General features: G+C 35.1%; 1 protein-coding gene across 1 annotated transcript; it reads left to right on the top strand.

Moving 5' to 3' along the window:
- Positions 1-61487: 61487 nt before the first annotated feature.
- On the top strand, positions 61488-137600 carry SESN3 (sestrin 3). The gene is made up of 10 exons (XM_074216492.1): positions 61488-61596; positions 101233-101298; positions 114482-114679; positions 116396-116578; positions 122576-122809; positions 123553-123700; positions 131946-132064; positions 132910-133100; positions 134373-134517; positions 137099-137600. The coding sequence occupies exons 1-10, from the start codon at positions 61513-61515 to the stop codon at positions 137183-137185; spliced, it is 1455 nt and encodes a 484-aa protein (XP_074072593.1). The 5' UTR covers positions 61488-61512; the 3' UTR covers positions 137186-137600.
- Positions 137601-144179: the final 6579 nt, after the last annotated feature.

The following is a 144179-nucleotide window of genomic DNA, read 5'->3' as shown; positions in this document are numbered from 1 at the left end:
ATAATTGTCGTGAAGATTAAATGAGATAATATTTGTACTTGTCACATTCCTTACTCCCTCCTCCTTTTGCATTTATAATTATTATGACACTGACAATTATCTAAAGAAGTTTTAAAACTAAGTGACCTCTAAAAATTCTTCCTGATATAAATTTTTTTTTAATTCTATGTTGCCTTCAGTTTGAACATAGCAGGAAAACATAATCAATCTAAAAGAAAGTTTAGAAAAGACAAGATGAAAGTTTCTGAGTGAAGGAGGGGAACTATTCATTAGCCAAGACAAAACTTCAAGTTTGTATCCCTAATACCAGTGTGCTCATAGAATATTAGAACTTTAAGTTTCCTCATAGTTAAATTCAGAAAAAAAAAGTAGGAAGGAAACATGATACAGAGTACAAATATCTCAAGAAGTTAACTTAAAGGGCAGGAAGTTTTGTGAGAATGCACTTTCCCAAATTAAAATATTGCTCCAACTGCATCTCATCCATCATGTAATAAATGCATCATGTAATTGTATCCTCAAAAGCTATCATGTTTGTTGGCACAAGCAATCTTTTTCAGATCTGGGTAACATGGGGTTCCCAGATGTCCATGGATACAGATTTTCTTCTCTACATATCACTGACTTCCCAAGGAGGACAGGAGAATGACTGAAGAAAATGAATACTTTTGCTAATTCCCAGGAAGCACTTCCAGATAGCAAATTGCATGAGACTGTCAAATAGCCTTCTAAAGGAAATGGTACAAGCCATTTACAGTCCCACTGGCCAAAGGCCTGGAAAACAAATCTCAAGGAAATAAAGCAAGCCAACTTTTAATTGAGGGTATTTACTAAATATATCTGAAATCTTCAATTTCTGTACTTTTGCAAGAAATACTAGGCTAAAAGTTTTATGCTTCAGAGATATATCCTTGACCTCTACCTCTCTCTCTGGGATGTTTCCTCCCCATTACCTTCTTGTAACATGCATCTAGACTCCTTCTTCTCTGCCATGTTCTTATCTGTAGTTTACATCTGTTGGACTTCTCTTCCAGGAGTATCTGCCAGCTGTTGAGAAAGCTATTTATAGCTCTTGGGGGAGCTCAGAGTTCTGACAGAGGGGAACTCTATCCAGCAACTTCTAACTCTGCCTTTTAGCAATCTTTTTTTCAATGCTTTCCTAAAAATCTTTCCAGTCTTCTTCAGCCCTGAGATAAAAATATGACAGCTATTGTCTCATTAGTCTGAGGTAGGTCAACCCATAATGAACAGAGTATGTTACTTTGCGTCAGGTGACCTTGAATAAGTCACTGAATCTCCCTGTGCCTCAGTTTCATCAACTGTAAAAGGCAGATATAGGGTTGTTGTGAGGATAAAACAAGATATTTCTAAAGTACTTTATAAACTTTAAAACAACATATAAATACTAGTTATTTATTGTTATTATTATGTCATTTTTTAAAGCGATGAATGAATTTGACAAAGGAGACAAACTAATTTTTTTAATGGGATTTCACTAGGTTTTTGTCCTAATATAAGGGCATGTCACTACTGATACAGTAGAAGAATATACCAAGAAATATGATGAAGAGCATCAATTGAAGTCATTGATAACTATTTTAGATTATTCTAGATTATTATATTATGTGTAAAACAAAATGCTAGAGATAGAGAGGTGATAATGGGATATATAAGACCTGTCTCTACCCTCCAGGAGCTTACAATTTAGAAGGGAAAAAAAAAACACAAGTGTATGTATAGATAGCTAATAATAGAATTCAGTAAATTATTTTTTCAATGGAATGAGCATTATAGACAATAGATGACTATAGGAGTTAAGAACTCCATTTATAAAATGAAGAGTTCAGCTAAATGTCCTCTAGAGAACCTTCCAATTCTAAATCTAGGGTTCTAGTTAATTGATCAGGACATGCTTTATTGAAGTAGTGAGACTGGAACAGAGACTTGGAAATGCTGGCAGAGGCTTTCATAAATGGGAGAAATACCTTAAGCAAAGATGTGGCTGTATAAGTGAATGAATAAGCAAGCATTTATTTTGCACTTACTATGAGCAAATCAATGTGTTAAGCTGGAAATTACACTACTGGAATAAAAAGTAAAACATTCCTTGCTTTGAAGGATCTCATATTCTAATGATAAAGACAACACATATGGCAGGTTTTAGCTGCAATTCATATGGGAAAGCCCCATCCATGGTCTTTACAATGCAATGGCAAAACAGATGTTAAAACCTTTTCTTTGCTTTCATTTCCCCTGATAAAGTCCTATCAGTTTCTGATGTTGAACCATTTGAAAGTGCCAAGGACTTTGGTGGAAGACCTTTCTGTTTTGGTCTTCAGTAGCTATGTCTGTAGCACCTGCAGGAACAGTAGTCAAGTTATAGCTTCATGGGGATATTCTTTGGGATGATGGATGAGGTCCTTGGCTGGAAGCACTGATGTTTCCAAGGCTCCTGAGTTCAGGGTTCTAGGCTCTAAGGTCTGAGAGGAACTGGTGGGCAAGAAGGTAGTGGTAGTTTGACTTGTCTAGCACATGCTGATTCTTAGGGTACATTTCTGGCTCAGCAAGGCTGGTTTGCTTGGTCTGTTGGTAGTAGCTGGTTGGCAGTTGGTGGGGATTTTTGGCCCCCTCTCTACAGAAGTTGTTTTCTCAAATAATGTCTGTGGATGTTGGGTTAGAAGCATCTCCCAGCAGTCTGTAAAATGCTATCACTCACAGGACTCTTGTTCCTATATAACAGTGGTAGCAGTTGATTAACAGATTTGACTAGACTGGAAGCAGTTCTAGAGACCTTCAGGGCATTGCTATCCCATAGTTCTTAAGTTCAGGATCTGAGGGGAGCTAGGGATCCAAGTAGTGGTGGTATACTATGTATTCTGCAATTCAATCCAGAGAAAATAAGTGCATTTGGGGTGGGGACTGGGAGAGAAAGGGAAGGAGCCCACTAATGGCTAGAGTAACTACAGTGGAAGGTGCAAGTATAGTGTAGTCGTTCCTCTGGGCATGTCCAGAGCTGAGTTAGGCTTATGTGTGAAGCTTTCACAATCATTCCAGCCTTGACTATTACAACATAATGGTTTCTACTCTGAGATACAATTTCACTTTGTTGCCAAAGATGAGGCAATTGATAAAGAGAAGACCTGTGTATTAAAGTGATTGAAAAGGCTACTTAGCCTCTGCAGTTTAATTTAATTTAATTTAAACTGAGCCATCCCATCTTAGGTTATTGCATACAAGGGGAAATTGCTGAAATTTCAAAGACATTTAGTTCTAGCACTTTTTAGGGACAGAAGGAGGGATTAAATATACTGTATTTCCTGCCTACTACATGGATAGTGTAACAAATATGGAATTAAGTACAATTTAGTTCTCTGAGAACTTGGATGATGGAAGATTGATTTATATTAGAATCATGAAATCTTAAGGATTGGAAGTGCCTTTAGAGGTCAGTTAATCCAACTACCTATCCCCTGAATGAATCCCTCCATGACAGTAACAACTATTATTACCAACAGCACCACCACTAACACTGCCATCTCTACCACTACTTCTACCACTACTACTACTACACAATTACCACTACCACTACTACTACCACCACTACCACGCCACCACATTACTACTACCACCACTATCACTACCATTATCATTACCACTACCACTACTAACATTTCCACCACCACTACCACTATCACTACCACCACCATCTTCTACTACTACTACTGCTACTACTACTACTAATATCACCACTACAACCATCACCACTACTAATACTACCATCACTACCATCACTCCTACCACTACTACTACAATCACTACCACCACTACCATTACTACCACTTCCACTACCACCACTACCACACTACCACAACTATCACTGCTACTACTACTGCTGCTGCTGCTGCTGCTACTACTACTATTACTGCTACTACTACTGCTATACTTCTACTATTATTACTATTACTACTGCTTCTACTGCTACTACTAGTACTATTACTGCTATTACTACTAGTAGTACTATTACTATTACTACTATTACCACTACTGCTGTTGCTTCTACTTCTGCTTCTACTACTATATCTTGGGCACTTTACTGAGAGTTTGGGCTACAAACACATTAAAAAAAAACTTCTGTCCTCAAGGAATTCATAGTTGCATGTCATGGTGGAGGAAGTGGGGAGAGACATGTCAACAACTATGGTCCAAAGAAAAATATATAGGAAAAATTGAAGATAATATGAGAAAGAAGGCTCTTATAAGCTACTATTATTCAGTTATGTCCAACTCTTCATGGCTCCATTTGGCAGATATACTGTAGTGGTTTGCAATCTCCTTCTTCAGCTTATTTTACAGTTAAGGAACCTGAGGCAAACAGGGTGAAGTGACTTGCCCAAGGTCACACAATTGGTAAGTGTCTGAAGTCAGATTTTTCCTAATTCAAAGCTCGGTGCTCTATCCTCTGCATCATCCAGCTGCCCCCCAAAGTAGGACTTTAACTGTGACTTGAAGAAAGTTAGCAAAGTCCTGAACGGTAAGAAAGTAAGGAAGAAGGAAGGTTTGGGAGAAAAGATAGTGAGTCTAGCTTTAGACAAGTTGAGTTTTTCTATGTCAAGTAAGATAATGATTTTAAAGTGCTTAGCACAGTACCTGGCCCATAATAAGTGCTTAATAAAAGCTTATTCCCTTCTCTCCCACTCTATATTATAGCAAATCCATTTTGTTTAGTTGGAGTTATAACACTGCAGTTCAGGAAAGAGGTAGGGCTTGATAAATAGATCTGAGAATTATCTGTTTAAAGATGATAATTAAATTCTTGAGAGTTGATGAGATCACAAGTGAAAGTATAGAGGGAGAAGAGAATTGTGTAGAGTGGAACCCTTTGGAATTCCTAAAATTAGAGGTTGTGTCCTGGAAGTAGATCCAGAAAAAAAAAAAACTAAGAAAGTTCAGTCAGGGGCCACTAAGTGGCGCAGTGGATAGAGCACCAGCCCTGGAGTCCCTGAGTTCAAATATGACCTCAGACACTTAATAATTACCTAGCTGTGTGGACTTGGACAAGTCACTTAACCCCATTTGCCTTGCAAAAAACCTAAAAAAAAAAGTTCAGTCAGATAAGTAGGAGGAGACCTAGAAGGGAGCATGTGTCTTAAAAATCTAGAGAAATAAGAGTATCAAGATAAAGAGGGTGATTATTAATGTCAAAGGGTGCAGAAAGGTTAAGAATAAGGAGGATTGAGGAAAGTACTTTAACTTTGTCACTTAAGAGATCAGTGATGACTTTGTAGAGAGAAGTGTGAGTTGAATGATGAGATTTGAAACCAGATTGCTTGATTATCCTTTGTTTTTAAAACAGAACCAATGACATCACTGGTGATGTCTTGATTCATATGTGAATGGAATTTAAGTGAGTAAGAGTTGCACAAAGTCATCTGTCTCATTCTCTTTTTTTGCAAAGTCAACAAAGTCCAGTGACTGGAAATGACCTGGGATGCTGTATATGACCTTGGTATCTCTATTGTCTGACCAAGTTCTAAGCACTCCAAGGTGCCTTCTCCAGCCACATTCATGACCATTGGAACAAATTGTTCCATTTTCCCATTCTACTAGGGAAAGTCTTCATATACTTCAAATATATCTCCCTAATACAATAGTGGGTTTGAGACCTATTGGTTACCCTAAACCTAGTTTAACCCATCTGCCAAGATGGTTTTTACTGGAGTATGTCTGCTGGACATGTTACAGTTCCTTGGAGTCACCCATGGATGAAAGTTTGATAGACACACAAAGGTGAAAGAGCAGCCCTGAAATGGCTAGACTGTAGAGAATTAAGAAAAGAATAAGAAGAAAGAAAATAGAAACATTGATTCTAGGTAGCCTCTAAGGGTCCCAATAAGTGGTTACATACAACCTGTATCAGCGTAAATGATTCCTTATAGAATATAATTGCATCCCCTCACCATTCTAGTCACAATCCTTTGGATGGGTTTTGATTTGTTATTGCCTCAAATAAAATGGAATGCTTAAAACTCAATACAGATAAAATCTGACAAGGGCAGAAGACTATGGGTTTATCTTCTCCCTCATTATAGATACCCTTTTTATTGACACAAAAAAAGATTCCATAAGAGTTTTTTGGACTACCAAATCACATGGTTAATACATATTATCCTTGGAATTCACTAAAACACCTAGGTCATTTTCACCTGGACTATTTGTTGTCTAATCACATCCTCCCCCTATGATGTATCTATGAATTATATTATAATGATGAAAGTTAAAGAATATGGGTCTATCACAAGCTCAATAATGTCCAAGATCAGGCCTAGGAATCACTACCTTTAAAACATACTTTAAAAAATTTAAAATGGTATTCAGTTCTATGTAGTTTGCTAAACCAATAGAACCATATACAGGGAGAAGAGAATTGTGTTGCCAACAGCAGGCAGCACTGAAGATAAAGCCAACATGAACTTTGAAATTGAAGATGCAATCTAAAGTTAATTAAATGTTATATTAAATACAGAAGCAACCTTTCTCAATAATTTGGCTTGGTATGGGGGTGGGAACCTTTTATTTTCTACCAAGGACCATTTGGATATTTATAACATCATTCATTGACTATATTTGATCAAACATTTAATTAATTCATCTCTAAAAAACTACTAGATTTATCGAATTTTGAGTCCCCTCCCCCACCCTGCAGTTGCCTTGGCAGCACCAGACCAATATAGCCCTATGGCTTGAGGTTCCTCACCCTGGTATGGGGGAAAAATGACTAGTAAAGTAACCTGGATTCTAATTCCATCTCTTTCACTAATATATTTTTATCTTAGGCAATTCATTTCATCTCTAGGTTTCAGTTATTAGTTTACAAAATGAAGATGCTAGACAAATCTATCTCTAATCTCTCTTATAATTCAAAGTTCTTCAACTGTTAGATTTAGCATAACCAAAAAAATCCCATTGCATGTTTTTAGGAGGATAATATGTGAAAATGTTGTAAGCCTAGTTTATCTTGATTTTATCAGGGCATATGACAAAGCTTTGGACTTTGTAAGAAGTCAATCTGCTCTAAGTTCAAAACAATAATAGGAAAACATGCAGCAAAAAAACAAAAGTCAGGTTTTTATTGAGTTTGGTGACCTTAGTTTCCTGGGTGAGCTCTGGCTAAGACAAGTCTAATGGTTCAGGTTTGGGATTAGAATGAAATGAAACCATGAATGGGTTATCTAATTTCTAAAAAAGATAACAATAGCATGGAAAATAGACACATGGTCAAAGAAATGAACAAATACTTCTCTAAGGAAGCATATCAAGTTGTTAACAACCATGTGAAAGAATTCTCCAAATCACTAGAAATATGAAAAAATGCAAATCAAAACAATTCAGGAAGTTTCTATTGAAACTTCCTGAGTTGTTCTCAAGCTAGGTCAACTATTGAAGCCTTAGTCCCCTGGAGCAGTTAAATCTTGAGGGTAATTTAATTACCTTTTTTTTTAGGTTTTTACAGGGCAAATGGGGTTAAGTGGCTTGCCCAAGGCCACACAGCTAGGTAATTATTAAGTGTCTGAGACCAGATTTTTACCCGTGTACTCCTGACTCCAGGCTGGGTGCTTATCCACTGAACCACCTAGCTGCCCCCATTTAATTACCTTTTAGGAAAAATTAGCCTCATCTTCATGGATAGATTTTATTCCTTTAGGTCCTCTGCTTTACTTTTCTCATGGCTCCTTTTTTGCTGCCATGCTGTCCTGTATACCCTTTTGGCTCAGCTACCAACCCAAAGTATTTCCTTAGGTCCTGGGATATGAACTTGATAGTACAGAGTGAAGGATTCCTCTATGGTGTGACTGTGATTAATAGGCTGGTCTTTCTGTCTGGTCTACAACCCTTCCACTCAGTCAAGTATTGGAAAGTTTAGGAAGTCAAAAGAAAGTATGAATTTAGAGCGAATAGGTTCAATGAATCCATTATAATGGACATACACCAGTGAAGTCACTGGCTCTGTCCAGGCCACAGTGGATTTATCTGAATGGCAAGTCATAGTATTAACCCACAATTGATAAGGAATTGATTCATAATTGATTTCATCTGTGAGAAGACAGCAGTAATCTTAGGGACAGGGTAAGTGACACCAGTGATCCAGTGTTTTATTGTCTTGTTCACTGTGGTTGGTCATATTCCTAGGAAAATGAAGATTGAAAAGGAGATTTCTACCTGTAGTACATTGAATGATACTGAACAAAAATGGGAAAGAAACCAAGGATTCTGGTCAAATGTAGATGTAATCTGAGTTGAGAGACTATACGACCATTCTCTGACAACTAGTCAGATACTTTGGTGTTACAAGTGATCCATTGCAGGGGAAGAGGTTGATCATGTTGGATAGATAGTATATCCATACCTACCAGGATGTTCTGTGTTCCTAAGATGGTAGTAGAAAAAGTCTATCTCACAAATGTCTAGAAAACATCTCTAGTTTGCAAATCTCTCTTGTGATTGGCCATCTTTACTTTCAACACAGGGCATATCTCTTTCTCTTTATTCTAAAAACTTCCATGATCCACATTTTCTTATTTAATTTCCAGCCAATTCCTAACAATTCCCTACCTTTGGTATTAGAATATAAAACCAATCAGACATACTCAGAATTATATCTTGACAAGTGGTATGCTGTTGACATGACCAGATCTTGTCCAACTGGACATATCTTGAAGTAATCATTGTGATCAGACTATCATGACATGGTCACATTAGTATACAGATGGTCTTAGGAATGCATTAAGTAGTGAATAGAGCACACTATTGAATAGAGCACTGGCTTTGGAGTCAGGAGGACCTAAATTCAAATGTGGCCTCAGACACTTAATGACTACCTAACGATGTGGCCTTGGGCAAGCCACTTAACCACACTGCCTTGCAACCCCCCCCCCTCAAAAAAAAAACAAGGAATACATTCAGATTTGACCAAGGACAGTGACTCCATTAGCTATCAAGATCTTTCATGTATCAAGTCCTCATCCACTTGAAATGTGCTAAACTAGGTTGAGCCTACATGTATCAAAACTGGTGTCAGAGGAGTAGTTCTAGTATATTTAGTGAGACCTAGATATTTAAAGCAACTATCACAATACATGTAAAAGTGGTTTTTCAAATCTTATAGAGGTATATAAAGGTGAAAAGTGAGCTGCGATGTCATTCAATTCTTAGTCCAATAGCACCTGCTAAAGTAGTGATACTGTGGCATGTCCATCTTTCTGCTTTGGTGACAATTAATCTGCTCTCTGATTGCAGCTGCCTTGTAATATGCAATATGGAAAAGTTGAACTGACTAAGGAAGCATGACTTGGTCTAGACCAGTTGCCCAGAATTCCTGCAAGAATGCTTCAGATTGACTAGTTTGAACTAGTTGCACATTAAGGCTTCCAATGAAGTCAAAAGTGATACAATGACTTGAATCAGTCCTGTCATTCTTAGATATCACAAAAGTCAACTTGGGGGGGCAGCTAGGTGGTGAAGTGGATAAAACATTGGCCCTGGAGTCAGGAGTACCTGGGTTCAAATCCAGTCTCAGACACTTAATAATTACCTAGCTGTGTGGCCTTGGGCAAGCCACTTAACCCCATTTGCCTTGCAAAACCCCCCAAAAAAAAGTCAACTTGGCCAAGTCAGATTGGAATAGGAGCTATTGAAGGTAGGCCTCCAAAAACAGTCATCTGGGTCAACTGGAAAGGTCTACTCTCCATCTCCACCACCACCTCATGAAGTTCTCTACTGCTGTGGCCATTAGGAGTGAAAATGCACTATCAGTATTAGTGAAACAAAGGCATTAATGCAAAGGCATAGGTCAGAAGTACCAGAGATGAATGTGGTTCAATGCTCAAAGTAATGTTGTCAGTTCATCCAAAGAGAGCCCAGTCATGAGATAGGTGATAAGTACATCAGTGAAGGCTAAAGTTAAGCCTGAAGCCAGTTGCAAAAATCTCATATCAATGACAAGATCAGTGGGATAGATTCAAATTTAATGAATTTGATAGTCTAGGACTGTGTAGAGCACCATCTGACATTTATCTTCAGGCTACTGGAAGACTTCTGAGCAACAGCACTGGGAGCTAACCAAGTCACATCCTAAAACTTGATGAACTATAGTTACTATTGCAGACAGGGGCAGATCTCTAGATCCAGAGCAAGGCAACAGGACCAAAAGATAAAATATATAGGAAAACTGAACAAAATAAATTAAGAAATTTTTCTTATTATAAGTAAAAAGTTGTTTCTCTGCAATTTGGTCAGAGTTGGAAGGTGTCTCACCGTCAATCTAATCCATCCCCTACCTGAAAGAAATACATATTCTACAACATCACAGAGAGCAAGTCAACCAAACTTTGGAAATCCCCAGTGAAAGGAAATCCACTGCTTCCTAAATTTGCCAGTTCTACTTGTATTCACTGCTAAATATTAAGTAGTATTTCCTTACATCAAGCCTAAATTTGCTTATTTTTAACTTTCTGTTCATTTTTCAAGAGTTCTGCCCTGGGTCTAATCTGCCCTAATCTATGGAATAGACACTAGAAAACAGTTTATACTAGTTCCTGAGAGCAGTTTGTTAAATGTTCAATGTGAATATTTATACCGGAGAAGTTGGAAAGCCTTCAAACTGAGTGTTTGATTCATTGTTTTGTTGATGGTACTTAAGAAAATGATGAAGAAAAAAAGTAGTTTAGAAAAATTAATCAACAGATAACATCATCTGACAATATATGCAATGCTCCACACCCATAACCCTCAATCTTTGCAAAGAAGAGGGGGGCGGGGAAGGTATTTACCCCTCTCTTCTTTGGGCTGAAATTGGTCATTATATTTACACTGTGTTTGGCTTCATTGTTATTGTTCATTGTATTGTATTATATTGTTTATGAGTTAATATGATTAATTCACTATATATTATTTTCCTGGTTCTTACATTATTTCATATCAAGTCACATGTTTCTCTATATTCCTAATATTCCTAATGGCATAGTAATATTACATTATATTCTTGTACCATGTTTTGTTTAAATTATTTGCATCCACAATTTTGTACATCTATTTTGTCTCTATTTTATATACCTATTTTTCTACTATGAAAAGTAGTGCTATAAAAATTTTGTGGTAAATGGGATATTTCTATCTGCCATCTTAAAATCTAGCAGTGAGATGTTCAGATCATTTTATTCATTTAGGATAATTCCAATTTGCTTTCCAAAACAGTTGAACCAATTCACATCTAGTACTGACAGTGTATCATTGTACATATTTTTTTAACCTTTCAAATATTGACTATTCCCATATTTAGTCATTTATGCTAGTTGGGTATAATATAGAACCTCAAAGTTCTTTTTACTTGCATATGTTTTAGAATCAGTGATTTGGAGCAATCTTTTGTAGGGTTTTAAAATTTCACAATTCTCTTAAGAACTATTTGTTCGTATCTATTAAACATTTGCCTGTGCATTACAGAATAGCTCACTGGAGAATAGTTCCCTATAAATCTTGAATATCAGAAACTTTTCAAAGATATTTGACACAAAGATTATTTTTCTCTGGCTGATATTTTCCCTTCCTATCCTAGCTGAACTAATTGCATTTATGTAAAGGTCTTGTAGATTCCTCTCAAAAATATCTACTTTATTTTTTGTTCGCTTCTATCCATTGCTTAGTTAAAAGTTGAGTAACATTTAATAATGAAATCACGCATCCATTTTGAGTTTATTAGGTTATATGACATAAGATGATGATTAAAACTATTTCCTTCAAACGTTCCAATTTTCAAAATGATTCTTGTCAACTAGGGAATTCTTTCCCATATAATTTGTGATCCCAAATTTATCAAATATTCCTCATATATTTTTCAAAATAATATCTGTGAAGTTGAGATTTTTGAACCAAAATATGAGCCTTTACCTTTAGCCCCATTAAATTTCATTTTAGACTTATTCTAGGTGTTTTTAGTCTTTTTTTTTTACCTTGAATCTGTCATCCAGTTTTCATCCAATAAGTTAGTTGACCATCCCAATTCTTATCATCTATGAATTCAAAAAGCATAGCATCTGGGACTTTATCCAACTCATTGACAGAATAGCTTCAAGATCAAGCACATATATCCCTGGGGAACTCTACTAGAGACATCTTCCCAACTAAACATCAAAGCCTACTACTCCTTTAAATTTGTTAGAAATAATCAAATAGGATTATAATTTAGCTCACACTTCTTCAAATCTAAAAGGATTTCATCGAAGACTTTGTCAATGTCTTTCTAAAATCCAGATGTTATATCAACTGTATTCCTCAAATTTGCCTCTGAAGTCCTTTTCAAAATATCCTTGGAGCTTCTCTAGGGTGTTAGAGACCTTTGTGATTCTGTGAATTTGAAGAATCTCTTCAAGAACTATTTCATTGGACTTTCCTTAAAGATTAGCTGTTAAGCAAACAACAAATCGATCAGGATAGAAAGCATGTATTGAGGAACTCCCTCTACATGCATGTTGGCATGTTCTATGTCACATATAGTTAAAGAGCTGCTTAGAGCTTTGAAAATTAAATGTCTCACCCAGTACTTGAACCCAGGTCTTCTTGTCTGTGAGACCAGCTCTCTGAGAGAAGTGATCATGTTTCTATTATATTAGTAACCCAGTTATTAAATTCAGATTAAGATTTTTCCTTTCTATTTTCTCATTCAGGGAAACAGTCTTTGTAGGTCATTCAGTCAGTCTCTAAAGGACTAGACTGAGAGATAAGATTGTCCTAATTCATGAGGTACATGCTCCATGATCTTGGTTGGATTCCACCCAATTAGGGAACCTCACTTTTGTTTATACTGTAAACAGAATCTAATCTAAATGCTATCCAGTCCTAAAGCCTTGAGACTATACCCTTGTACCCCCCCCCCCCCCCCCCCCCCCCCCCCCCCCCGCTTTATTTGAGTCTAGGGGAACTCAGCTCATGAAAGAGAGAGAATCAACTAGAATGATCTGGGTAGAGAGGGATTACTTTATGCAGATTGCTGAAGGTAGCTAAGTCTACTGATTTAAGTCATATTTTCAGCAGGAGGAGCTGAAGCTTTGAGGCCACCTCTACATTAAAATGTCCATCTCCTCATTAATTGTTCAACAATTTGTGTTGATTTCTACCTTGTCAAAGGCATTCCCTTTTCCTAAAGATATGTAAGATTCAGTGATCTCTGAATCTGTAAGATTCAGTGGATCTTTGGTTGCCAAGACAGATCAATGTTTATCAATTTGTTGATTATTAGCTAGCCTAATTTATAAATTGGTTATCAATTATCCAGAAACTGTTTCTCAGAATTTTCACATCTCCATTCACAGTTGCCTCTCTTACAATTATTTTCTGCTATAAAAATTTCCCTGAGTTAATATCTAAGAATGTCATAGTCCCATTTCCTCTAATTAATTGTTGTCCTTCAAATTTAATTGTTGTCGGGACAGCTAGGTGGTGCAGTGGATAAAGCACCGGCCCTGGAGTCAGGAGTACCTGGGTTCAAATCCAGTCTCAGACACTTAATAATTACCTAGCTGTGTGGCCTTGGGCAAGCCACTTAACCCCATTTGCCTTGCAAAAAAAAAAACCAAACAAACAACCTAAAAAAACAAAAAAAAAACAAATTTAATTGTTGTCCTTCAAATTTGAAGAAGAATTCTTTGTATCCCAAAGAAATTTGTAAAAAAAGGAACAGACCTATATGTACAAAGATACTTACAGCAGCTCTTTTATGGTGGCAAAAAAATTGGAAATTGAAGCAATGTCCATCAATTGGGAAATGACTGAACAAGTTGAGGTAAATGATTGTAATGGAAAACTATTATGTGATAAATGATGAGCAGGATAGTTTCAGAAAAACCTGGAAAGACTTAAATGAACTGATGCAAAGTGAAATGAGCAGAACTAGGAGAACATTATACACAGTAAAGGCAAACTGTATGAATATAAACTATGAATGACTTAGGAATATAATGATCCAAAAAAATTCTGGAAGACTCAAGATGAAAAATGCTATCTGCCTCCAGAGAAAGAACTGATGAAGACTGAATGCAGATCAAAGCACAATTTAAAATTTTTTCTTTATTTTTCTTGAATTTTTTTGGGGGGGTCTCTGGTTTTTTTTTTAACAACATGGCTAATATAGAATTATGTTTTGCATGACTGTACATGTTTATAACCTGTATCAAAGCTCTTTCCTTCTCAATGAAGGGGAAAGGTGGGAGAGAATTGGAACTCAAAATTTTAAAAACTGTTAAAAATTGTTTTTGCATGTAGATAAAGGAAATAAAAATCACAAATAATTTAATTTTAATAATTAAATGATTTAAATAAATAAAACAATTTAGATTAAAAGCAAGATGTAGCACCCTTATTTCTTATACACAGTAAACTCTTAATAAATACATTTCCATATATTGATTGATTAATCAATTTCCTTCAGTGATCAAATAAAAGTCACTTTCTGATAGGTCTTCCTTTACTTAATCCCTCCCAAGTTTTAGTGTTTTCCTTCCCACATATACACGAAATTAATTTGTACTTAGTTTTTGCATTTTTATATTGATTCATGAATTTCTCCCCCCTCCAATAAAACATAAACTCCTTGGGTTCTGTTTCATTTTACTATAAGTATCCCTAGCACTTAGTAGCATACAATAATAATAATAAATGCTGGATGAGTTGAAATGATCAGTTCTGATTGTGAGGAAATTCTTCCTTTTACTCAGTTAAACTCTGCCACCCTGCAACTCTTACCCACTGCTTCTCAGTTTTCTTGAGAGATAAAATTAATTCTTCCACATGATTTCACTTCATATATTTTTAGATGAAGATCTAAAAAGGTAAACATTGTAATGATCTCCTTGGATGCCAAACCAGTCAGTTCTGTTTGTGGTCTTGCCTTGCTGCATCTCTGAGTTATGATATAAATTGGGTAGGAAGTGTAATTTCTGTTGGAAGCATCCCAAATATGCCTTGGCTCACTTGGGCCAGCCAAAGAAAAGGCACCTTTCTGCTCTGAGTGGTCAGATACCAGAATCTGTCCCTACTGATCCCTCTTCATTTGGCAATGGAGAATTGCATTGATTACTCTAAGACAAATGATAAGGCTTTTCATTACACCAGTGGCTGGTTGGGTCTGTGATTAATTAAATTAATTAAAAGTGAAAAGAGAGTAAAATGCTAGTGGCTCCATTCCAGTGTCATTCAATCTCTGATGTTACCTATAGTCTTGATTTTGTCCCTGAGTATTTTCTATTTTTCTCAGGTTCATGTTTTCAGGTAATATTTAACTTCATATATCTTTCCTTCTCTCTACTATTGCTTTGGATTCAGTGATTCTTCATCTTTCTAAAGTATAGGTAGAGGTAGGAAAAGAGCAATGCTTGTTCTCTGTAATCTTGAGTTAAATGAGATCCCTTGGTTATATTCCATCTTTGTTACATTGCTTCTCCATGACTGGGGAATAATGTTGCGTTTCTTTCTCTTACCAGGTCAACCTCAATCAAGTATTTCAGGTATAATAGGCTGGTGATGGGTAGCAATGATAGCTAATTAAAGAGAGTTCACCAGGCCTGCCAATAATGTCTTTAAACCAGAGTTTTCACTTTTACTGCTTCTTATTCATTAAAATCTAAAATGCTCTTGTTAACTATCTTATTCCATTTTCATAGAGGCAGGTGACCCCAGAGTATGGGCTACTTTGATTCCCTTTGAACAGGAGGCACAGATGTGCTCAAGTTAGATGATCCAATCACCCACAGGTTCTATTGTAATTTTTGGCCAACACTTTTGGGCCCAGCTGGACTGACATTTTAATTTCTGCCTCTTTTGTGACTTCCATTATCCTGGGGGCCAAGGTAGAAACGTGTCTGGAATCACAATTTCTGGAATTTTAGTAGAAGGCTGGTACTGGGCCAGAACCATTCAGTGTTTGGGATGGATTGCCTGGAATTTCTCCAAATGTATGGCTTGTCCATTTCTACTTAGTGGCCAGACTTGAGCCTAGAAGAGACTGTTCAAGATAAAACTGTCTGCTTATTGTAATTCAGCTGGCCAAGGGGGAGTATTGAGGCCAGCAAATTACAGAACCATTGAAATTAAGAACTGAAAGGAAACTAAAGGACCCTTCTCCCACCCCCACCTCCAAGCTCATGTTTCCCAGCATGAATTAGAAAATAGAGCTCAAGGTATTATGAAGGTTAATAAAGATTTAGGAGACAGAGACACACTATATAAATACAAAGTCTGATTATAATGAAAAATCATGGCTGGGTAAAATAGAGCTTTGGCCTTTTACAAAGACTTAAAAAAAACACATCTTAAATATTCAAGTTCCATTTCAAGAGAGGAAAGTTCCATTCTGGGTTTTGTTTTGTTTTGTCATTCTTTATCAGAACCACTTGTTGCTTTAGGGAAATATGGGACCCTTTTGGAAGTGTATGTTTCATTCTGTTTAAAATGCTTGGTGGAGGGAAAAGAGAAATAAATGCTAATTAATTAAAAAGAGAAAAAGAAAATATTTAGGCACTTAAAAAAAGAGGTTTGAATGCTGAAGTGAAGGTCACTGGAGGTCTTCAGGCAGAGGATGGGAGATCAACTTATCCCAGGTGTGTGTGGCAGAAGTCACTCCTGCTGGAGTAACTTGAACCAGATCACCTCTAAAGGCCATACCAACCCTGAGATTCTTTTTTTTGTGAGTGATTTCTCCCTCTTCTGATATTTTCTAAGAGTTATCAATTGTATCAGTCATTTTATCACTTACATATGAAAATATCCAACTCTAGCTCTTGAAGCAACCACATAGAAGCCTATATTACTGATTCATTATTGTTGACTAAAACCTCTAGACTTTAGCCTCCTTGAGAGTCTGGACTATATCTCTCTATTGTTAAGGCCCAGCTCAGTAACCTGTACATAAGAGACTCTCAATAAATGTTTGTTAATGATTATTAAAGAAAGGTGAGACAGCACTTTGCTTTACCTTGTCTGGTTTCTCATATTTAAAATGCTTGTCCCTATTTTCCCTTGGTACATTGTTTAATATCTATTGAGCTTCCCACAGGCTTTTTAGTGCTGTTCTATAAGATGCATTAAACTGCCCTCTGGAAGTTCATATTAATATAAAGTAATATGAAGAAATAAAAGGATCATTAAAAAACTTTTTAAAATGTTTACTTAGAAATTTATCATCATTTTTAACACATACTATGCCACTGTCTATAGTTTAAAATCCGGGAACATTACTCTTTTTAAATTATTGAAATTGTAGATGATACTAAGGGCAATGGAAAGATATGCAGTGGGCAAAAGTAGGCTAGGCTGTATTACTTGAATGAAAGAAGTCACATACAAACAAATTTTTTATAAAAGTGTTTCTGGTTCCTAGGACAAGCACAGCACAAGAAACCTAGGTCAAACAGTTGATGGGTGGATATAGAGGAACCTCATTTGGGACACCAAAGCCCATGAGATGTGTGCCCCATGGGTGGGACAATGAAGTCCTACTGGAAAGAATGCTACTGCTGCTACTTCCGAGAGGGAGGGAGGAGGCTGGGGAAGGCTGATGTCAAAACTTGAAGGTTTCTAGGGAATGAGAGGAGGAATACCATCTAGCAGCCTTTTATACCTCATTCTTATTAGCTAGACAGTAAGGCCAGTCATTTCTACCTGCTGAAGTAACATAAATGTTGTCAGATCCTTATAAAATTTAAATTTTGGTGTCCTGAAAAGAAACTCTATCACTTGGCTTCAGCAAGAGTTCTGCATAAAAAGCCATCATTAAGGGAGTCTGATTAGGGAAGGTGCATAGACCTAGGTATATTGTAGGTGTTTAATATGGGCTTCTAGATTGATTAATTAATTATTCCAAAGGAACAAGGAATAACAAAGTGCTACCTGGGCCAAAAGACCTAGAAGGCTTCCCATATAATCTCTAAATTCACTAGTGAGGGTTTTTGGAAAAATGCAGACAAGAATCATTTAGGATGAGAATGTTTGGATAGATTTCACTGAGGCCATACCTATATCAATGAGATCATGGATTCATCATAGTATCTTTTGCCTTCTCTCCATTAACACAATTATCACCTCTTGCCCAGACTATTACTATTTATCCATTCTGTCACTATCAGGGGACTACTGGATCTCTTTGACTCTTAGTGATCTTTCTCTTTTAGGACATCCTCCACATAATTATCAAAGTGTACTAAAGCATAGGTCTGACCATGTCACTTCCCAGCTTCATAAATTTCAATGAGTCTCCTTATCTAGGCTCAATTATGAATTCCTCTGTCCTTCATAAATCAATTCTAATCTATCTTCCAATTTTATTATACACCCTTCCCATTGGCTCACTGTGATTTAGTCAAACCACTTCCAAATACAATGACCAATCTCCTTTTTTTATATATATCTTTAAAATCTATAGTTCCCAGTGCCTAGAATATAATTTCTTTGCACTTCTGATTCTTAGAATCCTGTTTCCTTCATGACTGCATCCCCTATTGTTTTTTTTTTTGGATTTCACCTGATGCATAATCAGTTTTGTTCTAGCATCTCATATTTATTCTGTGTATGTCATTGCTTTTTATGTTTCTTGTATACCACAGTTTGCAAGACTTTGTTTTCTCATCCAATCTATCACTCTTTAAGCTTTGTTGAATTCTTTGATTAATTCATATTTAAAGTTATTAAAATTAAGTTTATATTTTTCTTCATTTCTGTCTAGTAATTTTTTTTCTGGATTAGAAAATATTTTGTTCCCATTCCTCTTTTAGAATAAATCTTTGTCCTTGTGATTAATTTTCTACAATGAACTTTAAGGTTACAACACTACTCTCCAAGCCTATTTTTTTAGGTTTTTTTTGTAAGGCAAAAAAAGTATCAGATACTACACAAAAGTCCAGTCCTCTATCTTGTTGGTTACATGTCCCATGTTTTTCTGGAATGGCAGTGGTGATGGGGAGCACTGTGAAACTGGAGTAGGTTTTGCAATCAAAACTAATCTATGGGCAGCTAAGTGGTGCAGGGGATAGAGCACTGGCCCTGGAGTCAGGAGTACCTAAGTTCAAATCAGACACTTAATAATTACCTAGCTGTGTGGCCTTGGGCAAGCCATTTAACCCCATTTGCTCTGCAAAAATCTAAAAACAAAACTAATCTAGTCAGTATTCTTAAATGCCTACCAAAAGGAGTAAATGACAGGCTCATGACAATGAGATTTCCACTTCCAGGAAAATGCTATGCCACCATCATTAGTGGCTATTCTCCCACTGTGACAAACATTAATGAAGTTAAAGAAAAATTTTATGAAGACCTGGAGATCCTTATCATCAATGTACTGAAAGAAGATAAGCTCATAATGGGTGACTTTAATGAGTCCCTGGGAGGAATGGAGTTGGAAACAGCCACAGCAGTGGTCAATTACTACTGAAGACTTTTGCATCTCTTGACCTTCTCAGCACAAACACTGTCTTCCATTTACCTAAATATAATAAAACCTTGTAGCAAACATTGGCATCTAGTATACTATGTGATTGTAAGGAGAAAAGACAGACAGGTTGTGAGATTGATAAAAGCAATGTATAGTGCAGGTGCTGAAATGATCACAGACTCATCTTCTCTAAGATGATTATTCACATTCAACCAAAGCGATGACTCCAAGGCAAAATGACTACCAGAAGAATTAATGTCAACAGATTTGAATGTCTCTCTAAGTAGGAACAATTAGTTGCTAACTTTGAGAGAAAACTGAGCCAACACATTTTCTTATCTTTGCCTGAACACTCACAAACATCAATACTGGTTTGATGAAAATGATGGGGAAATACAGAAGCTGCTAAATGAAAAATGAGAACTCCACAGTGTTTACCAACAGGATAGTTCATCCATTTCTAAGAAGGCAGCTTGTAATTTAATCAAAAGTAAAGTACAAGTGAAGTTTAGAGAAATGCAGGACTCCTGACTCAGGAAGAAGGCAGATGAAATTCAATTTTACTCAGACAGTAACAAACCAAAAGGCTTTTATGATGCCCTGAAGGCTATTTATGGACCAAAGAACTATGATGAATCTCAATGCTGATGGATCCACATTGATTAATGATAGGGACATACATAATCCTAGAGAGATGGGCTGAACACTCGCATGGTGTTCTTAACAAACCATCATCAATCAATGCAGAAGCCATTGACCAATTACCTCAAGTCAAAGTCAATCAGTCCCTAACTGAAGTTCCAATTGAAGAAGAGGTTTTGAATGCCATTAGGCTCCTTTCAAGTGACAAAGTATCTTGTGCTGATTCTATTCCAGCTGAGATCTACAAGGTGGTGGTGGGGGGTTCCATTGCTCATCTAAAAGCTAACTGAAATTTTCCAGGTTATATGGTGGCATGGAGAGGTTATCCCCAAGAATTCAAGGATGCCTCCATTGTCCATCTCTATCAAGGTAAAGGGAATAGATTGTTCTGTGGCAATGACAGGGGTGTTTAGTCATTGCTGATAAGATTTTTGCTGGAGTCCTCAGTAGACTGATCCTTTACCTGGAAGTCAATATAGCTTTCAGAAAGGGTCAAGGAACAGTCGATATGGTGTTTGCTGCCTGACAACTCCAGGAAAAATGTCAGGAACAGAATAGAGATCTGTATACAGTGTTTGTAGATCTGACCAATGTCTTTGATACTGTCAGTCATGAAGGTTTATAGAAAATTGTGTCAAAATTTCCCAGAAGTTCATCAGTATTGTATGTCAGTTCCATGACATTATCCTTGCCTAGGTTCTGGATAGTTGATGATGCTCTTGAGATCTCCTTGGTCACCATATCCTTGCTCTCAGGCTTTTTAGCATGATGTTGTCAGTCATGTTATCAAATGCCTCCACTGAGAATCAACATGGCCTCAAGGTCAGCAAGTGCACTGATTGGCAAATTCTTCAACTTGAAATGGCTGAAAGTCAAGATCAAAGTGGAAGGAGTATTGGTGCATGATCTTCTGGCTGCAGTTGATTGTGCATTCAATGCAGCCTCTGAAGCTGAGATGCAATAAAGTATAGATAGATTCTCTGCTGTTTGTGCTAATTTTGGTCTAACAATGAACACCAAGAAAACACAGGTCCTCCAACAGCCAGCACCATACCAACCATATGTGGAACCATCAATCATTGCAAATGGAGAAGTTTTGAGTATCATGGACATGTTCACTTATCTTGGCAGTGTTCTTTCCAGGGAAGTACACATTGACAATAAGATTGACACATGTATTGCTAGAGCTAGATCAGTATTTGGGAGGCTCCCAAAGAAAGTGTGGAAGACTAACTACCAAATTGAAGGTTTACAGAGTCTTGTGCTGACCTCATTGTTACATGCCTATGAAACCTGGACATGTCAGGAAACTGAATCACTTCCATTTAAATTGTCTTAGGAAGGTTCTGAAGATCACCTGACAGGAGAAGATGCCAGACACTGAGGTCCTTTCTCAAGCTAAACTGCCTAGCATTCCAATATTACTACAGAGAGTGCAACAATGGACTGATCATATTGTTAAAATGCCAGAAGTACACTTGCCAAAAAGACTATTCTATAGAGAACTCACACAAGGCAAGCATTCACAAGGGGGTCAGAAGAAGTGATACTAGGACACTCTGAAGGTGTCTCTTAAGAACTTTGGAATTGATTGTGCAGTATAGGAGACACTGGCACAGGGCCATCCAGCATGGCATGCCCTCATCAGTGAGGGTGCTATACTCTATGAGAAGGGCAGAATTAAAGCAAACAAATGAAATATGACATATGTGAGTTTGGCATGCCTACCTGGTGTTCACATAGACTATTTGTGCCAGACCTATGGTAGAGCATTCCAAACTTGTATTGGGCTCATCAGTCACAGTCAGACACATTGTAATTTGTCTCAAACATAGAGATGTCATTTTGGTCTTTGATAATGAAGGACAAGAACCAACCAACTAAATGTTCCAATGGTCCCCTAGTTTCTTTCAAAGACTAATTTAAGTACATCTTCAACTGGAAGTTTCCTACAAGCTGCCAGCACTTCAAGTCATTACCTTGTATTTATTTTGTTTTGATTTAGCTTTATAGAAGATAGAGATCCAGTTTCAGAGTCAGTAAGACTTGAGTTCAAGACCTGTTACAGACATTTAGTGGCTCTTAATGTCCCCAGACAATTCTCTAAGTTACAGAGCAAGTATTAATAAGCATTGATAGAGGGAGTTTTCTCATTGGGATTTTCCCTGTATCAATGAAATCAAAGATCTTGTATGTATGCATTTATATATGTATGCATGTGCACATGAAGGTATATGAATGTACACATGCACACATATATGTATATTGTGACTAGATATACATGAATATACATATATTTGTATGTTTATTTGTATTTCTTTATATGTGTTCTATTGCATATGCATGTTCTTATTAGAGGACTAATTTAGCACAATTTGGAAAAGTATGTCACAAGAAAGTTGGCAACTGGGTTGCTGAATTCTTCAAACTTCAGCAGCCCTTAAGAGTGTCTGCAGGAGGGGCAGCTAGGTGGCATAGTGGATAAAGCACCAGCCTTGGAGTTAGGAGTACCTGGATTCAAATCTGGTCTCAGACACTTAATAATTACCTAGCTGTGCGGCCTTGGGCAAGCCACTTAACCCCGTTTGCCTTGCAAAAAACTAAAAAAAAAAAAAAAAAAAAAAAAAAGAGTGTCTGCAGGAGCTGCAATATATACCTGTAGATGGAATGACCACATGAATGAAATCACCAATCCCTTAAACAATGAAGTACTTAAAATATTTGATATAATGTGATATTTAATGGGTGAAGGAAACTTTTTGAATACCAGTGTTAAGAGAGCTCTGGAGAATAGTTATTACATTTTCAGTGTGAGCATTTATACTTCAAAAATATGCAAAGGTTATAAATTAGACATTGATTCAATGCTTTGTTCATTGACTAGACTTCAGAAAGGGATGAAGAAAATGCTAATGATACCAATTATACTTTATGGTGTGTCCTGTGTTTTAGAGAGCTGGTTATCAAACATTCCCTGGAATAACCTTGGATGAAATAATTGTTTCCTGTCTGATTACTCTATTAGGCAAAAAGAAAAAAATTAGGGTTATAGTTAGCCTTTGGAATATAAGACTGAATAGAGAGAATGACCATAAAATAAGGTCTCTCCCTTATATTTCTCTCCAAGTGTTTTTTGTGATCTAATCATTTTCCAATTGTGTTTGACTTTTCATGATCCCATTTGGGGTTTTCTTGGCAAAACTCCTACAGCGATTTGCCATTTCCTTCTTCAGCTTATTTTACAGAAGAGAAACTAAAGCAAATAAGGTGCCCAAGCTCACATAGCTAGTAAGTGTCTGAGACCAGATTTGAACTCAGGAAGATGAGTCTTCTTGATTCCAGACCCCGCACTCTGTCCACTGATGATAGCAGTTTCAGTGATGGCTAGGTATGAGGAATAGGGATTTTGGTCATTTTTCTGACCCCAGAAATTTCTAGATGCAGTTCTATTCACTAAGCCCCATTCCTGCATGAGGGAGATCATGTGAACTACTGATGGATAAAAAAGAAGACTGCTTAGATATTACTGAGCTTCAAGCATAAGTGAATTGTTCAGTTTGTTGTTCCCTGCAGGACAGGAGAATTTTATTGTTTTTGGAGTCTAGTAGCTTACTTTTCAAGTAGAAAACATCATGGAAATAGGGATATCAACATGTACACTGATAGCAACAATGTAAATAAAAATAACAAAAAATGAATCTGAATTATGTCCCTGAAGAAGGCATAAGAGAATGTACCTTCCTTCCTTGTTTCCTTGGAAAGGGTTATAAATTTAGGATACTGAATATACTTTATTGATATATTGATTAGTTTTGCTAAACTGCTTTTCTTCCCTTTTTTAATTTGTAGGGATAGTTCTCTATAAGGATTGGAGAGGGATAAATAGCATATGAAACTGATGGAAAGAGACAGAAGTGAGGGATCCTCAATAGTAGAAGCCAGGTAACATAAATGATTGAAGATACTGCTTACTCAATCAGAGACAATTTTGGGATATCTGTGATGGAGAATACCATCTGTATCCAGAGAAAGAATTGGGCAGTTTGAACAAAGACCAAAGACTATTACCTTTAATTAAAAAAAATCCATGATCTTATTATGTAATTTTGCTATCTCTTATATTTTATTTTTTTCCTTAAGGATATAATTTCTCTCTCAACACATTCAATTTAGATAAATGGATAGCATGGAAACAATGTAAAGTCTGATGGTCTTTAGACTGCCTTCTGTGGGGGGTGGGGTGGGGGAAGGGAAACAAGATTAGGAGAAAAATTGTAAAATTCAAAAATAAATAAATAAATAAAAGATATTGGTTACTGTGGTGTTGCCTAAAGGACAGTTTCACTTTGGTGTCCCAAAAGGACTTCAAACTCAAAAGTCCTGTCTTCTTCAAGAAATCTTTCCTAATCTTCTTCAATGTTAGAGTCTGTCCTCTGAAATGATCTCAAATGTACCCAACTTTTATCTTTTTACTGAATTATTTGCATGTTGTTCTTCTCTTCTCTCATTAGAACATGAGAAGCATTGCTAAGCTCATAGCAGAGACAATAAATGACTCTTGTTTTGACTTGAAAAGAAATGAAGAGATAATATAAACAGATAGGTGCTCTCAATGAGTTCAAGTCACGGCAGCAATGACATCCCAGGTTACCAAAGAAAGTAATAGATATGCCCTTAGAAAGACTGATTGCTACAGGCCATGAGAAAGGCAACATATACCCAAAAGGAAGAAAGAATGGCATCTCCAAAGTATGGAGCAATGAGTTTACAAAAGTTCCTGGCAAAATTCAGATTGTAATGATTTATGAGTATTAAAAAAGTAAAGCAGTGATCCCTCAGAGACAGCATGGCTTCATCAAGGACAGTTGATGCCAAACAAACCAATATTTTCTTTTTTGGATAAGATTACTAGATCAGGAGAATATTGTAGCAATGCATAGGAGACTTCAGCAAAACATCTGAAGAATTTCCTTGTTCTATTTTTGTGGATATGATGAAGAGATATGAAATAAGTCCTACTAGGCATATATATATATATATATATATATATATATATATATATATATATATATAGAGAGAGAGAGAGAGAGAGAGAGAGAGAGAGAGTTATTTGAATGAATAAATACAAAGAACATTCATTAATAGGTACAAGTCAAATTGGAGGTTGGTTTTCTTTCAGAGTGCTTCAGGATTCTGTCCTTGGTTGTTCTGATCTGCTCTATTTTTTTTTTAAAGCAGTGGTTTAGATGAAGGCATAGCTGGGTTATTGTCAAATTTAGCATTATAGAAGCAAATATTTACAGTTGGAAGTGACCTTAGAGGTCATCATCCAACTCCCTAATTTTTACAAATGAGGAAATGGAGACCCACAGATTTGCCCAAGGTCACACAGAGGCTAAAATGAGATTCAAACCTAGATTTCCTGATTCTAGATCCAGTGCTAACTGAAACACTGGATGTTGAAATAAGAATCTACTAAAATTTTGACAGGCTAGAAAAACTGAGCTAAATGTTACATTATCCTCTGTACTCCTCCTGCACATCTGACTCTCATCCCAGTCTATAAAGCCTCACGAATCTCTCAGCCCTGAAAGTAGACTTCACTCATTGGAAATGTCCACTGCTCCCCTATGGCCCCCACCTCCCTCTAATTAGCTACTTCCTCCTAGAATCTCTATTTTTAAGGAAGATGCCCCAGTTCAGTCCTCACCAGGTTGCAATTCCTAACTCTCCTCCTAGACTTTCTTTACAGTGCCCCAGTAGCTGGTGCTTTTTTTTTCACCACTAGCCCCATTTCAAGTTTTTGGGTATTTTTAAATGTTATTATCTCTCATAAAATATAATCTGCATGAGGGCAAGTATTTTCTTTTTGCTTACATATTTATAAGCACATTGCTTATAAGACACAGTACCTGGAAACAAAGTTAGGAACTAATACATACCTATTGACCTGACTTTAAGAAATAAACTGAATAGAGATAAATCACATGATCTTCAGTTTAGAGTTAAAATAAAATCCTAGAGATTATTTAGGACAACTTTCTCATTTTATAGACTCAGTAACTGAGACTACAAAAGTTATAAGGCAAAATGTCAAATATACACTTGGATTAAAAAAAAATCAATTCCAACTTGTATAAACTAATGTAGACTGAAAAAAAATCAGAAGGGAGAGAACAATATACACAATGGTTACAAAAACATAAGCAAAGACAATGCAAAAAAAATAACAACTCTGATCAGTTTGGGTCTGGAATAACCAGTGAAGGAATACATTTCCCTCCTCTCAGTAGAAAGGTGGGGAAATGTGGGTTGCAGAATGATATGCATGCTGTCAGACATAGTTGTTTTGTTGTAAGTTTTGTCCAATTGATTTTCTTTGTTACAGGGGAAGATGTTACAAGTTATATGGTCTCTTCACTACCTCTTCATCCTTATCCCCAAAATATAAACCCCTATTTGACTTTTAAAGATCTTCACAATCTGTCTCCAACCCACCTTTCAGGTTTATTAAACATTACTCACCTTGATAGACTCTAAGTCTATATTCAAGTAAAGGCAACAAATCAAGCATCTATATAGTACAGAAGATAGAGCACTGAACTTGAACTTCATGAGGTTCTAATTATGTGACCCTGGACAAGTCACTTAATTCTGTTTGCCTCAGATCCTCATGTATCACTGTTTGCCTTAGATCCTCATTCCTGTAATGAACTGAAGGAGGTGACAACTTCACTTTAGTATCTTTGCCAAGAAAACCCTAAATGGGGTCATGAAGGTCAGGCATGACTTGAAATGAGCCCACAATAGCAATACTAGGAACATAAATGGAAACATAAAGAAAAGTAAAAACAGTCCCAGTTCTCAAGGATTTCATAGTCTAATAAATTTATAAGATTTATAAGATCCTGTTCATTCTACATATGAAATCACAGCTGGCAAACCACATAAAACTCACACACTATATATATATAATACACACACACACACACACACACACACACACATATATATACATATATATATAAGTGTGTGTATGTGTATGTATGTGTGTGCATGCATATTTGTGTATATATATATATATATATATATATATATATTATAGAAAGAGAAGTTATCTCATATGAAAGGGACTAGCATTAAGGGGCCCTAGCAAAGGCTTCTTGCAAAAAAGTCAAATTAACTTGCTTGCTATTTCTCATACATGTTATTTCATCTCTTATTTCTGTGCCTTTTCATAGTGTTCATCAGGACAATTTCTCAACTGTCAATGACCAGCCTCTGGAAATTACTTTGCATATATTTCATATTTAATTTTCTATAAACATATCTTCTGCCTTCTCCCCCCAAAAGAATGTGTTTTTTTGAGAGCAGGCACAGTTTCCCATCTTTGTATTACCCAGTACCTAATGAAAAGTTGTGAACTGATAGAACTCTTCTGGGGAGTAATTTGGAACTATGCTCAAAAGGCTATAAAACTGTGCATTCCCTTTGATACAGCAATACCACTACTAGGTCATTATCCCAAAGAGATCTTAAAAAGAAGAAGAAAGGGTCTGTTTGTACAAAAATATTTATAGCAGTTCTTTTTGTGGTGGCTAAGAATTGGAAGTGGAGGTGAGCCTATCAATTGAGAAATGATTGAAGAAGTTGTGTTATGTGATTGTTATAGAAAATTATTGTGCAATAAGAAATGATGAGCAAGATGGTTTCAAAAAAACTTGGATAGATTTATATGAACTGATGCAAAGTGAAGTAAGTAGAATCAGGAGAACATTATACATAGTAATAGCAATATTGTACAAAGATAAACTGTGAATGACTTAACTATTCTTAGCAATACAATGATCTAACAAAATTCCGAAGGACTCATGATGAAAAATGTTATCTAACTCTAAAGAAAGAACTGATGTCATATGAATGGCAACTACAGCATATTATTTTTTGCTTGCTTCCTTGCTTCCTTCCTCCCTCTCTCCCTTCCTTCCTTCCTTCCTTCCTTCCTTCCTTCCTGTCTCTTTCTGTTTTCTTGCACAAAATGACTGATGTGAAATTGTTTTACCTTTTTACACATGCATAACCTATACCAGATTACTTACCATCTTGGGGTGAGGTCATTGCAACCCTTCACTGAAGCAATAATAGTCTTACTGCACTATCCCCTGATTGTTCCACTTCTGAAGTATTATGTTAAATTGTGGATCTCAGATTTTTAGGGAAAATTTGTAACAAGATGGAATGTTACCAGATACAAAGAAAATCTTGATTGCACTGAAGATCATGCATAGGATAATGGTCAGTAGCAAGAACAGGGCATGTTTTGCCTGGAGAAGTGAAGACTTAGCAAGGGGAAAGCTAGCAGTCTTGTGAAAGAGGAATTATACCTGTTCTGCTTGACTCCAGAGGTCAGTTCATTCCATGGATGGGAATTACAGAGAGACCAATTTAGGCTCAGTGTGTGTGTGTGTGGGGGGGGGGGGGGTTGGAACTTCCTAACCAGTAGAACATCCCATCATGAAATATACTGCTTTGAGAGGTAGCAAGCTCTCACTCAACAGAGGTCTTCAAGCAAAGGAGGAATGACTTCTTATTGGAATGTTAGAGAAGGGATTTTTTTTTCAGGTATGGGCTGGATAAGAGAACCTCTGAGGGTACTTCAAATATAATATTCTGAGGTTCTACTTCAGCTCCTCCTTTCCCAACTTCTCTCTTTCTACCTGTGATTCTTCTGATTTACAACTAAGGGATTATCTTTGAACTTTCCTTCTCTTTCATGTTCAATCATTTATAAGATCCTGTTCATTATACATATGAAATCACTTTCACCATTATTTTCTGTCTTTCCCTGCTGCAACTATTCTAGAACAGACCTTCAACAATATCTGCTTAAATTGTCAATAATGCCTCTTTCAGGTTATTTTTCACTTTGATTCTCTTTCCTCTATAACCATTTCTAATTCTGCTATCAAAATATCCTGGTCATATGAATTCTATGATCAGAAATCCTTGATGCTTCCATATTACCTCCTGAACCAAATTCAGATGTCTTTATCTTGCACTGAAGACCTTCCACTAACTGGCATCATTCTACTTTTCTAGCCTTATTTTCTAACATTCTCTTCCATGCATTCAGGGCTCCAGTCAAGCCTGACAACTCTCTAACCTTTGAATTCACTATGTGCTTGAAAATCCCTATACCTCAATGGTGCCTGGAAAGCCCTCTCTCTTCAAATTCAAATTCTGAAATTCCACCTATCCTTTAAAAGTTAACACAAATATTACTTTATCCAAGAAGTTTTCTTTGCTCCTCCTGTTTTATAACAACCTTTCTACTTAGACTTTATTGAATACTTTTTCTCTGATACATTTTTTATGTGATCTTGTGCATGGCTCTCTAGAGGCAAGTGAGTTGCACAGTGGGTCAAGTTAGGAAGACATGTTCAAATATGACTTCAGATACTAGCTGTATGACTTGACTCTGGGCAAGTCATTTTATATCTTTTTGACTCAGTTTCCCCAACCATAAAATAGGGATGTTCCCTATTTTTAATATAATCCCAAAGATTCTGTAAGGATCAAAAGAGATAATATTTTTAAAGTGTTTAATCTAGCACATAGTAAGTCCTTAATAATTGCTTGTTTCTTTCCTCCCTTCTATTTTGAATTTTATTTCTCTACTAGACTTTTTGAGTCTAATAAATGACTATTCCTTAAAGGTAAGATACTGTGTCTTACTTAAATTTTAAATTTTATCCATGACCTAATATAGGACTTCACCCTAATATAGAACAGTAGACCCTTAATAAAGGGTTGTTGTTGAACCTGATGGAAGAGGGGCATAGATTGTCATGGCTGTGGGCAGCAGAAGTTGTTTTCACAGTGAATACGGAAGGAAAACTAGTCCTAAATGAGGTGACTTATCAGCTCAAAACAACAATATTTTCCAGTCCTCGAAATGGTCTTTTTTTTTTTGCATGTGCTGACGATACTCAATATTTTTGGCAGATGAATTGCTTGTCTCATCTCTCAGGGAGGGCTTCGCCTGTAGAAAATATAAATATCCTGCAGTAGGGCAACCTGGTTTTCATAAACCCACTGGGAAATAAACATGCAGTTTTAGTTGATGACCAACATGGACACAAATAAGCTTCTATAAACAGAAAAAGGAGGAAGGAAGGCACCAGACTAAAAAGTTCACTTTAGACTTTCTCCTCCTGGAATTTGGAATTTGTGTACACAAAAAGCATTAATCAATTATAGCCAAGATTAGTCTTAACAGGGGAAGAAAAGGGCAAGTGCTTTCTTCTTTCTGCTCCAACAAAATTTGAGAAGCATTTTTTAAATGTCTATGTAAATGTTTCTAACCAGATATGGTACCCTAGGCATGGAGGACTCATTATAAAAAAATAAAACCAATGCATCCCTTTAAGGATCTTACATGCTTCTAGAAAAATATGACAAAATATTTAAGTACAGTCATGGTTGTAGGAGGAGGTAGAGAGCATTAATAATGTGGGGAACAGGAGGAATATCAGGCTAGGCTTCCTGACACTTGAAGGAAACAGGGGATTTCAGAAGGTAGAGGTGAGGAGGTTGTACATTCCAAAGAACTTTCCCAAAGTCATGCAAATGGGAGATAGAATGTACAATTCAGGGGTATGCCAGTAATCAGAACTTGTAAAATTTGGTAACGTGAAATAAGTTTGAATATGACTAGAGTAAATTTTCAAGGTCTTTTCTGTCTAACAAGGAGTTTCTATATTATCTTGGAGGCAATAGGAAGCCACTGAAAAGCTTTGGTGTGGGTGGGGAGGGGTGCGTGTAGGGAATTTTTTTTTTTTGGTTTCTGTGTAAAGGTTGTATTAAAGAACAGAGACTGGAAGCTTAGAATCCTTTGCCATAGTCTAGGTCAAAAATGGTAAGTACTGAACAAGTTGGTGACCATAAGAATGCAAAGAAAGGGAATGGATTTAAAATATCTTGTAGAGATAGACTAGGAAGTTGAGGTTATATGGAGGATGAGAGAGAGAAGAAATTGATTATTCTGAAATTTCCAACCTGTGTAACTGAAAGGATGATGTTTTGCTCAACAGAGATAATGAATTTCATGTTGAAAATATTGAGTTTCAATGCCTATGAGATATATTCAATTGGAGCTATCTAATAGGCAGGCAATGACATAGAATTCAGACAAAGACTGCTACTGGATATATAGATTTGGGGATCATTTGTATAGAAGTAATCATTGAACCCAGGATCATCAATGAGTTTCAATATTTATTTATTCATTCAATAATTATTAAGCACATATTACATGCAATGAACTAAATGTAGAGAGAGGATATTAGGAGAAGAGAGAGAAGGAATAAGAGGAAAGAACAGAACATTAGGTAGTACTCATCTTTAGTGGTTAGGATGTGGATGATGATTACATAAAGGAAGATGAGAAGTGGTTCCTACAGCAATAAGGAGTAATAAGACTCACTGAGTAGCTCTTTATAAATCCATATTTATTTCCTTTTCATAACTGAATAATCCCACTATGAGGGGAGAAACAGAAACCATGAGTATTCCCTAACTACATATCCATGTTCAAAAGAGCTGTGCCAAGGTTATGGTCACACTGGGCACAGTCATCAGAGACTGAATAAAAGAGAGACTTTTGGGAAGAAAGGAAATTTATTATTCCTAACCTAAAGAGATTTTTAATGTCTCTTGTTCCTCATCTAGGAATCCAGAGAATTACACCTGCTTCCTGAAGAAGCAAGATCCATTAAAGGCCCTTTTTCCTTACATGGAAAGATGTTCAACAAACTGTACCTTTGCCCAACCTTTATTCTCAGGCTACCTAGGAGTTTCACTGTCTCTCTACCTCTAGCTGTATATATTCTAAAAGAATAACAATTTTCCATTAAACACTCTTCCTCCCTACCCTTTATTCTGGGACTGACCTACCAGGAAATTGGAGTTTCCCTCCCTTCCTTTTCCTAAGGCAGAGGATCATTGCAGAAAGGAAGTCCAATCACAACCCCATCATCTGCCTCCTCCCCTACCCATCCCCCCCCCAACCACCATCACTATGTGGCCATCCTGGGGCAAACCCCTTGCTCTTAAAAAAATCATGTTCTTCCAATACTTTACAAAATAAATGTGAAAATAATGCATACTAAGAAAGCATGCTAATAGACTTAGGGATCCTTTTAAAACCAAAGAATAACAGTTCTGTAAATGATTCCGGGGAGACAAATAGCATTAAAAAGCAGGTGAATCTTTAACTTCAGTTAAAGAAAAGTTATCATTTTTAGTGATTTATGCATACCTTATCTAAATGAGAACCACGTGTCAAGAGTTATTCACCTCTAGCCAGAATGGAACTATCAAATTATGCCTCACCATGGTAGAAAATAAATAGCAAAATTCTTCAGATGTGAGTTGACTCTTGGAATACCAGGATATTATATAATACATTTCAGGTCACAGATATCATTGTATCAGAATGATGTAAGAGCATTTCCATTCACTTTTCTCCCCATATATTCTGTATCCCAAATTCCCATGCATCTTCATACTTTCAAACCTTAACTGAATGATAAGAAATGCAAAATGACAGCCAAGTCATGTATGGGTAGAAATAGCAGAAACTTCACATCATCTAGAACTAGTTTGGAATAGTCACAACCTATATGGTATCTCTGTACAGGGAGAAGCATTAAAGTCAAGGCAGAATTTCTCTCCTTTTCCAACAAATAAGATTTCTAAAGGTGAACTGAGTCAAACCTGACAGCCTCATTTTGATAAAGTCACTTTGTTCTCCAAGGGGTTGGATAATCCTTAAGGAAACTCCCCAAGGAGCAAAGTCATGGGGGAACTGACAGTAGCCCTACTAGAGGGTCTTAGGATTAAAAATTTAATTGTCTAATCATATGTTTAAGTGAACATACATCCACATATGGAGGGAAAGGTAGTTGTTGTGAGTCCCTGGAAGGAAGAGAAAGAAGCTTTTGTGGCAACAGTTTTTTCTTCTAATAAAGTACCAGATCCTCCATCCTCTTTTCTTTATTTTGTATGCTAAGGTATGCAGTACCTAATTCCACAAAAGAGGTACATGGAGGGATGGAAATGTGAGTATAATGCAAGCTCTGGGGAAGATAGAGCAATTGTTTACGTACTGTCCATTTCTGGGAAGATCAGTCAATTTAAAATATATATAAACACATATACACAGGAGAAAGTGAGGAAATAGTGAATGGAGAGCTGATCTTGGAACCAAGATCTGATTTTGAGACTCTGAAACAAACTGACTGTGTGATCAGAGGCAAGTCAGAACCTTAGGAGTAACTCACTAAAACTCCAAATGATACATGAGTTACTATTGATCTGCAATAATGGAAGGAATTTTCTCAAAAAGAATTTTCTCTACACTGATCAAGTCATAGGTCCATATATATATATATATGTATACATACAAACATCTGAATGCATAATCTGAATACATGCAAATATATACACACTTGTTTGTGTACATTGTATATCTGTATATACATATATTTATAATAATAATAAATATTTACATACAAACAAAAACATATGGAATATTTAGAATTTTTAAACATTCTTACTAAGAGTCTTAATGGCCTCAATATAAACACAATAAAGATAGCTAAAATTGATTTTTAACCTGTATACTGACAGGATGGTACCCTTAAATTATCTGCTAGCTATCTCAGTTCTTAAGACTTTGGGGGAAATTGAACCCTAGTCTTTGGCCAGTTTTTATTTTTATTCTGCTGTCTATAAACTTTGGAAAATCATTAAGCTGTTCCAATAATTATTAGGTATAAATGGAAGCCATAAGGGATAGTGGAAACAAACATTTCTATTTTGGAGTTGTCACCCTGCAAAGATTAAGAATCAGTGCATGCTATAGTAATTTTGTAATTCAATCTGATGGTGGAATTTTTGAGGGAAAATTTCAATGAAGTTTGATCCTATGAAGGACTCACAGGAAAGAAATTTAACAAAGGAGGACCCTTCCTTTCTGAAATAGCCTGGTGTTGGTTCCAAATCAGAAATTCTAGTTGCAACTCTCCCACTTTCTAAGTATATCTTTTCATCTCCCTGGGCCTCAGTTTCTTCATTCATAAAATGAATGTGTTAGATGCTTTTTCTGATTTCAGTTCCAAATGCATGACTCCATACATAAAAACAAGCAAATGGGACTTTCTGTTTCAGTTATGGTAGGGAACATCAACTACTCTATATAGGAAAGACTTGCTTTTTCCTAAAATAGGTATTTCCTCCCTATCCTTGAAATTTAATTGGTTCAGGAGACTAAAGTCCTAAATACTGATGCATTTTCTGGTTCCCTCAGGATAAAAGTCCCTCAGGTCAGGGGTTCCTCAAATCCCACTAATTGGGTGCAAACCACTGTGGTAAATATGGAGGTAGAAGTACCACATCCCAAATAATCAGTGCTGTTGCATGTCTAATACCCTTTCCATGCTTTGCTTAAGTAATGCTTCTTTTGTTAAATGTTAGGAAGTTGACCAGTATCTCATTTCATTGCGATCCTAAATCCAAACACTACACTAGTCTAAGTGAAGCTTGATCTATTACATCTAAAATTTGGAAGGGGTCTTGGAGATGATCTTTTTCAGTCAACTCTGATATTTTAGGTGAAGAAACTGAGGCATCGAGATTCTTTTCAAACATATTCACTAATCAGTAACCAAGAATCTTGCTTCCCGATTCTAACTTAGACTTTAAGGAGGTGCCTTATTCTCCAAAGATGAAGAAAGTTCTTATAGAGTTTAGTTTACAGGTTATGTGGAAATCCTGCTATTCCCTTTCTTCTCAGCAGCTGCATTTAGTCACAGCAAGGACTTCCCTTTGTGGTGCATCCTTGGGGAATATTTTTTTTTAGGTTTTTGCAAGGCAAATGGGGTTAAGTGGCTTGCCCAAGGCCACACAGCTAGGTAATTATTAAGTGTCTGAGACCGGATTTGAACCCAGGTACTCCTGACTCCAAGGCTGGTGCTTTATCCACTGCACCACCTAGCTGCCCCTATCCTTGGGGAATATTAAAAGCATTCTCTCTTACATGCAGTCTTTAGACTTATACTGCAAATTTTTTTGAAATTTAACTTATCCAAAAAAAGTCTGCCTAGATGAATCCTGATTAGTTAACATTCTGATGGAAAATAATTTGAAAGATTTTTTTATTCTCCCAAAACAGCCAGTTGTGTTCTTCCAATATTTTTTCCAGAATGCCATGATTACTAGTGCTATTTTATTAGATAATAAAACACTGCAGCTTCTAGTTAGGATATAATGATTATTGTAGTTAGAGGACCAGGTGGCATAGTGGAATGGACCTAGAACAGAAGTCCGAAGACCTGAATCAAAGTCCTACCTAGGCCACATACCAGCCCTGTGACCTTAGATAAGTCACTTTGCCCTTTATTACCTTAGTTTCCTTCTTAGCTTACCTCCCATAGATTTGACAAAAAGATGAAATTTTAAAAAAGGTGGAATATTTGTCACTGAAAAGTGTTAAATAATAATAATATTAATAATAAGATGATGATGATGATGGAGACTGGAACTGTGATTTCATCAATACATAGAACTCCCAGGTAAGACAAACCTACCTAAGTCGGTTTTCACCTTCTTTGTAGTTTTTAGCATTAAAGGATTAACTAAGTTCTCAAAGTGCACTCTGTTGATTCCTGAAAGTCCCCAAGACCCTTTTAGGAGGTCCTTGAGAGAAAAACTGTTTTCATAATAAAACTTATGTGTTATTTTCCTATTAAAATACCCTCCTATTCCCCACTACTTAATTGTATAGATTTCTTATATACTTCAACCAAAACATCTTGTTGCAATAGATTGAATGTAGAAGCAGATAGAAGAATCCAACTTCTATTAAACTAGACATTAAAGAGATTTGGAGAAAATATGTAAAGCCAAATCACTCTTTTCAATAAATGTTTTTGTTTGGGAAAATATAATTATTTTTCATAAAATATATTATTTTCATTTAATAGCTTTTAAATTTCTATTTAAAAATGACAATAAATATTTTAAAATTTTATCAATTTTAATTTCTAAGATGTTAGATTTCTAATATTGATAGCTATTACCCAGATAAACAAAAATTCGGAGTGTAAAGGGGTAAAATTTGAGAACCCCTGGACTAGAGCATTTAGATGTTAATTTCTTGCTTAGATTTATACAGCCAATATATTTCAGAATAAGGATTTGAACTTAGGTCTTCCTGGCTTCTAGACCAGTTTTCTAATCACACATTATCCAACACTGCTTCTGTATCAATACCATCATAAGCTTATATCTACATAAAAATTTGGAGATTAATGTGTATTATTTTATTTGGTTCTCACAATAAACCTGTAAAATTGATAGGCTATTTATTACTATTCCCATTTACGGAGGAAGAAGCTAAGTCTCAGAAAGGTTAAGTAGTTTGGTTAAGATTATGTGAAAAAATGACTGAGCAGAGACAAGAACCAAAATCTTGTGATTCCCAGTTCTAGATTCTATACACTATCTCACGGATATCTAACACATAATTTTTTTAAAAATTCTCTATAGCACCCCATTTGGTTTAGTGTATTATCAATAAATGCTTGTTGAATTAATTTACTAAATAAGTCAAATAGTGGTACTCTGCAATGAATCTCAATGAATCACACAAAAAGTTAATTGTATGGCTATTAGCATAGTTGACACTTATAGAGAATGTTGAGTATAGGTATAGGCACTTGCCCTACAGAATCATATAGTCAATCAGAAAAGATATATAGAGCAGTTAAAAGAAATTATGTACATTAAACAGCACATGATGTCTGCCCCTTTAAAAGCTCAAGTAGTTATTAAAAGCTGGTATGTGAGCACTTAGAAAAGAAACCTGTGACCACTAGAAAGTGGTTTGAGTTCACTAAGGATAAAGTATCTGACTAGTTATCCCTTCCGCATGGGGGTGGGGGTGGGAGTGGTGTCAGGGGTGTGGGACTTCTATGGTCTAGAAAATCCACATAAAATATTTTGGCCCTCCAATTCTCAGATGAAGAAATCAAAGCTGGCAATTGTTCTAAACCATTACTGATTAGAGAAATTCAAATTAAAGCAGCTCTGAGGTACTATCTCACACCACTCAGATTGGCCAATATGATCAGAAAGGACAATGATCAATGTTGGAAGGGATGTGAGAAATCTGTGACACTAATACATTGCTGGTGGATCTGTGAACTCATGCAACCTTTCTGGAGAGTAATTTGGGATTATGCCCAAAAGGCAACAGAAATGTGCATACCCTTTGATCAGTAATACCTCTATTGGGTCCATATCCTGAAGAGATCATGAAAAAGGATAAAAATCTCACATGTACAAATTCATATTCATAGCAGCTCTTTTTGAAGTGGCAAAGAATTGGAAATTGAGGAGAGATACATCACTTGGGGAATGATGGAATAAATTGTGGTATATGGATGTAATGGAAACTATTATTCTTTAAAAATTCATGAGGAATTAGATTTCAGAAAAACCTGGCTTGCATGTATTGATTTGGAGTGAAATGAGCAGAACCAGAAGAACATTAAACACACTAACAACAACATGGGTTCATGATCAACCATGATGGACTTTTTCATTTCAACAAAATAATAATCAAAGAAAATTTTAAAAGATTTGTGATGGAAAATATTATCCATAATCAGAGAAGGAACTGTGAAGTTTAAATGAAGACCAAAGTTTATTATTTTCAATTTTGAAAATTTGTCATATATTATGTCATTTTTTCTCTCTCTCTAATATTTTCTTTCTTCCATTTGGATCTGATTCTTCTCTCACACATGATCAATATGGATCTATGTTTAACATGGTTATAAATGTAGAGTCTATATCAGATTGCTTCCTTTCAGAGGAAGGGGGAAAAGAAGGGAGGGAGGGAGAAAAATGTAAAACTCAAAACCTTGCCAAAAAAAATTGGTAAAAATTACCATTGCATGTAGAGATTATGAAAAAGGATAAAAACATCACCTGTACAAAAATGTTCATAGCATCTCTGTTTGTGATGGCAAAGAAAGGGAAACTGAGGGAATGTACATCAACTGGGGAATAGCTTAACAAACTGTGGTATATGTATGTGATGGAACACTATTGTTCTATTAGAAACCAGGAGGGATGGGGAATTTAGAGAAGCCTGCAGATGAGCAGAACCAGAAGAACATTGTACACTCTAACAGCAACATGGAGTGATGATCAAACTTAATGGACTTACTCATACCAACAGGGCAACAATAAGGCACAATTTTGGTATATCTGCGATGGAGAACACCATCTGTATCCAGAGAAAGAATTGTGGAGTTTGAATAAAGACCAAAGACTTTCTATGTAACTTTAATTTTAAAAAAAAAGTCTTATCATGTAATTCTTCTATATCTAACACTATATGTTTCTTCCATAAGGATAGGATTTCTCTCTAATCACATTCAACTTAGATCAGTGCATACTATGGGAATGATATAAAGACTAACAAATTGCCTTCTTGGGGGGGGGGGGAGGGAAGCAAGATTGGGGGAAAAATTGTAAAACTCAAAATAAATAAAACCTTTCTAAAATAAAAAAAAACAAATAATTTTTTTTAAAAAGAAAATATTTTGACCCTCCCTTTATACCAGGAAAGAAGTCTGAATTATTATGGTATTTAAAGATAAATATGTTATATTATAAAATCATAAAATTATATTTTTATGCATTTTTGGGTTTCTAAATATTTTTTGTGCCATCTGCTGATTTTTGCATGTCATCTGAGGCTTTTACAAAACTCCCCCCCCCCAAAAAAAGTTCCATTTCGTTTCCTATGCTGATCTGTGATATATAAAAAAACCTGAGGGAAATTCATGGTGTAGAAGGAATAACTCTAGTCTCATGTGTTTTATCCTCAGGTCTACTGGAGGTATACTATATGTCTCTTTCAGCATATTTTTCATTCTTTTATGCTATCCCCTGGACAAGATGGAGAAATGTATATTAGTACAGTTCAAAAATTTCTAATTTATTAACAACTTTACCAAAGGATATTGATTAATGAATCAGTGACAACTTGAAGAGAGGCCTCTAGTGGTATGTCAAGGCCTGAACAAGGTTCAGGTGACTCCTAGATCATTTGGCCACTGAAATACTCGACCTTGTCCTGTTAACATTTTTATCAACAAGATAAATGAGTATAGGGAAAGTACACCTATCAGATCTGAGGATAACACAGAGTTGTGACAGATGGCTAACTAATGCAAAAGAGCACAAGTATCCCAAATGATGAGCCAAATAAAAGAAGATAAAATTTAATGGAATAAATCCTGCACCTATTTTTTAAAAATCTAATACATGCTTGCATGCTTATTTTTACATTTTGTTGTAAAGTTTATTAAACCTCATTAAAAAAAATCAACAGCACAAGTATAGAATTGTAGAAATGTAGCTAGACAGCAATTCACAGTGAAAAAGCCATAGGGGTTTTTAATTGTCTACAAACTTAAAATGAGTCAGCATTGTATGATGCAGCTGCCACAGAAGCTTATTTGGAGCTTAGAGTGTGTTAAAGAGAGTGTGGTGATCAAAAAAAGGAAGGGTTCCCCTATACTTACTATGGTTCAGACGAGATGTGAGCTTTGTGTTCATTTCTAGGTGACATTTTTTTTCTTTTTTCATTCTGTCTTTTGTTTTTAGATCACACTCATTTCTGAATATACCCCCATTCTCCTCTCACTGAGGCTTCTTTTGAGATTAAGACAAAAAGTTAGCAAAACCAATCAACACATAAATCATGTTTAAACATCTATTTTCCCCTCACACTGCTCTCTAGCACTGAACAATTAAAGAAAAATAAACTAAAATAAAAAAAGTAAAATTCTCAAAACAGATATATAGAGTAAAACAACAAATGTCCAAATTGACTTTGGACATTGGACAAATTGACATTGGAAATGGACAAATTGACTTCAACCAAAAAATGAATGTCTCATTTTACATTTTAAGTGTATTTCATCTTTGGTCCTTTGTTTGTCCCTGCATTGAAATCTAATGTCTTTCCAAAGTTAATAATATTTTGATTAAATAAATTGTTCTCTTCCTTCTCACTTTACTCTGCTTCTCAGAGGGCTTCCCAGTTTCCTCTGAAATGGTACATTTCATTGTTTCATATGAAACAGTGATACTCTATTACATTGATATATTCTTCCCTAACAGATAGGTATTCCCTTAGTTTCTAGGGTTTGGTTTGGTTTTTGTTATTACAAAAATATTTTTAACACGTGACTTCTTTTCTCTTTCTCTCTTTAGAGTATATCCTTAGGAATGGAATCAATGGATCAAAGTATATACACTGTTTAGTGAGATATGGGCTATAACTCGAAGTGACTTTGTAGAATGGCTATATTAATTCACAGCTTCATCAGCAGGGCACTAGTTGTGTCTATTTTCTCTAAAACCCTCCAACATTTATTATTTTTCTTCTCTTTGCCAATTCAAAGGGTGTGAGGTGGAAATTTAGAATTGTTTTGAATAACTCTATCAGTTGTTTGAAGCATTTTTCATATGATTGTTGACAACTTGTATTTATTTCTTTATAACTGCCTCTTAATAACCTTTGACTTATTGATCTATTGGGGATTCTTATATTCTTGGATATGAGACTGATCAAAGAAGTGTGTGGCAAAGATTTTCTCTGATTCCTTAATTTTAATGGTATTCAGTTTGTGTTTAAAAAATTTCAAAATTTTATATAATCAAAATTTTTGCTTGATTTTTAACAATAATGTATTTTCTAATTACATATAAAGATAATCTTCAGTATTCATTTTTATAAAATTTTGAATACCAAAATATTCTCCCTTTCTTCTCCAAGTCAGAAAGCAATCTAAGATAAATTGTACATGCCCAATCATATTAAATGCATTTTCATATTATTCAAATTATGAAAGAAGAACCAGGACAAAAGGACAAAACTATGAGAAACAAAAATCAAATTTTAAAAAGTGAAAATATTATGTTTCTTTCTGCATTCAGACTCCATAGTTCTTCCTCTAGGTGTGGGTGACATTTTACATCACAAGTATTTTGGAATTGTCTTGTATTGCAGTATTGTTGAGAAGAACTGATTTATCATAGTTGGTTATCACATAATGTTGCTGTTATTGTGTACTATGTTCTCCTGGTTATGCGCACTTCAATCAGCATCAGTTCATGTAAGCCTTTTCTGGTTTTTTCCAAAAAGCAGCTTTCTCAGCATATTTTATAGCACAATAGTATTCCAATACATTCATATACCACAACCCCAATTGATGGGCAGTCTCTCAATTTCCAATTCTTTCTCACCAAAAAAGAACTGATGTAAATATTTTTGTTCATGTGGGTCCTTTTCCCTTTTATATGATGATATTTTGGGGATTCAAATCTTGTAGTGCCATTGCTAGATCAAAAGGTATGCACAATTTGATCACCCCTTGGTATTACTCTCAAAAATGGTTGGATTAGTTCACAACTCCAACAACAGAGAATTGGTGTACCTGTTTTCCTATATTCCTCCCAACGGTTATTATTTTCCTTTTCTGACATATTAGCCAATATGACAGGTATGAAATGATACCTCAGAGTTATTTTAATTTTAATTTCTCTAATCAGTAATGATTTTTAGAGTTATAATTTCTTCATCTGAAAATTGCCTCTTTATATCCTTTGACCATTTGTCAGTTGGGAAATGACTTGCATTCTTATAAATTTAACTCAACTCTCTATATTTCATATATATATATATATATATATATATATATATATAAACCTATAGAAATCATATCCTTTATCATATGATATCCTTTATCAGAGACATTAGTCAAAAAACACTTTATCAGAAATACTTGTTGAAAAAATTGTTTCCCAGTTTTCTGTTTTCTTCTCATCTTTGTATTGGTTGTGTGGTGCAAACCCTTTTTAGTTTAATTTAATTGAAATTATTAATTTTGCATTTCATAATATTCTCTATCTCTTCTTTGGTCATAAATTCTTCCCCTCTCCATAAATCTGACAGGCAAACTATTCCTTGCTTTCTTAATTGACTTATGGTATCATCCTTTATGTCTAAATTATATTTGTACAGAATGTCAGAAGTTTGTCTAGGCCTGGTTTGTTCCATACTATTTTTCCAGTTTTCCTAGCAATTTTGGTCAAATAGAGAATTCTTATCCCAGAAGCTGGAGTCTTTGGGTTCAAATGGTAGGTTACTACAACCATTTACTATTGCATCTTGTGTACCTAATCTATTCTGATTCAGCACTCTGTTTCTTAGCCTGTACAAGTGGTTTTGATGATTGCCATTTTATAATATAGTTTACATTTGATTTTCTATGATCTTCTTTATTCCTTGTTTGAACATGAACTCTTTCTCTATCCATAGATCAGAATGGTAGTTCCTTTTCTTCTAATTTGCTTATGCACATCTATTACTTTTGATGGTACATGTAATTAATATTCCACATCTATAGTGCTCTACCTTTATAGTGGAGAGTGGAAGTTACATTTTCTCAGTTTTTTTTTAGAATAGTGTTCAGTTTAGTTCTATTATTCTTTCAATTTATATCATTCTAGCCATTATTATGTGTGTTTGCATGTATATTTCCTTTCATTAATTACTTCATTTTGCATCATAAAATGAAACCTTAACTTATCGCATATCACTTATTGCAGTTATCACATCTTCCCGTTTCTTCATATTCTTCATATTTGTCATTTCTTACATCCCAGTAATATTTCTTTATATTTGTATACCACAATTTGTTCATCTACTCCCCTACTTGAGCAACTTAGATACCAAATTTTAAGAGAGAGGTAGACAAAGTATTGTGCCTCTAGGCTGAGGAAAGACCTGGAGACAAGGGGAGATGATTTAGGCCAGAGGTAATAGTTGTCTTTAAATATGTGAAATCCTATCTATTCTTTGTGGTTCTGAAAAGCAGAACTACAGAAAGTACCTTCTAATATTTACTGGGGAAAGATTGAATTCCATCAGACTTATATAACTCAGAAATTTTATAGTTCAGTTAGTCATACCCATTCATTTTGCATGTGGGGAAACTGAGACCCAGAAAGGTTAGATAATTTAAAATTGCATAGGTAGTTACTGACAGAGCATGAACTAAAATCCAGACTCTTCTGTTTTTACAAGGTTTCATCCTGCCACCCAAAGGTTATCTCTGATGCTCTCTGTCATTAAAGTAGCCAAGCAGAGGCTGGATGACAATATAAGGGTTACCATAAAAGGGATTTCAGCATCTTGAAGGGACTTGGGGTAAATGAATTCTATTGTTCCTTCCAAAGCTAAGAGTGGTGATTCTATACAACCTGAATGTAATAACCTTTGAAGTGAAAGACTGATATGGGTTTAAATCCAGGGTTTGTCATTAACTCTCTGTGGGACCATGAGCAAGCCACCTCTCTATAATTCATTTTCCTAATCCATGACATGATCTCTTGATCTTTTTTTTCCACTTTGAGAAATTAGGGTCGTAGAGTGAAAAGGATAGTTTTGGTTCAGAGGACCTGTACTCAAGACCCAGTTCTTCTCTTACTCCATGTGTGACCTTTGGCAAATCATTTAACTACTTTGGGTTTAAGTCTCCTATCTGTAAAAAGAAAGGATTAGATTAGATGGTCTCTCAGGTTCCTTCCAGCTTTGCACCTAGGGTCCTAGATGCTTTGATTCTAAGATTTCATACTTAGGGCACTTGTCATTTTAAGTACAGTATTATTAGTCAAGTGGAAGAGAATGATACTAGGGGATTTTTGTTATACAATGGAAATAACATTTTGATACAGTAGATTGAATTGGGGGAAAAAAATCTGTACCAGGCACTTATCTGACTCCACTTACAGAGTTCACCATGTGACTGGAATAGAACAACCAAATAGGAACAACTGGGGAATTAAAGCAATTAGATGAATTCTCATAATTGAAAATGCCAAAGAATTGAAATCATAGAAATTGCCAGAAGCCAATGTCAGTCTATAGCTTTCATGTTGTACCAGACTTCCTTCAGAGGGAATGCTTATGTTGCTGAGGATTAGAGAACAATATACCAACTCTTCCTTTTGATGGGAAGACAAATTCTCAAAGGGCAGATACAATTTCTCCCATCTGTGTACTGGGAGTCCCTGAGGAACTGGAAACATGGTGATTTTTTTTGATACTATAAAGCATAGCCCATGCCAATATGTTTCCTCACCATTGATATCAATTTGTCAGACTTGACAATCTTTTAGAAAAGGATATTCACTAAGGTGATATAATAAGAATGATTGGTTAAAAAAATCCTCCCTACCTGTGACATGATCTCCAGTTAGTAACATATAGAGTCTGAGGAAAGTGGATTCAAGCTGAGAGAGCATTTGATGCAAAGGGAAATCTTTAGCTCCTTGATGCTATTAAGTATCCTTCTTGTGGGTACTCATAGAATTCCCCAAAATATATAGAATAATTTTATGGCAAGATACTTGTAGAGTCCTGAACCTGTCTTTCCTCATTGTGTCTAGCTTGTCCTTGGTTCCTACTGTGGCCTCTTATACCACTCACTGTTATCCTTAGGAAACTGCTAAGATGAAGCTAAATCCTCTTGTCCCTTCAATATTCACAAGCTTTAGAAAGACCTCCATTTCCGGTGGTTACTTCTCAGGGATGAGTTGGAACTATTAACCTGCTATCCTGACTCATCACTGGATAACAATTTTGGGTTCCAAATCAGCTTGATATTCAACAGAAATGCCACAGGACATGACAAGAGTGCATTGGTTTACTGTCTTCAAATGACTGATAGAAGGATTAAAAAATTGAGGTCTTTTTTACATTTTATTCATACCTCTAATTAACCATCACAAATTCTGGGTGATTGCAAATCCATTCACTTAGATCTCTTATAGTAGATTTCAACAGCTTAACTTTTAATTATAGATTATTTTCTAATTTTTTTAAGTTCAAGTTTGTCTTCCCATTGTAAACCTCATAAGTGGGTAAATCATCACCGTTTACTGTTATTCTTTGAAAAGATGAAATCACAAAGCAAAATTGGACATGTGGTAGGAATTCCCCCCAGTTTTGAATTTTGACTTATTATTTATTTTTCTTTTTGTTTGATTCTTTTCTTTAGGAAGATGAATACTAGATTCATCTGGTTAGGTAAAAATATGTTTTAACCAAAACCTACACAAATGAAGGAATGAGTTAGAAAGAATATGCATTTCTTAACTTGCCAGCATCCATCATCTCACAGGTTGACATAGTAGTTCCACCTTTCAGTCACAGAATGCATTTCAAAATTCAACATTTAGAAAAAACCATTTCTGAAATTGTTGTCACATTTAAGTTTCTACTTGCTTACTCATTTGAACTCTCTGTAAAACCAATTTTATTTTTACCATTTTTTTTTTTACCATTTTTACCATGAGAGGTTGGGAGTTGGGGGGAAAGGATTTTCTTGATATTCTTCCCATTTTGACAGTCAACTAGTATAAGTATACCTTGACATCTTTTCTCAGGGTTCTCTAAGATCCTTTTCCAAGATCCTTCCAAGGTCCCTACAAATAATTCTGCTTCTAATTCTTCTTCTTTTTTGATAAGGTTCTCAAGGGGAATATTGAGACATAGTTTTTCCTAGATTTTAGAAAAGTTCTTAAGCTATCTCAAGGGCAGCTAGGTGGTGAAGTGGATAGAGCACCGGCCCTGGAGTCAGGAGCACCTGAGTTCAAATCTGGCCTCAGACACTTAACAATTACCTAGCTGTGTGGCCTTGGGCAAGCCACTTAAACCCATTGCTTTGCAAAGACCTAAAAAATAAATAAGCTATCTCATGATATTCTTATGGAAAAGATGAAACAACCTGATCAGATGATAATATAATTTGATGAAGGAATAATTGATATGGTTCACTGAGAAGTTGGAAAGGAGTTTCTACTGGAGTGCCTCAGAAATTCTGTTTGGTTTAGTGCTCTTTAATATTTTAAACATTGATTTGATTAAAAACATAGAGATTGTCCTTATCCTATTTTCAGATGACACAAAGGTAATATTGATAGGGAACATACTGAATGACAGTTCAGGATCTATAAACAAGATTTCAATACACTAGAATAAAATTTTATGCTTTTTAAAAAAGCATTTTTACAAATAAATGATAGAGGAGATATGGATAGACAGCAATTTGTCTGAAAAAGATCAAAGGTTTCAGAGGACCGTAAACTCAAAGAGTCACATATTATATGGCAGACAAAAACATTAAGGCCGACTTAGACTACATTAGGAAGTGTATCTTCCAGGACCAGGTTGGTGATAGTCCTGTTGTACTCAGCCCTGGTGCCCAGAATACCTGTATTCTGTCAGTTCTGGGTGCCAGATTTAAGAAAGACAATGATAAAATAGCAAATCTAGAAGAGAGCACTTAGATTGGTGAAGGTTCTACAGTTCATTCCATATAAGGAACAGTGGGAGAAAGTGGAGATGTTTAGTCAGAGGAAGAGAATACTTAGGGCAATAAGACATTTGAAGAACTATCAAATGGAAGAAGGTTTAGACTTCTCTTTGGTCTCAGAGAGCAGAACTAGGAACAATTAGGAGAAGTTTCAATTTCCTAGTATTTAAAATCTTTGTTAACATAATGAGGTTCCTTCAGAAATGGGAGTTCCCTCTCATTGAATATCTTCCAGAAATAATGTAGTAAAGATTTTTTAGTTTAGTCATGGTATTGAATAAGGTGAGAACTGAATTCTAAAGTATAATGATTTCACATTAATGTCTTATCATAGAATAAAATAATACCCAATAGTTTGAAAATTTGGACAGGTTCTATCAAGCTAGAAATCTTTCACTTGATAAATTCACCTAGATAAATTCTGAGGGTTATTCACTAAGCAAGTTGCAATTGGAAGCGTTAGGTTGAAATCCTTTCTTTGTCACTTATTAATGGTGGGAAAGTCATTCAAAAGTCTTAGATCCTCAGTTTCTTTATCTATAAACAACAATAACAAAGAAACAAAGAAATGCCTCCACCTAACTGATGAAATGGAATTTTCTAAAATGTGTGAGAAAGAGAGAGGTTTGTCCTATCCCCCAAGGGGCAGTTTGGAATATTGGGTAGAAGTTTCAAAGAATCAGATTTAAGATTGATGTTAGGAAGAACTGCCTGATAATAAGAACTACTTAAAAGTAGAATGAGTTTCTTAAAAGGTGGTATGTATACCACTTAAAAGGTTAAAGTATGTTATAGTGAAGATTTTGGGGGGGGGATTTTGGTTGGATGAGATGGTTTCTGAGGTCTTCTTTAACTCTGAAGTTCTATGATTCTAAGACATAATTATTAGGCAGATAGTGGTTATGATTATATTTTCTGGGGGGTGGGAGTCATCCAACTATAATATTGCTCTCACATCTAGCTCCTATTCCCTTAGACAGTAAGGACTCCTAACTGTGAAAAGGAAAAAATTGCTTTCATAATTAGATGCTATTTTGGTTATAATTTCCTTGGATTGATTTTCTTTTTAAATTCATGGGTCTGTCAGTGTCTCATTTGGTTGATATTTAAATTCAAATCAAAGTCCAAAACAAGTCATAGGATATCAAACTAAACTAAAGAAGAAAACAGAATAAAAATCTCCACAATCAATGTAGTTGAACAATTCCATTTTAAACCAACTCAGAATGGCAGCTTTATTTCTGAATACTTTTCCCCCTTCCATGCCATTAGAATAAAATCCCACCCCTCTCCCCCCCAAAAAAGGCAGTGAAAAAATATTGAGAAAATATCATATTCCATAGATTCATTTTTCCCTATAAGTTTAAACCTGTCCCAAAATTGTACTGGAAGAATTCCTCAACATATTTGAGTCCTGTCAGTGACAGTTTATCATATATCACTTTTCATTCTAAAATAGCTACCTGAAGATTCCATAACCTTCAGAACAATAGTCCTAGAAAACAGACACATTCACTGGCCTTGGCAAATCCAAATTTGGGTCTCTCTCCCTGGGATTGAACTCAAATTTTTCTGACTCCCAGATAGAAGTCCTTCCTGAAGCATAAACTGGCTGTCATTTAACCTGGTCAAGTTATTTAATCTCTGAGTGTCCTAGGCAATTCTCTAAAACTATCTAGTGCAGAAAAGCTGCAGATATGTATTGGGATGAATGAATGAATGAGGATTTATCCATCTATTACTATGTTCAAAGCATTCTGTTGAGATTAAGAGATGGAAGAAGAAACATAGGTCATTCAGACTCTGTTTTCAAGTTCACCTATGGTAGGAAACACATATAGGTTTCAACTGCATGTCAGAAGCATGTGGCAGTACAATGAATGGTAATGCCTCTTCCTTCATATTGTTTCCTCTAACAAAATCATATCCATTACTGCTGTTGAACTAATTGATAGTGTCAAGGACTTTGGTAGTGAGAACTTTTTCTCTCTGTCTTCCATAGCTGTGGCTATACCACTAGCTTTCTCCAGAGATTGCTTCTCCAGATGATGCCTGGAGTTAAAGTTGGGTAAGGAAGGGCTGGCTGGGCAGGAAGCCAATACTGCTATTCTTTTTTTTTTTTTAAGATTTTTCAAGGCAATGGGGTTAAGTGGCTTGCCCAAGGCCATACAGCTAGGTAATTATTAAGTGTCTGAAATCGGATTTGAACCCAGGTACTCCTGACTCCAAGGCTGGTGCTCTATCCACTGCGCCACATAGCCACCCCCAACACTGCTATTCCTAATGCTCTTGGTTTTAGAATCTTGGACTCTCTTTCCTCACTTATAGCAATGATATCACAGGTCTGAACAGAAAAGCAAAACAAAACCAGGACTGTTATACATAATTATAAGTTTGGAAAAAATACCTACTCAACTATATGCCCCTCTCCTTAAATATGATTGCATATAATTTGGGGAAATGGACCTTAGAAGAAAGTAAATTTAATCCCAAAGGAGACAAGATGTGAAAATCATCACCTTTCAAATGTTCAAGATTCCTCAGAAATCTCAAAATAAAAGTACCACTGACTTTGATGGAATCAGAACATTAAGATCCAAAGGTGTGGGAAGATAAGTAGCCCAGTAGATGAAGTCACAAACCCTGGAGTTAGGAGGACCTGAGTTCAAATCTGCCTTCAGACACTAGTTGTGTGACCTGGACGAGTCACTTAATCTTGATTGCCTCATAAAATAAAAAAAAAAAAGATCCAAAGATGCCTCCTTTCTATGTATCCAGAATATTAACGTCAGAGGGAAAGGGAGAATGTAATCTAATATTTACCTCTGAAAAATTGGAAGAAAATTCAGGGAAAACATTATTATAATATATACTTTTTAGAAATGGAATTTAGGGAGCATAAAGGCTTTCCTATTCTGTAATAGTCCAATGAATGTGGGAAATCATCCATTATTTTAAAGAAATCAAATTTATTTTTTTGAACAAATGACATCTTTCAGGGACTAATAGTCTTATCTACAGACATTTATGAAAATTTCCACTAGGGGAGTTTTAGCTTGAATGTGTTTTTTGTGGGGTCTGTAGCAGAAAAAGTGGGTAACATTTTTAAAATAGATATTTCCTTTAAGTCAGAAAAATAAACAAACTACCCTGAGAATAAAAAAAATATTGCAATAAAACAAATTAAAACTCAACATGAACATTTTAAGCTAGTCATCCTAAATAGGGTCATGAGATTTAAAAAGCAAGTTTCCAGAGAGGATTTCTGCTATTTAAAAGGGCTAGAAAATTTCATATATTGTATCAAGAAAGTATGTTGCACATTGGATAAATTATTTTATTATCATACACAACCAATGCTTAAAGAATTGGGGTAGATGGAAGATTTGAGATTTGTTGAGTAGGATAAAAAACAACAACAAACAAACTCAACCTAAAGTCCTCATTATATCCATTCCTCTTTCTTTCTATCCCACAATGTCTCCTTTGTCCTGTCACTTCTAGGTTTTTGGGGTTTTTTTTATTTGTTTGGCTGGTTGGGATTTTTTTTTACCCCTATCTTTAGGACTCTTCTCTACTTCTCCCCCAACCAAAAGTACAGGTGGTCTGGGAACCAGAAGGAAAAAAAAAGGCATTCCTAAATTCATAGAAATTTGGAGTTACAGGTAGAGACATCTCATTTCTCTTATTTCTATACCTCAGGTTTATTGACAGGGATACTCCCCCCATGCTATACGGAGTATTTGTATTTGTCCTACCTTTAAAAACAAGTCTACCTGGTAGTGGATTCTTGCTTTTGGGCACCCTTCCCTAGCTTCTAAACTACATTGCCATGCCCAAATTGAGTTCAATGTCAGCCAATGAATGAAACAGGGGCTCCAATATTCACAAAGACACTGGAATGGAAAAGGCATTGCAGATGTCTGCAGCTCTAAATAAGTATTTTACTCCTGGAAGAATTCATTAACCCTAAGGGGTTACCATACCACCCTTTTTGTATTGACCAATATGAATTTATTTCTTCTGTGGAGAAGGAAATACGTTTTTCTATACCTGGAAGGGAGAAAAAAGATATCTCTGGCATTGTAGATAGACCTTAGAAGCCTGCAGAGGAACTAGAGATGTGTAGTTGATGAGAAAGGTTTCAAAGTGAACAACATTTAGTGGTTTAAATTTCTATAACCTTATTTATTAACTTTGTATTTATTTATTTATTTATATTTATAGGAATTTGTTACCTCCACATTAAAATATAATTTCCCTGTGGGTAGGAATTGTTTCATTCTTTCTATTTGTATCCTGACACATACTAAGAATTTAATAAATACTTGTTTTTATAGATAAAGAAATTAGAACTCTTTAGAAGTTAAGTGCGTTATCCACACTTACAAGAATCTTGGTGATGAGCCTGGAACCTGGGGTCTCTCTCCCTTGAATTCCAATGCTTTTAGATCCTAATATTATGCTGCCTCCTTAGTGAATTCACTTTCCTTCAACCCTCAGTCAGCAACAAACAGATCATGAGGATATACTCCTCATGGGGCTCTTCAGAACTTCACAACTCATTCTCTCTGTGACTGTCACCTATATTGAAGGCTTTCTTCTCGATCAGAGGTTCTTAACTTTTGGTGTGTGCAATGGACCCATTTGGCAGTCTGGTAAAGCCTATAGACTCTTCAGAATAACATTTTTAAATGCATAAAATAAAACACATAGAATTATAAAAGAAACTAATTATACTAAAATGAATATATAATTTGTTTTTCTCTTTCAAGGTCACAGATTTCCTGATTTCTATCCAACTGTAATCCCTCACTTTCACTTTCAACTGCCATGAATTTATCTTATTTTTAAAAAATGAGATCTGGAATATTGGGGGGGAGATTCAACCAATAACAATGATTAGAATTTATAATCTATTGGTAGCATTTAAAAAAATACAACTTAGAGCATTGGTCCTTTCCTGATTTTATATTCTCTCTCTCCCAGTGAGATGTGTATAAGAAAGAAGAAAGCAGTGGTTAGGGGAAAAAATACCAAGAACCCAATTAGCAGCTCAAAGGGAGTAATCAATTTGCAACTGTGTGAAGTGGAGATTCCTTTGTGTAAGAGACAAATTACCACATTTGCAAACTGGTAAATAATACAGTTTCTTTAGGATCCAAGGTGGGGTTGGGGAGAGCTGGGAGAGGTGAAGCACAATTGAAATAAGAGATCGAAAAATTATGTATTCTCCTGGAAAAAAAGGGACATTTAAAAAAAAAAGTCTTAATATTATTTACCAGAGTGCACATCTAGAAACGCACAAGAGGAATTAGGTTCTTGGGAAAATATCCAGAGCATTAAACATGAGACCTTTCAGAAAGTAGGTAGATCCTGAATAACTATTTGAACTTTTGACAAGAATAAGGGTGTTCTAGTTAAACTGACTCATCAATCTCAAAGTTAAAACTTGCCTTATTTACTTAGTTCTATCTTTCAAAAGTGCTAGTGTAACTATATCACTATTCTCTCCCACATCCTTGTTTTGTGGCAAGTATGAACAAAAGCAATAAATAACTACCAGAGAAGCAAAGTATTTTGCTGAAGAAGAGGAGGGAGGAAAGAGAGACAAAGAAGAGGAGAGATACAAACAGAAAACAGAGGCAGATTTAGAGACAGATGGAGGTACAACCACACACACACACACACACACACACACACACACACACACACACACACACACACACACGAAGAAAGAGGAAAAAAGGAGAAAGAGGAAAGAGACAGACAGACAGAGATGTTTTAGTGGTAGACAAGTATGAAGCCTGTCTTCTGACTCCCAGCTAATTGTTTAATAAATCAATTTTCCATCAATAGGCAAAGAGCTTTTCTAGAGTCTTATTCATGGGATTACAAGGACATATCATACAGGATATATAGAACTAGAGAACTTTAAGATAAGTAATTTATATCTCTATGTCTGTGCATCTGTTGTGTCTCTGCCACCATGGAACTACTATATTTCCTATAGTGTTGAATATGCTTTCCCTCTTGTCCTCAAAGGGGCGTCAGAAAACTTCTTGCATTCTACTGTCACTTATAGACTTTCCCTTTCTCAAGTCACTCAGGAAACTTTCTTTTTACTCAATCAAAAAGCAAAAACCTCCTCAATCCAACTTTGTTATCCAATCCAAATTAGGGTTTACTATATGATACTGACCTTCTCAAGTCATTGTCTCTTCTTAAGAAAATCGTTCATCATTTTTCTCTCCTCCCTAACTTTTCTCTTCCCAGCTCCTCACCAATGTCCACCTAGATTCTTCCGGGAACTCCTTAACCTTCTAATTCCTCGGCCTCCTCAGATAAATGATTTTCATTCCTTCACTCCTCTTCAAGGAAATTAAGGATAAGGTCTCACTCCAAGTCTCCCAATTATTCACAAATATTCAACTTTCTCAATAAAAATACTCTGACATTATATCCAGTCTTACTATAACTTTTTCCTTTTGCCTCACCTTTCCTAAACCTATCCTTCTCTCATTTTGAGAACTCCATTCCTTTTATCCCAGTCTTTTCCCTTTTATTCCCTTTCTTTTTTTGTGTGTGAGGCAATGAGGTTAAATGACTTGCCCAGGGTCACCCAACTAGTATATGTCAAGTGCCTGAGACCAGACTGAATTAGGTCCTCCTGACTCTGTCCACTGCATCACCTAGTTGCCCTTACCCTTGATATTTTCTTAATACCAATCCTGACTGACTTCATTTTACTCTCCAATCCCAAACAAGTGGGTAGCCATTTCAATGCTGCACTGTCCTTTGCTTGCTCCTGAAACCCTTGCCCCTTTGTCCCATGCTTCCCTTTTTCTTGCTAAACCTTACCCCTAGATTACTTCTACTAGCTGCCAACCCTGCTCCTACTCCTTTACTGTTAAACAAAACTGGAAGAAGCCTCACAACTATGTTGACTGGATACATTACACATTAGTGTTATCCAGTTTGAACTGGGTTCATAGCAATAAGGCAGTACTTTCATGCCTCACTAAATAATTCCTTACCTCCCTTCATACAGAAGTTATTCTAAACCTCAAGTTTCACTCACACTTCTCCCCTCTCTAAGTAGTTTCTTACTTTATCAAGAAAACTGAGAGCATTTGATGAGAATTATCTCTTCTCCCATCTGTTGACCCTTTTCTCTACAGTTGTACTTTTTCCTATCCTTTCTTTTCTTCTGCAAGAAAAATTTCATGCAAACCCCTCCCTCTCAAATCTTCAGTTTCTCCCTATCTACTGGTCTCTTCCTATTAACTTCAAACATGCACAAGTGTCCCATAGCTTAAAAAAAAAACCAAAACCTTCACTAGAACCTACCAATCCCTTAAATCATCATCCTATATCTCTCCTTGATAAAGCTCCCTTTCCTCTTCTCTCACTCATTTCTCAACTCTTTTATAATTTGGCTTTCATTTACTTTGAATTGAAGCCTCTTTCTCCAAAATTACCAATCATCTCTTAATTACCAAATCTGATATTTTCTTCTCAGTTCTAATCTTTCTTGATTTATCTTCTTTATTTGACATTACTGAGCACTCTTTCATTCTGGATACACTCACTCCTCTGAGTGAGGGCCACTACACTCTCCTGGTTTTCCTCCAACCTATCTGACCGGCACTTCTCTGTCTCTTTTGCAGGTCCAACATCCATATTATGCCCCAAATGTGAATGTTCTACAAGGTTCTAATCTAGGTCCTTCATTCTTTGCATTTTAATCTCTAATACCTAGTACAGTGTCACAAACATCACAGGTACTTAATAAACACCTGATGATTAATCCACTTTCCATTTACAGGCCTACTGACATTGCAGACCCTCATCAACATCTGTCTAGAATATTACAATAGTCTCAAAATTGTTCTTTCTCCCTTGTCTCTCACCTCTCTTTTTTTTATGCCATATGTGAATGCCAAAGTAATTTTACTTATGCTCAGGTGTAATTATGTGTCTCTCCACTCTATCATATCCAGTTATTTTCTATTGCCTATAGAATAAACTATGAACTCTTTCCTTTAGCTTTTAAAGTTATACAAAACCTTACCCTAACCTATCTTTTCAGCCTCTTAGATATAATTTTCCTTCCAGAAATTTGAGATCCTACTAAATTGGCCTTTTTTTCTCATATAACATTCTCTCATCTTTGTGCCAATATTTAATTGTAGATATTTAATTAAATGAACTTTGATTGTCTTTGTGCTTTCATTCCTTAACAGGTAGTGTTGCAATCACTGTCAAGATTTCAATCAACAACTTCTTTATTACTATATTATTATTATTATTATTATTATTAACTTCTTAGTGTATTAGTCAGAAGATAAAGATCCATAAAGAAGCTTATATTCTATCAGTGAGACAATATATCCAGATAGAAATAATTATTAAATAGATAAAGGGGAGAAGACACCAACAGTTGAGAGAAGGATGAGGAAAAGCCTCAAGTAGAAGGTGGTAGCTGAGTTATCTTAAAGGAAACAAGATTTTTGGTGTTTTAAGATGTTTATTAAAATGAAATGCTAAATCTTAGGGATCATTTAATACAATCTCCCTAGGTAACAGATGAGAAAACTGAGGCCAGAGAGAGAGATCAAATAAGGCCTGAGATCACACAAATAGTAGGTCAAAGTTGGGACTAGGCCATCAGTATGTTGTTCTTGCCACTACACCCAGTATCCTTGCCTTCAAAGAGCTTATAATCGAGCTGAGGGGAAAAAACAAATTATATGAAAAGTTAAAAAACAGAATAAAAGTTTACCATGATATAAAAATTGTCTTAACTATTGTTAGGACCCATATGACTCATTCAAGTTTGGAGGAAGAGGGGTTCATTAAAGTTGTGTGTTGTCTGGGAAGTCTTTGGAGGAGGTTGGGTGAATAAGGATGAAGCATGGGAAAGGTTTTGATAGGCAAAGATGAGAAAGTGAGACATTCCCAGCTGGGGGAAATGCATGGTTTTGCTTTTAAATGGCCTATTCTCTTCAATAATATTTCTAAGATAGAACTATATTCTCCTTCAGCTGACTCCTATTTTTTAAAACTGACCTGCAGTCTATGTTAGTAAAGGTAAAAAACCGAGTACATTTTCTGTGTGGGATTAATTTCAAGCACTATGTACTTTTTGCTTTGCACTTGTCAAGATAAGTAAACATAATTTCAGAAGTTTGTCTTACAGTTACTATGAAAGACTGACATATATTTAGACTTAATTCAACTCTCCAAGCATTTATTAAATGTTAACTATATGTCAGGCCCTATGCTGAGACCAGAAAAACAAAAATGAAACCAGAACATCCCACAAAGAGCCTAGATTCTACTGTACAAATCCATGAGCTCATAACCACACTGAATGCAACCTTTCTAATTATTTGCCCTGGTTGGTCATGCCTTTCTATAATTCCCACAAGGAAAATCTACTTACGTACCTGAGGAACTCTCTCCTTTTAATATTTTTTTTTGGATATAACAATACAGTCAAATCAATTGATTATTCTTGGCTCCAATATACAATCTATCCCTTTCTCTATTATACACAGGGTCTTGGCTGGAAGTCAGCTCCAAGTCTTTTAGATTCAAACCGATTTTTCTTACCATTTGTTGTGTCTCATATTCTTTTTCTTTTCCTTTCAGTTTTTGCAAGGCAATGGGTTTAAATGACTTGCCCAAGGACATAGAGCTAGGTAATTATTAAGTGTCTGAGGCCAGATTTGAACTTAAGTCTTCCTGACTCCAGGGCCAGCGCTCTATTCACTGAGACATCTAGCTGCCTCATGTCTCATATTCTTAATACTATTTTTGAAACCATTTCTCCAATGCAAGCCATTCTTTGGTGCATGCTTGCAACCTTCTATGCATATTCCATTGACCTTTGGCTTTCATTTATTTACGATTTTGATGTCTTAATGTTCCACAATGTTTAGTCAAGTAGCATTGGCAGACAGAATATCAGACTTAAAGTGATAGGCTTTTGCAACAGCAATCAGTTTAGGTTCATAGGTTCATTAAAAGCATTATGTGATTTCCTCCAATGCATTCAACCAAGATCTCCCTGCTCAATTCTGAGCCCATGTCAAAATAATTATCATGTGCACATACATAGATTTAAATATAGTTATAGGAGTGCTAACTCAATGTGCTGTTCATGCATTTTCATGCTATAATCTGCATGTACTTTGGTTTTCCAGCATGACTGACTAGATATTTCTTGGATTTAACTAAGGAGGTTTCCCTAAGATGCAACAAATTTAGTAGAATGTTAACTATGAGTAGGAACAGAGAATTTTTGCTTTATATGTCCTGGGTATTTGAAATTCACAAATAATATCTAAGAAACTTTTATCCAAGAAATTCAATTTTATTCTTCCATCAAAGCCTTTTATCAGATTGGCTACAGAAATCTGAGAACATTGTTACAATTCTAGATCTGGAATTTACTACTTTCATTATCTTGAGCAAGTCACATAACTGTATAGTTTCCTGCTCTACAAAAGAAAAAGGTTGGATGAGGTAACTTTTAAGGTTCCATCTACCTCTAAAACCCTTCTTCTCCCTTCTAAACCTGTGATCCTAAATATTAAAATTGAGTGTTTAGTGTTCCAATGCTTTTAATTTTCTTAGGAAGTTATAATAAAGATCTTGAATTCATTCATTCATCAATTCATTCAAGAGACACTTATGCAGTGCCTTCTGTAAATACAGCTTTCAAATTTTGCTTTATAACTGGAATAAAAGTACATAGGGAGTTTTCTATATTTCACCCTTTCTGAGGTCTTAAAAGCAGGTGTGATGGAAAGGTGACCCCAGGAACAAAAGGGAAAGAATAACATTTGGAATGATTTCTACAGCAAATACTAGCTAAAACCTTGAATTAAAGTCACACACCAGGAGACTACAGATGAAGTAGAGTTTGGCTACTCCTTGAAAATAGACACTTTTGTTCATCAGCAGCATGATGAGGAATTGTTGGGAATTGCCAATCTTTTAAACTAACATATTTAAAAAATACAGATACCTTTATACATTTCAAACATTATTATTATTGATAATCATTGTTATTAATGAAGAATCTTATCTGTTTTTACCACTCTCACTAGGTGTCCAAGCATATGTCTCCTCTGGACACCGAAGACCTCATATATATTCTCTCATGAACATTCACATTGCCTTGAAAGGAAGAAATGTGGTATGATGCTTAAGAACATTGGCCTAGGAAGTCAGAAGACCTGAGCTTCAGTACTCTGCCACTAACCAAATATAAAATCTTGAACAAATCATTTTTATTCTTCTGGTTTCTTTTTCATTTGTAAAATGTTACCAATAGACAAGGACCAGCTTATTACCAAAGACCTCTAAACTAAAAAATTCCATGATTTTAAATATGGACACTTTGTTGTGCTTCAATGATACCAGGGCCCTAGCAGAAAAAGACACACTGATTCCTGGGGTGGGAACTTTTTTTTTTAAAGCATATGCTAGCTTGCCAGACATGGAACATGGCTTAGTCTAAGTAAGTCATGGGTATGGTGACCATATGTCCCAGAGTTGGAGATGGGGGTGGGAAGGACAGTTCCAATTTCAAGAAAATAAAGTTTACTTTTAACTAAGCTCTGCAAAAGAAATATTCTTTGCCAGATCAAGGAGCCTCATTTAGAGTCTGGAAAAAGTGGGCATATAAACTCTCAGTGAACTATGTGATACAGTTAACGTGATGTAGTGGAAAGAACATTAGCTTGGGAATCAGGAGACCTGGGTTTTAGTCCGTTTTGTGTCACTAGTTGTATAACTTTGTCTGAGTCATGTAATTCTTCTGAACCTTCATCTATTAAAAGAGGAGATTAGACTATGGTCACAGAGTTAGAAAGAGAAAGAACCTTAGAAGTCATACATCCAACCAGATAAGTCCTAGAGAGGGCATATGTTTTGACTAAGGTCACACACCAAATTAGTAAGTAGTAGAATAGAGATTAAAATCCATTTTCTCTTTCCACAAAATCACACTGATGGTCTCTAAGATTGTTTCCAGCTCCACCATTCCCTAATTCTAAATTAAAGGATAAACCTCTACTCTACATCGTTTCCCCTCCTCCAAACAGAAGTTATGGACTTTGGGGCAATCTGAGTTTGTCCTGGGTTTATACAAGAATGATTCCATGGGCTCTTGCAATATCTATTTTTTAGATGGGGAATAGAACTTCAGAATCTCAGGCCTATGTTTAGGGCATGGGAGAAGATTAGGGGAAGACTGGATTTCTCATTAGTGTCCTATACACAGCTACAGAGAAATTCAGTGTAAGGCTAGATAATCTTGGACTCAGTCCAAGGGGATTTAGTTACTGAACTACCTAAAGGACCTCATTAAGAAAATGGTTTCATCTATAAAGCCAAAACATGGACACAAGGAGGCTGCAGTGTAATAGTAAACACAATTGAAAAGTTAAAAGATCATTTGAGGATGTTCAATCCTATGCACCAAATTTATTTAATCTTCAGAGCTTCTCTCCTCTAAAACACTAATTCACACAAAAACTGAATCAGAAGAATTAGAAGAAGGTTCGGAGCTTCTCTCCTCTAAAACACTAATTCACACAAAAACTTAGAAGAATTAGAAGGATCCAGCCAGGATACAGCCTAAGAAATTTAGAACTAAAGGAGGAAACATGTACTCCAGTTCCTAGGAAAACTATTTTGCTGACTTTCTCACTGTGTCCCTTGTTTCTCTGTACTGAAGGACATATGTTATATTTCTTCCTTTATGGAATTTCCGTGCTTTTACACTTTGATCTACTTGAGTGTATTTTTCTATTTTCCAAATCCCATTGCAGGTAATGTCTACACAGGATCAAGTGAGTTGGTATTTAGTAATTATTTAATCTCCTTAAGCCAGTGAAAATAAACTTTTGTTTTTGCCTTATTCATTTGATTAATTTTTTTTAAAAAAAAAATTGCCAGGTTTCCACGCTCTTTGTCCAGTGTGTAGAGATGCCTATGTATGTAGAGCTTTCACAAAGGGACATAGTGGAAGCAGCTGCTAGGAAAAAAGAGAAAGAGACGGTGATACCCTCAAATTTTCGCATAACAGCTCTGATATGCAAACTTGCTAGCTCCTCCAAGTGTACCTTTCTGATTTTGCATCATAACAAAACACCACGCAGGGAAGACCGACCCGTGTGGCTCAATTAAAAACGCAGGCGAGCTGAAATCAGCCCTGCGGATCCTGCCAACCGCAGCATGTCACCCGTTCTGGGTAGGCTAGAGACCTTGCAAGCGGAAGAAGCCGAGAACGCTGTTCCTGTCCTAGAGGCAGAAAACAGGTGATGTCATTGCCGAGGTGCCGCCGTGTGCTGGCAGCCCAGGAGGGGAGGCAGCTAGGATTCAGATACAGGCAGCCCCTCTCCAGAGGGCTCGCAGGCATCCTCTCCACACCTCCGTATAGGAATTCATTGGCGTCGCTTCCTACCCACAGTCTTTGTTCTCCCTGGATTTCAGATTTCTCAGGTCACGGGCCGTAGGAGTATTCCCTCCCTCTCTCCCTCTCTCTCTGTCTCTGTCTCTGTCTCTCTCTCTCTCTCTCTCTCCACCCAGTCGCTCCCGCCGGGCTCCTGGTCCTGCTTCTACGGCGTCTCTTCTTGGCCCTGCCTCACCATGTGTCCAGAGCCCCGGGGGGGGAGGCTCCGACCGCCCCACCACTACCCGCTGCCCCGCTACGGACGATGGGTTCTGGTCTCTGCCAGCTTGCCGTCCGCTCCTCTCCAAGAAGAGTTCCCAAGGCCGCGCGTGGGTGCCTTGGGACCCTTTGCGGCCCCCCCTAAATGCCCTCTCCTCTTCTTTCTGCTGGGTGAGAAGGGAAGTCTAAGGATGGGGAGGGAGCCGCGAAACTAAGCGCCGCTTTTGGAGGGGTCACCCTCGGTCCGGCGAAAAACAAGGTTAGTGATAAATGATGCACAACTTCCCTGGGATCCTCAGATGCAGGTGAGATGGGGCTCGGCTACGATCAACCCTAAGCCCTGAACCGTGGGCAGCCCAGTCCGGACCCGTCGCCCCCCAGCCCCCAGGGCCTAGGCTCCACCTCAGCCCGCCCTCTGGCCTCCAGCTATTTATCTCACTCCTCTCCTTGTCTGCAGGGAAAAGGGGGCGGCGCCGGCCTCGGAGAAGGGGGCAGGGCTACCTGGAAGCCAATTTGCATAGGGCCACCCTCCCTCTCCGATTGGCCGAGAAGCGCACGCTGCGCTCCTTCCCTTCCTCTAACCCGCCATCTCCCGACCGCTCGGGCCTCAGAGATAAACTCAACTTGCCCGGAGATTCGAGGCGAATTGGGCCCCGGCGATTGGCCCGTGCCTTCCCCGGCCACGGGCGGCGCTCATTGGTTGAGGGCGACGGCCGAGGGGGCGTGGCCGATCCCTGGGATTGGCCGGAGGGGGCGGTTCCGGGAGAGAGTGGAGGTGGCGAAGGTGGTGAGGGGCAGGGGGCGGGGCCGCTCGAGTTGCTGCTGCGGCGGCGGCGGCGGCGGCGGCAGCGGTGGCGGCGGCGGCGGCGGCGGCGGCGGTTCGTCTTTAGCCTGGTAGGGGGGAGGGGGCGGGGGCCTGAGGAGGATGGGCTCGGGCCGGTGAGGAGCAGCAGCCGCCGCCGCCGCGGTCGTCCGTCCCCGCTGCCGCTGCCGCTGCCGCTGCCGGCTCGGGCGCAGCTTCAGCCGCCGCTTCCTGCCCCCGCGCCCGGCTCCCGGGGCTCCCGAGCCCGTCCCGCCCGGGGTGCTGAGAGTCGGAGGCGGCGCTGACGGAGCGCTCGGCGGGGCGCTGCCCCTCGCACCCCCGGCCCCCGTCCTCTCCCTCCCGGCGCCCCTCGGCCAGGATGAACCGGAGCGGCGGCAGCGCCCCCGCCCCCGCCGCCGCCGACTACCTGCTCTGCACCAACTGCCGGAAAGTGCTGCGGAAGGTACGGGACCCCCGGCCCCCCAGCAGCGCCCCCGGCCCCGGGGAAAGGCCGCCTTGCCACAGGCTTGCGGGCCCGAGCTTCTAGAGTGCCCAGGCTGCCCCCGGGACTCGTTAGGGGGCTTTTGTATCCGCTTGCATGTAGAGATGTGTGTCTGTGTATGCATGCATGTATGTATGTATGCATGCATTATGTGTGTATGTGGTTGATTTTTTCTTTCTTTCCTACTGTCCTCCTTCACATTCTTTTTGTGTGTGGTTGTGGGAGAATGAAGAGGGAAACCTGTTTCTGTTGCCCATTGCAACTTAATCCACCTCCCTCTGCAGTTTTTTTCCTTTATCTCTCTATATTGGTCTGCACATAATCCGAAAAAGCCTATCCGTTCTTCCTAAAGAGCCCGGTGAGCTTCTCTGTGTGGGTTGATTCCATCTTTTGCACACTGCCACCATCCATCCCCCCCAACCCTCTTTTCCAGTCCTGTCGTGTGCATCTATGCCTACCTCTGACAGAAATAACTGAAAAAAGCAACTTGAACTTTATACCTATGGGGAAAAATACTAACATTATGGTGCTTTAGTCTCCCTTGGGAGGCTGAGGTAGGGATGCTTACTCCCCCCCCCCACCACCATACTTCTATCAAAAGTATTTTCCTGATCTACCTGGCTTTTTCACCTTGTACCTTCTTTGCATGATTGATAGGAAGTTTACTCAAGAATTGTTTTGTATATCTAGCTTAATCAATTCTCTACTTGAAAGAAGGAAAGGGGAAAAAAAAAACCCTTGGTGGGGAGGGGGAAGTGCTCCTTTGGAATGAAAGGGCTTTTAATCAGACTTCAGCTTTAAAAAACCCCACTGGGTAATATTATAATCAGTTTATACTTCTTCCTCCCAACCAATTTCTACATTTGATTAAGTAGAAACATTAGTTGAGCTGCCTCTGTTTGTCCAGTGAAAATGAATTAAAATTGCTGAGCTGGGCAAATGCATCAGGACAGAAAACCCAAGTAGGAGGAATGCGGGACCGTTTTTAGTCAATTTCTCTAAATGCATTTTGCGCTGGGATTGTTCTTGTAAATATTAAAAAACCATGTAAGTAAGCAAGCTCAAATATTTGCGCTCTTTGTCCAAAAACTGTTTTTCTTCCTCTGTGGGTCAGGCCAAGTGCCAATCAAAGTTGTTTTTCAAGCCTCTTTTCCCTGCAGTAGGGCTGCTGGCTTTTTTTTTTCGGTCTTGTTTTATTTGAAGGGGTGAGGGAAGCAAAGGAATTATAGATTTAAAGTTAAACCAAAAGTGAAATATGCCTTAAATTGTGTTTATCGGCTATGTTTCTATTAAAAAAAGATTTTTATTAAATGTGCATGCTTGGTATGTGCAGTTATTTTTTCCATAAACTCTAGGATCATATTACAGTTGATACTTGCTCAGCTCATTGTAGCGCAGCTTGTGAGAAATGTAATGGATCAGAAGTGCAGATCAGCGCAGTTGAATGTTAACTGTTTCACTGCAGGGCCAGATGGCATCCCACTGTTAGCTTTAGCGTATTTTTATTTTATTTCCTATCAAAGTAAGTTGGGTTATTAAAACAAAAGTTTACTTGAGATGATTGCTTAAACTCAAGATGTGCTTTATAGAAGTATCCATAAGTGCTCTTGCTTTAAGGAAAGAAAATTTGTCTTAATGACTTTTTTATAAATTATGTCATCTTATTGATTTTTTTTTGAAGCAACCATGTTTGGGAATTATCTAACATTATTGATTTTTAACTTAATCTTTCTTAATTGTTGATTAAATAAGAAATTTTAAAAGCAAAAGTGAATGTTCTGCATTTTCTTGTAATTACATTACCTCCTTGCAGATAGATGCCATTGCTGCTATTTTTAGTAACTTCTGGTATATAATGTCCATATATTCAGTAGCTTAAACTACCTTTAGCTGGAAATGGAATTTTTTGAGCCAGTTGTGGCATGACATTGCAGCATCTGTAGCTTTGGGGGGAGTTGCCATTCTTGATTGCTCTGAAAGTAAGATTGCCAGCTTTGTCTAAATATTGACTTTTGCAGATTGATGTTTTCTAACAGTTAAGATTATTTTTGCTAGTGAGAATAAACTTAAGTAAAATTCAGTTTCCTTGAAAATGCTTTTTCCCTATTTTGAAATTTGTGATGTTGTTTTTCCTCCTTTTATTCAGTGATATTCAAGTGGCTTCCTAAATATTTTTAATTTAATGTGGTCAGTTATGGACTGGGGAAAAATATCAACCATATATTCTGAATTTTTTTTTTCAAAATATCACTGCAGGTGGAAGAATAGATTGACCTTTCACTCTGGATGTTGCCCTTGTGGGTGTGGTAGTTGTATAGTGTATATATTTTGTAACTTCAAAGAATTCAGAATAGTAATCATTGGCTTTTGCCCCAGGGACATTGTGGATAAAGCCAGAATTTTGTGCTTAATATGAATTTGTTTCTCAGAAGTACAGAATAAATTTAGATTGTTTCTGTTTTTTAAATATGAACAATTCTTTAGTCAGTAAGTCAACAAAAATAGACATGAGTAAAAAAGAAACAACAGCAACAAGGATAATAAAATCTACCACCAAACCAAAATAACTATAAAGTTGTAATTCTATCTCTTGTTCTTCATATAAAATCGCATTGGTTCTAAACATTGTTGTGGTAAAGGTGGGGGATCTGATAAAAGTTCTTTGAAGTTTGCAATTCTCTTTTGAAGTGGAATCTAACCTCCCCAAAGTCAGCTCAATTTGACCCTTCTGTTTGATTCCAAAGTGGTGGGCTTAACAATTAAAAAGGAATAACTAAAGATCAGTCCATACAGCATTCAACCCTACCAATAAGGAGTATTAGTCAGGTGGTGCAGAGGATACAGGGGCCTGGAGTCAGGAAGTCCTGAGTTCAAATCCAGCCTCAGATACTTACTGTGTGACCCTGAGCAAGTCACTTATTCCTGTTTGTCTTACTTTCCTCATGCGTAAAAATGAGCTGGAAAATGAAGTGGCAAATCTTAACAGTATTTTTTTAAACCAAAAATAACCCTAAGTGGAGTTATAAAGAGTCAGACCTACTGAATAACAACAACACCAACTACTACTACTACTAATAATAATAATGATAATGATAGTAGCTGTGCAATCACCTATAGGGATTCTGTAGTCTGTGCTCCTGATGAAATTCTTTTATACTTTTAATAGTACTCAGAGCTTTGAAGTGACTACTGCATTTTGCCACAAAAAATCATGTTTTTACAACTTAATTGTTATAATAGATGATTTAAAATGTGATGACTACCTTAAATCTCCAAATAGATTTATTGTGGATTATACCCTCATTTGAGAGTATTAGATTAATAAGTATAGCTTGCTTTGTTTGGTCAAACTTCTTGTTAACTTATTTAATTTTGCCAAAGCAATTTTTTAATGCTTGGTGTACTTTTCCTTTGGAGAAATGTTCAAAATTGGTAAAAATACAGGATTTTCTCTTAATGATGGTAGAGGCAAAAGTAACACCTTTTTCTGGCTAAAAAATTCTTCATAGGCTTTTCAGACTAGGATCATTTGGTAATTGTAGTTTTTCTGATGCGTGTGTAATTATGCTGTTCAATAGAGACAAAGTCATTATGTTCTCAACTAGAACTATTTATACATTGATTTTGAATTTTTCATTTCTCTATTGGTATTCTATTTTTTTCAAAAACAACTTTTTTGTTAGATACTTTAATTATTTCAACTTTAAATTGATCAAAACAAAATTAAAAGTTTAACAAAGGGCGTAAAATCTTCAAGCTAGAAATATAGAATGAATTCAAGGGTTGATGAGAGATTATTTAATTTCTGAGGTAGTATTGAAACAGATAAGTCAGAGGACAGGAGATTATTCACAAGAATTTCATTAATCCTTTTTTTTCTAAAAACAATCAGTCAAACATTTAAAAGGACTTAGGTGTCAGATTTAAGAGAAAAATCACAAACATTATTCTAATGTTCACTGGGACACTAAAGCCACCTGTGACTTTTTAAGTCTTAAGGTCTTGTTAAGTTAGTTGATTGAAACAGGGTTGGCCAGACTTTAGACTTTCTGATATTTTATTCAGTTAGTATTTACAAATGTATAGATAGAAACATTGTGGTCTAGTGGATAGCATGCTGAACTTGGGCTGATGAAGACTTTGAGCCACAGGCAGGTAAGTCACTTAGCTTCTTTTTTACCCTAGGTAGCTCTTATAAGTGGGTTGCCCCTGCTACACTTAGGAAATATTGCATATGCATAGATCTCTGGTTCTTGAATAAGTACTCTAGGACTATGTAACAAAAGGGATTATGTAATTTAAAAGACATAGTCAAAGACTGACCTCTGACACTTAACTATTGTTCCAACTTTAACTGGTCTCTTCTGTATACCAAGCATCTGCCCTCTGTGGTCTCACCCAATGGTGTCAAATCCAAACAGAAACTGATCCCTGTGGCCTTCCTGTGGACTTAGAAAACCACATTATTTTTGTATTTTATCTTATTTTGTTAAACATTTGGAAACTGCAAGCTCAAGACCTCTGGTCTAACCCAGCCCTGTGTAGCCTCTGAGCTACCCACTGAGGGTATTCACAGAATCCATAATTTACCAGTCTTTCATGTCACTGAAATTTACCTATCCTATATCACAGAATCACTGGAGTGGAAAAGGACCCCAGAGGTCAGCTAGAAATTCCCTTTCTGTGCCACTCTAATGGTGGCATCCACCTCTGTTTAAAGATTTCCATTGATATCAAAGATCCCTTGCTTTGCTTACAATACATGCTTCATCTATCACATGACTTCTGCCTCAAACCAGGCTTTCTGCACATTCCAAAGTGATAATGAACTATCTGATAATCTAATCTGATGAAGTAATCATAAACTGATAAATGGGGAAGACCCTGGTCTTGAGTCATTGATTTTCATCCCAGATAGATGAGAAGTCAGTACCAGAATATCTGACTTTAAATGACTGTCTCTAGTCCTTGCTAAGTCATGTTCTAGGTAAATACTGGAAATAAACAGATATAATCTCAGTTTTCTAAAATCAGAAAAAGGGAATTCTGGAAGGTATAATTTTTGAGCCTGATGTTAATCCCAGCAAATTTCCAGAAAGGATTATTAGATGAATATACCTTGGAAAAGGAAGATCATAGATTATACTTGGAAAGGAACCTTAGATTACAGCCTCCTTATTTTACAGATGAGAAAAGTGAGGCCCAGAGAGTTTAAGTGACTTGCCCAAGGTCACACTTGGAATAAGTGGCAAATCCAGAAATCAAACCTGAATTCTCTAAATGCAGGGCTCTTTCCATCGTATCAAATCTAATTTCCTAAACCATGTCAAATCATACTAATTTTATTTTATATAGGGGATGATTAGGCATGGGACAGGGAGGAGCTTTACTTGCATGGTAGATCAAGGGAATGCTGTAGACAGTTTATATTTTCAATAAGGTACAGACCCTTTTACACTGAGTATAACAATTAGAGATTGAATAGTTTGACAAATCCTTAGCTTATTGAACAAAGTGTTGATTTTTAGCCTAAAGGGAGCTATTTAGCCAAGGACCATAGGCCCTAGACCTCAACAATGTCCTTTTTGATATTTTTTTAGTCATCCATTTCTAGATATATTCTAGAGTGTATTAATATTTTTGATAACATTGAAAGATTCGAGTGATAATTAATTTGTTGGGTAACAATAGTATTAGGATTTAGATAATATCTGGATAGGTGGAATGTTGACAAAATGAAATTCAATAATGATAAATGTAAAATCCTTGTACTTTTCAAGAAACAGTTTCATCAGTTATAGCAGGGAAGTAACCTAATGTAATAGGAGTTTATGTGGAAAAGACTTATGGATTTTAATTGTAAGATGAATATGAATTTCAGTTATGTTGACTGCTCAAGAAGCTCCTATAATCATAAACCGTTTTAATATAAATATATTATCCAGAAAAAAAGTTATGGTCTTATTGTATGCTCTGCTAATCAACAGTTTGTGTTAAACTCTAGGCACCCCATTATTAAGAGGGAAATTGATTATGACAACTAACATTTATAAAATGGGTTTAAATTTTGCAGAGTTTGTGTGTACCTTATTTCATTTGAAACTTTTCAGTAGGTATCATTCACATCAAGTCCAGCATCAGAAGTTAGTTTTCATAGACTTTGTGATTTGTACCAGAAAAGGGTACTCAAAAGGAGATTACAAAAGTGAAGATTTTACTTTGTTTCCCCATGTTTAGTATAAAGTTCTAATTTAATCTCTAGTTTTATGAACCAATGACAATGCTTTAAGTTATTGTTTCAGGGTAGAAATAGAGATTTTTAATTTATGGATGGGCATATTTTTATGTTTCTTGTACTGTAGTTATATTGAATAGTTAGAAGGCATGGAGTCTTTGTTAGAAATCATGAGATCAAAAAAAAAGGAAAGAAATCATGAGATCAATTATAGAATTATAACTTCTTAGTCATGATTTTAACAGGTCATCCAGATGTCTTCCAGGGCGGTAGAGACTTCATTAGACTTAGAATTGGGAGAGATCCGGGCATAAAAGACACTAAGTGATAGAAAAGCCATTTAGTCTTCCTGAACCTCACTTTTCCTTAAGTGAAAAATGGATTAACAATCCATACAGAATTAGTTTAGTTTTCTTTTCATTTGATAGCCCTTCAGTTAACTAAAGATAGCTCTTTTGGGTCAAACCTTCTCTTTCCTTGGCCAAGCCCTTAATTCTGCAACCCTTCCTTGAACAACATGATTTTGAATCCTGATGCCATTCAGGGTGGCCTGCCCTGAATACATTCCATTTTGGAGAAGCAGCATAATAAAATGTAGTATTAGGTTCAAGTAATAATATGTGAATTCCCCTTATCATTTCGCGTTGTCATTTTTATTAACTTTTTAGCTCCTCTAGTTCAGGAGTGTCCAACCTGCTCCCTGCCTCTCCCTTACCCACCCCCCTCCCTACCCCAGTGGCCCTCTGAGCCCATTCAAGCAGGCCCACATCTCTGTTGTTTTGATAGTAGAGTTGGAATTGTATTAATGACTGGTTATTAAATTCTGATTGCCGTCTTTGATGTGTTTTTGTTGGGTGACAGTAGTCCAGAAGAGCTAAAAGGTTGTACAGCCCTACTCTAATCAATCTTTAGCTTAAGGACAGTTGGAGAGAACTCCCTTCTTTGGTGCAGATTTCAAAGCTTCACTTTCTCTTCCTATATAATGCTTCTCAATGTCCCTTTATGAATCCTCTACAGTGCTTCACATAGAAGGTTGGCAGTTAGAACTTTGACATTACAGAGGTATTACTGGAAGACACAAGTTTTTTTGTTGCTGGATATGCTTCAGCTTTTCATTTACATTTAAATTCATTTGATAGTGTTTAATAAATCCACAAAAGAAATGGTATTGAGGTTTTTAGCAAACACGATGGGGTTATCACATTATATGATGTTTTCAAAACTTTTCTGAAGTTCAATTCAACTTTTATTTTAACTCAGAGGAGCACTGGCTGTTCAGATACCAATCTTGTGGAACAACTCTGAATTTTAGAAATAACTGGAGGAAGAAAACTTCTTGGGACAAGAAAGAAGTAATTCCCGAGTACCTAGCAACAAATGGACATAATCAGAAAGAGTTGAATAGAAGACTAGAAGATTATACTTTTAGTATTCTAGTTGAATAATAGTATAGAATTGAGATTGGTGGACTAAAAACAAGCTAGCTTTTTCACTGGAGAACAAAAAGAAACACAAGAGACAAAGAAAGTGGCAAGATGAAGAGAGCAGTGTTAGTAATTAAAGTTGTAATAGGGGCAGCAAATCCTAGGGTACTCTAGCTGTGAAAAGAGTTATCAACAAAGTGATAGATTATTAGCCATTATTTGTTCTGTTGGATAATTATGTGGTCTGGAAGTGCAAACATCACCAATACTGCTATATATAAAACTTGGAGTCCATTAACTTGTTTTTAAAAAAATATTTGGATATCTGTTTCAATATAATTGGTTTCCTTTGTAATCTTGTGCATTTTGTCATTGAAAAACATTCCAAGGAAACTCCATGGTTTTACTAGGCTGCCAAAGGACTTAATAACACACAAAAATCTTTGTTATAACTTTTAAAGAGATAAAATGGATATTCTCTAGAATATGGGAATAGTTTCATACATAGTATTTGCATCTCAGCCCTTTTGACTATAAGAGAAGATTGAATAGTCAGTAGACTTCAGTTGTATGAGAATATTGTTTGTTTGTTTTTAGGTTTTTGCAAGGCAATGCAGTTAAGTGGCTTGCCCAAGGCCACACAGCTAGGTAATTATTAAGTGTCTGATTTGAACTCAGGTACTCCTGACTCCAGGGTTGGTGATCTATCCACTGTGCGACCTAGCCACCCCGGGAATATTGTTTGAAAAAGAGAAAAAGGACATTTGTCATAGGTAGTATTAGAAAAACAAGCTAAGACTGTCTTTAGCACCTATGTGCATTTACCACTATAGTACTATAGTATAGTAAATAATGATGACCTATGTTAGTAAGCAAAATTTAAATTATGTTTAGTATATTCTGTCTAAAAAAGGTAGAGAATTCCTTAGACTTTACTAAACTTTCCATAAAGGAACTAAAAATACTAGAATTAAAGGAGTTAATGTTCAACTATCTAGAAAACTGCTTTTGATGTTGATTATAGCTAAGCCATTACTTAAGCATTCTGAATTATCTGGGAGTTTACTATATGTGATTTCTTTTTAAAATCAAGTAAAAGTGATGTTTAAGAGGCAGAGAAAATATATTTTGGCTATCTGAAGATTAAGTAGATATCTCTTGTTGCAATCCTTAACGATTTTACTTTTTTTTTTTTTTTTTAGGTTTTTGCAAGGTAAATGGGGTTAAGTGGCTTGCCCAAGGCCACACTGCTAGGTAATTATTAAGTGTCTGAGAAGGGGTTTGAACCCAGGTACTCCTGACTCCAGGGCCGGTGCTTCCTTAACGATTTTAAAAAAAAATTGGTCTTTCCATCAAATTATAGAATTTGAGCTAGAAGGGGTCTTAGAAATCATACAGTCCTTTCTTTTATTTTACAGATGAGGAAACAGTTCCAACAGAAGTTCATTGATTTGGCACACATGGTACTAAGTGGCATAACTGGAATTTGAACTCAGGCCATCTGATTCCAAATGTTCTAGTCTTTCTATTTCACCTTATTGTATAAATATGCAATATTCTGTTGCTCTTCAGTTGTGTCAGACTCTTTTTCATCCTGTGTAGTATGTTATCCATGGGATTTTCTTGGCAAAGATACTCCTTCTCCAGGGTGTTTAGGCAATTAGAGTTTAAGTGACTTTCCCAGGGTCACACATTTAGTAAGTATCTGAGTATGGATTTGAACTCAGTGCTTCTTGACTCTTAAGTAGTGGTTATAATTTAATAGGATGGAGGAGTTAGTTTGGGATCTTCTTTATAGAAAGTATACTGAGTTAGATTGAATGCTAATTGACTCCGATACATACTTTCCAAAATTTTATTTTAAAATTTATAGTTTGAGATGAGCTTTAAAACAATTTTTTCCCTCATTAAACTAGAATTAGGTGCTGTTAATTAAAGATTTCTGTATTCCTATTACTTGGGTTCTAGTTAACAGAAGTTTTACTGTAGAAAATAATTGTTTCACTTCAGATTTGAATTTTTTAAAGGATTACTTGAGTCAGAGTTCTATATTTTGTTAGTGGTGATACTCCCTTGACAATAGATATAAATACCACAGAATACATGCCCAATAAAGTTACATTGTCTAGTCATTTCAACTGTGTTTGACTCTTTGTGACTCTACCTTAGGATTTTCTTGGCAAAAAATATTTAAGTGTTATACCATTTTCTTCTCCAGTTTTTATTACAGATGAAGAAACTGAAACAAACAGGCTTAAGTGACTTGCCCAGGGTCACACAGGTGGCTGAGGCCATATTTGAACTCAGAAAAATGTCTTCCTGATTCCAGGCCCAGAACTTGCCACCTAGCAGCCCCTGCAAGCTAAAAGAATAGTTTGTTTTGAAGGTATATTTTAAATCACCAAACAAAAGCCTAGGAAAATTGGTGTTATAAAGGTGAGAGAACTGTTAGTTTTCTATTTTTCTTGTGTTCCTACTTATTCTTATCTGATGAAAGTTAGAAGCAAATCAGTTGTATGGTAAGGTTTCAATTTAGAGATATGTAGAGATAATGATTATAAAAGAAAGGACTTCAATGGATTCCCTTTGTAACCCATTTTATGTGTGGTCATCAGAGTATTTTAGATGAATTCTCCTATCTTCTCATTTAGAATCCCCTCAAAATTAGGTTGTAACAGGAAGTTTTTTCCTCTTGGGATTCCCAGATGGTCTGGGTTGGCAGTTGCATTGACTGCTCCATCAACATTTCTATTTGCAGTTTGGGCCACTGAATTCCAGCCTGACTACGATTGTCTGCCCTTCCAAAATGGGAATCTGGTTCAGGTTATGGTAGTTAAGAACATAACTAAACTAATCTAATTAACTTTTATTAAGCAACCTCAATGTGGTTGTGTATAAATGTTGGATAAACAAAGACAAAACATAAGTTCTGGTCTTTGGAGCTTACATTCTGTTGGAGATACAACAGAAAACGTGTGTGGAAGATTTACATATGTTGTCTTCCCTCCTTGAGGGCAGTGATTGTTTTTGTCTCTGTTATTCTTACATTTAAAACACTGTGAGTGCTTCCACTGACTGACTAACCACAGATACTTTAAATACAAAGAACCTTTTTAATTTTTAAAATTTTGTTACTTTTTTATTCTGTGTCTAACAAACATCAAATAGAATGCATCTTCATATACAGTATAAAATGGGAGTTGTACACAAAATTGTAAATTTCTATTATACAGAACTTGTGTTTTTATTCATCATATAACTTTCAAAACTATCCTGCTTATTTCTGATTCCTTCTGTTCCACAAAATAATCTCAACTTCTAGCATACAGCAAATATTATGACTGTGTGTTAGGAGCTGAGGTGCTACCCGGAGAAAATATTTAACATATTATATATCCCATTTGTTACTTAGTCTTGGGTTCTAACTTCTTATATTTTATTGCTCTTAGTTTTCTGGTACAGTGTGATGGACATTTCAATTTATGTGTGGCCTTAAAAGTTTTGTTATAGAATTATAGTAAGCAATTGTGATTAAGTACAAAGATTCTTACCTAGTCATGTTACATTACTCTAGAGTTTCCTTAAGTTACTGAGGTTAAGAAAGAGATGTTTTTGAGACTTTTTTGACCACAAACAGTTCATTGGATGATGAGTTATTCTTTACAAGTTTAGGATTTATTTCTCTCTCCATATGGTTAAAAAAAAGATTCTGAGGAATGTAAAATTATGATTGCATGTTATTAAAAATACAATTAACAAAAATTAAATCATATTTACTACACATAAATATAGTTTCATTTATTTGTTGAAAATTTCTGTGCTGTATCAATTATACATGTATATTGCCACCTTCAGCTTCATAGTAGATATTTCTGTATTCAGAAGTCTTATAAAATGTTGGGTTGAAAAAAAGTAGATATGCTCAAGAATTTAATAATTATCTAAGTGTCCATGTTCATATGTTTTCCATTGTTGCTTTTCTTTGCATTTCATTCAGTGCCTAGTAATTATGCTGGATATATGGGCAAATAGTCAACTATTTTTTAAAAATTTTGACTTTGAAAAATTCCCAGTAAGTGATTAAAAAATACAAAGGAGCCATTGCATAAAAGTTGTCCTGTTCAGATTGAAGTAAATCTGATTTCCCAGTTTTTCAAGTTTATTTTCCATTTTTCAGTTTCTCCCTATAGTAAATATTTATGAGATGCAATCTAAAATTTTATTGAGTACTTTTATTATATAGTCACTTGTCTATGAATTATCTGTTTGTAGATTCTGTGGCCAGTTTTTTAAAAATTTTATTTATGTAAGGCAATGGAGTTAAGAGATTTGCCCAGGGTCACACAGCTAGAAAATTAATAAGTGTCTGAGGCTGGATATGGACTCAGATCCTTCTGACTCCAGGGCTGAGCTCTATCCACTTAGTCACTTAGTTGGCCTCTTGTGGCCAATTTCTAATACTATGTTGTATCTTTCCAATGGCATAGGATGTCTTCTCCAGCTTTCTGGTCAGCTTGTTTTTGCGAAATAAAAGATAATTTTACTCATAGCTGAATCAAAATATTAATACACAAATAAATGTCAGGAAATCATTTACTATATTCCACAGCAAAATACAATTTATTTTTTATAATTTTGTTTTAAATAATCTACATTGAACAGTGCTATTTACTCAATTATAAACCACATGAAGTTCTGGGAAACACTTTATGTATATTTACATTTGACTGTCAACCCTCTGAGATAGGTGATACAAGTATTTTTATTCCCATTTTCTTAATTTAGATGAAGAAAGTAAGGTAATGTGACTTGTGTAAGACCACAGAGGTAATACAGATCAGAGCTTGGATTCAGACTCTGGATTTCTCCTGACTCCCAAGTCCAGAGCTCTTTCCAGTATATCATTGGGCTAAACAAAGACTTAATTGTTCTAATTTTTGTTTATGTAGCAAATTTTCTTTTGTCTAAACTTTTGCTTCTTTCTCTTTGTAATGAGATCCAGTCTTCCTATTGTTTGAAGCCCCCATAAAGCTATTTATTTTTATTTATTCTAAATAAACCTGAGAGGAAATAAGATTTTCCTTGTACATTTCTGACTTCTAAAACAATGATAATAAAGAGAACCTTAAAAAATGTTATCACTGGAAAGATTCCTTATACCAAGTGGCTTCTTTATTTAATGAAAGGCTTGAACTTACAAAATATCTTTATTGCTTGAATTCCCAAGATAAAGGGTTAAGTGTTGAAATTTGAACCATAGAATTGTGTTCCAGTGTCACTTGATTGAATCTCTTGACAAAAGCAATAAAGTGATTCTTTTCAAGAAGTAGGGGGATTTGAGATGGTTAGGTACCTGAAGAGACAACTTGCTTTTTTTTTTGGAATGAAAATAAAATTATAGATGAAAATTAAGAAAAAATCACAAATATTCTATTTTAATGTTTAATGCATAAAATGCTAAATCTTAAATTGTATTTTAAGAGTTAAGAAGTTAACTAAGATTTGCTTGGGATTCTTTCTTTCCTTATTATTGCCACCTTGTCCCAGGTATCTGACTTTTACCTTGAGGTAGGTAAAAGCTGTTTCTTTTCCTTCCCACTCTTGCTTTTTAACTTTGAAGTTCTCTTGAAGCCCCTTCTTGCTTCTTATCTCATCTATTTATTTTCAACCAGATGCCCAGGTTAGGCTGTCTGAAGAGAAAAAAAAATGAATAAGGAGGGCTTATAGGGGAGAAACTTTGTACCTCGTTGCTATTTCCTTATTAGTTTTAGCAGTAAAATACAGAAGGGATTTTAATTCCTTTTTCTTTATACCTATTTGAATATTCTGTCTATGGTGGCAGGAGAAAGGAACCCCAGTGAAAATTGATAGGTGGTAATGGGCCAATTTAAGGAGAAATCTAAGAAAAAAGGAAAGGAAAATCTTGGAAAGGTAGAAAAGAAAACTCACATTTCAATCTATACCTCTAACACTTTTGTCTCCTTTATTATCCTTGTTCTAATAGACCCTTTTTACCTTTAGCTCTGGGCTTAATGGAAACCACATATTCTATAGAGTTGAATGGGGTGAAGTAGAAAGTATGAGGAGGAAGTAATGATCCCAAATCCCATGCCAAACTTTTGCAGGAGGAGAAATCTTCCTGGTGTACTAAATGGGATATCTTAATGCATTTTCCATTGAAACATTGTTATGTAATGGTCATGATATACATTGATTATGTTACATGTGAAATAGACTTTGTGGTCTGAACTGAAAAACTATGTATAACATTATTTCTGTGCAAAATAAGAATTGAGTTCCAAACTGATCTTTTTTGCGAATTGATCATTGTGTATAATAAAAACCTAAAGACTAGTTTTCTTATTTAGCACTAAAATTTCTTCTGATTCTACCTTTCTACCTCTTTTGCATGTGTTTACTCTGAATATATGTTTGCCTTTTTCTATTAGTTGTTTAATTTTCTTTGTATATTGGAAGAATTACTAGATTAGGGTTAGGGAACTGAGTTTAACTCCTGATGCTCAATTCTTTAAGTAATATGACTTATGGTTAGTCATTTAACCTCTCTCAAACTCAGGAGTTTCCTATTCTGTTACACAGGGATACTATTTGCATTACTCTAGAATCTCAAGAGTTATGAAGAAAATGCTTTATAAACAAACCACTACAAAAAGTATGTGATTGCTATTGGAAAATGCTCTAATGTGATTCTTTCCTATTTTTAGATAGGAATTGAGATCAAAATTGAGAAGTTATTAGGGGAGAGAGGAGATGTTAGGTGCCAAGCTAGCCTGGTTTATCTAGTGTTATCCATATAACAAGAGGTTTATATTAGTTCATGTTGTAAACAGAGGCCTTTCCTTTCTAGTATTCTGTGATCTTAACCCTTAAATTAGAAATAATTGAATAAACTTTATTTCTTTTGGCTTCTGTTTGGGTAAAAATAGTAGAATTTTTTAAAATGGAAGGCTGTTAAAGATAATTTGGTGCAACAGCTTTACTTTTATAGTTAAAGAAAATAAGGCCAAGAAATATTATAATGAATCAAGGAAGTAGCTGATGTGTGACTAGAACCTAGCTATCTGGACTTTCACTTCACCATTCTTTTTAATTCACTGGATGATATTGTGTCAGTAAAATCTATTTTAGTTATATACTGAAAATTTTCACTTCATATTTCATTTTGAATTATATATATATATATATATATATATATATATATATATAGGCAATGTTATTTTAGTTTAATTTGCTTGAAAATGGTTCATTTTAGGTAGCTTTGCTAGTTAGAATTAAATGGGGATTGAAGGTGGACGCTGAAGACAGAAAGTGGAAATTTAGTAACAACAAACCAGCTAACTCTGTTTTAATGAAGTAGTGAGTGCCAAATTCTTCTTATTCATACTAATAATGAACTAAATGGATTGTCAGCTGGGAATTGAGAATCTTTTGTGAAATGCTGAAATTTGCAGTTATATTTATAGTATATATAGTATGGCCATCAAACCATAGATTTTTTAGAAAAATATTAAATTTCTTTGATAGAGGGAAACTTGCCATTAGCTAGCAAAATAATGACCATTTTGTGATCTATTAAAAACTAGTTAGCCATCCCTGAAAGCAGTCCAAGGAAGGAGATGCGAGTGCAACACTGGCAGCAGAGAAAAGAACCATCTATGGAGGAAAAATTGATCTCCTAAGAGAGAATTTCTCTTTATACCTTGGGAAAAGAAGGAGTTTCTCTTCCCCTCTCAGCCATAAAGCATTTCCTAGAACCACTTGCCTAGAGAGTAACACCAAACCCACTCAGAAGTCAAAGAGATGAACTCCGAGGAGATGACTAAAAATTGTGATTCTTGGTAGCAAAGAAGAGCACCAACTATGAATTCAAGATTGAAAGTTATTCGCACAGTGGATAGAGCACCCGCCTTGGAGTCTTACCTGTAAGATGATATCACAACTCACGAGTACCTGAGTTCAAGTGTGACCTCAGACACTTAATAATTAACTAGCTGTGTGGCCTTGGGCAAGCCACTTAACCTCATTTGCCTTGCAAAAACCTAAAAAGAAAAAAGAAAAAAAAGTTATTCTTGGAAATTGTAAGTCAAATTGAAGTGAGGAATAGTACTAGGCAAGCCAGATGACCTGTCCCTATACATTATACCCAAAAGGAGCAACTTGAAGATACTGTAAAAACAGATAGAACAATGAGATCCTGAATATCTGGAGGTGTGAATTACCTTGACCATAACTGCCTGAGTACCATCTATGTGTGTGCCTTTATATTTGTGGGAGAGAGAGCCACATATTTCATAGAAGAGATATTTTGTGTGCTATCTTAGTAGATAGCCACAACAAAAACAAAATATACAAAAATATTATGTACAGGACAAATAGGAAATAATTAATGGAGGGAAGGCGCTAGGAGCAAGAGAAGTTGGGAAAGTTTTATATTAGAGGTTGTAAATGGGAATTAAAGGAAGACAGAAAATGGTAGGCAGAGGGGAGGACAGAGAGCATTTCGAGCATGGAGGACTCCCAGAGAAAATGCCCAGAGCCAAGAGATGGAGAGTCTTGTTTGTGCAATAGCCAGAAGACCAGTATCACTAAATCAAAGAGTAAATGGGTGGGGGGAGGCAATAAGATATGTTAGAATGGTAGGAGTGGGCTAGGTAATGAAGGGATTTGAATGCCAAAATATAGTTTTTGAATTTGATCCTGGAGGTGACAGATAGCTACTAGAGTTTTGGGGGAAATGAGGGAGAGGTGACATGATTGGACCTGTATTTTAGGAAAATCACATTAGTGGCTGAATGGAGGATGGATTGGATTAGGGAGACATTCCAAAGGCAGGTAGATTCACCATCAAACAATTTCAATATTGCTAACTTAGTAGGGTAGAAAAGATATATACAGCCACAAGGCAGGGCAGTTAAGCATGAAACAGTTTAGCAAAACCATGCTGAAAGAGGTGGATTTTGTTATGAAAGAAGCTCTATATATTCTGGGCAATAAACTTATGGAATTTGATCATTTCCATCTGTATAACCTCCTAAGGGAACAAGTTCAAGAAGAGTTTAGATAAATTACTAAGGGAAACTAATGAAGTTTATCTTGAAACCATTGGAGTTGGGGATGTAGAGAACGCCATCCTTATAGCAGGGTTCTTAATCTGTGTTACATGGCCCCCCCAAGGACTTGGTTTTGTGGATAGATTTCAGGAGAGCTATGAACTTGTACTGGGGGAAAAATTACATCTTTATTTTCACTGACCTCAAACTGAAATTTAGCATTTTCTCCATTTCTAAATGTAGATATGAACTATAAGAATATTAGACTTCACCAGAATGACAGGATTCTGTGACACACACACAAAAGCTTAGAAACCCTGCTTTAGACTAATTTTCCATTAGTTATGAGAGCAAACAATTGGATCCAAAAATCTGACCCTATAATAAAAATGCTGTTCTTTTGTTCTTTGGGGGGGGGGGTGGAGGACTGTAAATCTAGAACAATAGCTCTCCCTTTATAATTCCTTTTTATTTTGCAATTAATGAAGGGTAAAGAGACTGTTTCTGAAATTTTGGCTTGGGTGTCATAATAGAAATTTAGATCACTGTTTGGAAATATAGACTTAATATAATGTTGTCCTGTGGAGTGGTTTTTTTTTTTGTGATATCATCTTATAGGTAAGACTGCCTTTTGAATAACAAATCATTCTTAGAGGCAGTCTTAACTGTTCATTTTTCAGAGCTTCTTGAATTCATTATCAAGCTAAAATGGATAAAGAACTATTATTTTTGGAGAGAGTATATGCTTTATAGTTTAATCTAGGAAAAACCATAATCACTTTATTCAAAGCTTACAGAATGCTTTATACCCTAATTAATTAGTTAATTTCTCTCTAATTATACTTTTCCACTATTTACAAATGCTTTGTTCTCAGAAAAAGTATTTAAAAAGTGGGGTTTTGTCATGATTTCAACTAAATGATTAAGGTGAAGAGGATTCCTTAAAGACAATCTAACTCCTTAAAGACAATCTAAAAAAAGTGATTATAAATTCTTTGGGACATAGCACTTAATTTTTTTCAGCTATTCTTTAAGTCAAGAAAGCAAAAAACCCTGTAAGATGTTGTGCTAAAATTTAAATTTGTGGTGAGTGGAGAAGGAAGTTCATCTGGAAATAGTTTATATAAGCCTGGTTACCAGTGTTTTGGCTGCCATGATGAAGGCTATCTTTGAAGTGAGAAAGACTTGGGTCTACAAAAGACAGAAAATTCCTAAAACCACAACCACCACAACTTTCTCGAATCCATAATGTTCCATTGCTTCAGCACGTAATGTGCACAATAACCTTCCTAAGCTACTTTTGATAGCAATTGTTTTTATATGAATTTATAGCTATATATTCTTGTAATTGTATTAAATAGTGCTTAAAACTTGTTGGGAATGTTGGCAGATGCTGAGAAAGGTACCAGAAAACAAATCTTATATATTGGTCTTGGAAATTTGATAGCCCAAAGTATAATTATTGCAGGCAGCTTTTTATCTAAGGAATGGATTATCTATTTTGTACTCTTCAGTGACACTTAGAACTAAGAATCCCTGAGTTAGAAGGGATCTCAGGAGCCTTCTACCCCAATTCCTTCATGAACAGTAATCTCATGTCCACCATAACTGAAAAAATATCTTTAAGATATATTATTTTTAAGACTTCAAGTAAGAAGGAAGCCCCAACTTTCTTGAGGCAGTTGATTTAACTATTGGATAGTTCTCTAATTTTCTGAATTTCTAAACTAGTTATTTTTTTCTCATTTGCATTGATATATTTATATATCACACCATTGTCTTCTTTGAGAATGAAGGACAGACATCATGATGTTTGTCCTTCATTCTCAAAGAAGACAATGACATCAAGGAGGTGATGCTCTGACAAGCAAGTTGAGTGAGGTGCTGCTGTGCTAAGTCCCCAGTCTCACTTTCTCCTTCAGCATCTGGATCCAGTGGCCAGATATCGATCAGGATGACTGGAGGTGACCTGTGATGGGAGACATTCAGGGTCACAAAATAATGTCAAGTGTTTGAGGGCAAATTTGAACTCAGGTCCTCCTGTCTTTATCCTCTGTACCATCTAGCAGCAAGGAAACACACTAGATAGAGCCCTGGCCCTGGAGTCGGGAGGATCTGAGTTCAGATCTGCTCTCAGACTTGACCCCAACTGCCTCAAAAAAAAAATTAAGACTGCCAGTAAAAGCATTATTCTAAACCCATAATCCTCCATATCTGCAAAGAAGGAGGTGTGATACATTTTCTCAGCTCTTTTCTGAGGCCAAATTGCTCATTATAGTTTTGTGATATTTAGTTTCTCCTGTATTTGTTTTTCTTCCATTTATAATGGTATGAAAATTGTTTTCCTCATTGTGTTTAAGTATCTTGGTAAAAGTCTTCCCATGCTCTGAATTCTTTATACATGTTTCTTATGGCAAAATAATATTCCATTGAATTCATGTGCCACAGTTTATTTATTTCCATGTTAATGGCCATCTACTTTATTTCTAGTTGTTTGGGACCTAAGTATAGCTCTAAATATCTTGGTATTATTGACTTTGACCTCCTTGGATTGACTGACAGTGATCTCTTGAGTCAAAGAGAATGGCATAATTCCAAATTGCTTTCCCAAAATGTTGGATTAATTCATAACTCTAGCAACATTGTATTAATGGCCCTTTGTATTAATACATTAATTGTATTAATGGCTTCACTTTTAACTATTCTCATCTTTTGTCATCTTTAGTTTACTGAATATGAGATAAAATCTAAGAGCAGTTTTGATTTTAGTTCTCTTATTATTAGTAATTTGGAGTAATTCTTCACATGGTTACTAATAATTTGCAGTTCTATTGAGAGGTATTTATTCATATCCTTTAAGAACTTGTCCATTGCAGAATGGTTCTCAGTTTTATATATTTGTGCTCATTATTTATGTATCTTGGATATCAAACTCTTATCCGATATATAATACTGATTTCCCCCCATTGATTTCTCTTTTAATCCCAGTTGCCAGTTGCATTATTTTGTTACTGCAAAAGTTTTTCAATTTTCTATAAGCAATATTGTCTTTTCTATCATGATAATTCTCTCACTTGTATAAGAATTCTTTTCCTTTAACTGTGAACATAAATTTTGTTGTCTTTTGCTTTTTTTAAGTTATAAGACCTTTTATATTTAGGTCATATGTATATTTTTAGTATGAGTAATATTATATGATATTAGTCCAAACCTAATTCCTGCTAAACTGCTTTCCAGTTTCCCTAAATAATTTTTGTCAGCTAATGAGCTCTTTCTAAAATAATTTATGTCGGGGTTAGCATAACTTGGGTCCTTGAATTGAATTGTATCTTATTTTTTACTTATCTAGTCTTCTCTAGTGATACAATTTTCCTATTTTTAAACAAGTTTCAAATGCTTTAATTATTGCTCCTAATCTATAATTTAATTACTGCTTTATAAGCTCTGGAAGCTAGATTGCTGTAATTTTTAGGAAATTTCTTCTTATACCAAGTCTAAATTTGTCTCTTCATAATTTTCATGGATTAGGTTAAGAACTTTCACATAGGAGGAACTAGAGTGGAGTAAGTTGGAAAAAAACCTATGTAGAAATTGGGATTTTAGCTGAGTTGTGGTCAGAAAAGCTAAGAAGCAGTGCTGAAGAGGAAGAGCATTTCTAGACATAGGCAAAGGTACAGAGTGGGGGAAATAGAATATCTTGTGTGGAACAATAAGTAGGCCAGTGTCTTTTGATTGTGGATAGAGGAAAGTAAAGTATAAGATGGGGTCATGTTGGGAAGGGAGATGGTAGAAGGCAGATAGGAAGGCAGGCAGGCAGGCAAGCAGATAAATTGACAGACAGACAGTCAGGCAAGCAGGTACATGGAGAGACAGGCAGGCAGAAAGGAAAGAAGAAAGAAAGAAAAGAAGTTTGTTAAGCACTTCCAAAATGTCAGGTGTGCTAAGTTCTGAGAATACAGTGCCTCTTGTTTGTGTGAGGAGCAAGATAGTCTGTACAGAGAAAAGATTCTAGATTTAGGGCTTGGAGGAACTTCTCAGTTGTGCCCAAGGCACATAGATTCAAATATCCAACAAAGGAAAATGAGGAGTAGATGAACAAGAGGAAAACAAATAGAAGATAGTCATGATGACCCAAAATAGAGATTGTTTATTGACAGTCTAAGTCAGCAGAAAAGGCAAAAGGATGAATACTGGAGAAGATGCCATTCACTAGATCTGACAATTAAGAAGTGCTGATGAGTTTGGAGAGGAAAGTTTGGGTATAATGAGGAAATCCAAAGTCAGATTGCAGCATGAGAAGAGAGGAAGTAAAGATCACCCAAATTGACTGAGGATGCCAGATAACTAGTGGGAGAGATTGAAGAATATATGAACTCTTCAGGGTAGATGGGGAGTTGCCCAGACACACACAGGAAGCATCAGTAGCAGGACTTGAACCCCCAGATCTGCCTTATGCTAATGTTATCCTTCCTCTATACCCTCATCTATACTGTCTTTCTTTATTCCCACATTGTCCTGTTTTATCTTGGGAGATAAATCACGCGTGGGATATCTAGTTTTTTGTGAAACTAATCCATATAGTGTATTGGCAACCATGGAAAGATAATGCACTTTTAACCACCAGTAAACTTTTAAAATGTTAGGTATATAATACCTTTGTTTTGTAATCTTATTCTTGTTCTGGTGACCTTCATATGAGCTATCATGGTGAATTTGTGATAAAGAATTTATCTGCTATAAATCAACTCATTGTGAATTAGTCCAAGAAACTGAACATGTCACTCCACTATGCAGACTCCAAAAAATTTTTAAAAATCATTTTTCTTTCCAAAGAATCTAACTTGTCTATAATTTAACTAACAAGCATGACTTTTTGAGGTGATTACTGTCATTATGTAAAAGACATTTCCCCTATTCTTTTAAAGTTGAGATGGATGTGCCTTTTGTATCATAGCTTTTTAGAATAATGTTTTTAAATGCACAAAATAAGAGACTTAAGATTACAAAGGAAACTCATTATAGTAATAGTTATTGAATTTAAAACAAAAAAACAAGTTTACAGTCCCCAGGATAAGAATCAAACTTTTGAAGTTAAAGTCCTTAAAGATTGCTTTCCTGCAAGACAAGCACATTCTGTTTTCTTTTGGTTTGATCTAGAACATTGATTGTCCTTAAACTTATTCTCATTATACAATTGGAAGGTGATATGAGTTTGGCCGTTATTGTCTTCTAACTAGATATTCTACTTTTATTGATCTACTTTAAATACAGTTAGGGGAAGTCCATCTTTAATCTTTTTCCTTCACTGTCTTGAGTGTGTTAGCTTAAACCAAAACACTCATGATTATTTAATACAAAGAAATGGAGATTAAAAGCTTAAGTATGCAGATCAAAAACTTCTTTTGACTGCTTTCTTTCAAGGCAGTTAGTTAGTTAGTTACCTTGCTCAGTGGATAGTACTTGGGACTTGAAGTCAGGAAGATCAGATTCAAATCCTGCCTTAGACATTAATTACATAACCCTGAACAAGTCACCGTTTGTTTCACTTGCTCAGCTGTAAAATGAGAATGGTTATAATATTAACTACTTCATGGGATTGTTATAAAGAGCAAATGAATTTATATAAAATAAAGTACTTTGAAACTCAAAGTGCTATGTAAGTGCTAATTATTATCTTTATCAGGGCAGCCAGGTGGTACAGTGGTTAGAGTGCTGGGCATGCAGTCAAGAAAGACATGAATTTGCAACTGGTCCAGACACTTGATGATGATTGTTGGTGTTTGTCCTTCTTTTAAAGAAGACCATGACAACAGAGGTGAGGCCCTGGATTTGAGTGAGAGGAGTGCTAAATCACCAGTCTCACGATTTCTTCCAGAGCCATCTAGATCCATTGGCCAGATATGAATCAGCATGACTGGATGTGAGGCAATCAGGGTTAAGTGACTTGCCCAAGGTCACACAGTGTCTGAAGCTGGTCAGGTCTTCCTGACTCCAGGGCAGATATTCTAACCACTCTATTCCTAACTGTCCTCAGACACTTAATAGCTAGGAAAGTCACTTCACCCTGTTTACCCCAGTTTCCTCATCTGTAAAATGAGCTGAAAAAGGAAATGACACTCTAGTATCTTTGTCAAAAAATCCCAAATGGGGTCACGAAGAGTCAGATGTAACTGATAAATGACTGAACAACAAAATGTCTTTATCATTGTTATTTACCCTTTGCTGTGAGAAGACTATAACTTCAAGTGGTTTTCTCCATGACAATGGGCAATTCAGCTATTGACTGAGATATATAAAGAAAATCTTTTTTTTAAATGTATTTTGATTCTTTAAAATATCAACTTCAAATTTAGAGTATATTTCTGGCACTTGTTACCTAACTGATTCAATTAATGAACCTTTTAAATATAAAATGCTTCTTCTAAGACTTTCAAATTGCTTAGTCACAATAGTCTTTTCCTTTTATAAATTTGATGCAAATGTTGTCCACTATGTTAGGAAAAAAACTGAGAAACATGATTGTGAAGCCTAAGAATGAAGTCTGGGGTAGAGAGAAAGAGGAAATACACCTTTAGAGACATAATTACTGGGCTAATGTTGCATTCCTTTCCTTTGAAGTAAAAGTAAGGCAAAACTGAATGCTATGCTTTTGAGGATATTTATGATAGACCATAGAAATTCATGCTACAAAATTATAATTCCTATGATCCTACATTTCTTTTCTTTGATGCTTCAATTATAGTGATTCTCAGACTTTTTCCTTGTAAAATACTTTTGTTGAAGAAAAAAAGATAATGTGTACTAGTAATTTTACCTTATTTCTGTTGCCACTACTACCATCATCTCCCTACCAAAAGGAGGGAGTAAAAAAAAACCATGAATAGTTCTTTACCAAACATTTCTCTGGATATTTTCTCTTGATATGAGATATTCATTAGATAACAAAGAGGATGGAGACCAAAATGTGAGACTAATTCTTGTTAGCACTTCTTCCCTTCTTTAATTCCTTTCTCTGTGCCTGTAGGTGGTCTTCACATCAGTGATTGGAGGATGAATCTAGCCCTGTCATCTCTTAAATTAAGATTGCCTCAGCAACTCAGCTTAATACTTTCAAGCTGTATGTAGTTGGTGAACTTCCCACAGTAAAGTCACTTAGAGTAAACATCCCTTTCATTCTCTGTAAGTTAGCTAGGAACCTTGCACTTCCTGCCCTTTGAGGCCAACTCTTGTGATATTTGATTGTATACTCTGAGAACACTGCTAGACACAGGGCCAAATAAAAAATGTTTTTGAAGATATGGTAATTCCTGTCCAAGAGGTATTTACATTAACAAGTCTCTACGAAAAGAGAGAGTGTTTTCTGGATTTTGAAGCATAAATTTAGAGTTGGAAAGGAACTTGGAAGCCACTTATCCAGCCCCTTTAAAAGATATGGAAACTGAGACCTAGGAGAAAAGGAAACATGGGGAAGGGAATAAGCATTTATGAAGCCCCTACTATGTTTTAGACACTGTGTGAACTATTTTTTTTTATTAACCTGGGGAGATTTAACGACTTTCAAAGTTACAGAGGTGGGTAAGCATCAAAGGCAGAATTTGCACCCAGGTCTACTGACTGCAGAGCCAGGACTACTTCTATTATGACATCTTGCTACCTCATCATCTTCTCTTTTATTATATGTCTTCTCAGTGACATCCTTTTTCCTGGGCTTCAGAATCTTGTTTCATATATGTGTGTGGATATTAAGTATATAGGTGAATCAGCATTGGCTCAGGAATCAGAGGATCTAGGCAGGTCCCAGCTTTGAGCAAATCACTTAGTTTTCCTGGGCTTTAGTTTACTTTTCTTTCAAAAGAAGGGGTTTAGGGGTTTAGACAAGATGACCTTTGATGTCATTTTTAGCCCTGGATGTGAGAATCTTTCAATAGTTTTGGCTATATTTAATTCCCTAAACCCAAGCTGTCCAACCTTACTTTTAAAAGTTTTTATTGGAAAAAAATAGACTACATATTTTGATTTGCCATTTTGGAGAGAGTTCTGGTAGCTCTGCTTCATTTACTAAAGCATTTAGTAAACCCACAGGTAGCACAAATAGTACAATTTGGACAGCCCTGCCCTAAACCAACCATTTTGTTCTTCCATTATATTTTTGATACATAGTGGTTTACCTCATTAGTAAAATCATTTTAACTCATTATATGACAGAAGTCATGTAAACTTAAGAGTTACCCAGAAATGCCTTCCTTCCTTGAGTATTGATATGGTATCTTGTTCCATATCTATGTTGACAGCATAGAAGACTGATTTTTAAAAATTTGAGTCTAAACTATTGTTATTTTCCTTTTTTTATTCCTCAAGTCCTAGTACAATCCCTCTCAACTAGCATCCTATAAAACAGGAAAAAAAATCCAGAACTTTTTGCTCATTGTAAAATAACATTCTTCAGGTATTATTTTGATATTTCACACTATTTTGCTTCATAGAGACCTACTGTGACTCTTTATATTGCTTTGTATATCAAATTAAAATTGCTAAGCAGTGAATTTAAGGAGCTACCACAGTAGGCACACCATTAACTAAAAATTTTTATCTTCAGTTTAACCATTATTGATTTCCATTCCAAAATGTTTCCTACCTGTTCTATAACTTGCCTATTTTGCTTCCAAACCATTTTAAAGGTCATTCTCAAGAGAATTCCCCACTGAATTGCCCTTTCCTTCCTTTCAATCAAACAAGGTCCATACTAAAAAATTCTATATAAAATGTACCTTTACACTGAGACCTTTTCAGACTAACTGTTCTAGCTCCCATAATACTTGGAAGTAGATTCATTAACAACTGCATTATTTTTAGCGGATGTCTTATTTGCAGATGAGCAGATTCCTAAATGATGATCAGATAACACTTGTCAAAATTCAGGGGAAAGTTTGACTACTGTCTTAAGAAGTATTAATAAACACATATTGAGTTCAGAGGTTTGATGTTTGAGAAGTTTTCAACTTTTTTTCTTTTCTGTACAGAATGAATAATATTGGGACAGCTAGGTGGCACAGAAGATAGAGTACTGACTGGCTTAGGAGTCAGGAGGACCTGAGTTCAAACCCATCCTTAGACACTTAATAATGCTTTAGCTGTGTGACCTTGGGCAAGTCACTTAACTCCATTGTCTTGCAAAAAAAAAAAAGCAAAATGAGTAATATTCAGCCTTGAAATCTTCCCTCCTCATTATCTCATTTTGCTTCTTTATCTGCTAGTGAGGATCTATCATTTCAAAGCAACCTTTTATACCAGGTCTTCTCCCTCATGCAAAAGACACAATCTTTATTCTCCATGTGTTGGGAGTTGTGCGTGTTTGTGTGTGTGTGTGTGTGTGTGTGTGTGTGTGTGTGTGTGTGAGAGAGAGAGAGAGAGAGAGAGAGAGAGAGAGAGAGAGAGAGAATTATTTATTTCAGTAGATAAAATTGGATTTTTGGTTTCTCTGTGGCTTGAAGTTAAGCTCTCTATTCCTGCTGAGATGAAGCTCTGCTATAGACACACTGGCTCTGTAGCAAACCTTTTATCTTTTAGAACTCTACAACATTTCAAGACTATAACTTGCCAAAAAGTTGCTAATATACATTGCATAGGAATTTTCTCAATGAGAATTCCTGACAGCAATGAAGTCACCAGTGTGTTAAAAATAAAATTCCTGTCTTTAGTTCCTCTGGATAATTCCATTTTGGCTACATTCTGATGAATGTATAGTTACAACTAAAACTCAAAAGAAGTATTGCCTTTCTCTTAGAGGTGTGATTGAAGAGTCTAACCTATTATATTTCTTGAAGGAGGAACTTAGTCGTTTAAAATGTTTATAGCTTTTAGTATACTTGAGATTTTAAAGTGCTCAATGACTATACTAGACCAATGAAGCAGGATGGATTTTTTTTAACATAGGCAAAGGTGTTTTTTTTCTAAGCAAAAAATAAAATTTTACTTGTACCTTTTGTTTTTATAGAACTTATTTACCATTATAACTTTACTTTCTTCCTATGTCAGTGAGCTATTTATTATTATAAGAATAAAAATGGGAGGAAAGTTCAGCAAAACTACCTAGTATTGATAATGGCTGACATTATATTCTGTTTCATTCCTGTAATACCTATCTTTTGCAAAGAGAAGGTGTAGGGAAAGTCTTTTTCCCATATTCCATTATTGAGGTCAAGCAACATAATTTGCAGTGTTCTGTTTGATTACTTAGTTCTTGTTCTTTCCATTTATATTGTGATCATTGTGAATATTATTTTTATTGTTCTACTTTGCTTCAAATAAAATTTCCTAAGTTTTTCTCATTCATTATTTCTCACAACACACTAAAATTACATTCATTCACCACAATTTATGTGGGTATTTCCTAGTTGATGATCATCTAATTTATTTCCAGTTCTTTGGTATGACTAAAATATACTACTATAATTAGTTTGCTATATATTACACCTTTATTTTTTCATTGACTTCCTTGGCAAAATGGGTTTAAGTTACCTTTTTTTTTAAATCATAGTAACAAATAGCTTTCCAGAAGCATTGGACCCTCTTAAGTATAGATATCCCCTGTTCTGGAACCCTCTTCTTTTCTCTCTTTATACTACTTTACTTGGTGATTTCAATTCTCATGAATTGTTGATGATTTTCAAATCTACTGTATTTCCCCATGTATAAGATACATTCTTTTCCCCAAAAGTTTGGGGTCTAAAAAACTGGGAGTGTCTTATACAGTGGTTGTAGATTTTTTTTACTTGCATTTCCCACTTTTTATGCTTGTTGTCTTTGCTCTCACTGTTTCGAATTTGTTACTGGAATCGTAGGTGACATTTTGCCATGTCATGCCCAGAAATGACTCAGAAAAGATTTTCATACAGTGCTGAATTCAAGTTCAAATTGATCCAGTTTGCAAAAGTGAATGGAAATCATGTTGCTGAACATCAGTTTGGTCCTCCTCCAACTGAGAAAAAAACAATCTGGAGACTGACTACGGGAAGAAGAAACCCTACTGAAAACCTCAGGGCAGAAGAAGGACATGAGAGAGGCAAGTCAGCCAAATGGTCTGAGTTAGAGAGGGAATTGAAGAGATGGATTGAAGAGCAAAGGGTGATTCCTGTCTGCAAAGATGATTCAGCAGCAGGCCGGAATTGCTGATGAAAAAAAAAGGGACTGATTTCCAAGGAGGGCACAATTGATGGTTCAGGTTCATGAAATGGAAAGAACTAAGCATGTGTCCATGCACCAGACTTGCCCAGGGAGTGCTTGTGATCAACCACAGACCAGAGCACAGGCAGGAGAGCAGCCAGAGCCTCTTCTAAGACAGTGATTCATCATCAAACACAGATGAGGACGAGCTCATGAATGGGAGTTTTGACAGTGGTGAGGAGTTGTATGAATTTTATGATGAATAAAACTTGATTCAATAACTTTATGCAATACCTTATTTTTCAAATTTTGGTCCCCCAAATTAAGGTGCATCTTATCCATGGGGAAATACAGTACTTATCCTGTCTCAAACTCCCAGTTTGACTGACTCCAGTCTTTCCTGCCTTTCAGATGTCTCAAACTCAGTATGCCCCAAATAGAGCTCATTATAAATCCTCTCCCTTTCTAACTTTCTGTTAATGGAAAGGGCAATACTTTGAAATCTCCCAATTTAACAATCTAGTATTCCTTAGTCTCACCTTCCATATCCAATCTGTTGAAAAGATGTGTTGATTTCTCCTTTGCAACATTTCTCTCATATGCCTTCTCTCCTCTGACACTGTTGATATTCTGATGCAGGACCTCATCACCTCAAACCTGGATTATTTCTGTAGTCTGCCTCAGGTCATTACTCACTCCAATCCATCTTCCATTCAGCTGCTAAAGTGCTTTTCCAAAAATTCAGGTTCAATCACATCATCCCATTACTCAGTCAACTTCAGTGTTTCCCTATTACATACAGGAACAATGTATTCAAAGCCCTTTATAACCTAGCCTCTTCCTATCTTCCACTCTTCTTATACTTATACTGTCTGATTCAGTGATATGATCTCCTGACAATTCTATGAACAAAACACTCTCTCTCTGTCAACTCTGGGTTCTTTCTCTGCCTGTCTCTCATGCCTGGAATGCTCTTCTTCCTTCACTCCAGTTACTGATCTCTTTGACTTCTTTAAGTTCAGCTAAAATTCTACCTTCTACAGGAAACCATTCCCCCCAACTCCTCTTAATTCTAGTGCCTTCTCTCTGTTTATAATTTCTATTTATCATATATATATATATGTATATATATATATATATATATATATAAAATATGTTTGCATGTTGTCCCCCTATTAGACTGTAAGCTTCTTGAGGGCAGGGATTGTCTTGTGCTTCTTTTTCTATCCCCAGTACTTAGCATAGTTTCTGTTGCTTAATAAATATTTCTTGATTTATTCTTCAGAGGTAGTCATGTTCTGCATCTCATTGTTATATAATGAAATGTTAATTTTGAAAAGATAGACCTTTGCTTTCATGGAAAACTTGAGCCTCTGTCTCAGTTAACTTATCTGTACAATGGGGAATCACACTTGGTTCAATCTAGTTGTTTTTCTCATCTTTTTAAGGACTAAGTGCTTTAAAATGTTCTATATTTCCTTGATGGAGAAAACACATTAGTATAATGGTTTTGCATATCTTTTTTTGTTGTTGTTTTGATTTTTGTTTTTGCAAGGCAGGGGAGTTAAGGGATTTGCCCAGGGTCACACACCTAGGTAATTATTAAGTGTCTGAGGCTGAATTTGAACTCTGGGGCCAGGACATTATCCATGGTTTTTGTTTATCATTTAAAAATTTTCCTTTTGTTTATATTCCTCCTTTTGTTTTCAAACTTGAATGTCTTTGGGATGACTTTGAATAAAACTTGGCAAGATATTCAATTAAGAAAACTGATTTGAAAAAAAGGAAAACTGATTTGATCTTCTACTTCTCTCTGCTTTATGGGACAAAAATACTTGTAATTGTTTATTCTCTTTTTTTGTAAGTTTTTTTTTTTGTTGCTTAATGGTTCATCAGTTGTTTCCTATTCATTGTAACCCTATTTGGAGTTCTTGGGTAGTTGATTCTTGCTTATAATCCAAGCTCTTTTGCCATCCAGAATATCATGCTTCAAGCCCTGTGATCTCTTAATGTAGAGACTGCTAAATCTTGTGTTATCCTGACTGTGACTCCATGATACTTGAATTCTTTCTTTCTTGTTGCTTGCAACATTTTTCCTTGATCTGAATTTGGCTATAATTTTCCTGGAAGTTTTCATTTTGGGAACTTTTTCAAGAGGTGAATTGGTAGATTCTTTCAACTTCTATTTTACCCTCTGCTATCTGGAATATCTGCTTCTAGAATATCCTTGATAATTTCTTTTAAAATGATGTTTGGTTTTTTTGACCCTTTTTTTGGGTCAGAGCTTTCAAAAAGTTGAATAATTTTTTAAATTAGCTCTCTTGGCTCTACTTTCTGGGTCACTTGTTTTTTCCACTGAGATAGTTAATATTTTCTTCTAGTTTCTCATTCTTTTGGTTTTATTGTATTGTTTCTTGATTTCTCATAAAGTCATCAGCTTCCCTTTGTTCAATTCTATATTTTAAGGAATTATTTTCTTCAGTGAGATTTTTTAAATCTCCTTTTCCATTTGGTCAATTCTGGTTTTTAAAGTTCTCTTCTCCTCGTTGGCTTTTTGAACCTCTTTTTCCATTTGACCCAGTCTGGTTTTTGAATGTTATTTTCTTCAGTATTTTTTTGTGTCTTCTTTACTAAGCTGCTGACTTGGTTTTCGTGATTTTTCTTTATCACTCTCATTTCTCTTCCCAATTTTTCCTCTCCCTCCCTTACTTGATTTTTAAAATCCTTTTTGAGCTCTTCTGTGCTCTGAGACCAATTCATATTTTTCTTGGAGGCTTTGGATTAGAAACTTTGACTTTGTTTTCTTCTTCTGAGTGTGTATTTTTGATCTTCCTGATGACCATAGTAAATGTCTATAGTCAGTTTTTTTCTCTCTATTGTTTGCTTTTCCCCCCAGCCTTTAACTTGATTTTTAATGCTTTCTTAAGGGTTCTGCTTCCAGGATGGAGGGTACACTATCCTAAGCTTTTAAGATTTTTTGTAGCTGTTTCAGAGATACTTCTAGGGATCTTCAAGTTTTCTATTCTTCCAAGGTCTTATGACCTAAGAAGTTTGTACCACTCTCCTGACCTGTACTATGGTCAGTTACTACAAGCATTCCTTCCTCCTTGGAATTGTGAGAAGGCTTCCTGCTCTGCTGGGGCAGTAAGCTCTGTTGGGCTTCTGCTCCTCTTCCCTGGGACTGGGACTGGGACTGGGACTGGGACTGGGACTGGGACTGGGACCCCAGACTGAGTATGGGCAAAGCAACAGAGTCCTGCCTCAGTGATAGCAAGGTGCCTCTTTACCATCTGTGCACTGAGAGCTTTGGAGCAGCTGCCTCTGTGGGTTCAATGGTTTCTGAGGCCTGCTCCAGGGTCACTGGGCTGGGTCTGCACTGCTGAGGCCTGTGCTGCCGTGCTTCTATCTCATCGTAATTCAGCAGAGTCTCAAGGCTGAGAGGTCTGGAAATTGCCACTGACCCAATGGCCCTGCTGTCTCTTCCTGAATTTTTGGCTCCATTCAACCCACAGTCTGTGCTCCTTTCAACCCACACTCTGTGCTCCTCTCTCACCCCAGGGCAGTAGATCCTTCCTGCTGCTCTTCCAAATTTTCTTAGACTAGAAAATGTTTCACTCAGTCTTTTTTTGGGTTGTGCCACTCTAGAATTTGTTAGTCATTATTTAAAGATATTTGGAGTGGTCTGAGAGAGAACTCAGTTGAGTCCCTGAGTTGAGTCCCTGCCTTCACTCTTCCATCTTGGTTTTGCCTCCCTCATCCATTCTTTCTAATCAAATTTTGTTGAGCTGTTTCATCGGATTGTACATCCACAAAAATAACCATGATATCAATAGAAAATAGTTTCTTTTCTGTATCATCTTTTGTTAAGATTGAGATAAAATAATGTTTCAGTCTTTAAAATTGTGTTAAAGTATGGGAAATTTTCAGATTTAATTTATATTTAATTTTGTCCTTCACATGTCAATGGTTTTATGCCTTCAACTATAAGAGTACTGTATCATCAGTGCACATAACAGTCTTTATAAATTCTGTGATCCTATGTAATTCTTGATTATGTTTTTGTATATCCTCCTTAGGAGAACCATCCAATGTATTTAAAGTCTTTGTGATTCTTATGTAATGATTTATCCTTTTTTTCCCCACCATCACTTAACTTCCTCTCTGTTCATGTTCAGTATTTTATATCTCTGAAATATTTCTTCTTATTCAATCTGGTCCTAAGTCTCTTTGTTGCAGATCATTGAATTCATGTTTAATGCTTCATGCCATTATTTAACTTATATTATGCAATATCATTGAACTTTTTCATACCTAGCTCTTTTGAGTTATCCGTGATTCTTTAAAAACCACAATTCTGTGATTTATAGCACCATAGCATATCCAGAAGAATTTTGGTATCAAAAAATGGACTTCGTATGTATAAAAATATATATAGTTGAATTCTTATGTGCTTAGATTGATTTTTAATGGACTTTTAAAAACATATCTGGGTTTCCTATATATTTTATTCTTCATAAAGTTCTCAAGGACACTTTTTTACTCATTGCTAGAAGATCCCTAATTGTATTTCCTGTTTAAATCATTTATACAAGATGCTATAGGTTCTTGGAGTGCCATTCACTCACTTTTCCAAAGACTTTTTGTTGGTTTTTGTCAGTTTTAAAATATTAACCTTTAAAATTCTTGTGGTTCCAGCTTTATCTAAGATATTATCTACAATTTTTCTGAAGTGTGATTGATGTGATTGATAAGTAAATCTTTGCTTGTTCATATTCATTTTAAAACACTTTTTCAGCTTATCTTTTATTTGTTGTTCCCTTTGCACACTTTAGTTTTTTAATTTTTAACTTTTTTAAATTTTGAGTTCCAGATTCTTTGCCTTCTTCCTTTCCTTTCTACCCCCCCCCCCACTGAAAAGGTAAACATGATACCATTTATACAGGTGAATTACAAACTATTTCCATATTAGTCATATTGACAAAAAAAAGCAAGTAATCTTGCTTCAGTTTGTACTTAGAGTTTATCAGTTCTCATCATGTTTTCATCAGTTTCATCATGAGTCCTTTGGAATTGTCTTGTATCACTCACTATATATTGATCAGAGTAGCCAAGACTTTCATAATTGATCATCATTACAACATTGTTGTTACTGTGCACAATGATCTCCCGGTTCTTTTCACATCATTGTGCATCAGTTTCTATAGTTTTGCCTTGTTTTTTTCTAAAACCACCCCTCTTTCATTTAGTACTGCATTATAGTTGTATACCCCAATTTCAGCCATTCCCAATTGATGAGTATTCCTTCAACTTCCAATTCTTTGCCACCACAAAAAAGAGATGCTGTAAATATTTTTGTACAAATACCTCCTTCTTTTCTTTTTTCTTTCATGTCTTTGGGATATAGATCTAGTAGTAGTATTGCTGGGTATGCAAGGGAGGGTATTGACTGTTTTATATTCCTCTGGGCAGCGTTCCAGATTGTTCTTCAGAATGGTTGCACTGATTCATTACTCTACCAATAGTTCTTCTTCTTCTTCTTTTTTTTTTTTTTTGCAAAACATCACATTTCCTGCTCTTTTCTTGAAGCTTTTGGTTCCTTCCAAGAAGAATGACCATCACCAGGAAGATGTTGATGAACACCAGGGATAGGCTCATTCACAGCAAAGATTTCAACATCATGATCCAGGAGGATTCTTCCCAAAGGAGGGGCTCCGAGATGTTGGGTTACAAGACAATAGAGCCTTCCTCTGAGTCAGGGATCGACTTTTCCTCATCTCATTTAGTATTTCTCTTTTGTGATAGTGGTAAGGTAGTACCTCAGGGTTCTTTTAATTTTCCTTTCTCTGTTCAGTAGTGATTTAGAGATTTTTTCATGACAATAACTAGTTTTTATTTCTTCTGGAAAGTTACTATCCTTTTAAGATATTAAGGTACACTTATTTGTTCTTTCCCATAGGCATATTATTATAACATCATCATACGGCTCCTTTTAAATTTCTTTAATACATATACCTTTCTTGGTTTCTCTGGACTTTTGTGTTTGTATTTCAAAGTTTCTATTGATCTGTGGACTTTACATCAGAAAGTCCTATATTTCATTAAAGATCCATTTTTCTCCCTGTGGCATTGTACCTAACTGTTGCTCCTGGTTGTTAGATTACACTATAACAATGCATCCCTGCCAGTCAGTACCAGAGAGTTGCCAGAGGAACAAAGAAGTTAGCCAGTATATCTTGTCACTGAGTATCAAATACCTTTTATTGCTTAGGATATTCTAATCCAAGATCTTCTCTCATTTATGGGAAAAGCTGCCAGGTCATGTGTCTTGACTGTAGTTCCTTGACTGTAGATGAACTGCTTTTTTTATGGGTGCTAACAGATTTTTTTCCCTTTCTTAGAAGGAAGCATTTTGGTTGACAATCTTTAGATTTTCCTCTTGAGGTTTCTTTCAGGAAGTGATCAGTAGATTCCAGGATTTTGTTTTTTTAATTATGATTTTTTAGAGAACTTAATTTAAGATTCTTAAATTAGCACACCTTGATTTTTTCAAATTTATTTAGGTTTAGATATCTTATATTTTCTATCTATTGTCTTTTGATTTCATTCTAATTTTTTTTGCTCTCTCATTGACTAATATTTGATAGTTTTCAAGGAATTTATTTTTCTTGCAGAAGGAATTCCACTCTCTCTTCTAAGCTTATTCTCTTTCCAATTATTTCCTCAAGAGATTTAATTTCATTTGCTCTTTCTTACTTAATTTCATGTAGGAATTCATGTGGTTCTTGTGGGAAAGGCATTTTTTTCTTATGATCTCTGCTTACAGTTGTCATGAAGTTTAGATTTGTAATAACTTTTGGTACTAAATGGTTTTCTTTGACTAACTTAGTACTGTTCTCTTTTGTTCCAGGGAGAGGTTTCTCTTCCTGTTAGAACTTTTGTGTGTACCTCTGCTTCCTAGAGTTAAGTACTCTTGGGTCTTTGAGGTTCAGGATAATGGACATCCCCCTCAGGACCCTTTCTGGTTTCCCAGGACAGAGTGATAGGAACCTACAAACCCTTGAATCTGAGCTATTATGTTACTAGCAGTGCTCCAGTGTTGTTCTGACCAGTATCAAATTAATCCTTTTTCCTACCATTCTCTAGAGTTTCTAAGATCCCATCCTAAAGCATTCTGATTTCCTGTTCTTACTGATTCTAGATTCAAAGATAGAACTTGGTAAACAATTGAATAAAAGAGATGAAATAAGAGGGGAGATGATGTCCACGGTCACAAATATAGTTGGAAAGATTATGACACTTTCCATAGAAATAAGAAAATTTCCATGAAGGGTGGATTTGGGAGAAAGATGATAAATTCCATCTTGGATATGTTGTCTTTGAGAAGTCACAGCATCCAGATAGATGTGACCAGTAGGGAGATGGCAATGGAGGGTTCAAAACCCAGCTGTACCACTTAATCTCTCTTTTCTTTTAAATGAGGGTACTAGAATAGATGATTTCTAAAGTCAACTGCAAATCTAAATCTATGATCCTATGAAGTTTAGGGTATTAGGAAATCATACAGAAATTTGAATGTTATCTCTGAAGAAGTGACTAAATTTATGAGGGCTATGATATTATCTCATGAACATATTGAGAGAAGAGAACCCAATCAGAGTGTTATAATGGTTCCTACAAAATATTAAAAGAATCCGAGTAAAGAGTCACATGTGTTAGGGCAAGTTCTTCTTCTTGGGAAGATTTATGAAGACACAGATAAGAGTCTCATAGAAGGCACAGGGATGCATGAGCTTATACAGAGGAAGTACCAACACCAATGAAATCAACAAGTTCATTATCTCAGGAAGTCAGTGAAATGGATAATCCAAAATAATTTTTTTAATCTTATATATTGTCTTGGTTATAAAGTATATATTCTAAGCCCTCTGTTTCTTTAATGTGAAAAAGTCTTGTGTGATCCTCACTATGACTCTTTTACCTTTGTATTGTTTCTTTTTGGCTGCTTAAAGTATTTTATTCTCTTCAGTCTGTTAGATCTGGAATTTGGTTATAATTTTCCTAAGAATTTCCAATTGGTATCGCTTTTGAGAGATAATCAGTAGGGCAGCTAGGTGGCACAGTGGATAGAGCACCGGCCCTGGAGTCAGGACCAGAGTTCAAATCCAGTCTCAGACACTTAATAATTACCTAGCTGTGTGGCCTTGGGCAAGTCACTTAATCCCATTGCCTAGCAAAAAAAAAACAACCCCCCCCAAAAAAAAACAACCAAGAGATGATCAGTAGATTCTCATTTCTATTTTACCATCAAGATTTAAGATATTGGGTCTGTTTTCCTTGATAATTTCTTGACCTGTGATGTCTGAGTTCTTCTGATTGTGGTTTTTAGGTAGTTCAGTAATTCTTAAATTCTGTCTCCTTGTTCACTTTTTCCAGATCAATTATTTTCTGATAAGATTTCACATTTTTTAAAATTTTTCTTTGTTTTGATTCAACCCTGGGTGAATGCCTCTGGGCTGAAAGCTCCTGAAGCTGTTGCAACAACAGCTACTGTTTCTACCTCCATGTGCACTCAGGTATCAAAGTCCTAAGTTTTCTTATGCTGGAAAAAAGGTTCCTAACCTTTTGTTGGCTCTGCCGCTCCAAAATTTTAAATTGAAGTGTTTTTTTAAAGTTATTTGGAGGAAAATGTTGAGAGTTCAGCTGAACTCCCTGTTGCCTCTAATCTGCCATCTTCAGCTCTAATAATATATCAAGAGCCATTCCAATAATTCATTGTAGTAAGAAGAAATGCAAGTTATTAGCCAAGTGAAATCAATTCTTAAATCACCTATAACAAAGGAAATACATTAAAACAAAATTGAGTGAGTTATTTTTTTATACTGTGTGTCTTTTATTAACCAATCAAAAAGCATTTCTTAAACAATTGTAATATACCAGGTATTTTGGGAATAGATACAAAAAAAATTTTTTTTAAATAAAGGAGGCTTTATTTTCCAGCTCACATTCTAGTCAAACAGTTAATGTAAATGTGGGCAAATCACTAGCAGCTTGGGGGGTCAGGAAGATCTGCTGCCTAAAGTGAGATCTAAGCTGAGTTTTCAAGGGAACCTGGGAATTCAGAGGCAGAGGTGAGGGTGGAGAATGCTCCAGATAGGACAGCTAGTGCAAAGGAACAGGGGTGTCTGAGACAGAGAAAGGAGGTCCATGTGTAGAAGAGAGTAAAATGTAAGAAGATTGAAAAGGTAGGAAAGGGACCAGGTTATGAAGAGTGGGAATGCTAAATATTTTTAGCCAGTTTTAAGAAAATAGAAAATACAGTGTTGCTTTACTTACTGTTCCTATTGTTTAAGAAGTCAAACTATTAGCTGAAAGTTCTTTTTGACAGTCTGTATTTTCTGTTTGGCCCAATTTATAAGCTTGCAGTTCAAAGAATGTTGATATCTTGGAGACTGTAAGCAAATCTTCCTAATGGAGGAATTAATTCTGAATTGTGTGATAAAATGTGCTGTAAAATATTTCTATTTTGGCAGAACATATTGAACAGATTGTTTTTTTAAAAAAACTCTTTAAAAGTATCATACCCTTCTATTATAATAATAAATGTGAAATTCCATTTTTATATTTTCATTTGCTAATTTGAGAACTATATATAAAGAAATAGTTACCATGTAGAGAATAGCATTTTGCATATTTTTGATTTTTCTTTATAGTTGAAAATAAGCCAAAGTTGAAATGAGTAAAAATTGAATTTAAGAACTTAATCAAATACAAAATAGCAGGACATTTTCATTGGCAGTACTTTTTGAGAAAATAATGACTTTATTCTCATTTTTTTTGAAGTTTATAATTTGACTAATTGCCAGCCTTAAAACTCTGATGGAACTGACTAGGTAAATTGATTAACCTTAACAATTTTCCAAATGTAATTCATTTTGATATTTTTTACAGTTTGATTTCTGTTCAATTTAACATTTCTAAGCTTTTACTTTATGTTCTGTAATAGATGCTTTTGATAAGTCAAAAAATAAAACCTAAACATTTTTTTCACTCTTAGATTATATTCTATTGGAGGAAATAATATATGCAAAGTAAAAGGTATTAAAGGGAGGTCACAGATGTAATGCAAATGGTAGTTTTAACCAATAGAATGGAAAATGCAAGTTATGGTAAAATGGAATGAGGACAGAATAGGAAAAGATTTACCATTAATCTGTATGAGGACTGTAGGGAGTGATGTCCAGGAAAAGGATCTCTGATTTGAGCAGTCTTAATATTCAGAATCACAGGGATTCCTGGGTCAACATGCATTTATTAATTGAGGATACAAAGAAAGGTGAAAATATTGTTCCTGCCCTCAAGGATCTTACATTTATTGAAGGAACACAAGATGTTCAGATGGGCATATACAATATATATTCAGAGTCATTAGCAGTTGTGGGGGCTCAAAAAAGTCCACAGTAGATGTGATCTGAGCTGAGTCTTGAAAGAAGTCAGGGAAGTTCAAGTAGAGGTGAAAGAATTGAATATTGAATTGAGTATTCCTGTCCTAGGGTACAGCCAGAAAAAATGCCAGAATCTGTAAATTCTGTGCATGGAATATGGACGGTAGAGTGTGTAGGAGGGAGTAAAAAATGCAAGAAGACTAGAGAGAGGGAGGATTTGACCAGGTTGTAAAGGACTTTATATTGTCAAACCGAAGATTTCATATTTGAACCTGGAGATAATGGGGAGTCAGTCAAGTGTATTGCGTAGGAGAATGGGAGAAAAGAAGTGTTGTAACACTTAAGGAAAATCACCTTAACAGCTGAAGGAAGGATGATTTGGAAATGAATGAATGGATGAATTTTAAGAAATGTGTAGAGACTATACTAGGTCATGTGAGTAGAGAGGAGATATGGGAGATGTGAAGATTAAAAAGACAATAATGAGATCTAGAGAAATAGAGGATGTCATTAAGAGTTCAAGAGATACAAATTGAAGCATGTGATAGTCTGTATCTTTTCCATTGTTCTCTTTGTAACTTGGAATTTAGCTTTTCTGCATTTGTGATGGTTGTTAATTTGTAGTAGTATAGCATCAATGGGAGGATATTTATGATAATAAGATAGACCTTTGTGAAAGGAAACAATTTCAGATCATCCAGAAGTACAGCATAGTTTCCCATAAATGACATGGCTTACTCTTGTCCTATTTGTGAACTTCACTCACCAGCTATCTGAAGTACTTGTAGGAATATATGCTTCTAGACTTGACCATCTCACTGCATGTGACTACATGGATAATATGTATTCCTCATTCAATATGGTTTTTTCTATAAGACTCTATCTCTTTGACGAGATTCAGTAGGTTTGAAGACTGGATAAAATCAATATATGATCATCAATAAACAGTAACATCTATAGACCATTCAGTAGAGAAAATCTTTCTATTTGAATTTTTTGCCAGGATATCCTCTGGCACACTGGCAAATACCTTTGACAAACACTATGTGCCATTGGTAGTCAAGAGGATGAATGTCTAAACTTAACTCTTTAGTTTCATCTGACAATGAATTTGTATTTTCTTAGGATATACATAAGAAATGTTATTGTATTGCTGCCTGCACTTGTCTAAATGCACATGTCAAAATTTTCTGCAATAACTATATAAGATAAAAATTTTTCTAGGAAGTCATCAGTAACGGTATGTAACTTTTTTTTAACAGGAAAAAAGAATCAGAGTATCTCAGCCTTCGACAAGAGGACCAAGTGCCTTTATACCAGAGAAGGAAGTAAGTTAAACTATCGTGAGAAATAATGAGAAATCAAGAATATCATTATTGCCAGAGACCAAAACCCAAATTCTCTTTCTGAAATGTTGAAATACAAGTGTTTTACTGTTTGAGATACTTCTGTAGGTAGGAAACGTGATTAAAAGTGCATAATCCTAAATAGTCTGACTCTTGGGACTGTAAAATTTCTGTAATGTGAATAACCTCAGATATTTATGCTATAGTTGGGTCTGAAAGTATGAAAATATACTATCTCACTTGAAGCCCCCAGAGGAGCAGTGAATAGAGCATGTGAAGAAAGATCTGAGTTCAAATGCAGCCTCAGACACTTCCTAGCTGTGTGGCCCTGGGTAAGTTATTTCTCTTAAAAAGCAGACTTAGAATGTCTGCCTTTATTTTCTCATCTGTAAAATGAGGATAATAACAGCACCTACTTCCTCAGGTTGTTGTGAGGATTAAAAAAATAACATTTGTAAGACATTCTTCATCCCTTTATGCACTTTAAAATTGCTATTATTGTGATTATTGTTGTGTTAGCAATTTAAATTTTTTTTCTTTAATTTATTTACACATTACTGAAATATTTTTGTTTAAGAGTAAACATAATACCCTCTCTCCCACAAAAATATAAAACTTCATGAGAAATAAAGTAAAAGAAAGCAAAAAATGTGTTTCAGTCTGTTTTCAGATACCATCAGCTCTGTCTCAGGTGGATCACATTCTTTATCCTAAGTTCATCATAGAAGTTACTTCCATATTTTTCCACAGTGTTGTTGCTGATTGTAATTCCCTCCATCCATTCCTCCCCACTACTATCTATTATATTCTCTCTCTCCTTTGTCTCTGTCCCTCTTCAAAAATGTGCTGTGGGGCAGCAGAGATGCACAAAAAGACAGAGCACCAGCCCTGGGGCCAAGAGGCCCCAAGCCCACATCCTGTCCCAGAGACCCAGCAACCATCCAGTCCCATGGTCCCAGACAGGTCACCCAATCCCATAACCTTGAAAAAATGCGAAAAAAGGAAATGTGTTATATCTTCTATGATCTATCCTCTCCTTTTTCTTCTAGATGTCTATATACTATTGAGTGTGTATGCTGTTTCCTCTTTGAGCCATTTCCAATGAGAATGAAGGCTCCTTCATTCCCTCTTGCCTTCCCCTCTTCCATACCATTGCAAAAGCTACATGAAATATCTTTCATATGAGATAATCTTAGCCTATTCTACCTCTCCTTTCTCTTACTGGCAGTACATTGACTTCATTTTTACACTATATATTTACCTTCAAATTCAGCTCTCTCCTGTGACTCATCTATAAAAGCTTCTTCTACCCACTCTATTAAATGAGGTTTATCTAAATATTATCAGTATCATCTTCCCATGCAGGAATACATGCAGTTTATCATCATTAAATCCCTCATAATTCATCCCCTTCTCATCCTCCCTCTCTATGCTTCACCTGAGTTCTGTACTTGAAAATCAAACTTTCTGTTCAGCTCTGGTCATTGCAACAGGAACATTTGAAATTCCTCTGTTTCATTGAAAGTCTATCTTTTCCCCTGGAAGATGATGTCGATTCTTGGTTGCATTCAAACTATTTTGCCTTCCAGAATATTATATTCTAAGCCCTTTGAACCTTTAATGTAGATGCTGCTACATCCTTGGTAATCCTGACTGCAGCATCATGATATTTGAATTATGCCTTTCTGGCTGTTTGTAATATTTTCTCTTTGACTTGGGAGTTTTGGAACTTGGCTATTATATTCCTGGGGATTGTTGAGTTTGTTGTTTTTTTTTTTTATTTCTTTCAGTAGGAGATTGGTGGATTCTCTCAATTTCTATTTTACCATCTGCTTCTAGGATATCAGAGCAATTTTCCTGTAGAAATTCTTTAAAAATGAGGTCAAGGGGGATGGCTAGGTGGTGCAGTGGATAGAGCACCGACCCTGGAGTCAGGAGTACCTGAGTTCAAATCTGGGCTCAGACACTTAATAATTACCTAGATGTGTGGACAAGCCACTTAACCCCATTGCCTTGCAAAAAAAAACCCCTAAAAACATGAGGTCAAGGCTCTTTTCCTGATCATGACTTTCAGGTAACCCAATAATTTTTAATTTATGTTTCCTAGATCTGTTTTCCAGATCAGTTGTTTTTTTCAGTGAGATATTTCACATTTTCTTCTAGTTTTTCATTCTCTTGGTGTTGAATTTATTGTGTCTTGATTTCTTGCAAAGTCATCAGCTTCCTTAGCTCCATTCTACATCTGAAGGATTTGTTTTCCCCAGACACCTTTCTTCTCTCCTTTTCTATCTGGCCAGTTCTGCTTTTTAGAGCAGTCTTCTCTTAAGTACCTTTTTGAACTGTGTTATCCATTTGACTTAGGCTGGTTTTTAACATGTTATTTTCTTCAGCATTTTTTTTTTGGATGTTGACTAAGCTGCTGACTTTGTTTTCATGTTTTTCCTGCATCTCTGTCATTTCTTTTTCCAAGTTTTCTTCTATCTCCCTTACTTGATTTTCAAAATCTTTTTTGAGTTCTATCATAGCCTGAGTCCAACTTCTATATTTCTTGGAGTCTTTAGATGCAGAAACTTGGACATTCTTATCTTCAGATTGTGTATTTTGGTTCTCCATGGGACCAAAGTAATTGTCTATGATCAGGTTCCTTTTTTTCTGTTTACTCATTTCCCCAGCCTATGCCTGGTTTTGCGGTGCTTCCTGAACTTTTGATTATCATTGGGACACCCTCACAAGGACCTCAGTATGTGAGGCTCCGACTGCTCTCTTTGTCTGTGAATGACCACAAGCACACTCCTCTGCCCTGGGGTGGTTCCCTGCTCTATGGGGGGGGGGGGGGCAGAATTCAACTAGGCTCTGAATATGGCTAAATCTCCAGAGTCCCAAGGACAGAGGACAAACCTCAGCAGTCTCCCTCCACTCCCTTACCTTCCACGGGCTGAACACTAAGGGCGCAGCTGTTGGGAGCCTCCCACTGGGTGGCTCCATAGACCTGCTTGCATTTCCTGGGATCAGGCCTGGGCTGAGTGCCGTGGCCATGCAAGGAGGGGCAGGCTGACCTGGGCTTTGCACTTGCTCAGGCAGAGGTCTCCCTGCTGATCTTCCAAGTTGTGCTTGGTTCTCCCTGGGGTGCAGGTCAGGAAACTGTTTCTGGTGCCTAGAGCCCTGGCTCCCAGGTGCCCTGGGGCTGTTTCCAGGAGGCTGAAGTTCCTTCACTCTGGTGTGCTGTTGCCCCTCCCATGCCATGGAACAGAGCTTTCCCACTATTTTCCAGGTTACCTTGGGCTGGAGAATTGCCTTACTGTATCTTTCTGTGGGTTCTGTCTCTTGAAAATTTAGTTAAGAGTCATAATTTTAAGATTTTTGATATAATTTGGAGAGAGCTCCTGCCACCATCTTGGCTCCACCCCCATCAGCAATTTAATAAGTTTTTTTCTGAAAAGGAAAACTATAGAATATTAAAATGCACTGATAATTTGATAGCTTTGCTTTCTTTTTAAATAGCCAGTTTCCTAATATTTTTAACATCATCTGAATTTGAAGAAGAGATATTTTTGAAATGGGATCATCAGTTATTCACTTCCTTATCAAGGTTTTTAAAGAACCTGAAATAATGGATTATTACCTCACTAATTGTCATGTCTCATTATCTGATTGATTCTTAGCCTTCACCTGGATGACAAATCACAGAATTTTTTATTTGCTATCTTTCTGATCTAGGAAAAGTGAACTGAGTAATGATATGAAATGTTTACTCTTTGAAATTACCTTTTCTTTTTAAAATCTATTTAATTCCTTATCACTAAAATTAATATATCACATTCTTTCATCTGAGAATGTAGATAATAATAATAATATCTGTAATATCTACCTCACTGATTATTGCTATTCAATTAAGATAATATATGTAAAGTACTTTGTAGTCTTTTTTTTATTATTCTTTTGTAAGGTAATAGGGTTAAGTGGCTTGCCCAAGCCCATACAGCTATGTAATTATTAAGTGTCTGAGGCTGGATTTGAACTCAGGTACTCCTGACTGCAGTGTTGGTGATCTATCCACTGTGCCACCTAGCCACCCCCTTAGTATTCTTTAAAGTACTATATTAAACTTCACATGTTATTACTATGAGTGATTTTGGTGACAACTAATTGTGTCACTGATTTCTTCCCATGTTGCATTCAGAGATTTCACAAATACACCCCTACTCTATTTTAAAAAGTAATTGTTTATGTATATGTTTATATGTGTATGTAAATAAAAATAGTACACACACGCACACACACACACACACACACAAAATACACACCCTTGATCTACAAGCTATGGTTATGTCTGTCAGTAACAAACATGTTGCTAGAAGAGAGGGCTACCTTATAAAAATATGGAAAGACTTGCATGAAATAATGATCAAAATGAGCGGAACAGGAGAACATTGTATGCCATAACATCAATATTTGTTTAAGCAATAATTTTGAATGAATAAATTAATTTTCCTAATATAAACATCCAAATTAATTATAAAGGATATATGAAGAAAGACATTTTATATATGTCTATGTGAGTGTGAGTGTGAGTGTGAGTGTGTGTGTGTGTGTGTGTGTGTGTGTGTGTGTGTGTGTCCAATTGTACCCAACTCTAAGATGGAGGAAAGGGAAGGAAAAAAAGAAGCTTAAATGATAATTTTACTGTATATTTGAAAGTAATAATAAGTTGTTCATAGTAGATTTGCAGTTTTAAGTTCAATCAACTTTTTATTTCTATATTGTGAAAGTGCTTGTTTTGTTCCATAAATTAAAAATAAAATTCAATAATGGAAATAAATCAGTCATTCAGGATGTAGTTGGTTTAAAAATTAGTGCTAAAATTGTTTTTATATATAATCAGGAAAAAATAAAATTATTTAAGAGAGAGAGAGAGAGAGCTATTTTATTATAAGGTAAAGAAGAGGAAGATCAAATGACTTTAGGCAGGAAACCCATGATCAAAATGCAAAGTGAGGTGCTAAATTTGAAGAAGAGAATCATGGAAGACAACTTTTATATATCTGATGCCAATTTAAGGCTTTGACTGGAAGAGCTAGGAAAGACAAACTAGGTATAAAATTCCAGTCAATCATATTTCTCTCTATAAGAAATGAGGTCAAAGAATGACTTGTAATGGGTCATTAATTTTAAGATTTCTGATAACATGCTACAGTTCTCATCTGCAGGTTAGTGTCCCTAGCTCCATAACCAGGCATCTAGGATGATGTATTCTGTGGAAAAGCAGGACTGAGAGAGTTCTTAAATTACAGTTTTCTTAGCTGAATGTTAAGGGAGACAGATTCTGGAAGTCTGAGTGACTCAAACATTTCAAGTCAAAATGTAGTAGGAAAGCTATGGGTCAAACTTAATCAGGTTGTAGAATGGATGTAAGAACAGAGGTATAATAGCGGGTAGTTGTTGAAGCCTTTGCTTTGAATTCACAAATTCTGGTAGTTCTTCCATGCTGGAAGGCCTTCCAGTGTGAGCTAGCAATCGAGTGTCCACTTCCCATGGACCAGACTTGCTAAATATGGGTACATTTACCAATTAGCTGCTGAGAATATGGTGATAAATTAATTGACAACAGCAACACATGAAACAAAAGTTCTGAACTTAAGGCCTTGGTCTTGTGACACTCTTATGATTCTGCAGTGACAGTAGCAGGAAGAAAAAAGGGAAATAAAGGTCTGTCAGATCACAGTTTAATCATACAGGTAGAAGATTTATTCCATAAAAAAATATCTTTAATCTTAATAGTATTTTTTCCAATTGCACGTAAAGGGGGCAGCTAGGTAGTGCAGTAGATAGAGCACCGGCCCTGGAGTCAGGAGGACCTGAGTTCAAATTCGGCCTCAGACACTTAATAATTATCTATCTGTGTGACCTTGGGCAAATCACTTAACCCCATTGCCTTTCAAAAACAAAAACAAAGAAACCAATTGCATGCAGAGATAGCTTTCAACATTCATTTTTATAAAATTTTGAGTTCCAGTGTTTTCTCCTTCCTTCCTTTCCCTGTCTGTTTCCTAAGACAGCAAGCAATCTGATACAGGTTATTGGTGTACAATCATGTTAAAAAAATCTCCATATTAGTCATATTGTAAATGGATAAAAAATCTTTAAGACATGCATTTTATTCTGCCAAATTGAACAGATTTTTTAGGGAGAAGAGGATCATCTGTTCTTTGGACCTCGTGGTAAATTGTGTGACAATAAAAATATGGTCAAATGTAAAATGTTTTTAAGACAAACTGCCTGCTCACTTTCTCATATCTCCTGTTTGGGTAGTGTGGAACAATGATAATTGACAATAGAGAGAAACAGAATGAGTTGCTTAATTTTTCCATTTTGTCTGCCAAGGTGAATAACCTTCTACTGGAAATGATGGAACAAAAATGGCTAAGAGGGAATTGATATCCAAATTAAGTAAGGAGAGAGTGAGAAAGCATTCAGTTGTCCTTGATGAATTCAAGTAACCTGACCCAGCTATCCCACATCCTGGACTACTAAGAAAATTGGCACATGAGATTGCCATGCTACTCTCTCTCATATTTGAAAAATATTAGAAAACAAAAGATATACTGCATTACTGGGGAAGAACAAATGTACTGATTTTCAAAATAGGGAAGAGAATAGAGTCTGCAAACTATCTTAACTTTGATGAACTTAACTTTGATGCCTGGCAAAATTCTAGCATGGATCACTAAAAACATGCTTAGTATCCAGATAAGGAAGAGCTTAATCAACAATGGCCCTGCCAGACCAACTTTAATTCCTTTATTGACAGGCTTATGAGATGAAGGGGAAAGCTATAGATAATAGTATACTAAGCTCTTAGCAGATCTTTCAATAAAGTTTCTCATACTATTTTTGTAGAAAAGATAGATAGATTATAGCTTATGGGAGTCAAGAGTGGTTAAATGGCCAACTCCAAAAGAAGCTATTGTTGGTTTGAGCTCATTGATAACAGGGGAGGGGGTTCCAAGTAGAGTACCCCAGGAATCTGTACCTAGACCTGTGCTATTCCACATTTTCACCAGTGACTCAGAGGCTGCTAGGTGATGCATTGGTTAGAGCAATGGACCTGGAGTCAGAAAGACTTGATTCAAATCCAGCCTCAGATAGTTCATATCTGTGACCAAGTCACTTTATTCTGTATGCCTTGGTATCCTAAATAAAATGAGGATAATAATAGCATTTACAACTTAGTGTTGACATAAGAATAAAAGATGAGATATTTGTAGAGTTACTTTGTAATTCTTTTTATAGTTTTTTTTTGTTTTTTGGCAAGAAGTTACTTGCCCAAGGTCACATAGTAAGATAATTACCATATTTCCCCTTGTATAAAAATGCACCTTAATTTGGGGGCCCAAAATTTGAAAAAATATTTTTACATAAAATTATTGAATCAAGTTTTATTCTTCATAAAATTCATACAACTCCTCATCACTGTCAAAATTCCCATCCATGAGGTCATCCTCATCTGTGTTTGACGAGAAGTCACTGTCTTAGGAGAGGCTCTGACTGCTCTCCTGCCTGTGCTGTGGTCTATGGTTGACCACAAGCACTCCCTGGGCAAATCTGGTGGGTGGATAGATGCTTATTAGTCCATTCCGTTTCATGAACCCAAAGCACCAATTGTGTCCTCCTTTGAAATCAGTCACTTCTTTTTCATCAGCAATTTTTATGACCTTCTGCTGAACCATTTTTGTGGACACAGGAATTCCAATGGCCCTTTGCTCTTCAATCCATCTCATCAATTCCCTCTCTAACTCAGATCATTTGACTGACTTGCCTCTTATGGCCTTCTGTAGGATTTTCAGTAGGATAACTTCTTCCCATAGCCAGACTCTGATTGTTTTCTCAGTTGGAGGAAGGACCAGACTGATGTTCAGCAGCATGATTTCCATTCACTTTTGCAAACTGGATCACTTTGAACTTGAATTCATCACTGAGATGAAAATCTTTTCTGAGTTATTTCTGGGCAGAATGTGGCAAAATATCACTTAATTATATTGGTAACAAATGTGAAATAGTGAGTGCAAAGACAACAAGCATGAAAAAAGCAGGAAATGCAAGTAAAAAAATCTCCAACTACTGTATAAGATGTTCTTAGGTTTTAGACCTCAAATTTTTCAAAAAAGTGTTTCTTATACATGGGGAAATATGATGTTAAGTGTCTTAGGTCCTATTTGAATTCAGGTTCTCCTGACTCCAGGACCAGTGCTCTATCCACTGTACCACTTAGCCGCCTGCTACCTTGTAATTCTTAAAGTCGTTGCTAGCTATTATTGTTACTATTATTATTAAAACCTGGATGGGGTGCTCATCAAATTTGTAGATAGTTCAAAGCTTGGAAGAATAGTAACACACTGCATGATAGGATACAAAAAGAACTAGATAATCCAGGGCAGTGGGGGGAATCTAATGAAATTAAATAGAGGAATAGATGTTGTTTTATATTAGGGTTCCAAAAAATAGCTTCCCAAGGACATTATGGAAGTTAGCAATTTGTATGCAAAAAAATCTAGTTTTAGTAGATTGCAAGATCAATATGAGCCAGTGATGTGCTATGACAACCAAAAAATGAATGTAATCCTGGACCACACCTAAAAGAGGCATGATTTTCCAGAATAAGGAAGTTATGACATAGTCCACTGTAGTCTGCCTTGGTCAGCTTCCATCTTGTGTTCAGTTCTAGACATCACAATTTAGGAAGGATATTGATAAATTGCATAGAGTTCATAGAAGTGTAGCCAAAATGATGGAAGATCTCAATGGTTCAACATGTCATATGAGCATCATATGAAGAATGTAGGAGTAGCCCAGAGAAGATAAGATTAGGGAGGTATTTGTTAGCTATTTGAAGGGCTATTGGATGGAAGGAGAGAGAAGTCTTATTCTGTTAGTCCTCAGAGAACAGAACCAGAATCACTCAGTGGAAGATGATAAGAGGCTAATTTGATTTGATTTCACTAAGGAAAAAAAAACTTTAAACAAAAATATGCAGAAGTAGATTAGGTTACCTTGGGAGGTGATGGGTTCCTTCCATACAAGCAGAGGTTGAATGTTACCACTTGTAAAAATGTTAGTATAGATTGTAGTATGCTTCCAAATCTCAAATTCTATGATTTTAGTATTTTTAATAAAATTGTATTTTATCTCCTCTCTAGTTATGTTAGTTACCAAGACCAGAAATAAATGTGTCCAAACCACATGGAAACTTGTTAATTTAAATTTTATGTCATTTTTGGATATTTCATAGATAAAGTTTCTTAAAATTTAAATAACTAAATTTTGCTTATACATCATTTGAGTTAACACTGTATATGGAGCAAAATTTTGAGCCTTATAAAATAGGGTTTTTTTGGTTGTCCAAACCAAAGATTTTTAATTTAAATTTTTGTGACATTCAAGCAAGATTCACCTAGGATCTATTTTTCCCTAATCCCAATGTACTTTTTGGGAGATTAGCTCTCAACTGTCTCATGATTAATCCCTTTATATACTTTAGAGAATAGAGTGTTCTACTAAAGTTAATTTTCCTGATTTATTGATTCTTCTTTAGGCAATAAAAATTTAGAATTTTAGTAATTTTGGGGGGGAATAAGGTATTCATTTTCTTGATATTTTAGATAGAACACACTAAAATGAATACAAATTGTTATTAAGATTCATTTTAGTATTGCAATAGGATGCCATTAACAGCATATGTGAAATTTTAAACTATGCTAAATCATTCCTATTTACCACTTTTTTAGGAAGTTCTTCTGACTACTTAGTTTTTCTGATTTTTTTTTACACTTCAACTTTGAGTATTCATTTCTTGCTTATAACCATGTGTCTTTTCCTACAATCTGTGTGCCTTTCCTCAACTTCAACTTTTTAAATAGATGCTCATGCTTTATATTTTTTATATTTCTTATATCTTATCTTTTGGTAAACATTATAAATGTATTGAAACAAATAAGGTCTGAAGGATTCATGGTATCTGGATTGGAAATAACATCAGAGGTAATCTATTCCAATTCCTGATATAATAAATTCTGTTCAACAGTATACCTAACCCATAGTCAATTTTCTGTTGTTAACCTCCAAGGGAAAAATCCACTACTCTCAAGTTGGCTCACTCCACTTTTGCAGCCCTAATTATTAGGAAATTTCTCTTGAATTTCTAATTAATTAACTTATTTGCAGCTTCTTCCTATTCCCCCCCTAGTTCTGTCCTCTAGGGTCAAGGAGAATAAGTCTAATGTGTCTAATATGTAACTGTATAATTTTTGAAATTGGTTATCATGCCATCCTGAATCTTCTCTTAGGTTAAAAATTCCCAATGCTTTTTAACTTCTCCTTAAATGCTATGACACAAAGACTCTTCTCAGTTCTGGTGTCCCTTCTCTCAAAATTTATTTGATGTCCTTTTTGGTGTCTCTTATAACTTACTGATGTCCTTTCTAAACCATGGCATCTAGAATTCAAAGTGATTCTCCAGAGTCTTGGACACAGTGTTTCTCTTAATACAGTCTAGATTATGTTAGCTTTTTTTGACAGTCATGTCGTATCATTTATTCATTGAGCTTTTTCAAAAGAATTTATCTAGACGTATATCGCCCTGTATTCTTGAAGTTGATTTTTTAAAATTTTAAGTCAAGTGTAAGATTTTACATTTGAATCTTAAATTTATCTGAATAGTTTCTGGACAACATTGTAGTTTATCAGTATTTCTTTGGATTCTGATTTTGTCATACAGTGCTTTAGATATTCTTCTTAGATTTGTCAAATGGAATCATTTGCACATTTGATAAACATAATATCCATACTATTGTTTAAGTCATCCATAAAAGTGTTAAAATAAAAGTGTTAAATGACTGAAGTCTATGCACATATATTCTGGGAGTGCTCCATTGGAGAGTTTTCCCAAGCTGACATCAGATTAATTTTGATTGATGAGCCTTTGGGTCTAGGTAACTGGTTCTGGATCTACTTCTCATTATCTATGCCAAATCCTTTGAGCTTATTCATAAGGATAATCTGAAAGACTTTCTCAAATCCTTTATTAAAATCCTATAATGATAACTTAAGCATTTTCCTCATTCACCAGTCTATTAATAGGAAATGAAGTTACTCTATCATTTTAGAGGGGGAATGAAACAAAGGTAATTATTTGGGATCATCACTTCATTTTTCTAGATGCTCAGAAAATATCCCTTTTATAATGTGCTTTGGAATTTTCCAGGAATCTAAAATAAATTCATTAGGCTATGCATTGGTGCACATGTGCACACACATATACACACACACTCTCCAAATTTCATTTTCATCTAATTTAATCCTCAGAGCAATTTTATGAGTTGAAGATACCACTACTTGAACTCTGCCATTTAAAATTTTTTTAATATTAGAGGAAACTGTAGTTCAGAGAAGTTAACTTGACTGAGTAAATACAGTTATTAACAGTCAAGACTTTAACACTGTTCTTTTGATTCACAGTTTAGTACTTTCTACTATATTATATTGCCATCCCAAATAGAGCCTTACTAATTAGTATGGCTTGTGTTAGTCTGAATATGCTATATTCATAATGCCATCCTTTGGAATAATTCTATACTGAATGCTAGCTATATATAGGATATTATATGTGTATTTGTGGGGTGAAGTATGAAGTAGTTGTAGTTTTTTGTTCAAAAAGAATTGGCATAATTCGTTTATATACCATCATTGATCATCTTATTGCTTTTTTTTATTCAACTGCTAAGAGGAATAACCAAATTGACCAATGCTTGTAAATTTTTTAAAATGAAAATTCATGTTTATAATATTCCAGTTTACATTTTCTCACAAGTCATACCTTTTTTGCATAATTTCCCTAATTCATGTTTCTGTACATTGGTTTTATAATTCTATAATTTGTGTTCATTGATCAAAATCAACCCAAGTGCTACCTTTTTGATGAAATCTTTCCTGACCCTTTGAACTTATGAATTTATTTGTATGTGTTTTGCTATTTTATATAAGTACATGTCTTCTTTGATAGAGTGCAGCATCTTGAGAAAAGGACTACTTCAGTTTTGTCTTTTTATCCCTAACACTGTGCCTGGCACATATTGGGTGCTTAATAAATGCTTGGGAGGGCAGCTAGGTGGTTCAGTGGAGAGAGGGCAATGCAGTTTTTAACATCAGCATTTTTCAAGGGCTGTCTATTAAATTTTACAGTTTACACATTCAGAATGAAATTCTTTAAATGTGGAAGTATTATATTGCTTTATATTTTATAAGGCACTTTCCTCATGACATCTTTGAGAAAGATAGTCCAAATATTATAATGCCTACTTTATTAATGAGGAAGCAGGTTTAACTGGAGTTACGATGTGCCAGGGGTCACAGCAGAGCTGGATTTTAAAGGGAGTATTCTGAATTTTTGCACAGCTGCTTCATCCAGTGTGATCCATTGGTTCTCAGTGCCTTCCTCTGTGGTAATCTGATAGCCAGGTGTCCCTTGAAGCCCTGTAAAATTATTATCTATTCCTTGAGAAGGTGGTTTTCATCATCAGGTCTGAAAGAAATCTATGATGACTGTTGGACTCTGTGTTTGCAATCATTTTTATTATTACTCTTAATATATGTGTCATCTTCCCTCAGAAAATACTCTCCCACTCTTGGTAACATTTCTCTTATTCTCTTAAAATGGAATAATTGTTCTGTGTTTACTCATTATTACACTAAGTAAAGGGGAGGAGTCAGATTGACGATACATTGACATAAGATATTGTGACTATTCAATAGTTATAGATTATTGAGATGAACTTGTAAATTCATATGCCCAAATGCTGTATTTAGGTATAAATTCCATCAGCAGATAGAATTGTTTTTCTCTCCAGTTTCACAGTTAAACAACAAATGTCAATTATCAAACAGTCTTTGTAATGTATTGTATTATAACATCCAAAAAATGAAAATGGTGTTTTCTTTTTTCTTTTTTATGTTCAGAGTATAAACAACTTCCAGGGCTTTTTTAGTGGATAACTCATTTACTTTAATAATTCCATCATTTATCAATCTGCACCCTGCTTGACTTAACAAAGGATACATTTATTTCTTAATAACTGCCTTTTTTTTTTCCTTTGTTGCTTTTTTTGGCACTTAGGTTGTCCAAGCAAATACAGTGGATGAACGTACTAATCTCCTTGTGGAAGAATACTCTACATCTGGGCGCCTGGACAACATCACTCAGGTCATGAGTTTACATGCTCAGTACCTTGAGTCTTTTTTGCGCAGTCAGTTTTATATGCTGCGAATGGACGGTCCCCTTCCTTTACCATACCGACACTACATAGCTATAATGGTATGTGTTCATTGTTCGTACCTGAAGCTAATATTTTTAAGCTATGATTACCAGATTTTCCCCTCACTATCCTTTTTTCCTCCTTCTCTTAAAAGAATACCATTATGTAGAACAAATTAGTGTTCCATAGTTATTTATAGTGTGACCAGTTAAACATTTGTGGAAATGCTATGAACTGATGTGACCCATACTTAAAGCAATATGAATGTTTTCCATTTAATTTATAAAACCTATTTAATCTCCTTTGTTTAATTATGAATGTTTTTTCTAGTAATGTCTTGTTCCATTACAAGAAAATTAATTTTTTAGGTATCTGTAAAGAACCTTCTTACGTACATGAAAACAAACCTGAATGATAGTACTTTTAAAGAAATTATTTTTATCATCTAATTATAGTGCAGATTTATAAATTAAGCCAGTATAGATTGGGTGAAAACTGTATATTAGGCAAGGATGAAGAGTATCCAGAATTTTGCAGTTTGAGTGGTGCTAAAGTAATCATTGAGAGAATTATCTATGTAAGCACAAGAGTAATTGGTCTGAGAAGCAATGCCAGAAGGTTAGGTTTACATTTGTCACACATTTGACCTGATTATCTAGTACTCTAGCAATGGGTTAAACTGATTTGAGTTGTAGCCAATATCTTGGTACAACCTAAAATTCATTAGGACCTCAATTCTAGCTCAGGTTTTTTTTTTTTTGAATACAACAAAAATTAAAAGTTATAATAATTAAGAGATAAAGAAGAAAGCAATACGAGGAATAAAAACAGATATTAAGTTATTTAAGAAATAGTTATATAGAAACAGAAGGTCTCAATTCTACTTTGCAAACAGTGAGCAAGCTATTAATAGCTTCAGAGAGAGAAAGGTACCTAGTAGGAGGTAATTAGTGAATGGGCTACACTTATGACTGTTGTAATCAAGGTTACTCCCAAAAGCTAAAAACACCTAAGAAGAGATTATGAAATAAAAATGAAAGGTGTTCTCTCTTATAATTTCTAAATTAGTAGATTATATATTGATGAGATTTTATGACATATTTATATTTTAAAATTATTACTCATAATTAGGAAGATAGATATGTATTTTTTCCTATATAGAGATGGCAGTGGTTTAGATCAATTGATGTCAACTTTGAATGTGACAGTCACTGATTTTATGCTGCAGCCATTTGCTTGTATGTTTTTCAGTTTTGTATTTCTATCCACTTATTAACCAGGAATAGGTTGTTATAGGGTGAAGATTTTAGGAAAACAAGACTCTTGTGGGGGAGGGGGGAAGGGTAATAGGCTATAAAAAGTATTTACCCTACCCTACAATGCTTGATTCGATGAAAATTTATTGAACCACTTAGCATGTAAGACATTGAGGTGAATGGTATAGTCCCTGTGTCTTCTCAGAATTTATTGTCTAGTAAGGGAGATCAAATATATAGAGAGAAATATCTTTAGTTTGTAGAAGATCAACATGAGGGAGGATATCAAATTATTAAGATTTCTGTTATTTTGGAGGAGAAATTATATATATGTATATATATAATATATATATATATATATAGTGTATGTGTGTGTGTATATACACACACACACACACACACACACACACACACACACACACACATATAACCATAGGGTATTTACTTCATGAAGACAATGAGAATGTGAATATATACTTTTTTTCTAAGCTGTTTTTCTCTACTTTTTTCTCACTTAAGGCTGCAGCTAGACATCAGTGTTCTTATCTAATAAACATGCATGTGGATGAATTTCTGAAGACTGGAGGTATTGCAGAGTGGTTGAATGGTTTGGAATATGTCCCACAAAGACTGAAAAATCTCAATGAAATAAATAAGCTGCTAGCACACCGACCCTGGCTAATCACAAAAGAACACATTCAGGTACCACTTTTCCCTGACTAGGTTTATTATGGAAACATTTCTTTTGACAAATATTTGATTCTTCAGTTTAATATTTTGCTCAAGAATTTCAATTTCAATGTTTGTACTACTATTTAGTTTAGAATTTGAGAACTGTCAACAGTATTGAACATTTATGTATTAAGAGGATAGATTAAAGGAAAGTAGCTTTCTTTACCTAAAATGAAAATAATTGTTTTGTACTAATGTTTAGATGGTTTGTTCTGAGGAATTTTAATTCTTTGAGATAACATATGTAATAATAGAAGCATTGAACCAGAAGCTAGAAATTCTGGGTTCTAGTCCCTTCTTTATCACTGTTATCCCTGAGTCTCCATTACCTCATCTATGAAGTAAACAGATTAAGTTGACTAAATGATTTCTAAGGATTCTACCAGCTCTAAAATTAAGTAATTATCTTCTGTTTCTTTTAATTGGCAGAAATGTCTCACAAATATGAGATGGTTTATCAGTTTATCATAGATGGTTTATCTAGGAATATCACCTGTAGCATTCAAAATAAAATGTGTAATTTTACTATTTCCATTGAAGGTATCATACTATTTCTAGCCAAGAAAGCCCTGTTTATGGATCAGAGAACACTTTGGGTGTTTTTTCCCAGTCAGTCTCCAAGACAAGTATTTCTTTTTGTGAGAATGATTGCTACCCTGAAAATATACTCCTCTGAATTTTTACTTTTTAATTATCATTTTTATGGTCAACTGCTTATTTGTCAGTCTTATAGACTAACAATAGCTTTGGGAGTGGGACGATATGGCATGGAAGTAAGACTAAGAAGCAAAGAAGGTGTTAACTGACCTCAGTCATAGGAGTTTCTTCTCAAGAGATTTCTCTATTCCAATAAAATCACAGCTCTAGTTTCTACCCTACGATCTGAGGAATTCTCAATATATGTGCGACTTGGAGAAATACAGTGCTTATTTATCTTGGCTCAAAATTTTCTCCTATCAGAATAAGTATTTATTCCTCCATTAAGGAGATCATCAAAAATGGATCTTCATTCTCATCTTTATTTGTCCTTTCTCTGCTGCTTATCAACACACCTAAGGTTTTTCCATCCTTAAAAAATTCTCACTAGATTCTGCCATTTCCACTTTCTTTTTTCCTGTATTTCCTCTTCTTCTCAGTTCAACTTCTTGACAAAGTCCTCTGCATCTGAACTTAATGCTTCTATCCTCTCACTCTCTTTGAACTGGTGGTATTTTGGCTCCTAGACTCATCACTCAGCTCAAATTACTCTGTCCAAAATTTCCAGATTCCTTTTTTTCATTTTTAAAATACAGGTTTTTACACCCAAAGGGCAACAAAAATGTGCATACTCTTTGATCCAGCAATACCAACCACTACTGGGTCTATCTGAAGAGATGATGAAAAAGGGTAAAAACATCACTTATACAGAAATATTCATAGCAGCCCTGTTTGTGGTGGCAAAGAATTGGAAATCAAGTAAATGTCCTTCAATTGGGGAATGGCTTAGCAAACTGTGGTATATGTATGTCATGAAGCACTATTCTATTAGAAGCCAGGAGGGATGGGAATTCAGGGAAGCCTGAAGGGATTTGCATGAACTGATGCTGAGTGAGATGAGCAGAACCAGAAAAACACTGTACACCCTAACAGCAACATAGGGGTGATGATCAACCTTGATGGGCTTGCTTATTCCATCAGTGCAACAATGAGACACAGTTTGGAGCTGTCTGCGATGGAGAATACCATCTTTATCCAGAGAAAGAAATGTGGAGTTTGAACAAAGACCAAAAAACTGATATCTTACTGTCTGATCATGCTGTCTCTTATACTTATGTTCCTTCCTTAAGGATATGATTTCTCTCTCATCACATTCAATTTGGATCAATGAATACCATGGAAACAATGTAAAGACAGGCAGATTGCCTTCTGTGTGGGGTGGGGGGAGGGAAGTAAGATTAGGGGAAAAATTATAAAACTCAAAATAAATAAAATCTTTAAAAAATAAAATAAAATACAGGTTTTGCTATCTCAGCACTAAATAAAACAAACATTTCCATATACATAGCCAAAAATGAGAATTATACATTAGACTATGATTCTCCATTATGTATACAGCTTGCTTTTCTTTTTAAACTTAAAAAGCTACGTAACTTTCACAGCTGTTCTCCTTGTTTTTGATTCCTTCTTACCTCTCTATTCTCCTATTTCCCTCACTATATCCCCTGAGGTCAAATTTGAACCCAGGTCTTCTAGACCTAGTATTCTATCTACTGTACCTAATCATTGGTAATATACTCCCCCCCCCAACCCAGTACTTTGCTTTTACAAAAAGTTTTGATATATATATATATATATATATATATATATATATATATATATATATATATATATATATGCCATTCATTTTGGATAGCTAGCTAGCCAGATGGATAGATAGAATTTGTATATAACATGCATATGTTTCTTATTTATATATCTTGGCTACCAAATTTTTAATAGAGCTATTTGATACAAAGAATTTTTTTCATCCCCTTAATCCCTTCCCTTCTTATCCTAGATGCATTAGTTTTGTTTGTGTAGAAGCTTTTCAGTTTTTTGTAATCATAGTTGTCTCTCTTATCATTTGTGATTGCCTTTATTCATTATTTGATTAAATATACCTCTGTTACCCATAGCCAATGAGAGGTATATAGTCTGTTTTTCTTCAAAAAACTTTTTCACAGTATGAGCTTTAATATTAAATTTATATATTTATTTTAGATTATGATATAGGATATTGATCAAAACTTAATTTCTGCCATATTAATTTTTCTAGATGTTTTTATTGAATAGGGAGTTCTGTCCTAAGTAATTTATATTTTGTAGTTTATCAAATATTGAGTTATTGAGGTCTGTTGTTTTTACTTCCTTGTCCTGACTGTCCCATTGATTTACTTCTTTTTTTAAAATAATGCCAAATGATTTCAAATGACTTCTGCTTTATAATAACATATGCTATTCCCCTTTATACTATCTCTTTTCATTATTTATCTTTGTATAGTATAATTTTTTCCAAATAATTTTTAATGAATTATTTAAAATTTGATAATTTGATTGGTATAGTATTAAAACTACAGGTTTACTTTGGAAGTATTATCACTTTTATTGTGCTGTCGTGGCCCATCCATAAAGACAGAATATTCTGCCAGCTTAACTATTTAAGGTCTTCATTTGTTTAGAGAGAGCTTTGAAGTTAAATCTTTGCAAGTGCTTTTGTAAATTGATCCTCAGATGATATTTTATGCATTTTTAGTTATTTGGGATAAGATTTCTATCTCTTTGATTTTGAAATAATATAGAAATGCTGTTGATTTGGGGGGGGTTATTTTGTAACTTCTGACTTTGCTGAAGCTATTAATATCTCAATATCTTTGTCAATTTATTAGGATATTTAAGTAAAAAAGTAAAAGGAAAAATCATTATCAAATAAGAGCATTTATTTCCTCTTTACTTATCCTGAAACCTTTAATTTCTTTCTTATCTTAATATGATTGCTAGCATTTCCAGAACTATACCAAATATTCCTGGGGAGAGAAGACATCCAGACAGCCTTGCTTTATTCTTTTATTTATTAAGAAAAGTTTTAGTATATCTACATTGCATGTAATATTTATTTATGATTTTAGATACTTTTATGATATTAAAGGTCCCTCTACCTATACTTTATAGATGTTTTTGTTTTCTAGGTTAGATGAGTGCTATACTTAGTCAAAGACTTTTTCTGCTTCTTTAAGATAAAAGTATGATTCTGGATGTTTTAGTTTTTCACATGATGAATTGTATTGGTTTACTACTGTCAGTCATCTATATATTCCTGTTTTAAATTCAACTTAGTCATGATGACCGATTTCTTATATAAATTGTTCTAGTCTGATAAAATTTTATTTAAAAATTTTGGAATTAATATTCAATAATGATATTGAACTATAGTTTTCATTCTTTTTCCCTTGTTTTAGATATTAGGATTATATGTATCCCATAAAGGGATCCTACTATATTACTTTCTTGGTTTTTGAAAAATTCTCCTGTGCATCAATTAAAACCTGTGCATTAAAAAAACTCAATTACTGTACTCTCCCTTTTTTCTTTTTTTCTTTTAAACTAGTAGTCTGATATAGGTTCAGTTGATACTCAGTTGTGTCCAATTCTTCATGACCCCATTTAAGGGTTTTCTTGACCAAGGTACTGGAGTAGTTTGTCATTTCCTTTTCCACACCATTTTCAGATGAGAAACTAAGACAGGGTTTAGTGATTTGCTCAGGATCACACTATTCTCTTACTAAATCTAATGAACATTTCTTAGTTCTTATCATTTTTGACCTCCTTATCTGACAACATTCTCTTCATTCTTGGTTCCCTCTAACATTATTCTCTCTTTTTTTTAATTTAGGTTTTTTGGCAAGGCAATGGGGTTAAGTGGCTTGCCCAAAGCCACACAGCTAGGTAATTATTAAGTGTCTGAGATTGGATTTGAACTCAGGCACTCCTGACTCCAGGGCCGGTGCTCTATCCACTGTACCACCTAGCCGCCACATTATTCTCTCGTAGTTTTCTTCCTGCCTGTCTAATGACTTTTCATTCTTCTTCACTGAATCTTAATCCATGAGATACCATCTAAATATCGATGTATTTGAGGGCTTTGTCCTGGACCCTGCTCTCTTTATATTCTCCCTTGGTGAGCTCATCAAATTCCACAGTTCAATGATTTATTTCTATGTGGTTGATCTATAACCAATTCTACTTTCCAGATCCCCATTCCAAATTGCCTACTGGGTGTTTCAAACTTGATGTCTTTTAGTCACATCAAACTCAACTTTTCCAAAACAGAATTGATTATCATTTTCTCCCAAGTTCCTCCATCTTTTTCAGACTTTCCTATTTCTGTAGTCATCCAGGAACACAACTTTCAGTGTTATATTAAACTCCTTATTCTCCCTCACCCCACATATTCCAGGTAGTTTACGTCTTTTATCATTTCCATCTCAACAGCATCCCTCATATATCCCCTTCTCTCTGTGTAGACATGTGGTTATCCACATAGCCATAAACCTAGTTCAAGACTTCATTGCCTTTCAGCTGTGCTATTTCAGTAGCCTTTTATTTAGCTTTTCTGCCTCTCTGGTCTCTCCCCACTCCAATTAATCTACCACACAACTACCAAAGGTAGGTGCAGATCTGACAATGTTACATCCCTAATCAGTAAATTGTACTGGCCCTCATTACCTTGAAGATCAAACAAACTTTTCTGTTTAATATTTAAAAGCTCTACTGTCCTACATGTGATCTATGACCAAGTCATACTGGCTTACTTGTTTCTTACTCATCACTCTTCATCTTCCCTCTACCATGCCTTTCTACTGGCAGTCCTCATAGGTCTTTAATTTTCTTCCCCTTTCTCTTCTATCTTTTGAAATTTCCAGTTTTCATATAGTTTCCTCAAGTGAATCTTTTGTAGAAGGGACTCTTCTGATTATTCTTCTTCAAAGATTAACACACACACACACACACACACACACACACACACACACACACACACATTTCTTTCTCTCTCTCTCTCTCTCTCTGTCTCTCTCTTACTCTCTCATTTATGACTTTGAATCCCTTTGCAAAGTACCTGAACCATAGTAAGTGCTTAACAATGCTTGTTGATGCCTTGCTTGTTCTGTTTAATTATATAACTATTTTTGCCTATTTTAATAGCCATTGTCATTAACAATTCATTAATGACATATTGTTAATTACAATTAAATGTTAACAACACAATATTTGTAATTAACAAAAAGAAGTCCTAATGTATTGGTTAGATGTTTCTTTTAAGAAAAAAAATGAATATCTGTAATGTATGGATGATTTACACTTTTGTTTTAAGGTTTTCAGAATAAAAGAAGGTAAATGAGATGGAAGAATTTTTGTCTTGATTTGTAAAATGGCCTTTCATATTAATTTCAGAAACTCGTCAAAACTGGAGAGAATAATTGGTCTTTGCCTGAACTAGTACATGCTGTGGTCCTGTTGGCACATTATCATGCCTTGGCTAGCTTTGTTTTTGGTAGTGGCATTAATCCGGAGAGAGATCCAGATACTTCTAATGGATTCAGACTAATATCAGTCAACAACTTCTGTGTCTGTGATCTTGCCAATGACAACAACATAGAAAATGCATCCCTTAGCAGCAACTTTGGGGTCAGTGTTACAAAAACCATTTCTAGTTTCTTTTCTATTTTTGCCTTAGAAATTGCATGCTATTTTGCTTACATTTTCTGTGACTCTTAATGTCAAACATGTGAAAGAATTTTCCTATTTACAATTTCTTTTACAAATAGACTCTTATACAGGAAACATTTTCAACGTGATTTTTATGAGTACATATAAATTGTTAATATATGAGTACCACTTTGTCTATATTATATCTTTTCAAGTCTTGATAGCATAGATAGATTGATCTTTTTACTTATTGTAAGAAATGTTTAAATGTTGTTACATTTCAGCTATTTCCTGTATCATAGAGACTTTTAGCCAGTCTGAGAAACTATTCCTATCAGCATGATACAAATAAAATTAAATGGAGAATTTAAAATACTTTTTGGATGGTGTTTATCTTTGTAACATCAAATATTGGTCTTATAATTGTAACTCAAAAGTAGTAAATTTATGGTATCCATATATTTACACAGAATGTAGCATAGTCAATATTCATTTTGGAATAATGTTTCTATATTAGTTATTTTCTGTTTCTGAACTCAATAGAAAAATAAAAATAATATATTCTTAATATATCAATTAGCCACAATCTTAGGTGATTATAATAAACCAATCAAGTGGGAATCCCTGCTACCATAATAAAGTTCTTTGGAACAATATTGAGACATGCTAGATCGGTTTTCTTTAATGGTACTAATTCTCAAAATTATCCTGTCTGAATATAGATTGTGGATTCTCTAAGTGAGCTAGAGGCCCTCATGGAAAGAATGAAGAGGCTTCAAGAAGATAGGGAAGATGAAGAAGCCTCCCAGGAAGAAATGACTACTCGTTTTGAGAAGGAGAAGAAAGAAAGTCTTTTTGTTGTTTCTAGAGGTACTTTCCCTTCATTTTGTCATATAGATGCATTTTTTAAAAAAAAGAAAACTTTCTTTAAAAAATGTTTTAGAACATAGATTTCAATTTTCCTTTATATTTATATTCTTTGAACTCATAATTTCTCTTAACATTTTCCATATTTATTTCTGTAAATATCTTAAATATTTTACTTATGAATATTTTAGTACTTTGGATTCATGACTTCTTCAGAATGTAGATATCTTTAACTGATGTTGATCACATCCTATAGCATAAATTTTAGCTATGTCTTTGTATAAATCTTCCTTTGATGTTATCTCAAATCTATTTGAGACCTTTCTGTGATGCTTTTACTATCTTCAAGCTTCAAATAAGCTTCAAAATGCCTGTTTATGTATTATCTATTTCTTGCATGATAATTGAATTGGTATAGTTTCTTTTCTGGTCTTAACAATTACTTTTGTGGTTTTTTTTTTCAAAAAAATCTTCACTTTAAACAAATTGTAGCCTACTTACCACCCACCATAGAGCTTTCTATTGATTTTTTCAAATATTTATAATTCAAATTTCTCCAATCTAATTCTTACAGGCCCAGCAATATATTATTGACTGAGGACCAGTTTAGTTAAGTAATAGCCATAATCAGAAAGGTGGGCACAAGGCAAAAAAAAATTTGATCACATTAACCCCATTAAACAGTTACTTTGATGCTCTTCAAATATTGTAAATTTATTTATTTCCTTATTTCCTCCTACGATTTTTTTCTTGTATGCAACAAAATTATAATAAATCAAATGGATTAGGAAATCTTAATAGAGTAGTATCAGACATATTGTAGATACATATGTACATATTGATCCATACATGTGTAATATAAATTTTAAATAGCAGTTCATTCCCACTTTGGGTTTTGTTTGTTTTTAACAATAATTTCTGAAGTTACATGACTGTCAATCAAAAAGTATTGGTATTGTGTGAAAATTTTATCTTGGGATATCATTTTCTCACTCTAAAAGGACAGTCTTTCTTTATAAAACCTATTGGAGATTATTTTTTAATACTGTATGAAATTTTGAAATATAAAGGAAACTTCAGTACTGATTTTTTCTTTCTTTTTATTTTTTAAACAAAAAACTTTTGTTTCTATCAAGGTCAAACATTACCTTGATATTGAAGGGCAAATCAAAGATACTAGTTTCTTTTATTATGCCCTCATCATTGTAACTGGAGTAAAAATTATTCAGAATTAAGTATTTTGCTACATGTTGGTAGTAAGCTTCTGCAATATTTTCTTAGTACAAATTTCAGTTTATCTGTATTCTTCTTTTTTTTGTCATTCTTAAAGTCTTCCATTTTGTATTCTTCCCAAAAAACTGGGATTTTTTTGTAGGCAGTTAAATCATTTAATGTTGAATTTTCTTTATGACATTTATTCATTATAAGAAAGCCAAATGGCCTGCAGCATTTGGTGTGATGTGCTTTATCAGAACACCTCTGTCTCCATCCTGACCATCTTCATACTCATGGGCACTAAAACATCCTTTTCTTTATGTCTGAGATGCAGTTCTTTTGTTTGATATAGTTCCATCTTCTCATGCTTCAGCAGCTCCAGTTCCAGTATGGAGCAGAAACATTGACTTATTCCTACAAGTCTGACAAGAATATTGAATCATATAAATTGACTTTGTAATGAAGTGAGTTGATCAATAAAGTATTTATTAAATTAAGCCCTTGCTATGTGGCAGACATTGAGGAGACAAAGGTAATTAAAAAGAGAATCCCTGGCTTCAGAGAGCTCAGATTCTAATGGGGAGACAATGTGCAAATAACCGTGAACACATAAGATTTATATAATGTAAATGGAAGGAACAAACAAGTAGAAGATGTCCTTCAGAAGGTAGAATCTGAGTTGAGAATTTAAGGAAGCCCTAGAAACTAGGAGATGGGTGGCAAGAGGCACAGCCAGTAACAAATGCTTGGAATTAGGAGATGGCATCTCATCATGAGCCCTGAGGAGTACAATACATCTGAATTGTCCAGTGTAGGGAGAGTTGGAAAGGTAGGAAGATTTTTAATGGCCAAAAGGAGGCCTTCTTCATATTACTGAATGGAAGGAGACACAATGTGGTTGGAGGATTTTATATTTGATCCTGAAGTTAAAAGGGAGTTTCTAGAGTTTATTGACGAGAGGTTTCTTTTAGACATGGTTTCTTTTAGAATAAATCACATAAATATTAGTCTCCATAGAATTTGTTTTTTACTTTTTAAAATCTGGGAATAATAAATTGATCCACTGAGGATTTTAGTTTGAGAGTGATACCCAAAATAATCTTCATAAACAGTTTCTGTGATCTAACCAGATCTTTTCAAGTTCTAGCAGAGGATGGTTTATTTTTTAGGAAAATATTCCAGGGAAAATGAGGTATTTTTTTTAATTTGTCATACATTTTAAAAAAAAAACTCTACCATCCCCCCAGTGACTTATTGGCTAAATTTATAGATATAAAAAGGAAGATAAAAAAACTAACTCAATGTATTGATTGATGAAATTAGTCATTAAACTGAATTTCCTGTCCTTTTAAGTAGAAATTTTATGATAGTTCTCTGGATAGTTTGAATCAAAATAGACAGAAATGCACATTATTTCTCAGCTATGCACTGCACTTGCACAAAAATCTTTCATTTCTTAAGACAAAAGCAAAAATATGCATATCCTTTAATGATCATAATGCAATAAAAATTGTATTAATAAGTATAAAGGGCCACTGGCAAAAGTATTAAAAATATTCTTTTTAATACTAAACTCTGGACATACAAAAAGAGACAAAAGACAATGCCTGCCTGCAAGAAGCTCACAATCTATTGGGAGAGAAGACAAGCAAGCAAATATATACAAAAAAGAGATTGACAGGATAAATAGGAAATAATTAAAAGAGGAAGTGGCTAGTCTTTCTTAACTCTAGTTCTTTCTTTTTAAGATAGAAGATTTTTGTAAGAATTTAAAAAAAGTCAGAGAAAGCTAGAGAGAGAGATAAAAAAGAACATTCTAGGCATGAGGGAAAACCAGAAAAAATGGCTATGTGACCTTGATAGAAAAAGAAATACAAGAAAAATTACCAGTCAAATCTATGGCTCAAAGAAAAGTTCATGATCATGAATATCTTTCTTTGCACTATAAGGAGATTTCCCCATAAAATCTTAATAAAGCTTAGATTAAAAGGGAAACCATTGGAAAAAGTCTTTGTAACAAGTTTCTCTGATAAAAATCTCATTTGCAAGATATATAAGGAAGTAATTAAAATTTATAAAACTCATTCCCCAGATGATAACTAATGAGATGAATAGGTGTCTTTCAGTGATATAAGTGGAGAATTAAGTAACTTAATCTTAAAGAACTGACAAATCACAGAACAAATAGAAATAACTAATTATTCCATTAAAGATAATGACAGCAATTGAGACAATGAAGAAATTTTTGGGAGATAGCTGGAAATGTATTTAAGGGGAAATGTGTATCTTTAAAGACTTATATTATCAACAACAAAATTAAAACCAAAATAGAAATCTTTTAGGTTTTTAGTTTGTTTTTTTTTGGAAGGCAAACGGGGTTAAGTGGCTTGCCCAAGGCCACACAGCTAGGTAATTATTAAGTGTCTGAGGTCGGATTTGAACCCAGGTACTCCTGACTCCACGGCCAGTGCTCTATCCACTGCACCACCTAGCCGCCCCTCAAAATAGAAATCTTGACAATAAAATAAGAAATTTATCAATATAGAAAAAATTGAATTTATAAAATTACAAATTCTGAAAAAATAAAACCAACCATTAGTTAATTTGATTTAAAAGACAGAAAACCAAATCAAACATCAACAATGAAGAAAAAATAAAACTGATAAATTATTTTTCTAAAAATATATATATAAACTATCCAAAGAGGATGTTAGAGCAGTTTTCTGTTTCCTTCTCCAGTTCATTTGACTCACACAGCTAATAAGTATCTGAGGCCAGATACTTGAACTCAAGAAGATGAGGCTGTCTTACTTCAGGGCCAGCATTCTGCCCACTGCAACATCTAGTTGACCATCTAGTACTCTAGTATTTGATTATATTCCTCCTCCTACTGTGATACAACTCTTTGACAAAAACTGTTATGGAAGTTGGACAGCAGTATGGAAGAAATTAGATATAAATCAGTGCCTTACACTTTAATACTAAGATAAACTCCAAAGGGATCCATGACATTGAGCTGAAAAGTCATATTATAAACAAATTAAGGAAACAAGGAAAAATTTACCTATCAGATCTATGAATAGAAGAAAGGTTCATGAACAACAAGGGCTAGTGATGATAATAATAAAATATAACTTGGATAATAATCTTTATACATCAGAGGGTTTTTGCACAAACACTAAACTAAGATTAAAAGAGAAACAGTTGGGAAAAATCTTTAAGTTTCTAAGAACTCATTTCCAAGATATGTAAGGAACTGATTAAAATTCATAAGAATAAGAACTATTCCCCAGTTGATAAATTATCTATGCCATAGTCAAATGAAAAAAATGTTCCTGTATTACTATATTATTACTAAGTTGAGAAATGGAAATTATACCAATTCGTAGATTCTATTTCATACCCAGGAGGTTAGCAAAGACGATAAAAATAAAAAAACGTTTTTAGAGGGTAGATGGGAAAACAAACATATACATTTCCTCTTAGTGAACATGTGAATAAGTCTAACCATTCTAGAAAGCAACTGGGATTATACCCCCAAAAATTCCTAATAATGCATGCTTTTTGACCTATATTTATTACTATTGCTATACTTGCTCCCAAAATAGAATTGGAAAAGATTCTATGTGATCACACTATTTATAGCAACTCTTTTTTTGCCATCAATTGAGATATGGTTATGTTGTAGCATATGAATGTGATGGAATATTATTGTGCTTTAAGAAATGAGGAAATAAATGACTTCAAAGGTGAACTAATGCAGAATTAGGTGAGCAGAGCTATAAGAAAACTTGTAAAATCATTTTTATAAAAATGAACAATTTTGAGGACTTCCAAAGCATATAAAGAATGGACTGAGAAGAAGTTAAAGAATCATTTATATAAAAACAATCTTGTAAAAAGAAACCACTTTGGAAACTGTAAGAACTATGATCAATACACTCATTACTACTGATTTCAAAGGATCAGTGATGAAACATTGTATCCTGACCATAAGAAAACAGATTTAAAGTGCAAAATGAGCTATCATTATTTTTGCATAGTTAGTTAACAGGTATCTATTAAGTATCTCCCATTTGCCAACCACTGAAATATAGTTGTCTTAGTATTGCTATTTATAAGCCATAATTAATATATTTTTAAGAAAATATAGGCTTAATAGTCAAATAAAATATAATTGAATGAACACAAAATAGATAACATCTTGTTCAAATCCTTATTAATGGGGTAAAACAAAATAACAAATAAAATGGTTTTGTTCTATGTATACCCCATTCTAGATTTGCCTAGAATTCTTTATAAGCTACATTTCATACTTTTGGTTTAATTTCTGTTTTTATGTAATCAAATAGGTAATGAAGAGAATCATAATGGTCTTTGAGAGAGAGAGTACATTAGTATATTATTTCTATAATCCTAATAGAACAAGAGTTATGCAAGTTATATGCTCTTATCATCTTCCTCATTATATCAAACTTTGAAAGTTGTAACAATAAGAGATTGTGATATTTGTGATGTATGATATTTTTTGGAAATCATACCCTGATTCAAAATAATATATGCATAAAAATTTAGAGTTCCACAAAATCTGTCAAAATGTCAGAATATTTTCCTATTTTGAAGAAGACAAAATTCATTACTCTGAAGAATAACATTTGATCATTCAGAGAATGAATATTTCTCTATACCTTAGTGGAGGATGAGAGTGATTAGGAAACAAAATTAGTAAGAGATATTTATGAAAATATTAGCAATTTACAATGAAATCTAACATAGATTGAAGTTTTTAGTTTTAATAATGTGTAATTGATGAAGAATCTGAGACTTTCAGGAAATAAAAATCATCTTAAAGAGTCCAAATGGTGTTATGGAGAATCAGACATGACTGCTTCACAAACTTATAAAATAATATCTTTTTTGATATCTTTTTTATTGATACCTAATTAGTATAGCTAATGCATCTTTTAGTGTTAGAGACTACATAAAACACAAAACTCAGGTTCTAGGAAATTGCATTGGTATAATGGAGAAAAAAACAAAAGTAAAGAATTTTGTATCAGAGGTCTGGACTTTAAAAACCTGGCCCCATTCCACCCCAGTGATCTGAGACAAACACTCAATTTCTTTAGACCTTGGTCTCTACCTGTGTAAAATGCAAAGGGCCTTAGTCCTTTCTAAAATTCCCTCCAGCTCCAGCTTCTGTCTCTGCTATTTACTATTGTGTGACCTATATCAAATTACTTTTACCTTTCTGGGCCTCAGTTTTTTCAGCTGTAAATAGAATGTAATTTTTGAGGTCCCTTCCAGGTACTAGTTTCTGTAGCTCTTTATATTTTATAGCAAGAACTTTTATAACTTAGTTTCAGATGTATATGTCCTGAAATAGCCTTTCTACTACTTTTTACTTGCCTTTCCACAAAACAAATGTCCCCTCTTAATCTGATAGAAGCAACAGAATGCAAAAAAAAAAAAAAAACCATGATGAGGAAAGAAATTGCATTTAATAAGACTTCTTTGAAAACTCAAAATCAAAGTAAACATTGCAGTATTAAGATGCAATATAGAAATAATAGGATTTCAGAATTTTAGAGATTTCAGTAATGGACCTCTGTGGCCATGAAATACAAACCATCCCCAAAAAGAAACTCCACTATATCCTACCTAACAAATTATGTTAAACGAATAGCATTCAAACTATGTAAGTTAATAACTTAATATCACGAATTTACTTTTCTAATTTCTAAAGAATTAAGTATTTATATTTTAAAGTTTCTTTAGCCCTTTCTAGTTTTAAAATGATATTTTTCTAGGCCCTTTTGATCCAGACTTATAAAATAAAATAAACATTTGATTAATAAGTCATCCTTTGATTCAGGTTCGGTTTCTGAATCAGACACATACCTATTGTGTGACTCTGAGCAAATCTCTTAATCTCTGTGTTCAACTATAAATTGCAGAACAGATAATCTGCATTGGCAAAGGAGATTTAATCACCAGAAATTGTCAGTAAGCTATAAATCTATTAAATTAGAAAAAATATTGCTTGTGTCTAAAAGGACTCTCCTCTTCCCATCCCACCCCCAAGTTTGCTTTTGGTTAGAGCAATCTGTTTTCATTTCCTAGGATATTTGGAAATGAAAAAAAAAACCCATCAAATTGAAAAACCTTTGCTTTTCATGTTATTGTCAGAAACCAATTGATTACATTGATTTGGAAAAATAAACAAGTGTGACACTAGATTAAAATCTATGTTGTCTCAAAATTACAGTACATAATTAGTGTTTTAAAATCATGCATTAAATTTTTATCATATTTCACTATCACTTTGAGAATTGTGGAAGATATAGGGGCTGTGATCTCATTAACATGTTTATCATATGGAATTTTTTTAATTGAGAAAAAGTTTTTTAAATGTCTCTACATGTACCTAATGTACTTGAATACTCCTGGATCATATGCAGAATGCTTTTAGAGAAGCATTGCTTTGACTACTCTAAAAGTGATCTTTCTTAACCTAAACTAGCACAAGGAATCTTTAAGTTAAAAGGTCCTCAGAGATCATCTAATCCAAGTTCTGCCTGAACAATAAGACCCTTCTCAAATATCCTGACAAATAGCCATCCAGCTTCTTCTTGGAGACTTTACTTTGTTTAACTTTGGATGTTCTTTGACCCAGTAGACTATGTAAAAATGAGCCATGTCCTTAAACTGGATGTATTTTCCCTTGAAAGATAATTCTTTTCTTTTCTCCATCAGTAGAACTAATAGATTTGTCTGTAACCTTTTTTATTTAAACTTTTCAAATAAGTTAACATCTTTGACTTAGAGATACATAGTTGTTAAATATTGTTGGTATTTATTAGGGAAATTGAACCCAGAAACTCTTAACAATAAATTTTTTTCTATAAATTTAAATAATGAAGTCAGGGGCTCAATTTCTGAAATGACATTAAAGGATTAAAGTGAGAAAAACAGAGTTCAGGTCTTGATTACTTCCAGTTCATTTAATTTTGTATATTATTATTGTCCTCAGCCTTTGATGAAGATATAGTTTCAACATCTGATGTCTCCAGATATATTGAAGATCCTGGTTTTGGGTACAAAGACTTTGCTAGACGAGGAGAAGATCATTTGCCAACATTCCGAGCTCAGGTATATGGTTTCTTTAGAGCAAATCAAAATATTGTAGTTTTAACTATTTTAATTATTGTTGGAAAATAAATCATAACATGAAGGAATTAAGTAAATTCAACAAACATTCTACTTGCTAAGAATTTATTAAATACAAACTGTAAGAGTCACAGTTGGACATATAGTATAAGGCCCATCCCTTATTAACTTCAGTCTTGTCTTGGTCATTGGGCTGGTTTCAGGTAACAAAAGATGGCATTTGACTCATTATTTCCTTTGCCAGGAACCTAATGGAAAACAAACTTTTTGGCCCTTTCCTTACTTAAGCTTTCATAGATAAAGCACAATGAGATAGTTCCAATAAATAGAGGTATTTATGATCATCAACAACAACAAATAATATGGTCATGTGAATCATAAAAAGGTACTTTAAATAACTGAATGTTGGAGGGAGAGAAAAAAAATTTTTTAAGGGCAGCTAGATGGCACAGTAGCTAGAACATCAACCCTGGAGTCAGGAGGACCCGAGTTCAAATCCAGCCTCATACACTTGATACTTGGGTAAGTCATTTAACCCCATTGCTTCATCAAAAAAAAGAAAAAGGAAAAAAAATTTTAGTTCATGGTAATACTTCCAGTTAGTAGTTGTTCTAGTCTGGCTACAGAAATCTTGGAGAATACAAGTTGGAACTGAGTCTAATCTGGGGAACTTATTGAATGATCCTGTTGAAACAGAAGACATACTAATTTCACTCAATATTATTAGAGAGTGAAATTTCAAATTATTTATTTTAAAAACTGAGTACATCATTGCAATTGTAGGAAAACAGAAAAAATGGAGACTAATCTAAACTTAATTCTTTTAGGACTATACCTGGGAAAATCATGGGTTCTCCCTGGTTAACAGGCTTTACTCTGATATTGGTCATCTTCTTGATGAAAAGTTTAGGATGGTCTACAATCTCACTTACAATACCATGGCCACACATGAGGATGTGGATACAACCATGCTGCGAAGAGCTTTATTTAACTATGTTCATTGTATGTTTGGAATCAGGTAGGTGAATTGTGGTAAATGCATCTGAAATTAGTTTTACAAATGTGTGACTTACTACTCGGATATAAAGAATTAATTTCTGTCAAAAATATTGTTTATGGGTTTCTGACAAAAGCAGTTTAATGCTAAAAATAAATAGTACATTTTCTATTTCAAATAAATGTATGTATGCCATAGGGAGAAGATGGATTAGCAGTTTTTGCTATGTTGGAAAAAACTTCCTGGAAAAATGACTCTATTATTTATACCCAGTGCTTGTTAAACATTGTCAACTATATTCTATCTGGAAGGTTATTAAAAAGGTAGAAGAGATACTTCCCTACTCAGAACTTATAGTTTATAGACTCTATCCATAGGGACAGATTAATTTATTACCAAATACTAAAGGAACTTCAGAGAATTGAACAGATAGGAGGAGGAAGTTATTGATCAGAGAATCTCCTAGACAATATGATTTCTCTAACCTGGGCTTTGGAACAGTTTATAGAGAAATGTAGTTCATTCCAGTCAGGAACAGATTTAATGTATTGGCAATTCATAAATCATGCTGTGGTCTTTTTTTTTTTTTGCCTTTTCTAAAAAATTTTGAGAATCAAATTAGAATTCAAATGTTGGAGTCTATTTCTATAATAATTATATATTTCTAAACCAAAATTTGAATTCTAGAAGATTTCTAACTAAAATATCAAAGTACCTGTCAGACTAAAATGAAGAAAATACAATCCCTTTCAGAAAAATGAACTAATTCAACACTTTTCTTTTATAAAGGAGGCTCAGAGAAAGAAAAGTCAGAGAGGTTAAGTGTCACTCAGCTAATAAATTATTGGGCCTCTACATGGTCCAGTGAAGAATGTACTGAATGTGGCCTCAGGAAAAGATGATTATCTGTTCTGCTGCAGACAGTTGTTATGACTCTGAGCCTGTCTTTTCACCTCTGCTTGCCAGTTTCCTCACCTATAAAATGGGGATAATAAGAGCACTTCCTTCCCAGGGTTAGCCCTGAGTCTGGCACGCAGTAGGCACTTACTAAATGCTCCTCTCTTTTCTACCACATCATCTATGATACACAGTAGTTACAGTTGTCCTTATTTACTATGATGAGGATCTATTATATCTCAAAGAGTCAAATCTAAAAGGAACCTATGACAAAGACCCTGTGAGAATCTTATAAAATGCCTGTGAGAAATCAAGACAGACTTTTTAGAAACTTGAGGCAAGTCATTGTTAATAAAAGGTAACACCTTATAGATATTTTGCTGCTTTTTTGCTTAGGTATGATGATTACGATTATGGAGAAGTTAATCAGTTACTTGAACGAAGCCTGAAGGTTTACATTAAGACAGTGACCTGCTATCCCGAGAGAACGACCAAGCGCATGTATGATAGTTATTGGCGTCAGTTCAAACACTCAGAAAAGGTAATCCTTTTGTAAGAAAATCGACTGTGCGAGTTCTTAAGAGTCCAAGGAACCTCAAAGGTCATCAATCTGTTTTGGAGAGGAGAAAACTGAGGCTCAGGAAGATTAAAAGCATAAAGGGAAAAAAAACCAGCATGTAAAAAATGGTAGTTGGAGATAACCAGTTCAGTAAAGGAGGTAGATTTAATTCTCTTTTAGAAAAAGACAGATAAACCTCTACACTCTTAGAGGGCAAAGGTTTGTAAGCTTATGTATTGACTACTAAATCCAGTGTAATTTGATTGACTATTTAGCTTCTTAGTCATATTTTCTGCTACATGTGGATACACGTGAGGCAAAAATAACAATAGTTTTGCAAGTTTTCTCTCAAGTGCAAGTTTTCTCTTCAAAATACAAACTTAAAGAAGCCAATATTTCTAACTAAAAATAAAAACTAGTAAGATATTTTGTTCAGTGAGTGGTCAATAACCTTTTACTCTGGTAGCATATCCTACTTTAGTGTTCTCATTAACTCTCTAGTCTTTAGACAAAATATATTGGATCTAAGGTAAACTAGTTTGATTATATAGTTATTTTTGGCTAAGTTCATACAATGTAGATAAAATGCATTAAATGAAAGAAATTGTTTATAAAAGGAATCATAGTTTATCCTTGATTTCATTATACTTTTAATTTATACATTAATGAGGGAAATCATTTGACTATAAATAGAACACTTTAATTGATACCAAAAACTCAGTAGTATTGTCCAGGCTCTGAGGGATCATCAGTTAATCACTCACTGAATATAATTAAGTGTTTACTGTGGACCAAGGTCTGTTCTAAATACCTGGATTACAAAGAAGGTGAAAAACAATTCTTGCTCTTAGAGAGCTTCCATTCTAATGGAGAGAAACATGTAACTAGGCATATACAAAATCTACAGATTAACTGGAAGACAATCTGTTGTGAGGAAGCTGGGGAGACCAGAAAAGGTCTTCTCCAGAATGTGAAATTTGAGCCGAGACTGAAGGGAAGGCAGAAAAATTTAAATGCATTGCTATATATGAACAGCTTTCTGTGATGATGCTTGATCCTGGTAACTGATCAAGGTTTCCTATGTTATCCCTTTATGTAGTAGACTTTTCTCTGGGCTAAATATTTTTTAAATAAGATCATGACCTCTTAAGAAGAGAAACATTGTATAAGCTAAGAAGGAGAAATGATTTGAATCCAGATGTGTGTGTGTGTGTGTGTGTGTGTGTGTGTGTGTGTGTGTGTGTGTATATATATATATATATATATATACACATATATGTCACTGATCACAAGTGATTAATGAGACTTCAGAATAAATAAGTATAATATAAAAATATTTTAAAAGAAATAAAGCAATTTATTTTAGTTACATGAAAAACCTGGCATTTCCTTGACACTTTAAGATAAATTTAAAAATAACTTTTTTGTTAATATGTCATCTTTAAAAGGCTTAAGCATTGTGGGGCAGCTAGGTGGTGCAGTCGATAGAGCACAGGCCCTGGAGTCAGGAGTACCCTGAGTTCAAATCCAGCCTCAGACACTTAATAATTACCTAGCTGTGTGACCTTGGCCAAGCCACTTAACCCCATTTGCCTTGCAAAAACCTTAAACAAAAAAAAAAAGGCTTAAGCATTTAGCAAAAAAATCTCTCTAAGAATTCTTGCACATACCATGACTAGGAGGAGTTGTATTTCTCTACAAAGAAACTCCTAAACACTCTTTAACAGCTTAAATAAATGCATTTGGTTTTTCAGAAAGGCAAGAAATCTGATAATTCTAAGAACAATTTGAAATGCACAGTCTGAAAAGAACAATTTAAAAGAAAAAAAAAAGCAAGTTCCTGCTATTTGGTACAAGAGCAAAATAGGAAATTATATGGTTAGTGTGAAAACAAATTTTGGGGAAATGGGCTTTATGTAAATTAATTATGTAATATTAGAAGAATCATTTTGTGTATGTAAATATTATGGCCCATTTGCCAGTAGACATAGCTATCTGTAACCAGGAGCCCTTAATAAAATTGGTCCAAACCAAATTCTGAAATTTTAAGGACTGAAAATCATTAAGAATATAGCTTTTTAGCTGACAAAAATAACATAAAGAAAGCTCTCTTCAACTGAAAATTAATTCTGCACTTTCTCTGACTAATCAGAACCAAGTACTTAGCATCTTAATAACTCATTGATATCTTTAATTGAGTTTTATTGTTTAGTTTATTGATATTAACTGAAGTGTTTATTAATAGATTGATGTTATTAATAACAACTTTTTTTGAAATCCATTTAATCCTTTAGTTGAGTTTTTGGAATGAACCTTTTATGTTTCACTGTATTTAGGCAAGGTTAATATGACATTTCTGAGAGAGCTATGTCTTTCTACAAATGTACTGGTTTCGCTTAAGAATGGAAAATATTTTTTCTAAAGAGTATATAGAGATACTTGAGTTTATATGCTTAGGAAATGGCTTTCTATTAATAATCAAAAATCAGATTTTCAGAAAATAAAAAAATGCAGAATTGCTTGCCATACTCCTATAGAAAAAAAAAATGTGTCTTTCCTTCAGGTTCATGTAAATCTGCTCTTAATGGAGGCCCGCATGCAAGCTGAACTTCTGTACGCTCTTCGAGCTATAACCCGTCACTTGACCTGAAGCATCATTACAGAGAAAGCACCATGTCATGGATGGGTGAAAGACCTTTTCACAGAAGATACGCACCAGAAGCTGCTTGTGATGTAGCATCAAAAAATGATTCAATTCTCTAGTGTCCAAGTTTAGCCGTGTTTTTTTTTTTTTGTTTTGTTTTGTTTTGCGGCTGTTATGTGCAATGATGTGTTTTATTTTTCTTGATGCTTAACATTACTAATGATAGCAAATGTAACACTGAGGAGCACTATTTTACATCATTTCTAGTTGGATTTTTTTGATAATGGTTACAAATCATGAACCTGCTTTGTTAAAGCTTAACTTCAGTGCTTTGAGGTGTGTGTGTGTGTGTGTGTTTGTGTGTGTGTGTGTGTGTGTGTGTGTGTGTGTGTGTGTGTGTGTGTTGTGTTTTTGTTTGTTTCCTTCAAGTACAGGAGAAGCGCTTATGTTCTGTTGAAGCCATCATTGTTCAGGTTGTTGGAATGAATCCAGCTAGGAATGTCCCCATCTGGCCATTCTCAGATCCTAATGCTGTGTCCTAAGGCTGGCAGAGGAGAAGCATGCGCTGGGGAGCCGAGCTGTTGCTCGCAGGGTGCTCCTTTGTCTCCAGGAGATTATTTGTCAGGCACTGGTTTTTCTACAGCTATTGGAGATATCGTGAAATGTGATGCAACCATTGTCCACAGTTTAATGTGAAATTAATCATGATGAATTCTCTAGCATGCTACTGAAATGCCAAATTCAGCCATTTTTCTTTCATTTGTGCAACAGAAGTTTTAGTTCTCCATTTCAGATGTACATATTTAAATGGAATTATGCACAATCCTTTCTATCACTGACAGTGACCCTCAGTCTTCTGAAGGCGTGAGTGCTTACTTAGAGTGCTGCTTACAGTACATGTAGTGGGCACCTAGAAACTTTCATACACACAAGACTGACCAAAAATTTTTTCTTTGCACATTTTTCCTTTCTCATAGTGCTTTTCTCTGTTCTGAAAAGCAAAGGAAGGCTAATATATTTTTCCTGTTAGGTCTTTAGGAATTATTTCCCATAATTTTCATTCTAAGTTAAACAGTTTATTCAAAGGTAAAAATTGTGTTTCTATGCATTAATGTGAGTGAACAAAATAAAAAAGAAAGTGCAATAGGTTTTTTTTTAATTAAAACCATCAACTTTCCCCCTATTATGTCACTGCAAAAGTGTCCTTCTAAGTATAGCCATAAAGAAATTTTGAGTCAAATTTCTTTATTGCACAAGGCTTAACTTTTCTGTTTTACCTGACTGGAGTTGAACAATCTGCTCTTTAAATGCCAAAGCATCCCTTTCCCCAGAAAAAGCTCTTTCGACAATGGAGAATATCCAAGTGGGGGGAAGTTAGCTGCCAAAAAGTCATCTTTTAGCATTTGGTTTTTTTGCTTGACTAGACTATCTTCAGAGAGCACAAAATTTCTGTGTTTATAGCTTTACTTTGTGTTGTGTTGATGAACCAGTGAAGTGCCTAAAGAGATGTTACACCTATCCAGTAGGACACAACCACACTGTTTAAGTGTTTTTAGGTTAAAGGCGACTTAATGTTTGTTTTTTTTACACATACAAACTTTCTAAAAAGAATTTTCATTTCATTGAAAATATATGAAAACTGAGATTATCCATTATTTCATTTGAAACTTTAATTTTGATCATCTTTTAAGTAGGACTAATTTTTTTTCCATGCAAAAATCATGGATCTGCAGTTACTAAAATCAGTTCTCCCCTTCTATTTCATTATCCTTTTGCTGTGACAAGACGTTAGACTTGTTATCTTGGGGTTTTTTTTTAGTTCCAGATAAGAAAATGAAAAATGATTGTAAATGTACTATAAGATCTGCATTTGGAGATTGCAGACTTTTGCTTGAAATCCTCCGTATGAGGAAAAATTATACATTTTTATGAAGACAGGGTGGTTTATTTAAAGAGATTATTCAAAGAACTACATACCAGAATCTCTTCTGTGTTTTTTAATTCATAGGCTATATTTTGATTTTATTCATTATCACATATATAGATACACACACACACACACACACATATACACAATAAACAACTAAGTTATTCAGGAGAATGGCAAGAGGCAGATAATGACCACATAAATGTCAGTTTGATTTAGCTATAATAGATGCTTCAAGTTGAGGATACCTAGTACTCTTGACATTTTTTAAACTGAAGTTCCTTCAGTTGGTAGCCCCACTTTTGTTGCAGATAAACTGTAATGTAGCGTAAAATTTTTTACTTCAGAAACATGAAGGGAGGAGTTCTCACAGATCATCAGAGGAGCTTTTAGAAACAAAGTGTGAAACAAGGTTTAGGTAACTAATATAACCACCTAAAGGTAGTTTTCTTTCCTGAAACTGAAGTATCTGGAGTTTGGAATATGGAAATATTAGTGCCTTTACTTGATCTCTTATCTGGCAGAGTTTCCTTTGAGCTTAGCATTCATCATGTCAGTGATGGGGAAAATAGACATAGAATTATTAATAGAAAATAAAACTATTTCTTTGTGAACCTCTAAGTGAATCAGCCTAGAGAAATGGATTTCTGAAGGTGCCAAAGCACCTTCTTCAATGCAACATGCACAGCATTCCAAGTGGTAAATGCCATATTACATATTACGAGTTTGCTGTTACCTTTCTGCATATATTGCAAACTTGAAATTCTGATGCGGTTTTCCAGGGTGGTATTTTTTCAGAGTATTGAATTTACTATGTAATGATTTATAGTATAGCTTTTATACTCAAATGTAATATTTTTTAAAAAAGACATTTGTTCAGAATAGGTGTAAAGTTATGATTATACCATATGCTTACCTACACCTTGGGCTCACATTGTGCCAAACTTAAATGTGCAAATGTAAGTTTAGAAAAAAAACTCGCGTGAATGTGAATCCTTCAATCTTGTTGTTTATGTTCTGGAAAATCATTTTAACAGTCCCTTGAAGCATATGCTCAGCTATCCCAGTTAAAAATCTTAAGTCAAGACCCTCAGCTGATAGGCAGAGTGTGCTTAAATGGGAAGGAACTAGGCAGATTTATAAGAGAATCTTCCAATCAGATAGACCTCGAATTAACTCATGAAATATTTAGGAGGGAGGGATGATGACTTTGAGAATAAACTACTTGTCACCTACACCTCTTTGAATTAAGTTTCTAGCCAACATCCCCAGAAGGATCACAACTATATCTTGTGATTCTTTATGAGACTCAAAACAATTAAGATAAAATCTTGTTAGGGAAACTATTTGCCTTTCATTGTACCTTAAAGAATGCCAAAGCATAATTGAACAGCATAAGGTTGTAGCTTAGGCTCAGTTATATCCCTTTGTTTAATTTTTAAAAATTTCTTCCTACTAGAACTAACATTTGAAATGTATTAAAAAGTCAATTAGCATTGCTGCACAGTCACCTCTTTCTTTCATACCATAGGCAATTTTTCTCTGACAAAATCTTCTCTTTATCTGCCTCAGTAAAATAAAACTATAAATGAACATAATTGAAAACAATATAATAGGTCACCATTTTTTGAGGCAGTGTGCATGCATATAAAATAGTTACTTTTTATTAAAGCTTTAAGGTCACATAAAAGTAGGAAAAAAAGATTAAATTTCAGTGCATGTTATAGCAGTTATTTTGCACTCTGGTGGCAAAAATGAGATTATTTTGTTTAAAAGAAAAATTGTAAATCATTATTTCTCTGGAAAAGCAAGACCTTAAACTCCTCTCTATCAAATAGGACTCTTTAATTTCTTATGCAAATGATATGGTCTTGCAAGAGTAAAAAGTATGCAACAGTAAAATCATGTAAATGATATAGAGTACTTTTATAGATATAGTTTAAGTCACAAAAGCTACTCAAAAAAGAGATATATGGTTCCTCTATTCAGATTAAGTTTTAAATTGTGTAATTTGTATGGTCAGAATCTTCTCTATTTCCCTGTGGAATCTGGGATTCAAATTTAGCAGTCTCTCCCCCCCAAAAAAATACTGTAATGTGAATGTATTCATCTCAATCAACAAGAATGTGAGTGACTGTTAAATGTGGATCTCATTTTAGTGTTCATTTGGCTTACTTAGCAGAGTGTGCTCAATTGAAACAAATACAGAGAATGAAACAGGTTATAGACATGGACATAGACATGGAAATAGAAGCACTGTAGTTCTATAAGAAAAGAATTCTATCCAGAATCTCCTGGACTTGGAAATGTTTCAGGGTACATTTGGAATATAATTCTTAGTGTATGTCTGTTCTCAATAGAGTGCATGCTACTGAAATAAAATTTTCAGTGTGAAAACTCTTACATGCATATGATCTTAAACTTTCCTGTCGGCTTTATCTTTCTTCAAGTGCCTCAGCCTTTCACCTGTTTCCCCCAGCCTGTCTTGTCCCCAAACCATCACCAGCCATCTGCTTAGAGCCACTAGGTCCTACTTGTTTTCATCCTTCCAGAAAATTACTTTGTTCTATTAAAGTTCTTGAAACCCTTCACCACCCAGATATTTTCTGTCTTCAGATTTGTCTCACTCCCCAGACTTTGTCCCAGACACCATACCTTTGTCTTAGGAAGCACCCAGACTAAACTTTCTGGACACTTTAATAATGTATCCTGACCCTACAGATCCCAACCTACCAATATTTCTCTTCTCCTCTACCTCATCTCTGAAGAGAGTATTAACCATGAGTGTCCAGCATTTTTGTGGATTTACTTTTTAAAGAGGTAACCCGTTATTCAGGAGTACAAAATTTCAGGTTGTATATTTTTTAAAAAGATTTTTATCTTCTACTGAAGTAGGAATCTTATTCATATATAACACAGAATTTGAAATATTTCAACAGTGCAGAATTTTGAAGGGATTCGAAGTCACCATCCTACTTGGGATCAATAGTAGGGCAAAACACTGATATTTATACAAGTCATTAGCAAAGAAAGTTAAATTTTTTCCACATCCATCCAATTTACTATGTTATCTTTTGGAGATTTGAGAAATCCCCATCTTTAAAAAGCCTATTGTTCCAAAAATTCATTTATAACTTGGTTGTGTGGAATAGAAAACACTTCTCATAGAATTATGGTGCTTAAGATCTCAGGCTATTTCACAAAAAGACTGCTTAACTGTAATGTAAAATATACATGAAATCAGCTACATATTGTATTAAATGGATTTATTTGAGTTATCCTGCGAATATTCTCTCTCTGTCTTTCAGTGTCCATCTTATCTATCTCTGTTTTTATCTCTCTGCCTCTGTCTTTCTCTCTTAAAAAAACTAATTATACCATTTTTCTATGTGAGAATGTATTGTCTAGCAAGAACATAGTGCTCTGGGAAATATTTCTTCTCCATTTCAAACTTCAGGTGTCTTCAGGCATTGTACTTAATAAAGATTAGTGAGCTTCTGGCTTCTGAAAAGAGTCACATTGCAGTATAGACTAGCCATTTGTGTGTAAAGACATTCTTCAAAGATAGTCTGTAGACAGACATTATGCTAGGAACTTATCTTTACAAAGAGAGAAACTAAACAGTCCCTGAGGTCTGTCTTCTATGACTATGTCTCACTTGCAGATGAACAACCAAGTTTTTATAGCACAGATGAAGCATGATCCTATTGTAATCTTTGAATGTGATTCCTTCTTAGTAAAGAAGAGCTCACACTGACAAAAGTCAAATAAGTCAATCAACAAACATTTATTAAGCACCTGTTGTCTGCCTATCACTGCACCAAGGGCTGACTTTAAGCTGCCTATTTAGGAAGAAAGATTTAACAGTGACTAAGGAGCTTATTTTTATTAAAGCAGGTCATAAGGTATTTTAAACCTATTATAGATGTCCCCCCATGAAGTACAGATTGAAGAAAACAAACAAAAGAACCCATATTGTTGGGATTTTGATTCCTTTTCAGTGCCTGTGGAAATCCTGGAGATAGAACAGACTGTAAAATGGCCTTTAGAACAAATAACTATTTTACAGCTCATGGACACTTTTGAGCATTTGAAAAATTTGATGATGATGGTTTTAGTACTGAAATTTTACTCAAACATTGGAGTTTTCTTGTACTTATCAACTTAATGTCTTGAAGGTAAATGCACAGCAGAGTATATGTAAACACTACTTTCAAGGGGAAAGATCTCTTTTCTATATTCTTAACAGGAAGTATTACTTGTGAAGTCTGACTGGCTTTTTCCTGCACATGTTATGAAGCTTGCTATTGAGGTTGGCTAGAAATCTTTTCCTGAATAAGGCTTCTTCATCAATTTATAATTGCATGTCAGATTAATTAGGCTATTTTCTCCATTTGGTTAAGATGCCACAGTCAGGGAGAAGTAGGAGGTACGGTGAAGAAGAATTAGCAGTTGGATGGCTAAGTGAACAAGTTTCTTTTATAATGTTGAGAAACAACTTCTTTGCTGAATTTCACTGGTTCTGTCATTTTTGTAAGTTAAATGTTTAGTGATGTTCTCAAATGAAAAGAGCCTGGACTTTTTTGTTCAGTATAAAATCATTTTGTGGTCACAAGAGAAAAAAAATGATTTTTTTTCTCCTACCCCTCTCTGCTTTCTGTTGTTTCACCTTTCCTTATTCCTCTACTACCCAAAATAGGACAGTCACAGAAAGCAAACTACATGGGTTAGGAATTTTCCTTATGCTAATAGGATAGGTAATCCACACACAGTCTATATATGGCAAAGAAACAAGTTTTGTACACCTGGGCTGCTGCCTCAATACTTGGATTAACCTCTTAAAAACCTGATAATATTTTTCCTGATCATGGTAGAACTGGATGTATCCTGTAGCTTATGATAGGATTTGAACTTGAAATTCCTCTTGTTACTGATTTTGCTGGACCAGCTACATTAATGAATGTATATATTAAGACTTTGTAGCTGATATGCAAATCAAAATCAGATTGCCAACTTCTAGACTTTTGGTTTTAGACATGGTTTTATCCAGAAGTTGTGAGCAATAGATGTAGC

This window comes from Macrotis lagotis, chromosome 1, assembly GCF_037893015.1.
Source record: "Macrotis lagotis isolate mMagLag1 chromosome 1, bilby.v1.9.chrom.fasta, whole genome shotgun sequence".
NCBI classification, from domain to species: domain Eukaryota; kingdom Metazoa; phylum Chordata; class Mammalia; order Peramelemorphia; family Peramelidae; genus Macrotis; species Macrotis lagotis.
Note: the sequence above shows the minus strand (reverse complement) of the source record. Positions and strands in the feature narration are given on the sequence as shown.

What these genes read in the sequence shown, in the direction of transcription:
- SESN3 (XM_074216492.1), top strand. Translation starts at nt 61,513, where the DNA reads ATGAACCGGAGCGGCGGCAGCGCCCCCGCCCCCGCCGCCGCCGACTAC. An exon ending in CCCTTAGCAGCAACTTTGGG is followed by an intron (nt 122,810 to 123,552) that starts GTCAGTGTTACA and finishes GTCTGAATATAG; the next exon opens with ATTGTGGATTCTCTAAGTGA. An exon ending in AGTTCAAACACTCAGAAAAG is followed by an intron (nt 134,518 to 137,098) that starts GTAATCCTTTTG and finishes TCTTTCCTTCAG; the next exon opens with GTTCATGTAAATCTGCTCTT.